The sequence below is a fragment of the Tachypleus tridentatus genome, chromosome 7 (assembly GCF_004210375.1).
Source record: "Tachypleus tridentatus isolate NWPU-2018 chromosome 7, ASM421037v1, whole genome shotgun sequence".
Lineage (NCBI taxonomy): Eukaryota > Metazoa > Arthropoda > Merostomata > Xiphosura > Limulidae > Tachypleus > Tachypleus tridentatus.
This window is the reverse complement of record NC_134831.1, coordinates 40,778,136-40,922,314: the sequence shown is the minus strand read 5'-3', so window position 1 is coordinate 40,922,314 and position 144,179 is coordinate 40,778,136. Positions and strand designations below refer to the sequence as shown.

The 144,179-nt window shown below is 34.3% G+C and overlaps 1 pseudogene across 1 annotated transcript; it reads right to left on the bottom strand.

Annotated features, from left to right (window-relative positions):
• Positions 1–26,470: 26,470 nt before the first annotated feature.
• LOC143257661 (uncharacterized) lies at positions 26,471–127,187 on the bottom strand (annotated as a pseudogene). Its single transcript, XR_013031977.1, has 5 exons — positions 126,864–127,187; positions 50,731–51,648; positions 31,270–31,450; positions 28,307–28,449; positions 26,471–26,754 (listed from the first exon to the last, which is right to left on the bottom strand). The product of XR_013031977.1 is annotated as an uncharacterized LOC143257661 (transcript).
• Positions 127,188–144,179: the final 16,992 nt, after the last annotated feature.

Sequence of the window (144,179 nt, the reverse complement as noted above, 5' to 3'; positions counted from 1 at the left end):
ACAAATAAAATAAACTTAACTGAAACTAATATTCTGCAACGCTCAAACTTCATGAATAAACATTTACTCTATAAAGAAAATTTATTATCAGACTAAAATAAGTTATTATTCAGACTACAGTGCGAAAAGTGAAGATTCAAACAATAAACAATTTTGCTGTTCGGACGTAAACTTGAAATATGAAACTTAACAGTAATTTAGACCAGAAATTAAAACATTAGTCGGAACCAATTTGTTTGTTTAGGCCAGTTATTTCAACAAATGAGAATTACAATTTTCTTGGAGAAGCAGGAGATGGAAAACTAAAACTAAAGTACCTCGATATCCAGAAAAGATGCTTAAAGGTTCAAATTAAACACAGTTTTCTTTTCAGACTAATATTTGGTGACACAAACTTCGATTCATTCAGGATCTTAAAAATGTTTTTTCTTAAGTATTTCATCTGTTTCCTTCTATGTTTGCTTAACAGTTTATCTGCTTACTGAACAAGATTTCAGCACTGTTGAAATAGGGGATTTAATAAACGAGGCTAATCATCCGTCTAAATGACATCACCAGGCTACTTGCTATATTGTATTACAAAACTCAGACACTGCCATCTAAGATGTTATCACATTCAGATTCCATTCAGCTCTTCGCAGCGCTTCCCTGACAAGATGTTGTTTTATTAATTTGGTTTGAGTGCTTAAGGAAGGCATTTTAGAAACTCAGTGCACATTCAGAGAAGGTATTATCGTAATATTTTTACCTACGTCACTTATGGTGACGTCAAAGCTGACGTGGATGCAGATAAATGGCTCAGACGAGGGGTAGCCACCTGTTGCAAGGCTATGGCAGTTTCCTAACACTCTAATATTCCAAAGAGATATATTGTAATCCTAAAGAGACAGTGTAACGACAGGAACATTTTCATAAGGCAGATAAAGGTGGAGAAGTAGTAATCATGGAACCGTGATTATTTATTACTTTGATAAATAAACGAAACTGATTCTTTCACTTGAATGAAATCCAAACAGAAACGGATTTGTTATTGCTAATGTAGACAAACGAAATCCGCGAGTTTATGACTCGCCCAAATATAATCGGGTTTGCTTATTCGCCGTCATTGATGTGAGAGAGAAACGATGATTGTGTGTTGTTTATAGAAGGAAACAGTATGCGGATTGTGTGTGGATAGTTGATATGTGTTCAGAGAGAGCGATACACATGTTAATACAGTAGTGAAAGGCAGCGCCCTCAGTCTGGCGTTACAAACACGCTTCACAATATATCCTTTGCCTCATCTTTGCGGCTTAGTGGTTACGGCACTCTACTAATAATCTGCGGACCATGGGTTCGAATTCTCAACAATAAACATGTTTGCTCTTTAGGCCGTTTATATGTGTGGTTTTATACTCTTAGTTATTAAAAGAGCAGTCCAAGATTTGTGGTAAGTAGAGTTAACTAGCTGCCTTCCATGCTAAATTAGAAATTGCTAGCGGAGATAATCCACTAGTAACTTTGTGCAAAATTGAAAACAAACAAACAAAGAACCCTCGTATCACTAACACATTACATTGTGCCCTCTCTTTGGGACAACAAATACCCTTGTCAATACAGACATTCAGAAGTTCGCGGCTGAATATGAAGATAATCTTTACTGTTTAAACATACATAGCCATTCTTAATTAGAGTACTTAACAATTGTAATTAATTGTATTGGCTGATTATGCCTCTGAGTATCGCGTGGCTGCCATCACAATATCTAAAACAGGTAAAACAGTTATGTATGCTGAAAAGGTAAAAAAGAATAATGTTTTTTTAAAACATCATCTTGAAAGTTTACACATGATGTATCTATTATAATAATTCTCAGTTATACTCTGTTCTGAAAATGTGCTCGCACTTTATTATATAAATACTCGTGTCTGCGCACTTCATTTCAACAGATGTAAACAAAAGACAGGTGTAAATGTACTTTAGTAGCCGTTTTGTCGAAAAACATATTAAAAATTTATCAACATGTTTAAAAAGGTCGTAGAATAATATTATAAACTTATTTACTGATAGCGTTAAGTGAGGTAAAGTATAGCCCTAACTAAACTAACGTAAAAAAAAAACAAAAAACGAATGCAAGTTACTTACGGTGTTACATTATCTCTTTATCGAACATAGGCCATACTTAATAAAAGCTTAACTACTGTTAGGACTAAGACAACTGGGCTTATGGATTTCAGTGTCTGTGATTAGAATTATTTTGTATTGTTCTAGAAATCCTGTATTTAAATGACTTTTTTAAAGACTTTAAGGACGTAATGATATTTAACGACTATCGTTTCGGGCTGCATATCGAAGGGTACGGGGTTTGGGGAGCGATGCCTGCTTTCAACTGTGTGTGCGTTATAAAAGTAACATTCAATCCTGTTATTTAGTTGGGCTTAAGTATTAGGCGTGTTTTAACCTTATGTTGTCCCCCGAAGGGACAGCGGTAAGTCTTCCGATTTACAACGCTAAAATCAGGGGTTTGATTCCCCTCGGTGGACTGAGCAGATAACCTGATGTGGCATTGCTATAAAAAACACACACACAACCGTGTGTTATAAGGTGACTTTCATTCGTCAGAAACACATATGACATCATTAAATGCTGCAGTTGTAGATTTTCTTATGTTTGGAAATTCTCGTGAGCGTAGCTTTTACGAAAGTTTTCCTTTGATTGAAAGTATCTTAGATACCCGCATAATCGGGAAACAGGGACAGCTTGTTACGATTTGTCTTCTGATATAGAGTTTAACTCAAGTGTGTGTGTGTACTAGCAGTAATCAATATTTTCAATATTCCTGACTCTTCTTTTCTCATTTTGAATATGTGCCAGTGAAGGCTCAGTATGGAATATCGATTGTTCTGACTTTGTGTAATGCAAGAAATACTGACGTCAGCTAACAATTTAGAAGACGAGTACAAATTCACCGTTTATTTGTTTTGCACGATATGATTTTTCGCTAATATCTTTGGGTTTTCCGAAATTGTTTACACGCTGTAAACAGAGCAAAACAACAATATATGATTAAATTATACAAAAACATAACAAAAGAGGAAACAAACATGAATTTCTAGGTCTGTTTGTTCATCTGAATGATCCATTATACACACAACAGGCTAAACGGTTAGATCAGAAAACCCCTAAGCCTCAGGCGTAGACGTATACTAACTGCAGATTAAATAGAATGAAAACAATGTTTGCCAGCACTTTTTACCCAAATTGACTATTCTTAATTGAATAGAGGAGTCACTGTTATTCTCAAAACCACACCCAGAGTTAAAAGTGTGAATACGTTTAGAAACACTACATCTCGAACCTGAGACCCTTGAAACACTTCAGTCCCCAATGTTAACATCTAGGCCAAGCTCATTCTCGCACGTATCTGCTTGATTTTTTTCTCTAATGAAATACGTTCTCTTAAAATTTTTAATTTTTACCGTTTCGTTCATCGTACAGTTATTTTATCTTTCTTAGAATACTTTCTGTTATATAATTCCGCTTATAATACGTTTCTCTTATAATTCATTCTTAATGCATCGGTTCTTCTTATTACAGTTCATTCTCTTTACAACTAGTTACTCTAACATCTCCTTCTCCTTGAAGTTGGTTTTCCTTACAACTATTGGCCCAACATGGCCAGGTGGTTAAGGCATTCGACTCGCAATTCGAGGGTCGCGGGTTCGAATCCCCGTCACACCAAACATGTTCGCCCTTTCAACCGTGGGGGCATTATAATGTGACTGTCAGCCCTACTATTCGTTGGTAAAACATTAGCCCAAAACTTGGCGGTAGGTGGTGATGACTAGCTGCCTTCCCTCTAGTCTTACACTGCTAAATTAGAGACGGCTAGCGCAGATAGCCCTCGTGTAGCTTTGCGCGAAATTCAAAACAAACACACCAAATCTTACAAATCGTTACTCTCACGTCTCACTCTCCTTAAATTTGGTTCTCTTTACAACTCGTTACTCTTACATCTCATTCCCCTTAAATTTGGTTCTCTTTACAACTCGTTACTCTTACATCTCACTCTCCTTAAATTTGGTTCTCTTTACAACTCGTTACTCTTACATCTCATTCCCCTTAAATTTGGTTCTCTTTACAACTCGTTACTCTCACGTCTCACTCTCCTTAAATTTGGTTCTCTTTACAACTCGTTACTCTTACATCTCATTCCCCTTAAATTTGGTTCTCTTTACAACTCGTTACTCTTACATCTCATTCCCCTTAAATTTGGTTCTCTTTACAACTCGTTACTCTCACGTCTCACTCTCCTTAAATTTGGTTCTCTTTACAACTCGTTACTCTTACATCTCATTCCCCTTAAATTTGGTTCTCTTTACAACTCGTTACTCTTACATCTCATTCCCCTTAAATTTGGTTCTCTTTACAACTCGTTACTCTTACATCTCATTCCCCTTAAATTTGGTTCTCTTTACAACTCGTTATTCTTACATCTCATTCTCCTTAAGGTTGGTTTTCTTTACAACTCGTTACTCTTACATCTCATTCCCCTTAAATTTGGTTCTCTTTACAACTCGTTACTCTTACATCTCATTCCCCTTAAATTTGGTTCTCTTTACAACTCGTTACTCTTACATCTCATTCCCCTTAAATTTGGTTCTCTTTACAACTCGTTACTCTTACATCTCATTCCCCTTAAATTTGGTTCTCTTTACAACTCGTTATTCTTACATCTCATTCTCCTTAAGGTTGGTTTTCTTTACAACTCGTTACTCTTATTGCAAACTGACCAGTTCAGGACGATTTCTAAAACTTGTACTTAACTTCCAAACAACAACAACAACAACAAAAAACCCTGCTTATTATAGTATATAGATATATGTATATATATACACACAAGGGGTATTAAAATACTCAAACGATTAACGTTGTATAATGTACAATTAAAATTGTATTTATAAACAGTCAATGGACACAAAGATACTCTACATGTTCCGACGTCATCCAAGTAAAAAGCAACCCGTGTAACATATAAATACAAAGCTATGGCCATTTGACTACTTGTTTATATATTTAATAAAAGATTACGCCATCTACTTAATTTCTGATTTCCGTAATTAAGATGAAAGTATTTTCACCATGTTTCATTATTTCAATTGTTTCTCTAATATCGCTCGCCATCACATTATTCTGTTGAGTCAAAACAACAGTTCTTTTCCCCACTGGGTAACATGTCCAGTACAATATTCATATTTAGCTAGACACACGTGGAAGAGTAATTATACTCAGGCGCACACCCTCAGGGTATACTTATTACTTGTCAATGTAAGGGACCACTTATTTTCTACATGGTTTTTCGCCAGCTTGCCTCATTAAAAAGGTGCGTATGCGTACTCACGTGGAAAAGTAATAATACCCATAATGGTGTCATTAGGGTCTTTTAGCATGTGTGCAAAATTTCAGGTTTTTATATTCTTTCTTCGTGGAGCTGTGGTGGTCACATATTCTTTTCTATGTTTTTTTTTTTGCTTGCTGTGATAGTCACACATACATAAACAGGCAAGTGCGTACGCGCGAATCCGAGCATGTTTACATGTGTTTTTTATTTGTAATATAAAGATTCACCTCTTTCTAGTCTCTAGATTCTTTTCTCTTGAAGTTTCTTTTCTGTTACCTTCTCTCTTTAAAAAGATGCAAATGTGCGGACGCGCGTAGATAAAGATAAGTAATACCCATGTGCACACCTTCAAGGCCTAATTAGTGTGGGTGCAAAATTTGAGGTTTCTAGGTTTTTGCCTTCTGGAGTTATAGCGGTTATATTTCTTTTGTATATGTTTTTTGCATAAAAAAATATGCATGCGCACGCGTAAATAAGTAATAGTACCCAGGTTCACACTTTCAGGCTTCACTTGGTATGTATGGAAAACTTTAAGTTTCTAGGTTCTTTTTTCTTGGAGGTATGGCACACACAGACGTGCCGTTTCATTTTTAAGATTTGAATAATTTTATTCAATGGTCTATAAATGGGAATAAGATATTTTTAAAACTTGCTAAACATTTTACATATGAAAAATACGGCATTTACTAAAAACAACATGTGAAAAATACGGCATATACTGAAAACAACATCTCTATATTTATCTATTTCATCGAATATTGATTTTAGCTTTTTTATCATCTCATAAGAAAATTTAAGAAAATAACAGCGGCTGTTTTTCACACTCTTGAGAGTGACGTGATCGACGTCAAAACATGTAATACCTTTACTACGATTGATTGGTTTTTGAAATACATTTTTTATTGCTTATTATACAACGTTGATCGTTTGAGTATGTCAAATATCTACACAAGTGCCTTGATTTTGAACCTATATATAAGGGGATTCTGTTTATTATGTAACATGGACAAACATATAAAAAAGATCCTACCTATTACATAACAGGGATAGATATGTATTAATTTATGTTTTCGTTGTCGAAATGTTTTGGAATCGCGCATGTTTAAAGGTATTCCTACGTTTTAGAACAGTGAATTTCCCATTATTACAGATGAGTGCAACATGGAGAAGTCTTAACGAATGTTGGCCATTTATGAAGTGATTTTTAACAAGGTTACAGCATGTCTGTGAGGAAGATAGTATTCTTATGAGTATGTTTTCGAGAGATTTGGTTGAGTTTTCCATAACTTCAGACAATTTGTTTGGTGTCCCGGAACACAAAACAGATACAGGTGTTTCTACGTCTGATTTGGTTTGTTTTGAATTTCGTTCAAAGCTACAATAGAGCTATCTGCACTGGCCGTCCCTAATTTAGCAATGCAAGACTAGAGGGAAGGCAGTTAGTCATCACCGCCAACCCTTAGGCTATTCTTTTACCAACGAATCGTGGGATTGACCGTAACATTATAACGCCTCCACAGCTGAAAGTGCGAGCATGTTTTGGTGTGATGGGAACCTTTAAATGAAAACATAACTCAAGATTAAATTAATTCCATTGTATTAATGATATACTTTCTAACCCCTATTCTTGTATTTATAATGGCAGATGATTTTTTATGCATTGTTCGAGTTTTGAAATGCCTTGTTTAAAAAATTCAATCGAGTTTCATGTTATACACCTATCTAGAATTTTGTGGTTATCGTTGTGATGTCTGTGTATCTGTCACATTTTGCCGTTATCAGTTTTAGGTTGTTGATAAGAAAATTCGTGGCTACTTTGTAAAACAACAACAACGAAAAGAAAAACATTACACACAGAATAATATAACGAATCTGTTGGTTAAGGTGCACAATTCGCAATCCATGGGTTGCGAGTTCGAATACCATACTCGACACATGCCCGCCCTTTACAGCGACATGAGGGTGTATTTGCGGAGGACAATCCATCGATTCGTTGGTTCTGAAAGAGTAACCCAAGAATTGGTGATGGGTGATGTTTCCTCGCTGCTTCCCTGGAGTGTTTCACTGCTAAATTGTAGACGGGTAACGCAGTCAGCCCTCGATCATCTTTACGCGAAATTGCAAAACGAAAATAAAACCCCTATTTAAATATGTGTATGTAATATGTAATTACAGATATTATGCAATGTATGCGCAATTACACTATGTAACAAATTTTTTACCTTTTCTTGTTCCTGGGCAGAAAGTATTATTTTCTAATTGCTTATGCCTAAAGTAAATGGAAAAGACCTATTTTTCTCTTCAAACTTTGCTTTTGTGACCTGGGTAATGAAATTTTCAAATTTACCCATTTTCCAGAACATTCTAGATAGATTCAGTGCTGAGTAGCTGATAGAAGATTTTCTCGAACTTACAACAAGAATTATCAAGAACTTTCTAGAATGTTGTAGAACTTACGAGAATTTTCAAGGACCTTTTAGAATTTTCTAGAACTTTCCATAGCAATATATATACAGGGCTCACCACTTCAATTTAGTTCTAGGTGCCTAGGTGATCACATAGACCTATCTGATTTTATCAGAGATGGCATCAAGAAGCTGTAAGCATTCTCCAGACGCATTTTGCTATGTATGTGGCCAATTTATCAAGACAAGAGCGAAAAAGTACTCTGTCACAACATCTGCTAAAATGTGTGAAGCCTACAAAGCATAATTTGGCATGCCTGTCAGGGATCAAAACAAACTCTGGGCACCTCATTTTACCTGCGAGCACTGCACAAAAAACTGTAGAAGGTAAGACGGATAATGTTTGCTTGATTGAATAGCAAGATTTTATATTATACAGCAGGGACATTACAGCACATTACAACAGGAAACACTGGCTGCAATGGACCGTGTTCTCTGTGGGGAGGCACAATGTCAAGTGTGACCCACTAGTGAATCTCCAGAAGGTGTTGTTCCCACAATTGCACATAAAATTGGGTCTTATGAAATAACTTATCACAGCTCTTGTTAAGGAGACTGCAGTCTTCAAGTACCTTCGAGACTTCTTCCCTAAGCTGTCTGAGGCAAAGGTCAAATCTGGTGTCTTAGTTGGACCACAAATAAAGAAGATCCTGGAGTGCACAGAATTCCTCAAGAAGCTCAGTAGGAAGGAAAAAAAAACTTGGAACAGCTTTGTCGCAGTGGCTCGTGGCTTCTTGGGCAATTACTAGGCCGAAAATTATGTGGAACTGGCAAAATGGGCTGCAGGATGTCCCTGAAAGTCCATCCTTGACGCTCGTCTTGATAAACTCAAGGAGAACATGGGAGCATACTCAGAGAAGCAAGGCGAGCGCTTCCACCAAGATATATTAAACTTTGAACGCCGCTACCAAGGAGCGTATAACGAAAACATGATGGAAGACTATATTTGGGGGGCTGATACGTGAAAGTGATTTACATTACAGTCGCAAATCTCGAAAAAAACACTCACTTCTAAACATTTTTGTTCAATTTTGTGTAACTTTAGTACAAACACATGTAAATCTTGATTCATATGTTGTTTTATTTAGACCTTATGTAAATGAAAAGTGCAAATTTGCCCGTTTTTACATAGAAAATAGGTTATTTTCTAAATTTCATTATCCAGGTCACAAAAGCAAAGTTTGAAGGGAATTATGGCCATTTTCTGTACTTTTACAACATAAGCAATTAAGAAATAACACACACTATCCAGGAACAAAATTTGTGTTACATAGTGTAATTACACAAACACACTCGTGAAGGAGGAAGTTTTTTTTTTCTCTCGCTGTAATAACCGTTTTGTTTCAGACTTGTAACAACTAGCTAGATTGTTTTAATACAAAAGTTTACTCGCCTTTATATCTGTCCATATCTCTGGTTGTTTGTCTGTATGTATATCTATTGCTTTGTCTGTTCATCTAGCTATCTGTCAATAATTTACTTCAAACCTAGATGGACTGGGTAATAGGTCTCTAATGATGGATGACACTGGAAGTATTCTTCAAGAAACCACAGAGTCTAGGAGAACGAGTAATTTCTCTACTAAAGGGGGGGATGGCCAACAGAGAGGGGTTAATCACGTTTCCTCACATACGTTTTGACAGAGGGTTATAAATCATTGATACGTTCTTCTTTTGAGGTACGGCTGGAAATGATTTACGACAACCAATACAGTTCGAAAGCGATTCGAGCAACATGTCCTGTCAGCTGGCGACCGCAAAAAGAGGCTCTTGATGTGTTTGTATTTGAATAAAGTGTTACAAAGGTGGAAGTGAGTTTAAACCAATTGGAACTGGTTGATTAACTGGGACGGCACCTTATGCACACATAAGATTAGGTATATCTATACCGAATTTTGGAGGCAGCCCACCATAAGTACCTGCCGCCGCAAGGGCTTTGTCCTACTCTCTGAACCGAACAGTGTGATTAACTGTCACTTTAATAACGTGCCATCGGTTGAAAGTGTATAATATATTCAACGACGTCACGTGTCGAATCTCAGACCCTTTAATCACGAAATTGGAAGAACAAAATTTCATAAATGGGTTTGATCATCCTCTATATTAAACATGGTATTGTTTCATACAATATCTTGTTACTGAAATAACTACACATTGTGTTAACATTGGAATTTAGTAAGCTATTCTTTAGAAACAAACAGCGAGAATATAAAATATAATCGTAAAACACTTTGAAAATTAGTGTTTATATGTGCGAAACCCAACCTTTATTACCTTCTCGTTGTACATGAACGTGACTATTTTAGGTACGCATGCATTTTATTTTATATATCATACATCAAATATCCACACGTCTGTCTACATTGTGTGGTCTGCGTTAGGTATATACTGAAATACAACAAACGGTAATGTTAGGATAATTTCATTATATACCTAACGCAAACCACACAATGCAGACAGACGTGTGGATATTTGCGTATAAGCACATTTTTCAAGTTATTTACAATAAAACTTTTAGCAGAGAAAGAACCAAATGTGGCCGTAGTCAATAACGTATGTGTCGTCTCCTCTAAGTTAATTGTCGGATGTGGAGTAGTGGTTAGCGTGCTGGACTGCTGATCGAAAGGTTCGATCTCTTACTTTCCTTCAGAAGATTATGTGCACATTCATTTGTAACCGTGTTATAAAAGCGACTGTCAATCCTGATATTCGTTTAAGAGTAGCTGTGTAGACGGAGAGTGCCGTTGACCTTCTCCGGGTTAGCATTTCTCAATTAGGGAAAGCTGTACCTAAACTTTTGGGTCTCCAATCAAGGCGCGATTCAGGTCTAAAATCCCAAACATCAGAAATTCAGCTATTTCGCAATTCCTTTGAATATATCAGTGTTTTAAAATATAAAAGGCCACATGTTCTATAAATAATAAACTGATAAAAATTGAACACCTATAACTTCGCTAATGCCATAATCGTCTTTGTTTTAGAACCTCTAATGTAAATAATATTTTGAAAAGTGTTCAGACGGTCTTCGACGTTATATGTCATTCGCAAAGACTTCTTTTAAAGTTGAAGACCCATCTTCTTTGACTACCGAGTTTATTTTTTCAGGAGTCAGAGTGTTCGACCATCGTGCCAAGTCAACCAAACAATCACTTCCCATCTTTGGTAAGATGTTTCACTCTTGTTTTCATAAAGAATTGGCTCTCGCACACATTTGTTGGGATATTAAAAAATAAAGTCAACTGGAAGAGTGGGGGAGGGAAAAGACGGGTAATACGTTTTTCTTTCACCTGAAGACTTTGAAAATTAAAATAACTTGGAAGAAGGTTTCCTTTTAGGAAATAGTTACGACCTGCACTTTTAACGATTGTTTGTTTTGTAATTAAGCACAAAGCTACACAATGAGTTATCTGTGCTCTGTGTCTACCACAGGTATCGAAACCCGGTTTCTAAAGGTGTGGGTTCTCAGACATACTAATGTGCTAGTGAAAGGGTCACTTTCAGCGACACAACAGACTATTCGGTATGGTATTTGTTACCGACGTTTTTAAATATAACTTTATTTTATCATCATAATCTCCCCGTTACAAGTAAAGTATCGTATGTTATGTATACTTTTATGTTATAAAATGCGATTTTTTATTTCTTCGCAACTTCTGATGAACTCTAGACTTATAACAGTCTATGTACATTAAAGTAAAAAACTCTAGAAACTATTAACTATTCCTCCAGTGAGCCATTACATAATTGAAAAATGATAGAGATATAAACGTAGTTTCCGTTTGATAAAATTAAACAGCGCCGACGTTCTGTAATTGTGTTCGCTTAATGATTGTTTAATACGAGACTCCTGTAACAGCTGGGCTTCCTGTACATCGCCAGAGAACAGTCTAAAGAAAAGCCAACTAATACAATAAGAATCGTATAAAAACACGTGGCAATCATTATTGACAGAAAGATTTAGAAACAACACAAAATAATATTACAAGGCCTAAAAATCAGTGAACTGGAATTCATAAGTTGGAAAATATCACAATATGGTAATATGTTGTAATCAGTCAAACGCCGAGGAAACAAAACTTCACCGTCTTAAATATTCAGGAAAACAGAAATGAATTTTCATTAAAACGTCACAGTACTATCAGTTAATAAATCGAGTAATAAATTGTACGTGAATGGATGACTTCAAGTTGTTTAGTAGAGCCTGTTACATTGGTTTATCCACTAGTTATAGTGACATGACCTTAGTGTAATCTCCAACTAACTGTTAACATCATACTATAATGAAACTCTTGCTTACATGATACTAGAAAAACCTTTTTATTACGCGATGTACAACCCCCAAATTTGCGAAATTTTTATTCTGTGTACATGTATATTTGCAATAGGGGTTACGATTTGCCCGTTTCTCGTCACGGAGAACTTTATTTTTATCCATTTGATGCACATTTGATGTCATGAATACGTCTCACGCAGATCTAATGGACTGGCATCATCTGCCTGTTGTATGTCCTTGTAAATACTTCGCAGGGTGTGGATATATGAGTGCTTTTGCGTGTTTTTTTACCACTGCTTCGCCCCTGTTGATGGATTTCCACCAAATTTGGCGTAAAGGTTTGTTGGGAGATGTATGCACATTTACGGTTTCAAATTTTCTGTTTGTATGGGCTCTTAGGTTTTTTTTTTACTTACATATGAAGGAAACAACTTTTCATGTCTTAAGATAACCTTTCATTAATCATGAATTCACATAACTTCTGTCGAGAAGACAGGTACCCCAGCTAGTAGTTAATAAATCACACAGACTGCTGCAGTTTAACTAACCACCAGTCCTAATGACATGACCTTAGTTTAACGTATCAAGCCAACTGTTAATAAAGTTAATAAATTACACAGCCTGTAGCAGTTGCAGTGGATTAAGGATAGTCATCTAGATCTCTATGATGCTACAATTGTTAACCAATGATAGGGAAGATCTGGCCCTATGGTCAGTTTTCGGACTTAGTGTGAAACTGTTTCTTTTATCTTGTTCATTGGTTTCTGTTTTTACTGCACGTTGCCCTTCATTAGTTGTTTAGTATTACCAGTTGAGAGAACTGGGTTAACGATTCTGATCTGGTGGGAAGTATGACGTCAACGTACGATCCAATGGATTAATGACATCATCACATCTTCTCACCAGATGATTTCCAGGTATTTCATAAAGAGGCTATGTATTTACGCAGTAGTTTTCAGCAATATTTTTATTGCGTAGCGTTAACTGAGTATAGAAATACATTTTATGTTTTTAATTGTTTCTTCTCTGCTCAAAAAGCCGGATACGCCCTTGCAGATTCTAAAAACACTTCACTTGAGTATTTGAGAGAATTTCCCATGGGGTTTCTCGCAGGGGAGCAACGCTGTTTCTTTCTTTCTAAGTTTTATGTCTGTGAACTTGAATATTCTCCAACGAATTTTATTAATACTTTTCTTTTATATCTAAGACATTTAGGTTCAAGCATGCGCAGCAATTTCGTCTAAGGGGCTGATTAAATAATATTGTAGTTTCTTTCAACACTTGTCAAGAAAAGTGTACTCTCCTGAAAATATTGTTAATTTGTTATGTTTTTTATTAGAATGCACTCGACGATACCTGTCCGAATATGATCTCAAATCCTAATTTTAACACTGGTTTTCATAAATACCTGAACATTTCATAATTTTAATTACATTTTCTCATAAAAAGTGTTGTGTACCTGCTGTAGTTTATTAGATCTCCTTATTCCAATTAGCTACAAACTGATTAAACAAGTTTTTTTGCAATTGTGGAGTCGTTAAAAGATATCTTAGATATAAGAGAATTGATGTTATGAAATTGTAAGGTTAGTCACCTGATATAAGTCCGATTGAAAATTTATGGGCTGAGTTAAACCGATTAATGAAAGTCAAACACAGAATATGAATTTTTTGAAGCACTCAGAGAAGGATGGCACTCACTCAATCAGGAATATCTGTACAAACTCATTGAAAGCATGCAACGTCGATGGGGAGCAGTAGTGATATACAAGGGAAGGCTTAACTTGTGTTATATTGAGTTTCATCTTTACATTCGATTATTGCAGAGAAACGCTTTTCATCATTTTGTAGCTAATTGGAATAAGAAGATCTAAGTAACTACAGCACGTGCATCACATACTTTATGAGAATATGAAACTAAAATCATGAAAAGTTCAGGTATTTACGAAAGTCAGTGTTAAAATCGAGACTTGAAATCATATTCAAACAGATTTCGCCGAGTTCGTTTTAAAAACATATAGTTTTACATATTTTTCTGTTATCTAATAAAAGATATAACAAATTAACAACATTTTCAAGAGAGAGCACCTTTTGTCCGCCACTGTTATATATATATATATAGTTTTCAAAGCCACGAATATAACTGGGCTATTTGGTGATGTCGCTAGAGGGCGCTGTAAAGTTCCAACACCAGAAACACGACCTAAGGCAACATTGGAAGTGGTGAAAACTTCTAGGTTTATTGACTTTGTGGTCTGCAGCAGTATTGTTTGGGTAAACAAACCAAGAAGCACGTGCACAGAATGTTGACCTATATGAAACAATTGAACAAATTGTCGAAGACAAAAAGAAGTTTGAGATGAAATTGGAACTTTAAGATGCGTCGAACATAGTTTTGCTTCGCTCCTGTAGTAGACATTTGGGTTGCATGTGTTCTCATAATAAAGACATACGAACAATACGTGGTTAACTCACAAAGACACATTAAGTCAACTTTGAAATATACTCGACTCTACAGATGTAGGTTCTTTCAAAAGCCTAGAACTTTGAGTTTAATTTGATCAATTTATCGATAAATTGGGATTTTAAAATACGGGTTTGGTTTGTTTTAAATTTTGCCCAAAGATACACGAGGGCTATCTGCGCTAGCCATCCCTAATTTAACAGTGTAAAACTAGAGGGAAGGCAGCTAGTCATCACTACCCACCGCCAACTCTTGGGCTACTCTTTTACCAACGAACAGTGGGATTGACTGTGACATTATAATGCCCCCACGGTTGAAAGGGCGAGCACGTTTGGTGTGACGGGGATTCGAATCTGCGACCCTCGGATTGCGAGTCGAGTGCCTTAACCCACCTGGCCATGCTGGGCCTAAGATAAAGGTAACACTATGATTTAAATTAATCCTTTCCTACACAACTGATTCTGGAAATTTATAAATATTTATTATATGGATTTTTCGTATTAACGATTAATTTCTTATTCGTTAATGAAACAAACAAAAGCTGTAAAATTAAGTAAATGAAATCAAAAGAGTTTGCAAGAACGTTGGAAGATATTTGAAAAAATGTTTTTCACTACCAGATTGCGTATTAAGTAGCTTTCAGACAATTAAAGTTTTTCACAACCAGATGGCGTATTAAATAGCTGTCAGATAATTGAAGTTTTTTCTTGACTCTTTGTCGGATTAAAGCAACTATTTCGTAGCCTAAATTAGAACCATTTGTTTTGTATTTTACCCTCGGTATTGTGATTTAAGACGGCATTCTTCTGAACGTGTTTTCATTGGACACCTTCTGCTGATTAAGGACTTCCTATATATAAACTATAAGTCATTCAGAACAACATAAATGATTATGCAGTTGGTTAGTTAAATGGTGCAGCTAGCTGATGGTCTCTTAATATATTCTACTGAGAAAACAATTTTCAAGGATGGATAGGAATGGCCCAAACTGGTTTGGTAATATCCAACCATATAGGTTCCCCGCTGATACAGCGATAAGTCTACGGAGATTTACAACACTGCAGTCAGCGGTACGATTCCCCTCGTAAAAAAACACACATTCCTAACCCTTGAAGCAGATGTAGACTTTATATTTCACTGAAGGAAGATTTCTGATTGTAGTTCGAAACGTCATTGTGAAGTTACAAGTGTACAATCCAACACGAGACAGGAATGTGTAATTATTATTATAATATATGAAAATACCTGCAGAGTAGAAAAATAATCTATTTTTTAATTTTCTCGTACATTCATTTTACTTGAAGTTACACACAAAGCTACAAAATGGGCTATTGGTGCTCTGCCCACCACGGGGTTCTAGCACTATAAGTCCGCAGACTGTGCCACTAGGGGGGGGTGGTGGAGGGGGCTCTTTTGTGACGGAGTTTCACTCTAACATCCTTATTGTTTCTGACTGATTGGCACGAAGAAGGTTGACATATATTAAAGTGGATGAAATCTCCAAGATAATCTACTGGAATGAAAGACAAATGTCAGCAAATAAAAAAAAATATATAAAAATTAATGAACAAACAACAACAACTATTTTCCCAACGCCATTAATCAAAATTTATAAAGCAGCAAAATCATTTTCACGATTCCGCCTATTTTAATTATTTATTTCTTGAAACTGTTGGTTGAAAGTTATTTTACAGTTTCTCTTCCTTCCACCTCGTTATCGCAAACAAAGCCGGTAAACCTAAACGAGCTGCTACAAAAGCGAACGTTAATCGCTTTTCAATTTTAATTAATGGATTGTATTATTCTCCTTGCATCGATACCTTCCGAGAACAAAGTAAATAGAAAACGACACAACAGTCTTTATTAAGTAAGAATTTCACTGAAGCAATAATAACAAAGACAAAAATCGACTACATTTCCGGGTTCACTGATACTTCACTCCCAAGATAATTATGCGTTCGATTTTTGTTCATTCACTTGTAAAGCCACCTATTGGTTGCCGGCAGTACCACATTCTGAACAGTGAAGGAAGTTTTCGATTTCTGTTTAGTGCATCGCTGTATTTCCGTGTAAGACGAACGCAGATGATTGATAACAGTACACTACAAGAACTCTGAAGCAAGAAATAAAAATGGTATTTAAAATTATGTGCTAGTCTTCCCCCATTTATTTGTGAAGATAAATTGAAACGGTACGCTTGAAATTTAATATTTGTTTATAATGCCCAATTGTTGTTTCTCGTGTCCAATATTTCCTTTTAATTTCAACAGTGTGTAGGAGGTCCGTAATTCTGTAATGTTTTTATTTTATTACAAGGCCCGGCATGGCCAAGCGTGTTAAGGCGCTCGACTCGTAATCCGAGGGTCGCGGGTTCGAATCCCACCAAACATGCTTGCCCTTTCAGCCGTGGGGGCGTTATAACGTTACGGTCAATCCCATTATTCGTTGGTAAAATAGTAGCCCAAGAATTGGCGGTGGGTGGTGATGACTAGCTGCCTTCCCTCTAGAGAGTCTAGTTTTACATTGCTAAATTATGGACGGCTAGCGCAGATAACCCTCATGTAGCTTTGGGAGAAAATCCAAACAAACAATCAAACTACATATCAGCGTATTGAGCCCCAATTCCACACAGTACAGGTTTATACGAAACATAATGTATTTCGAAGTATAACTAGCATACTTTAGTGGTCTTTCTAATGGGATTAACGATTATCTGGCTTGTGAGATTGGCAGTCAAGGGGATGAAGGTTAATTCTCATCAAGTTTTAGGAGCTAACAGTTTCAAGTGACCAGAATCTTTCATTCGTTTAGTCCATTTTCCATGCAACCAAAAGTGCCTCTCGAAACATTAAGCATAACATCCCCGGATTGGAAATAACGAGTTGTTATGGCAGCGTGATGACGGTTTCTCAACATTGTTTTCAAAGAAACAAGTATGACGAGAAACGCCTGACATCTGGTAGTTCACCAGTTGAGTAGATACTATTAAATAGATAACTTTTTTATTTTATTTTTTAAAAGGATTTATCGACAAGCAGATGGATGGTGAAGAGTCTTTGAGGTTGGAAGTGTTAACATTGTATGTTTACTGTAAGAACACTACCTAACATCAATTTATATATATCAATAGAGAGTGTCCGGAAGTTACGTGGACAAACTTTTACGACACTAATAAATAATTTTCTTACAATGATTTCTGGTTTCCCTGAATACAGAGAACAAAATCCACCCATAATCAGTGATGACGAGAAACCCACTTGTTGAGAAATTTATATGCAAAAAACGGCTCGTTTGGGCTGAGAAAACACTTTACATAGAAGAGCGAACAACGTTTCGACCTTCTTCGGTCATCGTCAGGTTCACAAAGAAAGAGGTAACTGACCGGAAGCTGACCACATGTTTGAAAGGGGTTGTGTAACTGTGTGTCGAAATGTAGAGGGCGGTATTAGATGTTTGAATATATAATTTATTGTATTAATATAGGTATAAAGGCGTTCCTTTATATTGGTTTATTTTGGGTTTAAGTTGTTGTATAAGTAAGGCTTCTTTAATTTTACGTTTGTTTATGTTTGTTTCTTTATTTAATATTTGAGTGTTTTCTATGGTTATGTTGTGTTTATTTGACTTGCAGTGTTCGAAAACGTGTGAAGGTGACTTTTTATGTTCTTTGAATCTGGTTTCCATTTTTCTACTTGTTTCTCCAATATAGAAGTCGTGGCAGTTATCACATTGTATTTTATAAATAATGTTGGTGTGGTGTTTGTCAGTGTAGTTTTTACATAGTATAGACCTCAGTTTTGTGCCGGGTTTTTTGAATAAATATACGGCATCCCCAAACCTCATAAACCAGATTGTCCATTACGACCAATAATGTCCACATATGAATCGTTTAATTACAACCTTGGTAAATACATAGCATGGGCATTCTCCAAATATGTAACATCAGCCAGCTCATTTATCAAAGACTCTTTTAATTTCAAGTCTAATCTAAATCAACTTAATCATAAAGCCTTAATGGCCAGTTTCGATGTTATATCCCTCTTTACAGAAGTTCCAACCACTGAAGCCTGCAAGATAGCCTTAGAACTCTATATCCGAGACCCTAACCCAACTATAGAAATTCCCAGTAACCAGTTAGCAACCCTCATAGAATTCACCACGATAAAGACAAACTTCATGTTCAACAACCAAAACTATATACAAACAAACGGCCTAAGCATGGGCAACCCAGTATCACCAGTTCTAGCCAATATTTTTTATGACACAAGTTGAAACACAAGCAATTAACACAGCATTACATCCACCACTATACTGGTATAGATATGTAGATGACACGGTTGCGGGATTCAAATCTACAGAACACATACTTAATTTTTTCAATCACATTAACTCTATACATCCCAACATCAACTTCACATGTGAACAGGAAGAAAACAATCAAATATCATTTCTTAACCTCAAAATTACAAGAACTGATACACGATTTCAAACAGAAATCCACCGAAAAATCACCCATACTGGACTATACATTCCTTGGGACTCAGCACATGAAACAACACAAAACTCAACATACTAAGAAACCAAATAAACACAGCCATAAAACTATGCTCACCAGATAAAATTAACGATGAATTAGACAAAATAAAACAATACTTCACCAACATCAATAAGTTTCCTCCACAAACCGTAGAAAACATTATACGCACACACCTAGACAGAAAGCAAAATCAACCAACTAAAGTAAATACAGCTCACGAATCAAAAACCACGAAACCATATACTGCTGTATACCCTATATTCCCCGACATCAGCAAACAAATAACCAACATTTGGCAAAAAATTAGTAACAAAATATGACATTCCAATTAATACCAAATTTATTCAAAACCCGGCACAAAACTGGGGTCTATACTATGTAAAAACTACACTGACAAACACCACACCAACATTATTTATAAAATACAATGTGATAACTGCCACGACTTCTATATTGGAGAAACAAGTAGAAAATGGAAACCAGATTCAAAGAACATAAAAGTCACCTTCACACGTTTTCGAACACTGCAAGTCAAATAAACACAACATAACCATAGAAAACACTCAAATATTAAATAAAGAAACAAACATAAACAAACGTAAAATTAAAGAAGCCTTACTTATACAACAACTTAAACCCAAAATAAACCAATATAAAGGAACGCCTTTATACCTATATTAATATAATAAATTATATATTCAAACATCTAATACCGCCCTCTACATTTCGACACACAGTTACACAACCCCTTTCAAACATGTGGTCAGCTTCCGGTCAGTTACCTCTTTCTTTGTGAACCTGACGATGACCGAAGAAGGTCGAAACGTTGTTCGCTCTTCTATGTAAAGTGTTTTCTCAGCCCAAACGAGCCGTTTTTTGCATATAAAAATCCACCCAATATAATTAATATTGTGTGCCAGATGTGCAAGTGAAAAATGATCAATTTATTTGACTAAGGGATTAAAATATCATAAAAATTTGGGTGATTTATTTGAATGTGTTTAGGTTAACAAGGAGGTAAAATAATTATCTCTTTACAGCCTCCAGAGTGTATCTCTGTTCCCATATCTAACTCTGTGTGTACTCCATATATTTAGTACCACATCTCATTTCTGACACACTTTAGTTTCATTAGTTTCCTCTTTCTTCACTCCAGTATGTACTTAATACTGTATAGTTTACTTTGCAGGCTTTATTATGTACTTAGTACCAAATTCCCTTTATTTTCCCGAACCACTATACAGTAACGTGTTGTCTCTCAATCAGTCAGTAGACACTAAAATGATGTCACATAATGAACGCTTAGCGTTACCATTTATTCTGTCGTCAGGAAAACGTGGGCATGCAGTGAACCACAAGAAGAATTGTACACATTTGTAGGCTACAACACAGCATGACATAAAACAAGAAATAAAAATACTTGTTACTCTTAGTTTTATTTACTCTTGGAACAGAACACTTTCGTGGACCCTCGTTAAGTATATCTAGTAGTATGTAACAGTGTGTGCTTGTTTCATGTAAATAACTTTATCATCAGAATGTACATAAACGTTTAAATAAATTTATTTACATAGATGTTCAGTACAATATAAGTATTTACCTGCACAATATATATAATAAGAACAATTTTAACAAGCATACGTTAATGCCAGTAATGCTATTTGTTTACTGTCCCACCGTCTCAAGCAGAAAAAAAAGGACAACAACAGTAACAATAATAAAGCTTTATATGCGGCTAACCTTCAATATATAGAATTCAGAGTTCTTCTAAATGTGACTTCTAACAAGTTGAATATTAAAACAAACAAGCGTTTCTAAGTATTGCACGTCATTACCATTAAGAAAGGTTTGCATGTATATACCTTGGATATCAACAGTAAAATTTTGCTAGAAAACATAATGATACTTAAATCTCTTGATTTCCACATATAACCACTACTATGGAAACGTTGATATTTCTGTCCATTGATTTTCACACAGTAACCACCACAAGCGAAAATTTTTAATATTTCAGTACCTTGATTTCCACACATAATTACAACAGCAGAAATATGTTACTTTTTTGTCATTTTATTTCCACATATAACCATCACCAGGAAAACATGTTAATATTTCAGTCCCTTGATTTTCACAAATAGTCTCAGAAGAGAACATGTTGATAATTCATCCCGTTATTAGAAGAACATGTAAGACCTTCACTTTCTTTATTTCATAATGACCTGAGACATATGTTCACATCGTAACTTTCTATACTTAACCATGACTAGAGGAACATGTTCAATCTTGACCTTCGATACTTAACCATGACTTGAGGAACATGTTCACTCTTGACTTTCTATACTTAACCATGACGAGAGAAACATGTCCAATCTTGACTTTCTATACTTAACCATGACCAGAGGAACATGTCCAATTTTGGCTTTCTATACTTAACCATGACTAGAGAAACATGTCCAATCTTGACTTTCTATACTTAACCATGACCAGAGGAACATGTCCAATTTTGGCTTTCTATACTTAACCATGACTAGAGAAACATGTCCAATCTTGACTTTCTATACTTAACCATGACTAGAGGAACATGTTCGTATCTTCACACCAACCTTGTTTCATTCACTGAAGTAGACACTTCACCCATGACTTATCAGAAGACTTACTTAAATAACTGCAATAATTATGTTTTCTTGAAGATGTTGCAGTTTTTACTGGCTAGTCACAAAAGTACTAATTAACACATTATATAATTGGGCGTGAAATTTCTAAATGATATGGAATTGGGAGGAGGGGTACATTTGACCCTTCGGTTTCTTTATATGTACCTAACACACCTCTCTCTAATAATCCTCAAAGTTCAAATATTCGTTCACATTTAAAATTCTATGATCAGTTTTTTTAACAAAAATCATTCTTTGCCTGTTCTTAACGTTCGAATATTTACATGTTAATAATGTTCCAATATCTAAATGTTTTCTATAACGTTCCAATATCTATTGTTCTCAATCTTCCATTATCTGCCCGTTCTTATTGTTCCAATATCTACTGTTCTTAATGTTCCATTATCTGCCTGTTCTTATTGTTCCAATATCTACTGTTCTTAATGTTCTAATATCTACTATTATTAATGTTTCAATATCTACTGTTCTTAATGTTCCAATGTCTACTGTTCTTAAAGTTTCAATATCTACTGTTCTTAACTTTCCAATATCTATTGTTCTTAATGTTTCAATATCTACTGTTATTAATGTTTCAATACCTACTGTTCTTAATGTTCCATTATCTGCCCGTTCTTATTGTTCCATTATCTGCTCGTTCTTATTGTTCCAGTATCTACTGTTTTTAATGTTCCATTATCTGCCTGTTCTTATTGTTCCAATATCTACTGTTCTTAATGTTCCAATATCTACTCTTATTAATGTTTCAGTATCTACTGTTCTTAATGTTCCAATATCTATTGTTCTTAATGTTCCAATATCTACTGTTCTTAATGTTTCAATATCTACTGTTACTAATGTTCCAATATCTACTGTTCTTAATGTTCCAATATCTACTGTTATTAATGTTCCAATATCTACTGTTATTAATGTTTTAGTATCTACTGTTCTTAATGTTCCAATATTTATTGTTCTTAATGTTTCAATATCTACTGTTCTTAATGTTTCAATATCTACGGTTACTAATGTTCCAATATCTACTCTTATTAATGTTTCAGTATCTACTGTTCTTAATGTTCCAATATTCACTGTTATTAATGTTTCAATATCTACTGTTATTAATGTTCCAATATCTATTGTTCTTAATGTTTCAATATCTACTGTTCTTAATGTTTCAATATCTACTGTTCTTAATGTTTCAATATCTACTGTTACTAATGTTCCAACATCTACTGTTCTTAATGTTTCAATACCTACTGTTCTTAATGTTTCAATACCTACTGTTCTTAATGTTCCAATATCTACTGTTCTTAATGTTCCAATACCTACGGTTCTTAATGTTCCAATATGTACTGTTATTAATGTTTCAATATCTGCCCGTTCTTATTGTTCCAGTATCTACTGTTCTTAATGTTCCATTATCTGCCTGTTCTTATTGTTCCAATATCTACTGTTCTTAATGTTCCATTATCTGCCTGTTCTTATTGTTCCAATATCTACTGTTTTTAATGTTCCAGTATCTACTGCTATTAATGTTCCAATATCTACCTGTTATTAATGTTCCAATATCTACTGTTTTTAATATTCCAAAATCTACTGTTCTTAATGTTACAATATTCACTGTTATTAATGTTCCAATATCTACTTTTTTAATATTCCAAAATCTACTGTTCTTAATGTTCCAATATCTATTGTTTTTAATGTTTCAATATCTACTGTTCTTAATGTTCCAATATCTACTGTTTTTAATGTTTCAATATCTACTGTTCTTAATGTTCCAATATCTACTGTTATTAATGTTTCGATACCTACTGTTCTTAATGTTCCAATATCTACTGTTCTTAATGTTCCATTATCTGCCCGTTCTTATTGTTCCTGTATCTACTGTTCTTAATGTTCCATTATCTGCCCGTTCTTATTGTTCCTGTATCTACTGTTCTTAATGTTCCATTATCTGCCTGTTCTTATTGTTCCAATATCTACTGTTCTTAATGTTCCATTATCTGCCTGTTCTTATTGTTCCAATATCTACTGTTTTTAATGTTCCAATATCTACTGTTCTTAATGTTTCAATATCTACTGTTACTAATGTTCCAATATCTACTGTTCTTAATGTTCCAATATCTACTGTTCTTAATGTTCCGATACCTACTGTTCTTAATGTTCCGATACCTACTGTTCTTAATGTTCCAATATCTACTGTTCTTAATGTTCCAATATCTACTGTTCTTAATGTTCCATTATCTGCCCGTTCTTATTGTTCCAGTATCTACTGTTCTTAATGTTCCATTATCTGCCCGTTCTTATTGTTCCAATATCTACTGTTCTTAATGTTCCATTATCTGCCTGTTCTTATTGTTCCAATATCTACTGTTTTTAATGTTCCAGTATCTACTGCTATTAATGTTCCAATATCTACCTGTTCTTAATGTTCCAATATCTACCTGTTCTTAATGTTCCAATATTCACTGTTATTAATGTTCCAGTATCTACTGTTTGTAATATTCCAAAATGTACTGTTCTTAATGTTCCAATATCTACTGTTTTTAATGTTTCAATATCTACTGTTCTTAATGTTCCAATATTCACTGTTATTAATGTTCCAATATCTACTGTTTTTAATATTCCAAAATCTACTGTTCTTAATGTTCCAATATCTACTGTTTTTAATGTTTCAATATCTACTGTTCTTAATGTTCCAATATCTACTGTTTTTAATGTTTCAATATCTACTCTTCTTAATGTTCCAATATCTACTGTTATTAATGTTTCAATATTTACTGTTATTAATGTTCCAATATCTATTGTTTTTAATGTTTCAATATCTACTGTTACTAATGTTTCAATATCTACTGTTCTTAATGTTTCAATACCTACTGTTCTTAAGGTTTCAACACTTACTGTTCTTAAGGTTTCAATACCTACTGTTCTTAATGTTCCAATACCTACTGTTCTTAATGTTCCAATATCTACTGTTCTTAATGTTTCAATATCTACTGTTATTAATGTTTCGATACCTACTGTTTTTAATGTTCCAATATCTACTGTTCTTAATGTTCCATTATCTGCCCGTTCTTATTGTTCCAGTATCTACTGTTCTTAATGTTCCATTATCTGCCCGTTCTTATTGTTCCAGTATCTACTGTTCTTAATGTTCCATTATCTGCCTCTTCTTATTGTTCCAATATCTACTGTTCTTAATGTTCCATTATCTGCCTGTTCTTATTGTTCCAATATCTACTGTTTGTAATGTTCCAGTATCTACTGCTATTAATGTTCCAATATCAACCTGTTCTTAATGTTCCAATATTCACTGTTATTAATGTTTCAATATCTACTGTTATTAATGTTCCAATATCTATTGTTCTTAATGTTTCAATATCTACTGTTCTTAATGTTTCAATATCTACTGTTCTTAATGTTTCAATATCTACTGTTACTAATGTTCCATTATCTACTGTTCTTAATGTTTCAATACCTACTGTTCTTAATGTTTCAATACCTACTGTTCTTAATGTTCCAATATCTACTGTTCTTAATGTTTCAATATCTACTGTTCTTAATGTTTCAATATCTACTGTTACTAATGTTCCAATATCTACTGTTCTTAATGTTTCAATACCTACTGTTCTTAATGTTTCAATACCTACTGTTCTTAATGTTCCAATATCTACTGTTCTTAATGTTCCAATACCTACGGTTCGTAATGTTCCAATATGTACTGTTATTAATGTTTCAATATCTACCTGTTCTTATTGTTTCAATATCTACTGTTATTAATGTTCTAATATCTTCCTGTTCTTAATGTTCCAATATCTACTGTTATTAATGTTCCAATATCTACTGTTCTTAATGTTCCAATATCTACTGTTCTTAATGTTCCAATATCTACTGTTATTAATGTTCCAGTGTCTACTGTTATTAATGTTCCAATATCTACTGTTATTAATGTCTCAATATATACTGTTCTTAATGTTTCAATATCTATTGTTCTTAATGTTCCAATATCTTCCTGTTCTTAACGATCCATTATCTGCCTATTTTAAACTTGTTTTAAAGTTAAACTATTTTCAACGTTCTACAGTATGCCTGTTCTGTAGGTTACTTTGTGTATTTCTTCTTAACGTTCCATTTTGTTCTGATACGCAATGTTCCATTTCTTGCTCATTCTTGATGGCACATTATATGACTATTCTTAGTTTCCTGTCATATGAGTTTTCTTAATGTTCATATTGTAGCTATTGTTAATGCACCTCACTTTGTTATAAGTTTCATTATCTGTTCATTATTAACGTTTCATTTTGTGCCCCTTCTTAACATTTCATTATCTGCCTATTTTTATGAATGAATTGAGAACTACCCCAAATTTCAAGAATAAACACATTTTCAGTATTATGTTATTCTAACATTAACTACTTGTTTGCTTTTAGGTTATTGAGCGTAGGTTTTTATATTTATCAGAGATATTATAAAAAGCAAAGTTTAAATGCGATGCACTTTTTAAAAGTCTGATTTTTTGATATGTGGGTTTTATAAAATAAATGTAAACTTTTCGGCATAGCACAGTTTTAACAAAGTAGTAATGTCGCCGACATTGATCCAATCCACCTACTGCTGCAATATTATTATTATTATAACCAGACTAGCTCCTTCCTGAATCGTTTTGTTAAGCTTCGTTTACTGTTCCACATTTTATGTTTTCTCAAGTATATCCCACAAGCCACGCAAGGCACACACTTGAAAATAACAGAGTGACTATACCCTGGTTGTAGATTAATAGCAGAATGGAAGGGAAAACGAGGCTAGAAGAGGAAGTGGTAGAACAGTCACGAAACTCGTCACTGGGTGCATCAGCTATTGGAAACCCTTTTAGATCTTTGGGGCTCTCGCAGCGGGTCTCCCTGGGCATGCTCACTACCACGCTTCCGTTACGTTTCATCCACTCTCGAAACCAGGCGATATTGCAATCACAAAGAAATGGGTTATCTGGAAGAAACATCATGTTCGATATATTAGTAAGTCTTATTTCTCCCATTCACCCATGAAGAATATTCATACTACGATTTCTGATATATAAACGAACGATCATTTTAGGTCTAATTATCCTCCACCCTCTTTAACTTGTAAAAATTTTACCAATCCAATATGGTTTATATAATCTAATACCTAGGCCTCCTTTTACTTATAGCCAAACATCCTCTAGTAGCTAATATTGATAAATTTTCAGTATAGGTTTCATTTCTTCACGTAATATTTACAGTTTTGTAAAAACATTACAAATTTAATCGTTTTTTTTTCTAGTGAAGGGCACTCTCACACACAAACAAAACGTTACTCATCGGTCTTTCAGGAAATACATACAGTGTTCAATCAAACGGAAAATTGTCAGAGAAACTTTAAGGGTGAGTGCTACACCCTTCATTTTATAAGCAAAAACGAGTTAATATTTTATCTCTAAAGACAGTCTAGAATCAAATATTATCCACGAATAGCAGATCTCGTGACTTGAAACAAACAAAAGCGAATATTTCTTTCTCTCTCTCTTTTCTTTTGCTCTGTATGTTCAAGATTTCTTTTACAACGACCACAACTAGCGTGTCGTTAGATTACAACGAAATTATAAATTTGTATTAACAAAAATTGAAATTACTATTACATCGATTTTGGACTTCACACGATATCCTTGATAACACCTTAATAAGAAATTTCCACATAAGAGGATTTAAATAAAAAAAATGTTATAATTAAGTAAAGATACTAGGACGAAAGTTCGGGCATTATGTTAAGACAAAGTATAACAAAAACTTTGATAATGAAACACATGTATTTTGTTATAATGTAGAATTGTTTAAATGTTATAATTAGGTAGAGATATTTGGACGAAAGTTCGGGCATTATGCTTAGACAAAGTATAAGAAAAACTTTGATAATGAAAGACACGTATTTTGTTATGATGTAAAATTGTCTAAATGTAATAATTAAAGGGAAACTTGGATTCATGTCAAAGATATGTTTAGCGTGGAAAACAACTACAAATTTACAACATAGAATGGTGTAGAAAAACAATGCTAATGTTTCCATAGAGTACAGATAGAACAATTCTAATTTTTCCCTAGATTACAGAAAGAACAATTCTAATGTTTCTGTACAGTACAGATAGAACAATTCTTATGTTTCCATACAGTACAGAAAAAACAATTATAATGTTTCCATAGAGTACAGATAGAATAATTCTAATGTTTCTGTACAATGCAGAAAAAAAACAAATCTAATCCATACAGTAGAGAGAGGACAATTCTAATATTTCCATACAGTACAGATAGAACAATTCTAATGTTTTCATACAGTACGGATAGAACAATTCTAATGTTTCCTTACAGTACAGGAAAAACAATTCCAATGTTTACAGCACAGAAAAAACAACTCTAATGTTTACAGTACAGAAAAAAAACAATTCTAATGCTTTGACACATCACAGATAGAACAACTGTAAAGTTACGATATAATACAGTGTAGACGAACTGTGACTGAAACTTACTGTGCACGTCCAAAATCTCCAGATATTGGAAGATATGTTCAAAGGTATTCTTATGAAGAGTAGCCAATCTGTTCGACTGTAGGTAGAGCCACCGTAGGGAATTTTTTATCGGAAAGAATGCACCATTTTCGATTTCTGAAATTCTAGATGGGTATAAAGGTTTGAAGTTAAGAAAAATCTGTTAAATCAATATCAAGAGAATTGTAATTCAATATACTGTGTTATACTAAACGTAATTTACAGTATCGTGGTAAAGTTTAGAATGCACATACCGTCTGATTCGTTTAGTAACGCTACTAATGGCGCTTCCAAATAGAGCCTTTTTCAATCTATCGACTGTTATTGAGTTAGAAATGTTGAGAAACTTTACGAGTTAAAATCAACAGATCATAAAATGATACGATTTTGAGATCGACTAAAATTAACAGATAAAGTTCTTTGAAGTTAAAGGATAGCGCTATAGTGGTAGCGGTTGAATATAGTGGATAAAAAAACTCACTTTTCCAAAAGTCGTTTACTATTTAGTGGTCGGATGACTATTTGTAAAACCATGGCATTTCTTCCTGACATGATGAATATCTAAAGATCGAGTGAACTAATCCGTCAAAAAGTGTTAGCTGTGATTTACAGTAAAACGTTTATTTTATTGAAGTTTATGCATTATAGTAACAGTATTACAGACATTTCAATTAGTTTATCGGTTTTGTTATAGTAACAGTATTACAGACATTTCAATTAGTTTATCGGTTTTGTTATAGTAACAGTATTACAGACATTTCAATTAGTTTATCGGTTTTGTTATAGTAACAGTATTACAGACATTTCAATTAGTTTATCGGTTTTGTTATAGTAACAGTATTATAGACATTTCAATTAGTTTATCGGTTTCGTTATAAAAACAATATTATAGATATTCCAATTAGTTTATCGGTTTCGTTATAAAAACAATATTACAGACATTCTAATTAGTTTATGAGTTTCGTTATAGTAACAGTATTACATATATTTCAGTTAATTTATCAGTGTTACAGACATTTAAATTAGTTTATTGGTTTCTTTATAGTAACAGTATTTATTAATTTCGTTATAGTGAAAATATTACATATATTTTATTAGGTTGTCCATAAATAAATGTCGGAATTTTCACGATGGCATTTAGAAGCTGAATGTTGAGTAGCTTATCGTTGGTTTAATCCAACGTTTGTCGCTTACAAGGTGTCTTAATTGTCTGCCGTTTCAACGCTACTCAGAGTAAGTTTCACAACCCCCAAGGCAGCATGGACAAGAAGGACTTTCGTCTGATTTTTCTCTACGACTTCGAACTTGGACGAAAAGCTACCGAAACTACACGGAACATCAACCAGGCATTCGATCATGGATGGATCTGTTACTGAATGTACAGTTCAGCGTTGGTTCCAAAAGTTTCGACATGGAGACGAAAATTTGAAGACCACGAAGGTCGTGGAAGGAAGCCATCCTTAGGTAAAAACACATTAAGGGAAGCAGTTGAGACAGACCCTCACAAAACAGTACGTGAGCTTGCAGAAAAGATAAGCACAAGCAAATCAAGCATTGCCAACCACTTCAGTGCAATTGGAAAGACGAAAAGTTGGATAAGTGGGTTCCGCAGGGGGTGACTGAAGATCAACAAAATCGGCGTTATGAGACCTGTCAAGGATGACGCTCCAAAAATTGAAAGAATTGGGAGTCAAGGTTCTGCCTCATCCACCTTATTCCGCAGATCTTTCCATTACATATTTTCATTTTCTCAAGCACTTTGATAACTTTTTGAACAATAAACGCTTTAAAAGCTAGGTAGATGCAGAAGAAGCTTTCAGGGAGTTCACTGATCATAGAAACTCTTATTCCTACAGCAGGTGAATAAACAGCATCGTTACACGTTGGTAAAAGTGTGTTGAAGCAAATGGTGCTTACTTTGGTTACAGCATGTTTTACAACACTGGTTTATACTTTTCCAAATTTTGTAATTCAAAAACGACATTTATTTCTGAACAACCTAATTATTAGTTTATTGGTTTCGTTATAATGACTATATTACAGATATTTAAATTAGTTTATTGGTTTCATTATAGTAACAGTGTTCAGTATATTTCAACGGTTTTACAATTTTCTTTCTAATAAAGGTAATTACAGGTATTCAATTTATTTAACAACTTTGTTTTGCTAACAGCAAAATATTTTAATTAATGTAACAGTTTCGTTGTACCAATTATCTCAGAAACACTGTGTAAAGTTTAACTTCATTCTACTAACAAGTCGAAAACATTAAATGTGTATTCTATAATGTAATATGTTAAAATATTACAAACACAACTACTTAGACATGTTAACAGTGCTACAGATGTTTCAGTTAGTTTAGCAGCTTTTTACGCTAACAGCAATACAATCTTTTAAAAATTTCATGTTCGTTATAGAAATATAATCTATTTTAATTTGTATCTGGTTCATTATACTAACAATAACACAGTCGTTTTAACTAAATTAACAATCTCATTACATTTCCATTAATACGATTATTTTAATCACTTTAATATCCTCATTATATTAACATTAACACTGTTATTTTAATTAATTTAATAAGCTCATTATATTAAAATTAACACTGTTATTTTAATTAATTTAATTAACCTCATTATTGCAACATTAACACTGTTATTTAATTTAATTTAATAACTCCATTATATCCACAGTAATAAGATATGTTTTACAGTCTACTAAATTGATTCAAGAAGTTCATAAATGTTTTAATTAATTAGGTTTAATGATAAGAATATGTGATTAACACAATTAAAGCATTATTAAAAATTGGTTTGCACGTTTATACAGAGGTAGCAAGTTCCGTGTTAACAGATGTAGAAATGTGCACATCAATGCTGGTGAAACAAAATATACATTATATCTTTAAATATAAACTGGTTTTTATCAATAAAAAAAAAACTTACTGGTTATCTTGGAGATATATATACTTCAGGCGAGTTCCGTAAGGCCAGAAAGCGTCCTCTGTTATCCGAGAAATATTATTTCCACGCAGATCCATCTGTCGAAGGAGAGAGAGGTTTTGGAAAGCAATAACTGGGATGATGTCCACGTTATTTCTCCCCAGTTTCAACCATTCAAGTGTATCTACAAAAGGACACACAAATTTTCAAAGAAAAGAGAATAGTGTCGTTCATCGTAGCTAAAATAGGCAGGAACAAAGAATATTGGTGAATGCATTACCTACTTCCATTTTTCCTGATAAAAACCGAGCACTTTTGGAAACCGTTTTGGTTTTTTTCCTTGAATCCTGAAAAAAGCTAGGGTTTTATGTTTTTCGTGTGATGAGAAAAGGGTGAATACTGAAGCGACCTGTTAACATGAAATTATAAACATCACTGGCTGTGTACATTATTTGTTAGGACTTTTAAATCTTAGTAAATGAACTTGATTTCCAGAATTTTCCAGAAGGAGGAAGAAAAGTAAAAGAAATTAAAATAATATTTAATTTTTAACAAAATAAAATTGTTCGAATTTCTAATGTATATTAAAAGTATCAAAAGGCGTTAAAAATGTAGAGAAGAAATAGTAAACATTGAACTGAAACAATATTTTACTCAGAAGAAGATTATAGTCCATTTTGTTTTAAACATTGAAAATAAAACTCTCAACAAACATAACTCATTCATATTGGTCATCACTAATTGGTTTACACACAAAAATTATTTGTCATTGATTGCTTTATATAGAAAACTTACTCGTCATTGATTGGTCTTCACAGACAATTCACTTTTCATTAAATGGTTTCAACAAAAATCTTACTCGTTATTGGTTGGTTTTTATAGAAATGTAATCATTATTTGGTGGATTTTAACAAAATATTTGCTAAATATTGGTTCACCTTCAGAGAACTGTGAAACTTATTCATATTTTGTTATTGTGATTGACTAGTTTTCACGGAAAACTCGTCTATTATTGACTAATTAGTTTGCACACAAAATTACTTCTAATTGGTCGAAAAGCGGAAACGTTATATACATACTAATTATCGTTTTCATTATAATGATTGTTAGTCATTCACTGCATTTCCGTAAAGGGGCCCTAATAACACACGTTAGAGCCTCAGCTGAACATATACCATGAATTTTTGTATTTTATTTGTATTTTTTGTAAGCAAAGCAAAGTGATTAAGTCTCTCTACTGCTGTCTCTAATGTTGAACTATTGACCATAGGGAAGACCACCAGTTGGTAACACTCACTATCCACGCTAAGTGACTGTTTTGGTTTGTTTTGAATTTCGAGCAAAGCTACTCGAGGGCTGTCTGCGCTAGCCGTTCCTAATTTAGCAGTGTAAGACTAGACGAAAGGCAGCTAGTCATCACCACCCACAGCCAACTCTTGGGCTACTCTTTTACCAACGAATAGTGGGATTGAGCGTCACATTTAAGTTGTGGGAAATATTTTGTGGTATCGTACAGATTCGAGACCGAATACAGTCCACGTTACAGACACAGTTTCACATGTGCAAAAGAAATGTGATGGCTCATTTGAGTGTTTTGAAACTAAGCACAAAGCTAGACAATGGGCTATCTGTACTCTACCTACCACGGGTATCGAAACCCGGTTTCTAGCGGAGTGTGTCCGCAGACATTCCGTTGTGCCACTGGGGGGGAAACTGTGGTGGTAGCATTTGCGGTGAGAAATGAAACTTATTGCTTTAAAACGCTGTAACGGATTTGTCCTTATACGTTTATTATAATACCTAGGCTTCTTTCTGTATATATTTTTCTTTTTTGAATGAGAGGTATGTTGTTGATTATGTATTGCGCAAGTCTAGTCTGTTCTCGAAATTTGTAGAACATTCGTAAGTGTAAAATCAACAATACTTTTTTGACGAAAGTGCACGAGAATATTATCGAAAGTTCTACAAACTCGCATGATTCTTACAAAAAAGCGGTTAGCTGAAGGAAGTAGAATATTATTGTACAGCTGCAGTCAATGTACTATACATCTAGGAAGCTATAATAGTGATTAACGTCTATCAATCGGAAAACTACAGAATTTAACCAGGAACGTAAAAGATTTCGAACATTATAAACCGTTCAATTTTAGTGAATTGCTTCGGACCTTATTGTTTGTACGAGGAAATTAAGTATTTTTGTTGAAAGAAGTCATCTTGTAACCGGTGTGAGACTAACCAAGCTAGCTAACAATATAAACTCAGAATTAATTTGTCGTTGTGGATCTGAAACGTCGATAAAATATTCAGTTCTAGACGGGATATACGACTCAGTATTATCTGTAAGTTTGTAAAACTCTTGTATATAAATCATTATTTGTAATAACTATCAGTAATAACCATAATTTTAAATTGTATTGTTTTTATGTTTGCATATTAAAATATATTTGTGTTAAAAAAGGAAATTGTATGTACCAGTGTTGTTGGTAAATAACATAAATTTAACATATATAAACATTTAATTAACAAGTAGGATCCATTTAGAATTTCCGGATACTTGAAATAGAAATACGTAAATATATGTAACATAATAAATCGGAGATTTGTCCGAAATAAAATAACAATAGGTAACAACACACAGTTTTAAACAAGCTATTGTAATGTTTTGTTATAGTGTGGTAATAACTAGATTACTGTTTTATATAGTATGGGTAAGAATATTCACTTTTAATAAACTAGTGTACTGTATTTTTACAGTATGGATAAGAATACACAGTTTTTAACAAACTAGTGTACTTATTCTTATATGGGTAAAAATACACAGTTTTTAATAAACTAGTGTATTGTATTCTTACAGTACATTGACATATACTCTACGTAATGCAGTTAGGAGCCATTTATTCATTTTGGGGGGTTTTTAGTCTTGCAACAAATCAATATTTAATTATTCTTGCCTCATTTTTTCTTTTTTTTGTTTCCTTTTTCAGTATAGTCAACGATGTTAAATTCGTTCGTGCGGAAACCAATCAGACATTAGGTTAACCAATGTGGTCATTGCAAGAAATCGTACCTCGAATTTTAGCGTTCTAGGTCCGTAAATTTATTGCTGTTCCATCGAGAGACCAAGTTGATTGAAATACGCCCCTCCCCCAAAAGGTATATTTGTCTGAGATCGAATAGAGAAAATGCAAAAAAGCAGCGTCTAAAAGGGGAGTATTTAAGAGGTAAGTTTGTAAGTTTGTAAAAGCGGCCACCAGGCGTTTTATCACCTTCTCAGTTAATTTTATCTGTTAACATATTAACATTCTTATATAAATAATTCTAAATCAGTACGAGATAACTCTCTGAGTCTAGCCACGGGGCATTTTAAAGGGAACCATTAGTGTGGCTTTGTAAATAGAAACGCACTGTGACAGTATTGAAACACAATGTTTCATTGTACGATATGAGTTACGCGTGGACTCTCTTTGTTTATTACTAAGCACAAATTATACAATGGGGTGTCTGAGATCTATGTAACACCTGATATTTTTAATGTTGTAAGAACTCAGACAAGCTGCTGAACTTCGTAGAGGGCAAGACATAACTAGTCTTCAGTCAGTGTTAGTAAATGTCGAACATGGTTTTGATTTTATCGGTTTTCTTATTATTTTGATTTGTTTTTAGCGATTGTTTAAAACAGCCGTTATTCTTTCTTTGTATAAAAAATTTCAAGAAATAATGAATAATTTATAAAGTTTAAACTTTTATGGGTAAAAATTTCTTATTACACTTTAATCGGATGTAGTACGTGGGATGTTGGACAAAATTCACGAACCACATCTGGATATATTAGATTAGAGCTAGGGAGTACTGGGAAAACACAAGAACTGTATTTCTAGGAGCAGTAGAAAATAGTTTAATATATTATTAAATTAACACACTAAGATAGAGAATTTATTGTCATATAAATACCCCCAATAAACAAATACATCATCGAAGTAACGCCTGTATTGTTGAGTGTTTTTTTTCATTACTTGTTGAAAATAATTCGAAGTCCATGCCGTGTAGCGATAACGAATTAATTTATTTGTTAAATAATGTTTGCTACAGGCTATGTTTATTCTCTATGGAACGTCGAAGTTCAAACAAACAAAAACGTTTCGCCACAAACTGAAACAACTGTAGACCCTAATACTGTTTAATAAACATTTCTTTGATTGATATAATATGCTGACAAACCTGCTGATTAGCTTACAGAATCATGATTAACTTTACTTAACTATATGTATTTATGTTGAACTGTCACTTCTACCAAGTAGAAGTTACTAGATTCTAGAAATACATTTATAAATGTTTTAGATCTTAACATCATAAATATATCATTATTCTTTATTTTATGTTTGTTGAAAACAAAATTGCCCAATGGGTTGTTTGTGCTATGCCAACAACTTTTTAAAAATCTGGAGTTTAGCGTTATAAGTCGTCACATCTCTCTCTCTCTGGTGTTTTGGTATATGTTTATACCCAGGAGGGTCAGGTACAGTCGTCACATTTAGCACTGTTTGTTTGTGTTTTGAATTTCGTGTCCCTAGTTTAGTAGTATAATACTAGAAGGAAGGCAGCTAATCATCACCACTCACCGCCAACTATTAGCCAACTATTTTACTAACGAATAGTGGGATTGACTGTCACATTATACTGCCTCCACGGCTGAAAGTGCGAGCGTGTTTGGTGTAACGGCGAACCCGCGATTCTAACATTACGTGTCGAGCGCCTTTACCAACTGGCCATGCCGGGCCCATTTAGCACAAAGCCAATGGGGAAAGGGGCAAATATATTACTAAACTAACACACTAAAGATGACAAATATGTAAGAAATTAAAAGGTACCATGGATGTAGTTCTTCCTCATGAAACTAAACACGTTACGTACAACGTATTGAATACAGAGAACGGTCTTTTATTCCATTTAACGTACATCAGCAAAATCTCACTTTGCTTTGAACCGTAAAAGCTTTATAAATTATTTGTGCTGAAAATAAAATACAGAGATGATGGCGCTTTAGAATAATAACGTTTCAGTTTTCCAAGATAAACTGTTTTGAATTTATAGCGTAAAAATCGCAATCTTGACCACATTCAATACTTTGGAAGAGGTAAAGGAATCACTAATCAATGTAAAGCACTCACGACACAGACATTCACTCATCATTTTTATTTCATAAACACTAAGGTTCGATGCAAATAAGGTAAATACGTTAAGAATAGTAGATCTTCGAAACCCACGTGTATACAGACAAAAACAAAAAGTAAAACGAAAGATGATGGTCGAAGAGAAACTAAAACAAGTAAGATTCCTGTGTTGAAAATTTCGAAACAGAGAGAAAACATGATATATTGAAACTGCTATAATGGTCAGTTAGTTGTCGGAGAACGAATCGCAGGTTATTGGTGTAATAAAAGCACGCATATCTACGTCACTGAAGAACCTACAGTAACACGAAGAATTGCACTTGTTTTAGTGATTTGTTTGACTCAGAATGTACAGGCATGGTATATGTATTTAATTAAGTGCTAAGCTCTGTCAGTCTGAAAGTGTAAACTCACTTCACTAATTTACAATGTGTCCAATTAATTTAGCTTGGCTTGCAAACGTTTTCGCTTGTGAGGAAATTGGACGAGGAACTTAGGAATAACCAAAAGGCTCAGCCGTCTCGGTATATACCAGTCAACTGATCATCTAGGTAAACCAAATAATTGCTATCGATATATAATCTTGAAAACTTATAGACAGTACCACGAGCACAGTATATATATTTACTTGGTATAAAATGCATAATAATAAATAACTACCAGATTTAGGGTTAATAAAATTTCATAACGACTGGGCGAATCTGAGTGTTATCCATTGCTCAGTGTTCGTGTATTATTTTTTGTCTAAATAAAAAAATGCTCAAAAGTAGCTTAACGTGACCTAGATAGGTGACAAAAAAGGTCAATATTGTAGCGCTGAAATATTGTCTGACAAAAATCAATGGTGGAGACAGTATTAAGAATTGTAAAGTACAGAATTATGTGACGTGTGGTATCTGGAGAATGGTGACTCACAGTCAGCCCAATAACTTGTGAACCATCTTCCTGTCACGGAAAGCGTCTTCCTCATCAATTTCTTTTTATTTATGTTTATCGAAAGAGCTAGAAACGAAAGCATGTTCATTCACATGAGCACTTAAGTTATTTGAGATTCCGATATCGAGAACAAGACGGCCACTTACGTTCGGATCTTGTGGTTGTTGGTGTAGATACGAAAGAACAGAGTCTCATATGCACTTCTAAAATATTTATTTCTCCAAAGCTACGTGTTGCTAACTGAGAGACGCGGAAGTTGATGGAAAGCAGAGAACTTTGATTAGAAACACAAAAATGACAGTCAACGAACAGTTGAAGATTCATCTTCACTATCTCAACGGTATATCTGAAGACTTATGGTGCTAAACATAGGGATTCTAAATCCGTTGTGGTCACAGCACAGATAGCCCTCTGTGTTGCTTTTTGCTTGACAACAAATAAGCATTTGAAATTTCGACCTTGTTTATCGTTAGTGTGAACACAGCGCCACGTGGTCAGTTGTCCATTTCAGTAACAACTTTAAGTGTTGCACTTTGTTCATTATAACTCCACTCTGAACGAGCGTTCCAAGGTAACTAGAACCAAGTAAGAGTTTATGGACGTAAGACTTATTTTATATGTATTTTTCCACCATATTTTAAAATACCGTTCCCGACGGAACTCCGCTCTTATATCGTTGCTATACATATACATAAAATTACATGAATAAAATGTTGTAAGTTTTCGTAAAATGCCACTTTAGCAGGCCTATTTGTTACTTACTTACAGTTGATTAGATTTAGAATAACTTGATTTTTCACTTCCTTTTCAACTTCAAGGCCTGTTTTCTTTAATCTGATAAACACTTGTTCTCTGTTTAAGTTGTTTAAGTTGATTATCTAACAGTTTCTGTCTATGAACACACGTGAGAGAGGGCAAAGGATGTGAAGCACAACGAAACGATCGATTATATTGAAAGACAAATTAACAAAAACATTTATTGGTTTTATCGCCCTGCCCCGCCTACCCGCTTGAGCCGAACCTACTGGAATGTTCTTACGTATTCTATTGACTTGGTGTTCACAGGTCAGATATTCCCTGTATGCTAAGCTTGATTGTTGTAGCTGACAACTGATGAAGAAAACAGATAGAACACATCTTTAAAAGTGATGTTCTAGGTAAAGAATCAAAGGTACACTTTTATAAATAATGGTGTAAGACTGGTGTTAATACATCTATGGCTTAATTGTGCAAGTAGTGGTGATGTTAAAACACACCTATAGTTTAATGATAGAAGTAGCAGTGATGTTAAAATACACCTATAGTTTAATGATAGAAGTAGTAGTGATGTTAAAATACGCCTATAGTTTAATGATAGAAGTAGTAGTGATGTTAAAATACACCTATAGTTTAATGATAGAAGTAGCAGTGATGTTAAAATACACCTATAGTTTAATGATAGAAGTAGTAGTGATGTTAAAATACGCCTATAGTTTAATGGTGCAAGTAGAGATGGTGTCAAAATACGCTATAACAGTTGGTGTAGGTAGTGATGTTGAAATGTTCTTATTATCAGTGGTATACGTACTGGTGTCAAATCCATATGAAAGGAATCTTGCAGGTAACGTGGTTGAAATACTTATATAATCAGGGCCAAGGAACATACCGTAATAATATATATATACATTAGAGACTACTTGTCAATATATCATAATATAACCGCTGATAGAATGTTGTTTAAGCAGTGAATACTTTATCATGAATATTAAGTGTTCGATTCTATATCTTTGTACATAAATACATCGACATAATCAACTGCATTTCTTCAGGCCACAATATTTAGATAATTAGGTATGGAAAACTAATTAGAACTAATGACGACATAGAGTATGATTTATACTGAAACTTTTGGCAGGTTTCTTTCTTCACCAGAATTTAATCTTCTATTTCAGAAATTCGTATAATATTCCTTCACTGTAGAACGTGATGAAATTTGATGTTAAACTGATATTTGTATGGCACGATAAACACACAACAGAACGATTAGTAAGAACCCAAATGTGGCTTAAATTCATAATAGCAAATTAATACGAGTATTTATTTTGTCAGTTTTAATTTTGTCTTGTAAATAAACAAGCATATAGTTACGCACAAAATTCGTTCTCAGATGGATTTGTCCGACTATTAGGGCGGTTGGCCCGTCATGGCCGAGCGTGTTAAGGCGTGCGATTCTTAATCTGAGGGTCGCGGGTTCGCATCCCCGTCGCGCCAAACATGCTCGCTCTTTCAGCTGTGGGGGCGTTATAAGTGACGGTCAATCCCACTATTCGTTGGTAAAAGAGTAGCCCAAGAGTTGGCGGTGGGTGGTGATGATTAGCTGCCTTCCCTCTAGTCTTACACTGCTAAATTAGGGACGGCTAACACAGATAGCCCTCGAGTAGCTTTGTGCGAAATTCAAAAACAAACAAAACAAACAATTAAGGCGGAACACCAAGGTCGAATTTTTTACATACACTTGGTGAACGTTGGTGAACTTAACATTGTTTTGAAAACATTGACGTTCAGTTACGTAACCATAATATGTTGATAAGCTTCTTTAATACGCTATAAGGTGGAGAGAAACATCTGATAAAAGCTGACTAAACATTATGCACTTGGAGATCTGAAAGGGAAGTATTTGGATTCCTTGATTTAGGTTTACTGTAGTTCACTCGAGTTGCTTTGCGCGAAATTGAAACTAAACCAAACCGTAGTACTCTGACTTTCTTCCAGTTCATGTATAAGAGTTTATACATATGGATTACTAGAATCATATAACACAAAAATAATTTGCTTCTTCTTCATACGTTTAAAGAAAATTTCTCTTTACGATAGTTCCGTCCGAACGTACATGTTTGAAAAAAGTCCGCTTGCAATTAGGTTAATGCCAGATAAGACAATTTAAAGACTTTTATAACATAGGACCAAGGGTAGAAATGATAAGCCATAAAAAATAGTGTGAAAAACATGAAGTTATTGTTAGTGTTCATTACCTATCATGGGAAAAATAAAGAAAAACTGAAAAATCTGAAACTATTGTTAGTGTATAGAACCCGAGATAAATAATAATGAGATTGAGACCCTGGTGTCATTGTTATCATTCACTACCTGTGACAAACAATAAAAAGGATGAAAGTCCTGCAATCACTGTTAGTGTTTACTACCTGTTGCTACGTGACAGACAACAAAAAAGGTGAAAAAACTAAAGTTATTTTAGTATTTAACACCCAACGCCATGAAAAAAACAATAAAAAGGGTGAGCATTGTTAATGTTTTCTACCTGTCTCTATATGACAAACAATAAAAAAACTAAAAACCGGGAGTCACTGTTAGTAGAATAAACACTTGTGGAAAACTGTAAAAAGGTGAAAAACCTGAATTCATTGTTATTGCTTACGACCTATAGGCGTGGAGGTGTTATAATGTGACGGTAAATCCTACTATCTGTAGATAAAAGTGTAGCCCAAAAGTTGGCGGTGGGTGGTGATGAGTAGTTGCCTTCCCTCTAGTTTTACACTGGTAAACTAGAGACGTCTGTACATAGCCTTCCTGTAGTTTTGCGCCCAGAAATAAAAAACAACAACAACAAGTAAACAAATTAACTGTCGCTTTTGACAAAAAAAAAAAAGGTGAACAAATTTAAAGTAATTGTTGGTGTTTACAACCTGTGTAAAGCAATAAAAAAAGGAAAAATTCAAAAATCATTTCTAGTGTTTACTATCTGTAATAAGCAATAAAAAGGTGAAAAACATGAATTCATTGTTAGTGTTTAGTACCTGCCGTTTTGTGAGAAGCAATAAAAAGGTGAAAAACCTAAACACATTGTTAGTGTTTAGTAACTATGACAAACAAGAAAAAGGGTTAAAAAAACTAAAGTTATTGTTAGTCTTTAATACCCAACGCAGTGTAACAAAAAAAATAAAAAATGTGAACATTGTTAATGTTCTTTACTTGTCGCTTTGTGATAAACAATAAAAGGTAAAACCGAGAGTCATTATCAGTATCTAATACGTGTGAAAACTACAAAAAGGTGACAAACCTGAATTTATTGTTATTGTTTACTACCAATCGCTTTTGACAAACAATAAAAAGGTGATAAGCCTGAAATCATTGTTAGTGCATACTACCTCTTGTTATGTGAGAAACAACAAAAGTGTGAAAACGTAATATTATTGTTAGTGTTTACTACCTGTCGCTATGTGACAAAACATAAGTGGGTGAAAAATCTACTGTTATTGTTGGTGTTTAGTATACGACGTTGTGTGACAAAGAACAAAAGATGAACAACCTGAAGTCATTGTTACTGTTTATTAACTGTCGCGGGCCGGGCATGGCCATGTGCTTAAGACACTCGACTCGTAATCTGAGGGTCATAGGTTTGAATCCCTGTCGCACCAAACATGTTCGTCTTTTTAGCCGTGGGGGTGTTATAATGTGACGGTAAATCTCACTATTCGATGGTAAAAGTGTAGCCCAAGAGTTGATGGTGGGTGAAAATGATTAGCTGCTTTCCCTCTTGTCCTACGCTAGTAAAGGGTCGTTTGGTGCAGATAGCCCTTGTGTAGCTTGCGCGAAATTAAAAAAAAACAAAAACAAACTAACTAATTGTCGCTTTTTACAAACAACAAAAAGGTGAAAAAACATGAAGTCATTGTTACAGTTTACTAACTGTCGAAATGTGACAAACAATGAAAAGTGTGAAAAACCAAAATGGCACACAACCTGAAGTTATTGTTAGTATATATTACTTGACGAAGAATGAAGTTATTGTTTATTACACCTGACAAACAATTAAAGGTGATAAACGTAAAGACATTGTTAGTGTTTACCATCCGTCACTTTGTGATCAGTAATAAAAAGGGTGAAGTACCTCAAGTCATTATTAGTGTTTACTACTTGTGACAAACAGGAAAAATGGTGAAAACCTGAAGTAATTATTAGTGCTTACTACTCGTGACAAACAGGAAAAATGGTGAAAACCTGAAGTAATTATTTGTGTTTACTACTCGTAACAAACAGGAAAAATGGTGAAAACCTGAAGTAATTATTAGTGTTTGCTACCTGTCGCTAGGTGACAAAAACCAAAAACGGTGAAAAAAACTAAAGTTATTTTTAGTCTTTAATACCCAACGCGATGCAGCAAACAATAAAAAGGGTGAACAATATTAATGTTTTCTACCTGTCGCTATGTGACAAACAATAAAAAGCTAAAAATCGGGAACAATTATTAGAATCTAATTCCTATAAAAGGTGAAAACTTGAATTCATGGTTATTGCTTACTACCTATCGCTTTTGACAAACAAGAAAATGATAAACACCTGAAGTCATTATTTGTGTTTACTACCTGTCATTTCTTGACAGACAATAAAAAGAGTGAAATAAGTAAATTTATTGTTAGTGTTTACTACACGTGACAAATAATAAAAAGGGTAAAAAACCGTAAGTCATTTTTAGTGTTTACTATCTATGAGAAACAATAAGAAAGGTGAAAAATCTTAATTCATTGTTGGTGTTTAGTACGTATCGCTCTTTACAAACAACAAAAAAGGTAAAAAACCTAAACTCATTGTTATAGTGTAATACCTATCGCTTTTGAGAAAGAATAAAATTATGAAAAAATATGAAGTTATTGTTGGAGTTTACTACCTGTCGCTTTGTGAAAAACCGAAAGTTATTGTTAGTGTTTACTATGTTAGTAAACATAGCCCAAGCTTTGTGAGAAACAATAAAATGGTGAAAACTCTGAAGAAATTATCAGTATTTACAACCTGTGTGAGACAACGAAAAAGGAAAAAAACAAAAAAAAATATTATTAGTGTTTAACTATGTGTGACAAACAATAAAAAAACATGAAAAATCTGAAGTCATTGTTAAAATTTACTACTTGACGCTTTGTGACAAAGAATAAAAAGGTGAAATGCCTACCGTTATTGTTGGCGTTTACTACGCGACACTGTGTGACAAACAATAAAAAAGTGAAAAACCTGATATTATTGTTAGTGTTTACTAACTTTCGCATTTGACAAACAAAAAAAGGTGAAAAACGTGGAGTTATTCTTAAAGTTTACTATCTATCCTTTGTGACAAACAACAAAAATGGTGAAAAACCTAAAGTTATTGTTATTGTTTACTACCAGACGCTTTGCGAGAAACAATAAAAGAGAGAAAAATCTGAAATAATTGTTAATGTTTACGACCTGTGTGGAACAATAAAAAAGGGGAAAATATAACAAAAATAATTCTTTAGTGTTCACTATCTGTGACAAACAACAAAAAGGAATGAAAAACCTGAAGTCATTGCTAGTGTTTATAATCTGTTATAAACAGTAAAAAGGTGAAAAATCTGATATCATTGTTAGTGTCTACTACCTGTCTCTTTTGACAAACAATAAAAATATGAAAAACGTGAAGTTATTGTTAGAGTTTACTACCTGTCGCTCTTTACAAACAACAAAAAGATGAAAAATCTGAAGTCATTGTTAGTGTTTACTACCTGACGCTTTGTGATAAACAATAAAACGGTAGAAAATCTAAAGTGATTGTTAATGTTTACTATCTGTGGCAAACAATAAAAAGGACCAAAAACCTGATTTCACTGTTAATGTTTACTACCTGTGACAAACAATAAAAGGATGAAGGTTGAAATCATTGTTTGTGTTTATTACCTAACGCAATGTGACCAAGAATAAAAAGAGTAAAAACCTTCAGCATTGTTTGTGTTTACTACCTGATGCTATGCGACAAACAATAAAACGGTAGAAAACCTGAAGAGATTGTTTGTGTTTACTATCTGTCTTTGTGATAAACAATAAAAAGGGCGAAATAACTGAAGTCGTTGTTAGTGTACAATACCGTGTCAAATAATAAAAGGGTAAAAACGTGAAGTTATTGTTTGTGTTCTCTACATGATGCCATGTGAGAAACAATAAAAGGGTGAAAATGTGAAGTGATTTTAGTGTTTACTACCAGTTGGTATGTGAGAAACACGAAAAGGTGCAAACCCTGAAGTCATTGACAGTGCTTTCTACTTGTGAGAAAAAAGTAAAGGTGAAAAACCTGAATTTATTGTTAGTAGTTACAAACTGTCGCTATGTAAAAAACAATAACAAGGGTGAAATACCAAAAGTTATTAATAGTGTTTAATACTCGACGCTATGTGACAAATAACAAAAAGGGTGAAAAACTGGAAGTCATTGCTAGTGTTTACTTCATATCGCTTTCTGAGAAACAAGAAGAAACGTGAGAAACGTAATGTTACTGTTTACCACTCGACGCTATGTAGAAAAAACAACACAAAGGGTGAAATATCTAAAATTATTGTTAGTGTATACTACCCGACGCTATGTGACAAACAACAAAAACAGTGAAAAACCTGAAGTCAGTGTTAGTGTATACTACCCGACGCTATGTGACAAACGACAAAACAGTGAAAACCTGAAGTCAGTGTTAATGTATACCACCCGACGCTATGTGACAAACAACAAAAAACAATGAAAACCTGAAGTCAGTGTTAGTGTATACTACCCGACGCTATGTGGCAAACGACAAAAAAACAGTGAAAAACCTGAAGTCAGTGTTAGTGTATACTACCCGACGCTATGTGACAAACAACAAAACAATGAAAACCTGAAGTCAGTGTTAGTGTATACTACCCGACGCTATGTGACAAACGACAAAACAGTGAAAACCTGAAGTCAGTGTTAGTGTATACTACCCGACGCTATGTGACAAACAACAAAAACAGTGAAAAACCTGAAGTCAGTGTTAGTGTATACTACCCGACGCTATGTGGCAAACGACAAAAACAGTGAAAAACCTGAAGTCAGTGTTAGTGTATACTACCCGACGCTATGTGACAAACAACAAAAACAGTGAAAAACCTGAAGTCAGTGTTAGTGTATACTACCCGACGCTATGTGACAAACAACAAAAACAGTGAAAAACCTGAAGTCAGTGTTAGTGTATACTACCCGACGCTATGTGGCAAACGACAAAACAGTGAAAAACCTGAAGTCAGTGTTAGTGTATACTACCCGACGCTATGTGACAAACGACAAAAACAGTGAAAACCTGAAGTCAGTGTTAGTGTATACTACCCGACGCTATGTGACAAACAACAAAAAACAGTGAAAACCTGAAGTCAGTGTTAGTGTATACTACCCGACGCTATGTGGCAAACGACAAAACAGTGAAAACCTGAAGTCAGTGTTAGTGTATACTACCCGACGCTATGTGACAAACAACAAAACAGTGAAAAACCTGAAGTCAGTGTTAGTGTATACTACCCGACGCTATGTGACAAACAACAAAACAGTGAAAACCTGAAGTCAGTGTTAGTGTATACTACCCGACGCTATGTGACAAACAACAAAAACAGTGAAAACCTGAAGTCAGTGTTAGTGTATACTACCCGACGCTATGTGGCAAACGACAAAAAACAGTGAAAACCTGAAGTCAGTGTTAGTGTATACTACCCGACGCTATTTGGCAAACGACAAAAACAGTGAAAAACCTGAAGTCAGTGTTAGTGTATACTACCCGACGCTATGTGACAAAGAACAAAAACAGTTAAAAACCTGAAGTCAGTGTTAGTGTATACTACCCGACGCTATGTGACAAACAACAAAAACAGTGAAAAACCAGAAGTCAGTGTTAGTGAATACAACCAGAAGCTATATGACAAACAATAAAAACAGTGAAAAACCTGAAGTCAGTGTTAATGTATACTACCCGACGCTATGTGACAAACAACAAAAACAATGAAAAACCTGAAGTCAGTGTTAGTGTATACTACCCGACGCTATGTGGCAAACGACAAAAACAGTGAAAAACCTGAAGTCAGTGTTAGTGTATACTACCCGACGCTATGTGGCAAACGACAAAAACAGTGAAAAACCTGAAGTCAGTGTTAGTGTATACTACCCGACGCTATGTGACAAACGACAAAAACAGTGAAAAACCTGAAGTCAGTGTTAGTGTATACTACCCGACGCTATGTGACAAACGACAAAAACAGTGAAAAACCTGAAGTCAGTGTTAGTGTATACTACCCGACGCTATGTGACAAACAACAAAAACAGTGAAAAACCTGAAGTCAGTGTTAGTGTATACTACCCGACGCTATGTGGCAAACGACAAAAACAGTGAAAAACCTGAAGTCAGTGTTAGTGTATACTACCCGACGCTATGTGACAAACAACAAAAACAGTGAAAAACCAGAAGTCAGTATTGGTGTTTACTAACAGACGCTATGTAATAAACAATAGAAAGATACAAAACCTGAAGTCATTGATAATTTTGCTACCCTTGATAAACAATAAAACCGAAAGTCGTTGTTAATGTTTACTGCATATGACAAACAACAAAATGAATGAAAAATTTAAACTTATTGTTTATTACCTGACGCTATGTGACAAAAAACAAAAAAAGTACAAAACCTGAAGACATTGTTAGTGTTTGCTAGCTGTGTGACAAACAATGCAAAGGGTGAACTAATTGAAATCATTCTTAGTGTTTACTACCCATAACAAAAAATAAAAAGAGTGAAAACTTGAGATCATTGTCAACGTTTCCTACCTGTGACAAGGAATAAGAAAATGAAAAAGACTTGGTCATTGTTAGTATTTACCACTTGTTTGGTATGTGACAAACAAGAAAAAGAAAAAAAAAAACACCTGAAGCCATTGTTAGGGTTTATTACATGTCGCTTTGTGACAAACAATAAAAAGGTATAATATATGAAGTCACTGTTAGCGATTATAACCTGTTGCTTTGTGAGAAACAGTCACTGACAGTGTTTACTACTCGTGAGAAACTTTAAAAGGGTGACAATTTTTAAGGAATTGTTATTCTTTACTAACTGTGACTAAAAATTGAAAGGGTGAAATGCTTGAAGTTATTCCTATAGTTTACTACATGAGGCTATGTGCAAAGAATAAAAAGGGTGAAAAACTTAAGTCATTGTTATTGTCTATAACCTGTGACAAACAGTAAAAAGGGTGAAAAACCAGAGGTCATTGGTAGTGTTTACTACCTGTCGCTATATGCCAAACAATGAAAAGGGAGAAAAACCTAAATATATTGTTAATGCTTACTACCCGACGCTATGTGAGAAACAATAAAAAAGTCAAAAACTAGAAGTCATTGTTCGTGTTTTTACCTGTGAGAAAAAATAAAAGGTAAAAATCTGAATTTATTGTTAAAGCTTACTATTCGATGCTATGTGAGAAATAATAAAAAGGTTAAAAATCTGAAGTCATTGTTAGTATTTACTACCTGTTGCTATGTGACAAACAATAAAAAGGTGAAAACCTGATATCAGGTTTAATACCTGATGATATGAGAAACAATGAAAAGGTAAAAACCAGAAGTCATTGTTAATGTTTACTACTTGTTACAAACAAGAAAAAGGGTGAAAAAGCTAAAATTATTATTATTGTTTACAATCTGACGCCATGTGAGAAACAACAAAATGATACAAAAGCTAAACATTGTTAGTGTTTACTACCTATCGCTTTCTGACAAACAATAAAAAGGGTGAGAAATCCGAACTCATTTTTAGTGTTTTTGGTTTAGCGTAATCTGATGGATAGGTTACTCGGCTCTGTAATCTGTAGGTCACGGGATAGAAGCCGATTGCAGAAAATTGTCACTCTTTAAACCGTGGAAATATAATATCACAGTGAGTCTAATATGTCGTTCATAAGAAATAGCTTAAGAATTGACTATCACTTCAAAGTTAGGATCGTTTATCTCAGGTAGCTTATATGGAAATTTAACAAACTTTTTGCCTCTTTACAGAAATATTAAGAAATATATGAAATGGTTATCAGTGCATCATTACACTTACTATCAGAAAGCGTGACAAACGTAACCAAACGTTATTACCTTTGACAAAAGTTAAAGAGTGTCTATAACTAATTTTAGTATGATCTAGTAATGCAGGACACCATAATAGTATGAAATTGAAAATTATAAAACAAATCCAATCAGTAGTAGCAAACGAAACTACCAAACTAAGCAAACAATACAAGAACGTAGCTGTGAAGCAGTAAAAACTACGAAATATCAAAAAGAGAACAAAGATATTAAGAAGTAACACATAACAGTGTACTAAGTAAAGAATAAAGATATTTAGTTCTGAAGAACAACACATCCAAACCAAAGAATAAATACGTAAGAGACATATTTACTAGCACATAACATTACCTTACTAATGCTTTTGTGTACCTTGACAGAAGCGTGGGAAACGGAACTTGTTACCTTCGCCACAAAAAATTGGTTAGAGATGATGCTTTCACCCCTTGTGTTGGCGTTTGTTTGTCACAAATATTTTTAGAAAGTTGGTAGAAGTAATTAGTTTTGAAGTCTCAGTAAAAAAAAAAATCCAAAATTCTATATCTATTAACTCGTGGACCGATTTTCCACGCTAAATTTGCTCCATAACTCTCGACCGATTTGAAATCTAGTTACAGCTTTAGACTCAGCAGGCCAAATCATTTTGAGTTACGTATTTGATTACGTTCAACTTCTCATAGATTAATTTCCTCTAATTCCTGCCTGAAATATTTTCAAATGCCGCGACTATATAGGATTCCCTGCTGGTTCTGCTCCTCCTTATTACATGGTAATTCAAAATTAAAAAAAAATATTAGTAACATGTAACCAAGTTATTATTTACATTCTTTCTCCACGTGAGAACTTCTTCTAATCATTCTAGTTAAGATTAATTATGTGTTAAAACGAGTTGAAAATTTCAGCCTTTATTTGTTTCCCTGCTCAATCGCATTCTTAAAGCCTTAATTTGTACACTTTCCAAACCTCTTTCTCTCTTTCATACACACAGTCTACACTCTAACTCCCCTTAACTGATAAAAGATTGTGTTTTCTCTCGTACAAGTGCGCACACTCCCTTAACTAAATAGGCTTGCTTCAGTTATCTCTTTTGTTGTGCTTGCGTGTACTCGCAAGAACCAGCTATACGATGACTTTATAAAAACGTATGATATCGGCATATTTTCAGTTACTTTGTAACAAGAAGAGAGCAAATCAATTTTTCATTGAATGGAATGGTAGTGAAGTCAGAATACGCTGCAGAAGACACTTGACCACACAGCAGAAACTAGGACGTCAAAATTATGGGATTTTGTTTTGGAAACTTCAAATATTGTACGAAGCACATGCAAGAATTGAGAGCAAAGTACCCAGTTTTGTTTGATTAAAATAACGTTATCAAATTTTTAATTTTTCCCACATTATTAATTTTTATTAATTTTAATTAAATGAATAAATCATTTTGATTTATTTGCAAGAAATCGCGATGAATACGGTTGATTTAATCAAAACAAGCCAGGATATTTAAAGTAATTTTCATCTGAGCAACACTGTGCACTCTGCTAGTAATAAATAAACAATAAATATTACAGTTGGAACCTCAGTGTACTTAGAACTTGATTATAAACACAACCATCCTATGTTTATTAAAACGCTGTATTGTCATTTATATGTTTAGTAGTAACATATAAAAAATAAGAAACTGTGCTGATTACAAAAGTTTCAATAGCACAGAATAATAATACAAAAATAGTTATATATCAAATAGTTTCTATAGTACTGGAAAATGGTGTGAAGCTAGGTAGGTAACTATCATATTCATAAATTACCAAGTTAACCATATGAGGAAATGTTAAATTAGATAACCTAAAACCAGTAAGTAGGAGACAAATAATTTAGTTTTAATGCATAACAATGCTAAATTAAAAGCATAAAATAATATTCAAACAACTTTTCATTATGCGTTATAGAAATTGAGCCTTGGTTAACTAACCCTAAAGCTAATAATACTACTTTTATATTCGTATTTTAGGTATTCTTATAATATAAATTACTTAATATGTTTCAGTCTGTGAAATCATTCTTTTACATTGGTTACTAGTTTCAATCTGTGAAACTAGTAACTAATGTGTAAGAACGAGTTAGTTTTCACTTCAAAAAGCTTCTAGGAAAGTAATTATATCAGTTTATCAAAGTCAACTTTTTAATTTTGCAACAAATGTTCTTTACGTTTTATTTGAAGCTCTAACACTTTGTAGACATATAAATGGTAACTGGAATTTCAAACATATAACATCTTTTAAACATAGAAATTATATTCATAACTTGAAACCTATAACTTTGTAGATATAAAAATGGTTATTAGAATTGTAAACCATTAAGACTTTATAGACAAAGAAATTATTGTATTTAAGGAAAATGGTAGTAACACAGACAGAGAAAAATTCCCTTCAAATTGTTATTCGATATTAAGTGCTTTGCACAAAAGATTTGTTGATCTCATACCTTCAAGACCCTTAAATGCTTCTGGGTGAATGTATGAAATGCGATTTCCTTCCAAGTCTAATGAGCTAAGGGCAGGCAGAAACTCGAAAGCTCTCTTGGGTAATTCCTGCAGGAGGTTTTGAGCAAGGTCAAGGGTGTCCAGGTGAGCCCCCATAGCCTTGAATTCCTCTGGTATGATAATGGTAATCTGGTTTTGGGGCACTTGAAGACGTCGAAGAATCGTAAGGTTTTGTAAAGACTGGTTGGGAATAGAGGTGAGTTCGTTACTCCCCAGGTTCAACCGAGTCAGGTTCTCTCCTATTCCTAGAAAAGCAAGGTTGTCGATAAATTTAATTTTGTTTCCGTACAAATAAAGTCTCAGAAGAGAGATGAGCCCACGGAAGGCAGAAGCGTGGATGCTCTCAATCCTATTGTAGTTTAAATTGAGAGAGGTCAGTGACCTAAAGTCTCCAAAGCTGCGCTTGGAACCCGTTGCAATACATTTTTCGAAAGGTCGAGCGTCTCCAACTTGTCTCCTAACCCTGTAAACGCCAGCTTATCAATATTGGAGGTGTTACTGTTTAATAGCAAAACGTTTCTGACATCCAAGTCCGCTAGAAGCAACGCTGGTAGCTTTGGAAGCCTGTTGTTTGTTAACTTTAGATACCATACGGTCTGACGAGTTTGTTGAACATTTTCAATGGCTTCACGGAGCTGATGGCCATTGGCTCCCTTGCACGTAACATCCAGACCAACGGACTTCTCTGCGCAGGTACATGGACGAATCAGCATTCGGTTAGGACAGCTGTACTGGCCCTCTACCGGCAAATGAGTCATCATTATAACAAATGTCCACACTAACTGATAATGATGACAACCAACTTTTCTTCTTCTCATCTTCCTTCTTTTCAAGAACATAGTGTGTAACATGAAACAACCCTGCAAACACAAAATGAAACTCAGTATTCTGAGAACTGAACAAGGAACACAGGTAAAACAAAGCTTTTATCAGGTAAAATATCTGATTTCGTATGTAAGTATGCTTTCCGCAGGTTTAGCCTAAAATATCCAATACTATTTCTTTAGAGAACGAGAGATAAGCTGTAACTTTTTTATATTGTAAAAACTAAAGTTTTGTGTTTAATAAAATAAAAAAACCTAGTTACTTAATTGGTGAGACTCTCAACTACGAGACTGCAGGTGATACACACACACATATATTACGGACAATTTATTACAATAATGCTAATTTATAATGTTTATGTTCACCTTTTCTTATGATGTCCTAAAGCACTCAAAATGAACAGTAGAAAGGTATGATCAGAAAGAAAAACACAGTAACCAGTTTGTTTTTGGGAACTGTAATTTCTTCATCCAGGGCAAATGGCAAACAACCAGTATATTAAACTTCAATCGTGAAAGCTGAATATTTAAGGAAAATTATCTATTTATTACCCTTTATTAGTTTGCAGATAATCTATAAATGACGTTGTGGTTAATCTTATCTTGTAAAGTTTAAAACTTAAACTTAGATTAGCTGGGTATTGTCTGTTGTTTAATTATAATCCATAAATGATTTTGCACTTAATCTGAATTAAGTAAATCTTAAAATTTAGCTTTGAATTATACTGTTATTATTCAATATTTGTTTACAGATAATCTGCAAATAACCTTTCTATTAATCACAGTTATGTAAAATTTAAGGCTTAAAGCGAGACAGTCAAGTGATTATCCCATTTTCACTTACAGCTAATCCATAAATGACTGTAATTTCAGTCAGTAAAGCTTAAGTCTTTCACCAAGATGATCTGGTTTTAATACTTTATTTATTTCACGTACTCCACAAGTGGCATCGCTTGTAATCTCAGTTGCACAGAATTTGAAAGCTAAGCCTAGATAATCTGATTTTTATTCCTTGTTTTTTTACAGGTCATCCACGAACGATCTTGTACTTAATCTCAGTCAAGTAAGATTTAAAACTTAAACCTGGATCATCTGGTTAGTATTCCGACGAATGATAATAATACACTGATATTATAGACAATGTGTTATAGGACAGCATACTGAGTTATATCGAAATATTTCATACTCTAAGATGTTTTAGTGTTTATTATGTCAAGCTAATGGAACCAATAATGCTCGTGAGAATAGCAAAGATCTAAAATAGTTCTTTTATTTCAACCTAGATGGCACTTTATACCTAGATATTCTGAATGCGAATTTTTTTAAATGTCTAAACTGTGGGAGAAGAAGAAATAAAAGATATGATGTAATACTTTTGTGTAATCTATAGTGATGTAAGTGTCTAGACTGGTAACGACGTGCAGTATAATGAAATGGTGCTATATAGAAGTAGAGGTAGGTATGCTGTATATATAAGACAGGGTATGTAAGAGGAAAAACTGAAGTATGATATATGACGTGTATGTAGTATGACGATATAGTATTAGTAGCGAAATCATACCAGTTGACAGGGAGATGTGGGTCTTAAGATAAACTGTTGAGAGAAGGAACTGGAAATATTGTTAATGAGATACGTTCATGACATTAGAAAAACACGTAGGTTCAAGAAATCTTTATAGAAATGGATATTAATCCTACAACCTTTCCAAAAGTCCATCTTTCGAAAGCGCTCGGGTTATAGGGTTTTTATTCATTATGGAGATACGGATATTTATAAACTAGTAAAAGTGGGTTTGGTTTTTAGATAGATAGAAAAACAGTGGTTAGAGTCATACAGACTTCCTGAGGAAATACTAGTAAGATAGATGAATAAGGTAGATACTGAGCCAGAGACACATCCAGATATAAAGTTAGAGAGAAAAACAGAATGTATGGTAGGCAGGCACACACACACACACACATATCTATCAAGATAAACAGATAGAAAAGATAAGTAGGCTGACAGAGAGATATTTAGACAGTCAGGTACAGCAAGAGACAAATATGTAAATAGAAATACAGTCAGTCAGATTGGCAGACAGAAAAACAGTCAGTTAGATAGGTAGATGGAGAGCTAGTCAATCAGATAGGTAAATAGAACGACATTAATCAGATAGGCAGACAGACAGACAGCTAGACAGATAGGTAAACAGAACGACGGTAATAAGATAGGTAGATAGACAGACAGCTAGACAGATAGGTAATAAGATGGGTAGACAAACAGACAGCTAGATAGATAGGTAATAAGATGGGTAGACAGATAGACAACTAGACAGATAGGTAAATAGAACGACATTAATCAGATAGGTAGACAAACAGAGAGCTAGACAGATAGGTAAACAGAACGACGGTAATAAGATAGGTAGACAGACAGACAGCTAGACAGATAGGTAAACAGAACGACGGTAATAAGATAGGTAGATAGACAGACAGCTAGACAGATAGGTAATAAGATGGGTAGACAAACAGACAGCTAGATAGATAGGTAATAAGATGGGTAGACAGATAGACAACTAGACAGATAGGTAAATAGAACGACATTAATCAGATAGGTAGACAAACAGAAAGCTAGACAGATAGGTAAACAGAACGACAGTAATAAGATAGGTAGACAGACAGACAACTAGACAGATAGGTAAACAGAACGACAGTAATAAGATAGGTAGATAGACAGACAACTAGACAGATAGGTAATAAGATGGGTAGAAAATGAGACAGCTAGATAGATAGGTAATAAGATGGGTAGACAGACAGACAACTAGACAGATAGGTAAATAGAACGACATTAATCAGATAGGTAGACAAACAGAGAGCTAGACAGATAGGTAAACAGAACGACGGTAATAAGATAGGTAGACAGACAGACAGCTAGACAGATAGGCAAAACAGAACGAACAGTAATAAGATAGGTAGACAGACAGACAGCTAGACAGATAGGTAAACAGAACGACGGTAATAAGATAGGGAGATAGACAGACAGCTAGACAGATAGGTAATAAGATGGGTAGACAAACAGACAGCTAGACAGATAGGTAATAAGATGGGTAGACAGACAGACAGCTAGACAGATAGGTAAACAGAACGACGGTAATAAGATAGGTAGACAGACAGACAGCTAGACAGATAGGTAAACAGAACGACGGTAATAAGATAGGAGATAGACAGACAGCTAGACAGATAGGTAATAAGATGGGTAGACAAACAGAACAACTAGACAGATAGGTAATAAGATGGGTAGACAGACAGACAGCTAGACAGATAGGTAAACAGAACGACGGTAATAAGATAGGTAGATAGACAGACAGCTAGACAGATAGGTAAATAGAACGACATTAATCAGATAGGTAGACAAACAGAGAGCTAGACAGATAGGTAAACAGAACGACGGTAATAAGATAGGTAGACAGACAGACAGCTAGACAGATAGGTAAACAGAACGACGGTAATAAGATAGGTAGACAGACAGACAGCTAGACAGATAGGTAAACAGAACGACGGTAATAAGATAGGGAGATAGACAGACAGCTAGACAGATAGGTAATAAGATGGGTAGACAAACAGACAGCTAGACAGATAGGTAATAAGATGGGTAGACAGACAGACAGCTAGACAGATAGGTAAACAGAACGACGGTAATAAGATGGGTAGACAGACAGACAGCTAGACAGATAGGTAAATAGAAAGACATTAATCAGATAGGTAGACAGACAAACAGCTAGACAGATAGGTAAACAGAACGACGGTAATAAGATAGATAGACAGAGAGAAAAGCAGTCAGCGAGTTAGGTAGACAGAATACAAACAGGTGTATGTACAGGTAAGTAAACAGACAGAGAGACAAATGAACTAAAACTATTTTATAAAAACTAAGTTAGGCTTTCCCTCCATTCAAACGAACATAACAATATACAATGTATCAAAAGACGGCTGATATTGATATTAACACTTTCATTAAAATAAAGTAGAAAACAACGTTTCTTATTTTGTTAACCTGAATATGACCGAAGGAGATCGAAATGTTCTTCTCTGCTTTCTTTTAATAAAAGTGTTAATACCCATATCAGCCATCTTGAAATATATTTTCACTTCAAGTGGGATAGGTTTCTCGTCATCATGAATACACAATGTCTGTTCAAAACAGCTCACGCCTAACTTTATGCGATCAACTACATATATTAATAATGGTTCCCAGCTAGTACAATATATAGAACTAGATATACTTAACGCAGAGTACCCGAAAGTGTTCTGTTTCAAGAGTATATAAAACCAATATTAAGAGTAATAAATATTTCTATTTCTTTTTTTTGAAGTTCACATTTCATGCTGTGGTGTAGCCTACATAGTGCATAGTTTTTCCCGTGATTCGTCGCATGCGCACGCTTTACTGACGTCACGAAAGTACAACTTGCAACGTTAAGCGTCCATGCGTTCGGTGTCTACTGGTTGACTGACAGACAACATAGTAGGCATAGTGGAAAATTTCGGGAAAATAAGCTATTGTACCTTGACTACTTGATTGTCTTACTATGCTAATACAATATTAAATTGAGCAACAAAATTTAAAGCATAATAAACACATTATTTTTTCATGTAGGGAACATACAACGTGTGTAAAAAGTACATTGCTTTGTTTTCTTCAAGTAGTTCTTTCACGATACGTTTCTGACCAATAAAATCAGCCACAAGTCGTACATAAATATTATCTATCATGTGTGTTAGCATCCATTACCCACAGTTGGTTGGCTCGATTACCATAATTTTGGGTGTGGTAAGTGGTAACTCTTTGACGTTGTACGTTGCCTACTTTGTTTTAAGGATTTTTGCCCGAGAAATGGGAAGAAGAAAAAAAAAAAACACCATGAAATATGGTACATTTTCACTTTCATGTAGACTTCTGTCTTAATTTAAAGACACAAGTGCTTAATCAGTTAAGTGAGTTAATTATTAATAGAAGGATATGCAAATAGCATCAAAGTCATTAGGAATTTAAGAAGAAATGAAAGAGAAAGGTTAGAAATAACCTTACATCATTGCTCTTCGTACTGTTTTTGTTTTTAGTGTCGTCTAATAGACAGACACCTGGTGCTAAAACCAGTAAGTAAAACAAACATTTTATACCAGTGAGAACCAGAAACGTAAAAATAAAATGTTGTTCTTACTCCTTGAACAAACTAAAAACAAAGTTGTCTCAAAATCTATTTAAGAGAGGTCATTGGACGGTGAGGGTAGGTTTACAGATTTGAAACGCTAAAATATGGGGTTCATTTCCTAGTGATGGATAAAGCGCACATGTAGCTAGCTGTTCATCATTGTCCCTTTGTCAGATCATGAGTAAACATGTTCTGATTATTAAAAAATCAGTTAAGAAATGTGCTTTGAAGAGTATATCCACAATTACACTGGAGGTGTGTTTCAAAACCTGGTCGTCATCTTCATTGTTTTATTGGATATATGGACCGCATTCCTACATTAAACTCATGTTAACCTTACATCCGAGACCAAGTCAAATGCTTTTCAACATACCTAGTGTGAATGGGACATAGTCGCACAGTGATATCATCTTGAGATCTTAGAATTTCGTTGGATGTTTCAAGTTAAGCACAATGCTACAAAATTAGCTTATTTGTGCTCTGGTCATCACAGGTATCGAAATGCAGTTTTCTAGCCTTATAAGTCCGCAAACATACCGCTGTGCCATGGTGGGGGCAGGCGTCAGCAAGGTTTGGTTGTTTGTTTTGAATATCTCACAAAGCTACACGAAGGCTATCTGCACTATCCGTTCCTAATTTAGCAGCGATAGACTAGAGGAAGGCAACTAGTCATAGTCACTCATCTCCAACGAATAGTGGGATTGATCGTTAAATAATAACGCCCCCACGGTTGAAAGGGCGAGCATATTTGATGTGACTGGAATTCGTACCCAATTTTCCTCAGACTGAGAGTCAAACACCCTAACCACTTTGCCATGCCGAGCCATTTTTATGTTTAGCAAAGGCCAATGATGAACAGATCGTCTTGATAAAGAGTTTGTTCATTTCAGACTGAGACCAGAAATCAAACAATCAACCAACATTTTATCACTGTTACACGAAAAAAAAACTTACTCAGAAATAAGCTATTAAACGACATTGAAGGTGAAAGAATAAAAGAGAGAAATCAGAATACATTTTTTACTATTAAAGAGAATATGAAGTAGACAAGTGTTGCTGTAATATTTGATACCTTGAAACGGTTTTAAATAATACATAATCAGTGATATTTATATGTACTATGGTCAATTTGCGAACAGACAGATGATCGTTTGTTTTTCTTTTATGAAGCAGCTACGTAATGGGCCCTCGTGAGTATTGAAACCCTATTTTTAGCGTTATAAGTCTTCAGACTTAGCGGGAAACCATGGGGTTTTGGGGAAGTGCTGTATAGATGAGCGAGTGATTTAACAAACATATAGCTAAATGAAGGAGCTCTTACATCAAGATAGACAGATAGGTGAGTGAACGAATAAACTGAGATAGACAGATAGGTAGGTGAGTGAACGAACAAAAGAACGTAACGAGTAACAGAGAGAGACAGATAAACATATAGACAGATGACAAAATGATTCGAGTAACTAAAGTACATTCTGTACAGTTCCATACACACCACAGAACCAAGAAGGTACTGGTATCGCAGAAAAACGTTTCTTTGTTTGTTTTTTAATTTCGCGCAAAACTACACGAGGGCTATCTGCACTAGCCTACCTAATTTAGCAGTGAAAGGTTGTAGGGAAGGCGGTTAGTCATCACCCACTGGCAATTCTTGGGGTACTCTTTTACCAACGAATAATGGGATTGACCGTACATTATAATGCCCCCACGGCTGAAAGGGCGAGCATGTTTGTTGCGACGAGGATTCGAACCCGCGACCCTCAAATGACGAGTCGAACGCCTTAACCCACCTGGCCATGCCGGGCATGCAGAAAAACATACATGGTCCGTTTTATTCACCTGTAAATACGTCACACAGTATAGAACCAAAAACGTACAAAATTACTTTTCATGTTAAAAATAAATGAATGTAATATTGAGTATAAATATTTATTATGGTGTTCTACAGTGAAATAAAAAAGGCGTTGAAAAGATTTTATGTCTCCAATAAATTATTTTACATTTGTTGAGAATTATGGGTGAAGATATTTTGGCAAACATTTTGGAAACGAAAGAAAATGTCGCTTATTTTCGTTACGGTAACACTATAATATTTCTTGCTTCGAGAAAAAATCAAATGATAAGAAACTAACTTGTAGAGATGTTTAATTAGCTCGAAGTGTTAAAATAATTTTCGAAAGAGTGCATTTATCTGCACCAATATTTAAAAAAGAGAGACAGATGTTTCATTTTCATCAAAACTTGAGAAAAATGACTTCATTACTACTAATTATACATTAGGTTCAGTGTTTCAACAGCGCCCCCGACTTACAACGCTGGAACCCGGGTTTCGATGTCAGTTGTGAGCAGAGCACAGCCAACCCATTGCGTAGCTTTGTGCTTGATTACAAACAAACAAACAAAAAACAAAAAAATGTCAATAGCATAAGCCCCCTTTAGAGAATGAGCAGATAACTAAAACGCAAAATTAATAGGTCGCTTCATATAAACTTAAGGGTACTTCAAGCAGAAACAACTGTGCGGAATAATACATCACTTCTGAATATTGTTCCTGTTCCGTGTGATTATTTCCACCTCGTTCCGTGAGATTCTTCATATAAATTCAGGTACAGAATAACGAATTTAACTGCGCAAAGTTACACGTAGGCCATCTGCCTTAGCCGTCCCTAATTTAGCAGTGTAAGACTAGATAAAAGGCAACTAGCTTCCACCACTCACTGCCAACTCCTGGGCTATCCTTTTACCAGCGAATAGTGGGATTGCTTGTCACATTATAACAATTCCATGGCTGAAAAGGCGAGGCTGTTTGGTGTAACGGGGACTCGAATCCGCGACTCTCAGATTGTCAGTCCAGCGCCCTAACCACCTGACCATGTCTTGCTCAGCTTTTATAAGAAATGTTCTCTGTGCAGGTCGCCATTGAGTGGACTTTGAAATCAGATGGTGTTAGAACCAGGACTGTGTCCACTTTGACGAATAACTGTACATTTGTTTGTTCTGAATTTCACACAAAGTTATACGAGGGTCATATGCGATAGCTGTTCTTAATTTAGCAGTGTAAGACTAGATGGAAGGCAACTAATCATCACCACCTACCGCCAACTCTTGGGCTACTGTTTTATCAACGAATAGTGGGATTGATGGTCACATTATAACGCCCCCACGGCTGAAAGGACTAGCATGTTTGGTGCGACGGGGATTCGAATCCGCGACCGTCAGATTACGAGTCGAACGCCTTAACCCACCTGGCCATGCTGGGCCCATACGCTTATGACTACCACATACTGTTCCACATGCGTTTTGGTTAATTTGTTAAAAAAAAACTGAAACAAAGAATGAAGATTTAATTTTTAAAGTGATAATAAAAGCAAGATAATGTAGAAAGGAAAGCATTTTAATCTGCAGTAACTACATATGATCTAACGAATGAATATTTACAGAAAATCTATGTATTATATCATTCATTACCAGTTATGCGAAACAACCACCAAATTTTTCGTGTTTAAGTTTTACAAAATTAATAATTTCATTAGCATACAAATTGTTTTCATAAATTCTTTGTAATATAATGCTAAATCACGACTTACAATTACTTTGCTCGAGATGAATTAATTAAAAAAGCAATTTTCGATGAAGGACTTTCGAATTAGCTAAAATTTTCTGGAAGAATTGATTAATTAAAAAACATTTTTGAAGCCCTAGTGTTAAGAACCACTGGGTTTACAGGTTAGTTTCAAGGAACTATTCCAACAATGTGTTCGAGATACCCACCGCCAAAAAAAAAAAATCAAAAAAATCAAGCTTATCTATTTCGGAGTAAAAATTATGTTGTTTGTGTGAAAATATTTGAATTTAAAGTAAAAGTTTACTAACGTCGTAGGTTTAGTTTTAAATCTGTAAAACGCTTAAACTTCAAACATCTTTAGTGAATCCCCTTAAAACCTTTACTGGTGATCTACTTAAAAGATGGGATCCTTAGTTTGTGATAAACTAAGTTGCTTCTAATAAGATAAAAACGATCAGTTTGAGTTTCATGGCCACTTTGTTTTCTCTATAAAAACTAAAGGTGTTTGCTTATGAACGTATAGACCGGGTTATAGGCGGTAACGGGACGCGAACTTTGATTTCAAGATGTAAATCGTGTTTGAGTTTCCTTTTGGCCTCAGTTATGTATGATTCAATGTTATTTTCCAATACCCACACACAGACACATATAAAATTATCTCAGACAGGCACACAATTTCCGTAGGAACCAATTCTGGAGTGATCAGGCCATAGTGTGACATACGATGTGTGAAAAGCACACTACTGGTCTTGGGGGGGACATGTTCCCAGAATATTTTTTTATAAATTTATTGTTATAAGATTGAATCGTGGGCCATTTTAACAACAAATATTACATATACACAACGTAATGTATTGAAGTATTACAAACAAATTTTAATACATATGTTGTAGCTACACATGCTATAGTTTTACTGGCCTTACCCCTTCCAATAGGACTACACACAAAATGTACCTAACCCTGCTGACATTAGATTTGTTGTTCAATTAGAAATGACGATAGTGACTGGATAGTGCAAGAGCACAGGCGCAATTTTAGAGCGACCTCTGATACTCACAAATATCAATCCTAAATTATATCATTCAAACGTTAGACGATACGTTTAATTTCACGGAACATTAAAAGTTCTGTACTACAAAATTAGATGTTTTCGTTAGGGATTAAGGATTTGGGATTTATCTAATTACTATGTCTCTTTCAAACTAAACCAGGGTTTACTTCGTAGATGACAAAACAAATAACTTCAGTCGTTTAGTTTGTTTTGAATTTTGCGCAAAGCTACACGATGGCTAGCCTTCTCTAATTTAGCAGTGTAAGACTAGAAGGAAGGCAGCTGGTCATCGCTACCAACCGTCAACTCTTGGGCTACTCTTTTACCAACGAATAGTGGGATTCACCGCCACATTATAATGCCCCCACGGCTGAAAGGGTGAGCATGTTTGGTGTGACGGGGATTCGAATCCGCGACCCTCGGATTACGAGTTGAGTGCCTTAACCCACCTCGCCATGTCGAGCCAACTTCAATCGTTTCGACCGGCTTCTGAAACGTTTCATCAGGTTAGCAGAAGCGAAGAATAAAATATTTAGCAGGTATGTAAAGAACAATGCTGACTTCTGACTCGTGCATGTATCATGCTTCAGATAAAGCAGTCAAACACTTGACTTACCGAAGCACCATTAAAGACACAAAAATGGAATGAAGCTATAACGGTATAATACAAACTTTCTGTGAGACAATAATAAATGATGGTCAATAATATTGCAAGACTGGCCAACGAAAGAAATAGAAAAGCAAATTTCAAAATACATTTTCTGAAAAGAAAAAAATTTAGCTCCAAAAAAAGATAGAATGTGTTACTTTAAAAACATCTGGGTGACACTAATTAAGTATAATGGAATCTTGTATGGAACCGAGGGCCACCAATATAAAGTCTTTTGTTTTCTCTTACATCATATTATGTAACGTCTCGTGCTTCCAGCTGTCTCAATTTATAACGTTTTTTTTTTGCTTCTTTATTGTGTATGAATTTATCTTTTGAGCCAGAACTTTTCTTATTTATTAAATCTTCTGTATATGAAAAAAAAAACACGATTTGATAGCAAAGTTATCATTTTTCTGAAATGCAATTTTTAAGTTGTATGCTTTAGAAAATTCAAAAATTTAAAACCAATTTTATAGTGTATTTCTTATATATCTAATACAAACACAAAATGATGTTCTATAGAAACTATAATGCGACGGTCAATCCCACTATTCGTTGGTAAAAGAGTAGCCTAAGAGTTGGCGGTGGGTGGTGATGACTAGCTGCCTTCCCTCTAGTCTTACACTGTTAAATTAGGGACGGCTAGCACAGATAGCCCGCGAGTAGCTTTGTGCGAAATTCAAAAACAAACAAACAAACAATAGGAACTATACGTCGCATAACATCAGTTTATTCTTAAACGAGTGTAAGTAACATATAATTATATAGACGTTACTATTCACGTAATAGGTTGGGGTTTATTGACGTATATTTCAAAGGCAACATATAAAGTAATGTCCCTTGGATCTATGATGTTATCTAATAATAGAGTTTGCTCTTACTGGAGTGGAAATAATGTTTTCTAAAATTTCTATACGAAATTAAACATTACGACACACAGATATTACATAATTACACATACCTCACTATTTATATCAGTCTAAGAACATATGAATGAAATAATATGCCAACTACAAAACGCTAACATATCTAGTGTTGACGAAGTCTTTGGCTCACTACAAAGTCTCACTACTCTGGTTCTTGTTTGACAGACATGGTAGTGGTTCAGGAGCTGTTTGTATCAACATCCATTTGTGGGAGACAGCATATCTGTTGTTTATACACATAGATACTCTGCAAATTATAAATGAACTTATCCGTTGTATATATATATAGATGTTCTCTAATTTATAAACGAACATATGTTGTTTATATATATAGTTGTTTTGTAGTTTATGACGAACATATCGGTTGTTTATGTATAAATGCTCTGTTGTTTATGACGAACATATTGGTTGTTTATATATCAATTTTTTTGTAGTTTATGACGAACATATACGTTGTTTATATATCAGTGTTTTGTATTTTATGACGAACATATCGATTGTTTAGATATAGATGTTCTGTTGTTTATGACGAACATATTAGTGGTTTATATATATAAAAATTCAGTAAAATATGACGAACATATCGGTTGTTAATATATAGATTCTGTACTTTATAAGAAACATATCGATTGTTCATATTTATAGATATTCTGTAGTTTATAACGAACATATCGGTTGTTTATGTATAGATGCTTTGCGGTTTATAATGAACATATCGGTTCTTTATATACAAATGTTGTGTAGTTTATGACGAAAGCATTGACTGTTTTCATATATACATATAAATGAATAATTATATATACAAACACACATATATTGATGTTTTTTACTTTATGATGAACGTATCGGTTGTTTATTCATTGATGTTTGTGGCTTATATCTAACACATCGGATATTTATGTACAGATGTTCTGTAGTTTATAATAAACAAATCGGTTGTTTATATAGACATTTTATAGTTTACAACGAGCATGTTGTTTGTTTAAATAGTTTTTACGGACACATTGATTCTTTATATATATACAAACATATTTTTATATGTGTTTTAGTTTATAACGAACATATCAGGGGTTCATGTATAGATGTTCTGCAGTTTATGAGGAACATATTGGTTGTTTATGTATACATACACACACATACACATAGATGTTCTGCAATTTATGACGAATATATTGGCTGCTTATATATAGAAGTTTTTAATTTTATGACGAACCTATCAGTTGTTTATATATAAATGTTCTGTAGTTTATGGCGAACATTTCGGGTATTTGTGTCTAGATATTTTGTAATTTATGACGAACATTTCGGTCGTTTTTGTTCTGTAGTTTTTGACAAATATATCGGTTGTTTATACACAGATGTTCTGCAGGTTACGACAAACAAATTGGTTGTTTATATATATATATAGATTTTCTGTAGTTTAGGATATATATACTTCCTGATAAGTCGTACAGCAACATGGATAAGTCGTTACGAGGGTAAACCTATTAACCAATAATGTTCGTTTGAAGATGTCAATCAAGTTTCGAATCATGTACATATTATCCGCTAACTTTTATAAAATGTAATTGAGATAACATCAGTATAACCACGAATGGAACAGAGCCATTATGTAGTAACTCTTGTAGACGTTAGTATTATATAAAACAACGAGCTTTTGCTCCTATATGCCTATAACAAAATAAAACTTTGTTGTTTTTATTATTTAATACTCTAATGTTCGTGACCAGACTTTGGCCTTGTTAGCAGCACGTCATACAAATGTAGATGTATGTAACAACAATTTATAGTTTGCTCAGCTATATAACGTTTGGTAAGAAGTTGTTGTACACAGTTCCTTGAAACAGGAAGGTTAGAACTCATGTGTAGCTTCCGCCATATTGATAATGGCTCTGTTGTTTTGTATTATTCAATATTTCCAAAGCTCCTTGTAAAATCTTTTAGCCATTCTTTTCAGTCTATTTATGACATACAACCAGGATTATGCTACCATTCTTTAGAGCAGTAGGAAAGAACAGATGATTTAGATTGAATCTACGTTATAGAAGACGTAAAACTATACATATATGAAAAGGAAACGAATCCCTTGCATTTAACAAAATGAGGAAGGAAAACATATAACAATATGATGATTAGTTACGCGGACTATGAAAATGAGGCCTAACATAATGCACCAAAAATGAAACATAAGCAATAACACTAAGAAAAAAAAACAACCTAAGATATGTCTTACAATTTTCAACCCTATAATTTCTAACTAAGTATTTTCAGAAATAGGACTTACAGAACAGGAAATACATTGTTTATAAAGTTGAACTTCAATTCCTAGGCCTTATTATTAAAGATAGTTTTATGTAAAGTATTGTTAAAAGATTCAAAATATAGAATATCAAGACAAAGTAATAAGGAGTAATTTGTAAAGTTTGTTGAGAACAACTTAGATTATCGTATTGCGAACCGTTCGTCTGTTTCTTGAAATGATGGGAGAACAGACACGAATAATGTTGATGCCAAATTTTATTTCTCAATCAGAATATTCTACACTAAATTGTTAGGAATTAATCACACTATCATTCACACTTTAAATTGTGATGTCATTCTTGAGGGGTTCTTAGCATGACTGAAATTCTCAATAATTACTTTCTGGTGAGCGGTATAAGTAGCTCAGAGTTTTTGTTCTGAGTGAAACCAAGAGCGAAACACAAGCAATCTTTTTAAAGTCCAAGAAATAGTTTAAATTGATAGACACGGGGGACGGGTACTTTTGTTTGTTATATGATAAATTTTGTTTAGGTAGAATCTCAGTTTTTGTTATTAATAAGACCTTTCATACAATTTGTGTATTGATTTCAAGAATTGAGATTGAGCAATTTTCAAAGTAATTTTTGAACTAAAATCAAACAATTGCAAAAGCTGTTACTGAATAATGAATGTACAAACCACTTCAGCTCGGTATGACCAGGTGGTTGGGGCCCTCGACTCATAATCTGAGGGTCGCGGTTTCGAATTCTTATCATACCAAACATGTTCGCCCTTTCAGCCATAGAGCGTTATAATGTAAAGGTAAATCCCACTATTCTTTGGTAAAAGAGTAGCCCAAAGGTTGGCGGTGTTTGATGTTGACTAGCTTGTTTTCCCTCTAGTATATCACTGTTAAATTAGGGATGGCTAGCGCAGATAGCCCACGTATCGCTCTGCGTGTAATTCCAAACAAATCTAACCTGGAGACTTTTAACGCTAAAATTCGGATTTAGATATGGGTATAGTATAGATAACCCAACGACAAAACAAGTACACTGATGCACATATTGCCATTATTTTAAATTATAAAGTCAGAAAAGTGTTAGTTAACTGTAGACTGTTAAAGGTGGGAAAGGAAATGATATTCTTAATATTAGTGTAATAATAACGTTTTGACATCATAGTTCACTTTTTGCTTAAAGTTTCACTTATGTTTAGGGCTGGACAGCTTACTTCCGGGAACAAATGTTATTTATCTTTCTCTCAGTGACCACATTTAATCATCTGTCGATTTCATTTCTCTTCTTTCTTCTTTATTTCTAAGACGTTAACCTTCCCACAACTGGCTACACACAATAAAAAGTGGCATGGATGACAATACTTGTGGGTTTGAACTCCACTACGTTATGTAGCACGTGAGGTATTCAAATTAGGGTTAAATCTGGTAGACTGTATATTCTTACTGCTATGTATGCTCTACCTCCGCAGATACCTAAAACCTAAGATGTATTTCACAATCCCTAGCACTATAATTTGTATCTTGATGTTGTTCTTATCACTGTGTGTCTTCAAACCTAATTTTTCTAGTTTACATAACTATGGGGGACTAAGACACCGGTACGAATATCGATAAACTTCAACAGCTATCAATTTTTGTACGGAATACGTCAATCCCGTATAGGAACACAATAAGGAATTGTGTGGACACTACGTTTTTTGTTTAATATGCTTGAAACAAACTTTTTTTTTTTCCAAGGTTCGCTGTCAGAACTCCAAGTAAACAGGAGTGGAATTTCAAATCTCTTGCGGGAAAAGGAAAGTCGCAATTGGAAGGCTACCTGAAAATTACGAATAGATCGATATTAAACAGATGAATTAGGAGCGAGAAGACTTCTGTCAGGTGGTCTCCCGTCTAATTTGTTCTTCTGCTTTTTCACTAAGAATTAACGTTACATGTGATCAATTTCATCTCTCGTTTTCTAGAGACTTCCCGAAGAGGAACCAATCCTAAATTAAGCTTTTACGTAAACTGTTACTTAAGATGTTCCCCGTATCTGAGGTACAAGCACACACACCTAATAGGTGTCTCCATATGAGCCCGATATATCTAGTCTAAAAGTCTGTTTATCTAGCATTAGCTGCAGGGTTATTATTACTATTTACTTAGACGTTTCCTGACACTAGTACTAGACTGAAGTATGGTATTAAGAGTTGTAAGTTCCACTTAACATTTACCTAGGCAGTTGTGGGTTCTGTTCATTTTTAAATAAATAGCTGCTGTTTCCATTAACTTTAATATATATAGCTAGCTGGATCCATTCACGTTTATATAGCCAACTTTTGGTTTTATTAATCTTTATATAGGCAGCTGTAATTCCTGTAAATCGTTATACAGAAAGCTTCTAGTTTTAGTTAATCTCTATGTAGACCGTTTCTGGTTCTGTTAATCTTTCTATAAACAGCTGCTGGGCCAGTTACATTTTTATATAAACAGCTGCTAATTTTGTTAAGCTTTATACAGGCTCCCATTAATCTTTGTATAAACAGCTTTTAGTTTCAGTTCATCTTCACATACACATCTGGTTCCGTTAATCTTCATATAAGAAATTTCTAGTCTCCGTTAATATTTGTATAGCTTCTGCTACTTTTTGTTGAGATACCTGTTGATCACGGATGGAGAGGTGGCGACTTGGGGTCCGGACAGACCTATCAGACAGTTGTTATTGATTTTCCGGTGGTGGGAGGGTAGAAACGCTAATATTATAAGTTTTAAATTAGATACCACTCGGTCGAAACGTATCGCTACACCTTTTCATTCAATTGAATATTTAAATAGAAGCTTCTAAGTATTCTCAAACACCTTCTGTAAAATGCAATGAAAGAAAAGTTTATGATATTATCTGTTATTTCTGGAGGTAAATATATTCAGGATTTGTGAGAAATAAGTCGGACATTTGGTGCTTAAAATTTTTTCTGCATATAAAGTAGAAGTAAATGCGTATTTACAAAGATCATTTGTTAGTTTACGAAAAGTATCTACTACTAGGGATAAGCTATTATAACAATCTCAGCGAAAACCGAAGTTACATTGTTTATTGGGCATTACACTAGTATGGTTTAAATATCTGTCCCATAACGGATATTTTGTTCTTTAAATTATTTAACCCATTTGTTACAGGATGATGGACTTATGATAAAAAAAATGGAAAAATCTCTTTACGAATAAAACAACATAAACTACTAGAACTAAAAACCAAGATAGTTATTACTGGACTTAAATAGTTACTTTATTGTTGTCACGTGATCAAGATACTTTGAATGTATTTGAAGTACAGCACTTATAGGTTTAACACCGGAGTGTCAGTCAACTAAAATACTGTTTCAAATCTTATCAAAACTAGTTAAAAGATTTCTACAAATCTTAACTACGAGTACACAGGTAATATATTTGTACAAATTGAGTCTTTACGAGTACACAGTTAACATGCTTCTACAACGATTCAGTCTTTTTTTTTAACTAAGAGTACACACTAAAGACGCTTATACAACAAATCAGTATTAACTAGAAGTATACAGTTAACTTTTTTCAATAATTCAGTCTTAGATACGAATACACCCAGGATGAAACACGGATACAAAGCTTATTCCCACATTTATAATGTATTCTGAACTGCCTTGAGGCTATGTACATTAAAAACTATCCAATTGGACTTATAATATTTTTTTTCTACTTTTTCATTTGTTATTCCTATCACTGGTAGTAACGTTTCTAAAAAATTCAGATTGTCATACGCGCATTTTTATTGTTCTTCATCTGGACGTTTTTGATATCGTTTATTGACTAAAGTGTAAATGTATAGAGCTATCTTTAAAATGCTCCGAGAAACCAATAGACTCCTGTGTTGCCAAACTCTCATGTCTCGATGCTTTATCGAGCACTTGACGTTTCGCCCATAAAGAGCAACGTTTACTGTCAAACGAGTCAAATGCACCTCGAGGCTTATAGAGAAGTCCCATCTAAATGACAAAACGGTAGAAGTTTCTGTACCAGAACAATTGATGGAATATACATTTATTATGTTGAAAGAGGGTTGTTGCTAACTGTAGCAGCCACCCAGGCTTTTAAGTCGATTTTCTCGAGTTGCCATGGTGACAAGTTAAGCAATAACAGTAACACCAAGCAATGAGAACATATGTATGAACTTTTACAAAATTAATACACAAAAATTCTCGATAATAGAGAATTCAGTTACGACGTTTCAAAACTACCATTTTGGTTAAATTTCGATGTTTCATTAGGTCGCTTCATTGTTCCGGTTACAAGTCGACAGACACTTCATTATGTTTATTCACCACTCCTGTTACGTGTCGACATTTCGTTATGCTACGCCACCACTCTTGTTACATGTCGACGCTTCGTTATATTTATTCACCACTCCTGTTACCTGTCGACATTTCGTTATATCTATTCACAACTCATGTCACATGTCGGAACATCGTTATGTTTATTCACCAATCCTCTTACGTGTCGTACACTTCGCCATGTTAATTCATTACTCCTGTTGCATGTCGACACTTTGTCATGTTAATTCATCACCCCTGTTACATGTCGACACTTCGTCATGGTGATTCATCACTCCTGTTACATGTCGACATTTCGTCATGATAATTCATCACTCTTGTTACATGTCGACATTTCGTCATGGTAATTCATCACTCCTGTTGCATGTCGACACTTTGCCATGTTAATTCATTACTCCTGTTACATGTCGACACTTTGTCATGATAATTCATCACTCCTGTTACATGTCGACATTTCGTCATGGTAATTCATCATTCCTGTTACATGTCGATACTTCTCCTGTTATGTTGTCATTCATCACCCTGTTACATGTCGACACTTCGTCATGGTGATTCATTTCTGTTACATGTCGACATTTCGTCATGATAATTCATCACTCTTGTTACATGTCGATTTCGTCATGGTAATTCATTCCTGTTACACTTTATTCACAACTCCTGTTACCTGTCGACATTTCGTTACATCTATTCGTCGACATTTCGTTATGCTACGCCACCACTCTTGTTACATGTCGACGCTTCGTTATATTTATTCACACTCCTGTTACCTGTCGACATTTCGTTACATCTATTCACAACTCATGTCACATGTCGGAACATCGTTATGTTTATTCACCAATCCTCTTACGTGTCGTACACTTCGCCATGTTAATTCATCACCCCTGTTACATGTCGACACTTCGTCATGGTGATTAATCACTCCTGTTACATGTCGACATTTCGTCATGGTAATTCATCACTCCTGTTGCATGTCGACACTTTGCCATGTTAATTCATCACTCCTGTTACATGTCGACACTTCGTCATGGTAATTCATCATTCCTGTTACATGTCGACACTTCGTTATGTTAATTCATCACTCCTGTTACATGTCGACACTTCGTTATGTTAATTCACCATTTATGTTACATCTTAATATCTCTTTATGTTAATTCATCGTTTCTTTAGGTATCGACATTTCATTAGGCCATTTTTTCCTTCTTCTTATATGTAGAAGTTTCATTTGATTAATCTCACGTTTTTGTTATTCTGGACGTTTTGTTATTTTAATTCAGCTTCACCGTTATTTCTCGAGATTCTTTTAAATCCATTTATCTCCTATTTTGTACATGAGGTTTTTGAAGATTATACAAAATCGCTGTTGTGTCTCAAGGTTCTTATTGGTTACTTTATCGTTTTTGTTACAGTTCGAGGTTTTTGTTAGATTAATTATTTAATTGTTTCTGTTAAAGACCGATGTTCTTATTGGTTATTTCATTGTTTCTGTAAAAGCTCGCGGTTCTCATTGGTTATTTCACGTTTCTGTTAAAGCTCAAGGTTCTTATTGGTTATATCATCGTTTTTATTACAGCTCGAGGTTTTTATTGGTTGTTATATTTTTACATCTCAAGATTTTCCTCCTTTGTTTACGCGAAAGCATTTTTATTCTCATAACTTGTTTACCGGTACCATACTCAACTCACCCCACCACACCAGATACAAAATAAAGTGTTATCAAATTGTAAGGAGTTATATCAATATTCCAAGACAGTTTTTATTTCAACGTAATCCTCTCTAGTAGCGCTGTAACAGCACAGAAATATTTAAACACTCTAATAAAATTTCTATTGTGCATTAAATTTCAATCCTAATAAATTACTAGAATGTTTTCAAAGATACATCCAGGTTTTGCTTGGTTGGGTTGACTGTGTTATCAGTTAGATGGCTATAGAAGGATTTTGTTATTTTATATCCTATTATATCGTTGTTATTCCATTTTATCGTCAAGTCTTTTCTGGTATTATAAATTATTGAAGATAGACAGGCATTACTGCGAGTTGTACGTTCGATTCGTTCCTGAATTATAAGTTGTGTTGGTCTTTGTCCCTCTAAGATGTCGGAATATTGTAGATGGTTTTTACCTCTCTACTCAGTCATCAGGTGGTTTACTATTGTACTGTGTTGAGGCTTCTGAACAGTGTTCTGACTTTATGTTGTTTGCATATCTTCTATATGTTTACAAAGAATCCTTTGACGCAGGGGAATATTGTCGTATGTCTATAATATTCAACTTGTTTAATCTTGGTTATTTTATTTATCTTTCTTTTTATCAAGTATTTCAAGTATCTTCTGTAAAAAAAGTTGTAGTGATGTTTTTTTGTTCTTACTACCTTCTTTGGTATTACATCTCTTGTTCATTTTCGAATTTAGGTCTGACTTCAAACAGGTGGGTGATTTGATTTACAGTCGAGGTATTTATCCGTACCTGTTACCATTCCTATTACAACTCGAGCTTATCTTAGGTTATTTCGTCATTAATGTTACACCACAAGTTTGTCCGAGTTTATTCAACTATTCCTGTTACACTCCTAGCTTCTTCTAGTTTAATTAACCGTTCCTGTTACACCCCAAGCTTCTCTTAGGATATTTAACCATTTCTGTTACACCTCAAGTTTGTCCTAGTTTATTCAACTATTCCTGTTACACCCCGAGCTTCTTCAAGGTTATTTAACCATTTCTGTTACACCCCAAACTTCTCCTAAGTTATTTAACCATTGTTGTTACATCACGAACAGCTAGGTCATTTCAACGTTCCTCAAAAACGGGCTCAGTTAGTTAGCCTATCCTGCAATTTTGCACTTTCAACAAACTAAAAGCAGTGAAGATTTTAGTTCAATTTTTTTTCTTTCTGAGGAATGTTTGTTTATTTTTTAAATTAAGCACAAAGCTACATAAGGGTCTATCCGTGCTCTGCCCACCACGGGTATCGAAACCCGAATTCTCGCGGTGTCGGAAGAATTAGACGAAATAATGTCGTTGTTTTGCTTGTTTTTCTAACGCAAAACGAGATTACATTTTTATCCCTTTCAATTTTTATTGGAATAGTGCATATCTGGGACCACTTTTTGTTTCTCAAAGTACATTGTAATTCTTTCTCACTAGGGATTCCTTTTGCAACAAAATAAAAGTATTTCATGACAAACTACACGTACATAAACTATTCAAAACCCAGTCAAACTTGAGATTTAGGCATAAACCACCGAGTTTGTCTCAACTTTTCTCTTTCGTCATCTTTTATGTCTACTGATAAAACGAGCCATGGTACATGAACATTTTTTCTGATAAGCAGAGAGCAACGTTCTTTTTGTTAACCTGAAGATGACCTAGGAAGGTCGCAACATTGTTCTATACTTATCAATAAAAGTGTTAATATCCATATCAGCCATTCTGAGATACATTTTTATTTCAAGTGGGTTCTCGTCATTAAGAAGACATGGTATAAATAATTTTATTCCAATTTTGATATTTTGGGCAGAGTGTAAAAAAAATCATCTTTTATTTAGGTACCTAACCGTACATAATAGCTGTAGCCATAAAGAAGTAATATTAAACACGTCACATAAGAAGTCATTCTCAACATTAATTGCAAATTAGTCACGAAGCCTCATTACTATAATAAAGGAATGAGACTAGAAGCAACAAGCTTACTTACTAAGATAAAGGAATGAGACTAGAAGCAACAAGCGTACTTACTAAGATAAAGGAATGAGACTAAAAGAAACAAGCTTACTTATTAAGATAAAGGAATGAGACTAGAAGCAACAAGCCTACTTACTAAGATTAAGGAATGAGTCTAGAAGCAACAAGCCTACTTACTAAGATAAAGAAACGAGACTAGAAGCAACAAGCCTACTTACTAAAATAAAGGAACGAGACTAGAAGAAACAAGCTTACTTACTAAGATAAAGGAATGAGACTAGAAGCAACTAGCCTACTGACTAAGAAAAAGGAATGAGACTAGAAGCAACAAGCCTACTTACTAAGATAAAGGAACGAGATTAGAAGCAACAAGCTTACTTACTAAGATAAAGGAACGAGACTAGAAGCAACAAGCCTACTTACTGAGATAAAGGAACAAGACTAGAAGAAACAAGCTTACTTACTAAGATAAAGGAATGAGATTAGAAGCAACAAGCGTACTTACTAAGATAAAGGAATGAGACTAAAAGAAACAAGCTTACTTACTAAGATAAAGGAATGAGACTAGAAGCAACAAGCCTACTTACTAAGATTAAGGAATGAGTCTAGAAGCAACAAGCCTACTTACTAAGATAAAGAAACGAGACTAGAAGCAGCAAGCCTCCTTACTAAAATAAAGGAACGAGACTAGAAGAAACAAGCTTACTTACTAAGATAAAAGAATGAGACTAGAAGCAACAAGCCTACTTACTAAGATAAAGAAACGAGACTAGAAGCAACAAGCCTACTTACTAAGATAAAGAAACGAGACTAGAAGCAACAAGCCTCCTTACTAAGATAAAGGAACAAGACTAGAAGAAACAAGCTTACTTACTAAGATAAAGGAATGAGACTAGAAGCAACTAGCCTACTTACTAAGAAAAAGGAATGAGACTAGAAGCAACAAGCCTACTTACTAAGATAAAGGAATGAGACTAGAAGCAACAAGCCTACTTACTAAGATTAAGGAATGAGTCTAGAAGCAACAAGCCTATTTACTAAAATAAAGAAACGAGACAAGAAGCAACAAGCCTACTTACTAAGATAAAGGAACGAGACTAGATGCAACAAGCTTACTTACTAAGATAAAGGAACGAGACTAGAAGCAACAAGCCTACTTACTAAGAAAAAGGAATGAGACTAGAAGCAACAAGCCTACTTACTAAGATAAAGGAACGAGATTAGAAGCAACAAGCTTACTTACTAAGATAAAGGAACGAGACTAGAAGCAACAAGCTTACTTACTAAGATAAAGAAACGAGACTAGAAGCAACAAGAGTGCTTATCTCCAAGCTTTTTGTAATACAAATAAATGTTTGATGGCAGGCAGAGTTGAACGATATCTGAAAAAAAAAAACCATCTCAACTGTTTTTGTTGTTTCGGAGCAAAAAATTACAGAAATATATAATATATTTTTATTGTTTTAGTTATTTCTTAAATTCTACATTACAAAAAATATTCATCATTTTATATTAGAGGATATGTAAAATATAGTAACACATATGTTGAAATATTGTTTATCACTAGTAGAACCAGTTGATAATTCATTTCACAATGTTAATTTAGAATCTAATAGTGCCGAACATCGCGCAAGAATTCTTCCATTGTTTTGCGTCTAGAATTGAAATCTTAGCAAAGTGAATTGAATTGTCATATTTTTAGACAATTTTTTTTTCGTAAAAGCATGTAGTTTGTATTTTCCAATCACTTTTTTTTTAAATTGAGTCTCTTGAATTTGACTGAAAAATGTATTTAATAATTATTTTATTAAAATATAACCATTTCTTTCTAGTGAGACGCCGATTTTTTGCAACAATGTGTAAGATTTCATCTTTAAATTAACAAATGACTTACCTAATTGTTTTTTTTTTGTTTTTGAGCAGATAGCCCTCATGTAGTTTTGCGCCAAATTCAAAAACAAACAAAGTTCTCACTTTGAAACAAACAAACCTAAAATTGTAAACCAACAAACTTTCAAGTTGTCTTTAAAAGATAAATTAAAAGGTAGACCATATTAAAAACATAAAGCATTATGGGTATTTAAACCAGCTTAAGTAAGAGTGAATTCAGGTACCTGATAAGCATGTTAACAAAGGTATCTCTCTTGACCAATTTAAGTACACATGGCGTAAGGCTAAAGTTACACGATACCTGAGAAACATTTTAATAGATTTAGCTGTTTCGACAAGCTGAAGTACAGGTGACGTCAGACCAAAGTTACACTATATTTGAGAATCATGTTAATCAACTGATCCTGTTTGCTATTCTAACCGTTTAAGTGAAGTTCCCTTAAACTGTTGTAAATATTGTTCGTACGTATGGGTAAATATGTACATATTGTGTGTTTATATGAGGGTCCGAGAATCTCAAAATTCCTAGCCATTTCTTCACGAAAGTTTTAATTGGCCCTTACCAAGTTGAACTGGTCCACTACAAAAAAACACACACACGCATATATACTCTAATTATAGTTTATCAGTGCAGATGTGAATGTTTTATAGCAAGACACAATTACAACTATACCCGTGCATGTATGTGTAACAATTTTTGCTTATATCACTGTTAAACTCGTTAAGATGATCCAAATAAACATACACACATAATGTTACCTGACATTATTAAAAGGAATTTCTTTCTAGATATGTTAACATTTATCACATTTAGTCTAGATAAATCCCGCCATTCACATATCCCAGGAACCGCCTCTCCAAGTTGGAAGTTAAAAAGATTTCTCATAATATTCAAAAACAGGCCAGGGATCCCAGACAACTAGTGGCTCCATCTGGGAGGTCGAAGTATAGTGAATATTTACACGATACATAAACAAAATTATGATTCTAAGGAAAACGTACAGAAACGACAAGGTAAAGTAGGGAAAAATGCTTAAAGTGTATTCGGCACTTGTGGGTCGATAACGGTTATTTTTCGTGTTTTTTTTTGTTATTCTAGTGGACCCGAGGTCCAACTAAACAACGCATACGTTATATCCTCCAACAATAAACATAACTATCATTGTCGTTTCTTCTAGTGTCTATTAGTTTGTATTAACAGAAGACGACTCCATTATTGATTTTATTACGTTTCCTGCACATATTCGTTCAATGATTCCAGTTTATCCAGTAGTAACCAACGTTCTAGAAGCTGTTCAACTTTTTAATCTAGCGAAGAAACGTGTTTCTGGAATGCTTTATTACTCGAATTGGGGGGAGGGAAACTATAAGTTTCAAAGCGAATTCTTTTCTTGTTAAAACCATTCGCTGTTTTATTTTTTTTACAATATATTTTGTTCAATAGTCTCTACTAACCCTCACAAGACTGTAACTTGGATGTCCAGACAAATCCAATACCACCCAACCATGCCGCGAGCAATTCCGGGAAGGCATCTTATTCGTCACGTGTTTTTGTAATTTCAAAATGAAAACCTTTCTACCTTAATTACTGAGAGCGTGAAAATTTGCCTGCAAGGCACTCACTTGGAATAACTCGTGTTCAAAACATAATCTTCTAACTCACTTTTTTTTAATAGGACTTTGTTTGAAGTGCATTTCTGCGAATATTGGACGATCTATTTTAGGATATGAAGCAGTTTTGTTACGAAGTTTTTGTTTTCAGTGTCAGATCTATCGACTAAAAGAAAATTCAAAAACGAAGTGCAATGTGTGCAAGGAAAAGTTTTTAATTTGTTTATTAAGATTCAGAAATAATTAACTAATTACAATCTTTCATAGCTTAAACAAATCACATATACTACATTCACTAACACTCATCTTTTTCATAGCTAATTTTTGCTGATAACTGTAGTAATAATAGCTGTCAGTACTGTTATGCTGTTATTTTGTTTCTGTAATTTTCACGTCATCAAGTGCAGGTTAGTGCTGGACGGTTTATCTTACTAGATGTTGTAAATGACATCTCTTTATCTGAGAAACAACTGTAATGTCATTACTGTAATGAGTAAGAAGACAGTAATGTTGGTATGGAGTAACGAGTGACTACAACAGTAATGAACTTAGCAGAATAAAATCAATACAGCAGGTGGAGAAGAAATGGTGTAAAAATAGTCATAAAGTTCTGGTTTATACCAGCACTGAACGCTAACCTTAGAATCACAATAGGAAGAGTTCATAATTTAGTTCTTTCAACCTACTAGTTAGTGAGCGGTAATAAAACTGGTGACTCAACGCGATGCAGTATTTGAAAACCTACTGGTTAGTGAATTGAACTAAAATTGGTAAATCAATGCGTTGCAGTATTTGAACACCTACTGGTTACTGAATGGTACTAAAACTGGTAAATCAATGCATTGCAGTATTTGATCACTTACTGGTTACTGAATGGTACTAAAACTGGTAAATCAATGCGTTGCAGTATTTGAACACCTACTGGTTACTGAATGGTACTAAAACAGGTAAATCAATGCATTGCAGTATTTGATCACCTACTGGTTAGTGAGCGAAACTAAAACTAGAAACTTGATGGTTAAGCTACATATATGCTGAAAGTTATAAATCATGAAAGATTCTTTTAAAACTGAAATACCAATTTAGACATGAAACAAGGAGATTCAACTTATTTTTCGTTACACGTACAATCATCGCTTTAGGTTAATACATTTAGTCATCCGTTTCAAAGTAGTGTGAACTGTTTTAAACAGCAAGTTTTATTGAGTGAGGTAAAAGATATCAGTACTGCTACGATGTTATTTTGTTTGTGTAATTGCTCGAATTTCTCTAATCTACAACTCAGGATTTGTGATACATCTGTTTACAAACGTTAATAAAGACAAGTGTTAACACAGATACAAAGGCAGTCAGTTGATGAGGGTTAGAAATACGTTCTCTATAAAATATTTCACTAAATTGATCAGACTCTTGGTTGTTTGTTTGTTTTTGAAATTTGCACAAAGCTGCACGAGGACTATCTGCGCTAGACGTCCTTAATTTAGCAGTATAAGACTAGAGGGAAGGCAGCTAGTCATCACTACCCACAACCAACTCTTGGGCTACTCTTTTACCAACGAATAGTGGGATTGACCGTCACATTATAACGCCCTCACGGCTGAAAAGGCGAGCATGTTTGATGCGACGGGAATTCGAACGCCTTACCCCACCTGACCATGCCGGGCTATAGATCAGCCTCTAGAGATTCTCGAGAAGACACTTTTGCTGGTTTGGAGAAAATTTAGTTGGAGTTGAAATAAAAAAACACAACAACACTTGAATTCTTGTGTTCCCTAGTTTACAAAAGTGTTGCTTTTGTCTTAGTGGTTAGCGTGCCGGAATGTCATTCCAAGGATCCATGGCTTGCATATCGTTTCTGAAAAAGAAATTGCGCTTCGCACGCTTTGACAATGGGTTATTTATCAGAATATTGATTAATTGTTTGGAATTAAACACAAAGCTACATAATGGGCTATCTGTGTTCAGCTCACCACTGGTATCGAAACCCGGTTTCTAGCGGTTTGAGTTCGCAGATATACCGCTGTGCCACCGGGAGGCTTATTAGAGTCTGGAAACCCACTATTCTTTTATTTTATAGCAGCCCAAGAATTGACGGTGGGTGTTTCTGACTAACTTCTCGTAGGCGACCGAAATATCGAACATTTTTTAGGTGGGCAGTACGAAATAGCGACGGTAGAGAATATTAAATCACAGATTTTTGTTAGCCCTATTTTTAAAATTTTTAACTTTTATATCTGCAAGTTGCAATGATTTATTTAAAAATTGTGGTAACAAGAAAAATAAATGTAAAAGGTGAAGAAAACTTCCTTAGCTGAGGTGAAACGTCAAAATATATGTATTTAACGGCCCATCTTATTCTATAAACACACATTAAATAAAAATTCAACTTAATTTTTCATAGAAAATTGTGTTGTGTGCTGTACTGCAAGTATTTAATTCGGATATTAACTAAAAGGCGCATGACGTTAAAGATAAAGCAGGTTTGTGCGTGTAGGCCTACGATATTCTAGATGACGCTATGAAAAATTCTGTAACTCCGATTAATACACCAAAGCGAGACTCCAGTTAATAGAAAGAAGTGAAGTATTCAGAACGTGATTGCTATGTAGTTGTTCATCGAGTATTAATCGGTAATTATTTTTAGTGTTAGTTACTGGGTATATTCAGTTACTCGTTTGGCTAGTCTGCAATTTTTATAAGTAAGCTTACTTTTTCCTTAGTCGAAGTACCATAAGTGAGGTATTTCCGTTTAAACGTCGTTTGGAAAGTTAGGCCTACATATTTCAACGTGTTTAAGTTTATAGAAACGTTAAAGACGAAATAAACCAATCTGTTACCGTTATCTGGACTAGACTTGGAATTTCAAAATTTAAAAGAACCCTCCCAAGAAAGAACGACTTTACAGTAATTGTTTTAATCAAAGAAATTTACTTTTCCATTAAATTTCAAATCCGTAACGATCTCGCTGTATAATCCAGGGTATCAGAATTAAAGAATCGGCTGTGATTGCTAATAAATTATTGTTAATTACTGAAATCATTAATTTAAATAACCTGGGATGTGCACAGGGGTGGATAGCGGGGTGGTTTCTAGCCTCTGTTTCCTGCCTGTATGCGTCCAAAGTAGCTTTTGTATGTGTGTATTACAGAAATTGTCAACAACTACGATAAGGTACACCCAATTCTACACCTAGCTCACTGCGAGTAATTAGAGAAAAAAAAAAAAGTGTTAAGATAAATAGAACACTAGGTCATGAATGTCCTTACAGTACAAGTATTGATACATAAAGATTCTCTGCTTAGTGTTAGATTATGAATAGTTGAAGACCAACTGAGTGGGGAATATAAGAGGATATGTTTGACTCTTATGACTTTCTACCCTATGTGTACCAGCCAGAGGAACCCCTCTCTCATCATCCTCTATCCTAACACTTTCCCCCTCCACACACACACAAAATGAAAGAAAAAGGCTTGCCTTACGATACTTGAAAAGTTACCTGCCCCTACTCTGTCTTACCACATTACTGTTGTAGAACACGATTAGTAAGACTGGAGTAGTGGACCTACCTGAAGCTGATCACTTACTCCTTAGTTAGAAGGTCTGAAGAAAGGTAGCTTGAATGTTACTGGGACAACACGTATTCTGTGTAGCTTTAGAAATATCAACGTTGGAGGTTCCACGTAACACACATATAAAATCGTCACGGAGGCATGATTTTAAGGAGAAAGCAAAGACTGAAAACTAAGACCTCAGCCTCATTACAATTAACTATATTTAATTCAGAGAGGTAGAGCTTAAATACTTGGTTGAAAAAGGATATTAAGAAACTAGTGGCGGGAACTTGCATTCCATTTCTCAATAGTGTTTGAAAGTTATAACTGTATTCCAGTTTATATGTATACAAGTCTCGTGGTGGTACAGAGAATTGATAGATAAAATTTGTTTAAGTTTAGGTCTGTGTGTCAAGAAGGGGAGCAAAAACGAACTGGTGTGTCTCAGAATTTCGTGCAACCTACGCAAAAGTCATGAAAAACTTATCGTTTCTAACTTTTGAACTGATATAAAACTGAGAAAGTAGTTACTGAGGAAAGCGCCCATCGTGTCCTCCTCTGTGTGAAGGTCTGACCACCCACAACTCCAAGGGACGGAGCTTATTTTTGCAGCAAGCAACGGTTAACATACCATAAATCCTCGAGTTCACAGCTCGCACACGATAACAATGAAGCTACGCCAGGTCACAAAACAAATGGTTTCATTTCAGTATGGCTTAGTAACGTTTGGTGATTTTAAAAAGGAAGAATGAAGCTGATTTAGGAAATAATAGTGGTCAAATCCCATTCAACTAAGCCTTACTTGAGACTTGAATATTCGCTTCTGTATGTATGTATACAAGAACTAACTTTAGCCAGCACCGTACAGTAGAACTGACCGCTAAGATCGAACGTCTTTCCTTTTCAAAGGCCATACAAATTCAGCATACTATTTATTAGCTATGTTTGGTTAGTAAGTTTACAACGAGCACGTATTATTCTTAAAGTAATAAAAAAATAACATATTTCCGATAAAGAGACTTTATCCCTTAATATATATATATATATCTATTCAAAACACTATCTACAGTATTGTTTTCTATCTCTTTAGATTTCAACAAACTTAACGTATATTGGGAATATCTGACGTTTCATATTTTCAACTTGAACAACGCTTTGTGCCAGACGTCAAACAGTGGCACATCAGAGATCATAAAGTTCAAGGTACAGCAAACCCTGGTTTGTAACTGTCAGTGAGAGTGCAACTAATTAGTAGCACCCGCCAGCTACACGACTACACTTAACCATTGTTGTGATTGTTGTTTTCTTAGTGTCGAGCCCTAAACTTTAGAGTTGTAAGTTCGTAAACTTACCGCTAACCCATCGTGGGACTGCCTAAACCCAACAACGGGACTGACTGTCACAACTGTAACGCCCTTCTCCAGTCGAAAGTGGAGAATATATTGGGGTTCGAAAAATAAATATGAACTGCTTTTTTCTTCTACTATAAACATGCTCTCAATTGTTTGGGCTTTATATTATGTGATAATTCTATTGTGCCGAAATTTGCCTATCAAAATATGACGAGTTTATCATTGTTTTGAAGACCACTATCACCATTTGTAGCTTTGACCTCTGAACGTTAAATAATACTATACGTGCCATAAGTTATCCTGAAACGTAAAAAGTTATGTGTGACCTAAAGACTAACACGCCTTGACTGTGAATCCAAGTATTTAGAGTTCACGTCCTTTGTCCAAAAGTGATTCCCATTTTGGGGCCTCGGTGTGCTATAAGAATGGAGGTCAATATCCTCTAGTTGGCGGTGAGTGTCACTGAATACCTTCTTTTCTTTTAGCCTCTCAGTTCAAAATAAGCAACTGTTATGAGTGGACATCACTTGTGTAACCTTTCTTGATAAAACTGCAAAAATCCAAAACGTAGGACTAAAAGTTGTTTACGTTTAACATTTGCGTCTGTGGATATGCCTCTCCTCCTGATGTCGGCCCGGCATGGCCAGGTGGTTAAGACACTCGACTCGTAATCCGAGGGCCGCGGGTTCGAATCCCCGTCACACCAAACATGCCCTTTCAGCTGTAGGGGCATTATAATGTGACGGTCAATCCCACTATTCGTTGGTAAAAAAGTAGCCCAAGAGTTAGTGGTGGGTGATGATGACTAGCTGCCTTCCTTCTAATCTTACACTGCTAGATTAGGAACGGTTAGCGCAGATAGCCCTCGTGTAACTTTGCGTGGACTTCAAAACAATAAGACTTATAAGAGTACAATTCGGAGTTCGATCCCTGTGGTAGGCACAGCGCAGACTATCTATATATGCAGCTTTGTACTTAATAATAACAACAGCTAAAAGACAAAACTTTGGTTGTTAACTCCTTTCTCTATAAATAATAAATTGAAACGCTTGAAATACTGTGAAAAAAAATTAATTGGATTTTGGTTTCAGTAATTCGACACGAACGAATTTAAGCGCCTATACATAACTGCTGTTACGCACGTACGTAAACAAAATATCGTGAAAATATACTTATGGTTAGAGCATAGAAGATATCTTTATATATATATATATATATAACACAAATAATAAAAAACTCAACATCATCACACTTTAAAGTTGTACAAGCAAGTTTGGAATAATTCTGTGAGTATGGGAAAAAAAAATCCCATTTTCAATTTATTTGAGTACGATATTCGTTGTGCACGGCCTTCTATGAACTAAACAGACTAAAATAGACTGAAAATAAACAACATAATCTATAAAAAATAAGCCAAATCATGGGTTTACCAGACATACAAAAAAATGATGAAAGAAACAACCATGAGGACAAATGTATTTCGTGTTTGGAAACAGGTCCATTATTTGTATAAAACAAAACCAAGCACGAGACAAAAAAGAAAAAGAATAAAAAAGAGTAAATATACGAGAGCAGAAACGTATTTCAATTTTCTGGGCTTCGATATATTATTCATTGGAGCGATAATGTCTCGAGACATTGACGTGATTAGGCCTAAGCCAATCATCGTGTTCAAAGAAAATGTTTTCTGAAACAGCAGTTTTGTTTTCTTCAGAAACTAAAATGAATACTGACTGAACGACCTGTTAAAAATGTAAACTGCGGACTGTTTTAAAGTGCACTCAACCGCATACATATATTTTTAACCGCCTACAAACTGCTTGAACGGTAGTATGAGATTCACTTTATACTTACAAAGCAGAGACAATTCTCTGTCACATTAGGGTCAGAGAATGATACATTTTGGCTGAAATAATTAAACAAAACTGTTTCTGAAAAGAAAAAAGTAGGTAAATAAGGATGAAAATTTCAGACTTAGTTAGCTAAGTAGCATGAGAACTTTTATTATATTATATTAATATAACAAGGCCCAGAATGGCCAGGTGGTTAATGCACTCAACTCATAATCTGAAGGTCGCGGGTTCGAATGCCCGTTAAACCAAACATGCTCACCTTTTCAGCCGTGGGGGCGTTATAGTGTGATGGTCAATCCCATTATTCGTTGGTAAAAGAGTAGCCCAAGAGTTGGCGGTGGGTGGTGATGACTTTCCTCTAGTATTACACTTCTAAAAAAAGTAAGGACGGCTAGCGCAGATAGCTCTTGTATAGCTTTGTGCGAAGTTTAAAACAAACCAAAATTAATGTAATAATAATATATTAGATTAATTATAAAAAATAAATAGATGAAATTGAACTTAATAAAAACGTACTTAGTAGACGAAATAGAACTCAATAAAAACGACCCTAGTAGATGAAATAGGACTTAATAATAACGTACATAGTAGATGAAATTGATCCTCAATAAAACGTACATAGTAGGTGAAATTGATCCTCAACAAAACGTACATAATAGGTCAAATTGATCTTCAATAAAACGTACATAGTAGGTGAAATTGATCCTCAACAAAACGTACATAATAGGTCAAATTGATCCTCAATAAAACGTACATAGTAGGTGAAATTGGTACTTATTTCTTTTTTCGAGCTTGGTAGTTGTTCAATAACTTTCGCCATGTTCACAAGTGTTCAGTATTTTTCTTCTTTTCGTGAACCATTCTAAAACACATAAATAGAAGGAGAAACCTATTTGAAACGCAATATTACCTAACATTATTCATTATAAATAGGTCAATGGGAAACATAAGTAAAGAGGTCTTGAAGTTCCACAAACTTTGCTAAATTTCATTCTGGCCAATACATTTGGAAATTATTCTTTGACAGCAAATAATGTCCTTTAAAAGCCCCATCTTAGATTTCTACTCTAGCAAAAATGGCGAATTTGTGAATAAGCAATTAGTATGTAGAGGTAATTTCAGGTATAGAACCTTGCATTTTAGCGTTGAAAGCTCTGACGCGAGGTCGTGTATAAAACTATATTTGCGTGAAAAGGGTCTCCTACAGTACCTAAAATGGAAGAACTCTCCTCAAGGAGGTGCACCGTATTTATTTATAACCTCATTTTAAACACATCAACTTTTGTGTGGATTTTCAGATATCCACTTCAGTAAATGAAAACAACACACATCCCTAAATACAAGTAACTTATTGGGCATCTTTCTTGATTTGTGGATGGGCAATAGTAAGTGAGTGTGCTGTTCGTACGAGGTTGAAAGCCGAGAGGCAAATGTTTTCCTCATAAAGAGCAATCTATAATAAAAAAAATACGATTTTATATAAAAAATTCTGAAACAAATACAAGAACTTGGCTTTGCCAGTGTACAAACTAACAACTTTTCTGGCAGTTCACAGTACTTCTTTGCGCATTCTTCAAACTGAACCGAGGGCGGATAGAGAAAGCAGTAACGGTACTGTATATTGGAAACGGTAGTTTGGAATTTCAATAAATATTTGTACTGACCGAAAGAATTCCATCATCGAAAGGAGTGTATCAGGGTGATAAAAAGTGCTTTAATAAAAAAAACAGATTTTTTTTAATGTCCCATGTCCAGATTTGACTCTCATCCTCTTCAGAAGTGACGCTAACATCAATCTTATTCTGTTGAAAATAGAAGTGAATTTCTAAACCTGAACAGAATTCCATGTGGGCGTGGGTTAAATAACAAGGTCAGAGAACTCTTACGTGTCAATTCTTAACCGAATAGGTCGGACATTTTCTAGGGAATAGTGTGTAAGGCAATGAATATGATGTCCATGGTTCACCTCTTGTTGCCATACAAATGGCTCCACACGGTAGGGCTTTGGGTATGTTATAAAAGCGGCAGTCAAATCCTTCTATTCGATTCGATTAGTCTAAGATCTGACAGTGACTGCTATTGATTAATAACGTCCTTTACATTAGACTATCAGCTCAAAACTAGGGGTATTTAGCGTAGATAACCCTTACGTAGCTTTGTAATAACACAAATTAGTGTGTGGTAAGACTGTTGAAACGGGTGCTGGGAAACTGTCATCCTAACACTCTAAATAACTTATAAAAAGCAAACGAGAAGTAGTGCTGTGAGTTGGACATGATAGCCTTACGGCAGAGCTTCTGCAACAGAAACTACACTGAAAGACTACTGGCAAGCTGTTAGATATAACACGATCGGGAGTGACAACACGGATTGTAACGAACTGTTGAGGCTCTAAAATCTTAATCTGTATACTCTTAAGGTTGGAAGTGTGGAGAGACTTGAACCTTCACCTACAGCTCGGTGCACTAATATTAAGGAACAAAAGGAGGTATTTGCTCTCCAACATATCACAAAAAATGCATGTATTATGATATAAACGTAATATCGTAATTAAACACAAGTTTTTAGTAATTTTTATCAAAACTGTAAATTTGTGTTTGCACACGTTCCTTCAATCTGTTAACTCATACCATAAAAGTTGATCCCGAACATGTAGTTTTAACCACCCCCTGAAAATATTTCTGTGGGAGTTCACATGCTCGATTCAAGCAATTTTATGTTTTAAAAAAAGGTTTTTCTATAAATAAATTTACTAATAAATTATTTTTGCCAGTTAGATAAAACATTTATATAAGTTATATTCGTATGTGTGTTTTTTCATAACAAAGTCACAGGGGTTGTTTACTAATTCCACCTAGAGGAATCGAACCCATGATTTTAGCGTTGTAAATCCATAGATTTACCGCTGCACCAGCAGGGGACAATTATATTTGTCAAGAGCGACTTTAGTAAATAATCGTAAGGCTATAAAAGTGAAATATTAAACCGTGTAGTTGATGTGCACTTTTCAGTTGAGTCACACTGCTTTTCAGTTGTTCGGCAAAAACTATTAAAATATCCCAGCTGGTCGAACTGTAAAATAAAATAATGTTTGACATTTATATTTAACAGTGAAAAAGTTCCCATTAGGTTTTTATGAAAGACCAAAAATGTGCTGATAGCTTGTTTGAATCACAGTGTTATGGCAAAGACGATGAAGGGGTTTATATACTCTTTTCAACAATGCAAGCTTTATTAGAACACATCCTTTAGATCCATCGGCAATATAAATTGAAGGGTGCGAGAAAAACAAACAAACAAAAACCAGCTCAACCAACAAAGCACTGAAAGTATCTGTAATAAAGAATGGTTTGGATGGTTATAACTATTTTAATTCCTGGACTCTTGTTTGTTTCGTTTAAGTGCAAATCAACACAGTGGTATATGCGAGTTGTACCTCCCATGAATCTAACTCCAAGCTTTAGAGTTGTAACTAAGTCACGGTCAGTAACTGTAGAAACTGGTTACAGCATTTGTTTAAGCATTATAACGTGTGTGGCATCAAATAATAAGCGTGTAGAGAAAAATATGCTACACAAAGAAACAAAAGCATACAACAAACCTATCAATGTTTCCCTTTTAAATATTGTTCGGAAGCATCACACAATTTTGAAAAAAACGTCAATTGTTAAGTACACTCGATATGTGCTGTACGTTGATTTTAATGTTTATTGTTCCAGGAACTGTGTTCGGAAGATTTTGGAAAGCAATACTTAAAATGAATCTTCCTCGTCGAATACGTTCTTATCGTAAATGGGTCATGGAAAGATTTCTCGAGATTTCGATAAAATAAACAAAAATGTTTGTTTCGAGGACAACCTTCACAAACGTATAGGTATCATGAAATACATTACAAAACAAAAACTCTGTAGAATACGCAATATTATACGATGTTTCACGAAGGTTTTTATTTTCTATCGAGTGAGAGACATATAATCGGAGTTTGTTTTTCTTAGCGCGAAACTTACACAACTGATTAAGGGCTCCCTATAAGGCTCCCACCTTCCTCGAGGTGGAGCCTCGAGCTTCGGATTTGAGGGTTATAAGTCCATAATATTTACCGCTAACACACCAGGTGGCACATAATCACAAACTCATTCATTAAGTACCTCCTTCCTTTAGCTTATTGCTTGTTCAATTGGTATTCCAAGCTTCAATAAAAAATGTGATTACAACCAGTAAGAGACCAACTTATACATATCCACATTCATTTACTGTTTATGTTTCGAAAGGCTTTCACTGTTATGAATTTAGATTTTATGAAGATTGCGTCAAAAAATTTATCGTAAAACCATTTACTCTATAAAACATGCCCGATTTTTCGTCGTTGAAGGCCACTTGTTAAATATGAAAAGGTTTTGTTTTGAAAAATCTGTATTAATATAGTTTTAGCACTGGAAAGTGTGTACTAAATAATAATCAGAATTATAATTTTCATATAATCCGTCCTTGAGTAATCATATAAACATATAATATGAGATTATTAAGCATAGGTACAGTTCTCATATAATTTCGTCTGAAATAAACAAAGATTTAGTCCTTATATAACCTTGTCTTGAATAAACACACTTACAGTCCTCATATAATCCGCCTTAAGTAGGGCCCGGCATGACCAGGTGATTAAGACACTTGACTTCTAATGCTAGGGTCGCGGGTTCGAATCCCGGTCGCACCAAACATGCTCGCCCTTTCAGCGGTGTGTGTGTTATAATGTTACGTTCAATCCCACTGTTCGTTGGTAAAAGAGTAGCCTAAGAGTTAGCGGTGAGTGGTGATGACTAGCTGCCTTCCTTCTAGTCTTCCAGAGTTAATTAGGGGTGGCTAGCGCAGATAGCCCTTGTGTAGCTTTGAGCGAAATTCAAACCAAACCGCCTTAAGTAAGCACAATTATTCCTCATATCATCCGTCTTAATTAAACAGATATTTAGTCCTCATGTAATCACGCTGAATAAAAACAGTACTAGTTTTAATTTAACTCGTCCTGAGTCAGTGAGATTTTAGTTTTTCATAGAGGCTACGCTAAACAGAGCTCCTTATATATTGGATAGTCCAATAACTTGCGGTTCCGACATAGCCAGCTACTTAGAGCACTCGACTCGCAATGTAAGGGTGGCGGGTTCGAATTCCTGTCATACCAAACATGTTCGTTCTTTTACCCACGTTATAATGCGATGGTAAATTCCACTATTCGTTGGTAAAATACTCGCTCAAACGTTGATGGTGGGTGGTGACGACTAATTGCCTTCCCCATATTCTTACCCTTCTAAATTGTATTCGGATTTACAACGCTAAAATCAGGAGTTCGATTCTTCTTGGTGGACACAGCAAATCGCTTGCTGTAGCTTTGCTATAAGAAAAACACATACACCCTTCTAAATTATGGACAGCTACCACAGATAGCCCTCGCATAACTTGGCGCGAACTTCAAAACAAAACGATAACTTGCGTTGAGAAAATATAATGCAAAGTGACAGTTTACATTTAGATATCAAATAGTTGTTCTTACTTCAAAACGTCATCGTTTAATAACAGATATTTGGCTCTGATGAGCTACCGTAGCATCTTCGAGAGAGTGTTATGTTTCACTTTTGCAGATATGATTTCCCTGGTGGAAGGAACTGCACTTTATTTCCTAAACGTATCAACTTAATAACCTGGATAATAATAATAAAAATCCAAACGACGTGGCGGCATTGGCTCACGAAGCTAGGGATCCATTATGGATTCTTCCTACATTTCATCGACAGGAAGAATTTTACGTCTCTCCAAAGGAAAGTCGTCTGTCTGTTTTACTTACCTTCAGAACATTCGCACAAAGCTACACAAAATATCTGTGCACATTTGAACATGATACTGAACGTGTGGAGGAAAATAAAGGTAGCTAGTCGAAGTCACCCACCGCCAACTCTTGCGGTACTCTTGTTTGGAAGTTGAACTATGCTCTTACCGCATAGAGACGGCCTTAATGTGAGAAACGCGATTTTGCTACAATGGCAAACAAGTAGGAAATTCTCAGGTTCGCATTCCAGAAAAAGCTAGCAATTGTGTTTTCCCTAGTCCCTATTCGTGGAGCGTTTTCCAATTAATCTTAAACGAATTTAGTGATAACATTACCAAGAAATTAGACAGGAAATATAATTTACCATAAAAGTAATAATATTTCTAATTAGGGATCGATACCTAAGTTAAACTTTTAAAATAACATGGAAAGATGCGAACATGAAATTCGGACTACAGAACAATACTTTGTTTCAGGCCTTCAAAACATTCAAGTATCAACAAAACACATGCGGCCAAATTAGTATCTTCGTTCCAACAGTATTGCTTTATATACAGGATTTCTAGAATAACACAAAACAATTACATTCGCAGTCGCTGGTAACTTTAAGCCCACTTGTTTTAGGCCTAACATTAGCTGAGCCTTTATTAGTTCAATATTAGGCCTCGGTTAACCTCCGTTATATTTACGAAAGAGTGTTATATTTTAGTTCTGTAGATGTAGTTGTGAAACTTTTCGCGAACACAAACAAACGTTTTCTGAAAATAAGCCAAAGGATAAAAATACCAAAGACGTTTGATTACGTCAGTTCCGTCTATTATTCCGAAATCTTGTTTTGTATTCCAGTCAGAAACGTAAAATATGTCTTATTTTCGTTTATCTTTCCGCGACTTCCATCATGAACCACATTATTGGTGCGTGTTAACCTTCCATATGCGATATAAACTGTGTAATGATTGCTGTGTTAAGATTTACTTTTCCATGGAAATGCTATTTTGTTTCAGTGGTTGCTAGTTTTATTCATTCAACCTGATGTAGTGTAACTGACAATTTACTGATGAAAACTGTTTCTTGCGTGTTTGTAGAGTTAGTGAAACGAAGAATAAAGAAAGGCAACTATAAGTTTCTTTGTTATGTGGTTTTCCTTTGTATTTCGGGCACTTAGTACTGAGATTTTAGTTTTTATTCTCGTAATACTTATGTTTTTGCGATGTTTGATTTTAGGATGGACTTTTAGGCTTATAATGTTTCTAACTGTATGTTCACGTGAGCTGGATCCGTTCTGGGAGTTATATCAAGCTATCATCGTATATATTAAAGTAACACAGACAACATTATATGAATTTACCAGCTATATTCGGAAATCTTAACATCTTAAGCACTTTATATCTTCTTTTTTAGTGTAGAATTAAATATGTTTATGAGTGTATGTGCATTTAAAGGCCCACAGTTTGAGACTTTATGCCGCTGTACGTGATCCACACTTTCAATTCCTATGAACTCATTTATATATATATATAAACATATATTATTCCATTAAAATGCTGTTTTAGCAATATATTAATATAAAAAACCTCTATTTATTAAAATTCTTAACAGGAAATGATTTCCTATAGGAAACCAATTTTGAGACAGGAACCGAGGTTGCTCAGTGTAATGTGGCTAATCAGTACAGTGTGGGAGAAAATTCTGGTTTATTACTGATAACGCGAGAAAACAAATACGATATACACCCTAATATATGTATATTATATATGTATATAATATATGTATATGTGCATGCGTTACATTGGTTTGTATATGAGAGTATATTTATACATGGTTTTCTGGTATGCTTATTTCCGTTAGAGAGGGTTTCGCTAAAGTGAAATTGATTGATCAGGGTGAGGAGAGTAACCAGTCTACATACAGAGGTAGCACGTGGTAAGTTGTGTAATTATGGCATGAACAGGAAACGTACGAATGCAAAGAAAACGCAAAGCGTTTAACTTGTTTCGCTAGATAAGCATTTTTAAATGGCTCACTATTATGAGTTCAGCATATTAGAGAAACTGGTACGTGATTCATCGATCTGATTTCGATGCAATATAGAAGTTAGAGGTCGATCCGTTCATAAAAGACATAATGAGCAACTTCAGAGTTGTAGAAGAACCGTTTGGAAATCCGCTGTGACTTCGGTAAAATAAAAAGTAATAGATCACTTAGTTTTGTGACATTAGTACAATTACTGTAACTAGTGTAGTAATGAAAGTGGTACTTGATCTATTGCTGTGACTGTAGTGAAGTAATGAAGATGGTGCTTGATCTGTTACTGTGACTAGTGAAGTATTAAAAGTACTACTTGATCTGTTACTGTGACTAGTGAAGTAATGAAAGTAGTGCTTGATCTGTTACTGTGACCGTAGTGAAGTAATGAATGTGGTACTTGATCTGTTACTGTGACTAGTGAAGTAATGAAAGTAGTACTTGATCTGTTACTGTGACTGTAGTGAAGTAATGAATGTGGTACTTGATCTGTTACTGTGACTAGTGAAGTAATGAAAGTAGTACTTGATCTGTTACTGTGACAAGTAAGGTAATGAAAGTAGTACTTGATCTGTTACTGTGACTAGTGAAGTATTGAAAGTACTACTTGATCTGTTACAGTGACTAGTGAAGTAATGAAAGTAGTGCTTGATCTGTTACTGTGACTGTAGTGAAGTAATGAATGTGGTACTTGATCTGTTACTGTGACTAGTGAAGTAATGAAAGTAGTACTTGATCTGTTACTGTGACTAGTGAAGTAATGAAAGTAGTACTTGATCTGTTACTGTGACTAGTGAAGTAATGAAAGTAGTGCTTGATCTGTTACTGTGACTGTAGTGAAGTAATGAATGTGGTACTTGATCTGTTACTGTGACTAGTGAAGTAATGAAAGTAGTACTTGATCTGTTACTGTGACTAGTGAAGTAATGAAAGTAGTACTTGATCTGTTACTGTGACTAGTGAAGTAATGAAAGTAGTGCTTGATCTGTTACTGTGACTAGTGAAGTAATGAAAGTAGTACTTGATCTGTTACTGTGACTAGTGAAGTAATGAAAGTAGTACTTGATCTGTTACTGTGACTAGTGAAGTAATGAAAGTAGTGCTTGATCTGTTACTGTGACTGTGACGTAGTGAAGTAATGAATGTGGTACTTGATCTGTTACTGTGACTAGTGAAGTAATGAAAGTAGTACTTGATCTGTTACTGTGACTAGTGAAGTAATGAAAGTAGTACTTGATCTGTTACTGTGACTAGTGAAGTAATGAAAGTAGTGCTTGATCTGTTACTGTGACTAGTGAAGTAATGAAAGTAGTACTTGATCTGTTACTGTGACTAGTGAAGTAATGAAAGTAGTACTTGATCTGTTACTGTGACTAGTGAAGTAATGAAAGTAGTGCTTGATCTGTTACTGTGACCGTAGTGAAGTAATGAATGTGGTACTTGATCTGTTACTGTGACTAGTGAAGTAATGAAAGTAGTATTTGATCTGTTACTGTGACTAGTGAAGTAATGAAAGTAGTACTTGATCTGTTACTGTGACTAGTGAAGTAATGAATGTGGTACTTGATCTGTTACTGTGACTAGTGAAGTAATGAAAGTAGTACTTGATCTGTTACTGTGACTAGTGAAGTAATGAAAGTAGTCCTTGATCTGTTACTGTGACTGTAGTGAAGTAATGAATGTGGTACTTGATCTGTTACTGTGACTAGTAAAGTAATGAAAGTAGTACTTGATCTGTTACTGTGACTAGTGAAGTAATGAAAGTAGTACTTGATCTGTTACTGTGACTGTAGTGAAGTATTTAAAGTACTACTTGATCTGTTACTGTGACTGTAGTTAAGTAATGAATGTGGTACTTGATCTGTTACTGTGACTAGTGAAGTAATGAAAGTAGTACTTGATCTGTTACTGTGACTAGTGAAGTAATGAAAGTAGTACTTGATCTGTTACTGTGACTAGTGAAGTAATGAAAGCAGTGCTTGATCTGTTACTGTGACCGTAGTGAAGTAATGAATGTGGTACTTGATCTGTTACTGTGACTAGTGAAGTAATGAAAGTAGTACTTGATCTGTTACTGTGACTAGTGAAGTAATGAAAGTAGTACTTGATCTGTTACTGTGACTAGTGAAGTAATGAAAGTAGTGCTTGATCTGTTACTGTGACTGTAGTGAAGTATTTAAAGTACTACTTGATCTGTTACTGTGACTGTAGTTAAGTAATGAATGTGGTACTTGATCTGTTACTGTGACTAGTGAAGTAATGAAAGTAGTACTTGATCTGTTACTGTGACTAGTGAAGTAATGAAAGTAGTACTTGATCTGTTACTGTGACTAGTGAAGTAATGAAAGCAGTGCTTGATCTGTTACTGTGACCGTAGTGAAGTAATGAATGTGGTACTTGATCTGTTACTGTGACTAGTGAAGTAATGAAAGTAGTACTTGATCTGTTACTGTGACTAGTGAAGTAATGAAAGTAGTACTTGATCTGTTACTGTGACTAGTGAAGTAATGAAAGTAGTGCTTGATCTGTTACTGTGACTGTAGTGAAGTAATGAATGTGGAACTTGATCTGTTACTGTGACTAGTGAAGTAATGAAAGTAGTACTTGATCTGTTACTGTGAAGTAATGAAAGTAGTACTTGATCTGTTACTGTGACTAGTGAAGTATTGAAAGTACTACTTGATCTGTTACTGTGACTAGTGAAGTAATGAAAGTAGTACTTGATCTGTTACTGTGACTGTAGTAGGGTAATGAATGTGGTACATGATGTTACTGTGACTAGTGAAGTAATGATGGTGGTACTTGATCTATTACTGTGACTAGTGAAGTAATGAAAGCAGTGCTTGATCTGTTACTGTGACCGTAGTGAAGTAATGAATGTGGTACTTGATCTGTTACTGTGACTAGTGAAGTAATGAAAGTAGTACTTGATCTGTTACTGTGACTAGTGAAGTAATGAAAGTAGTACTTGATCTGTTACTGTGACTAGTGAAGTAATGAAAGTAGTGCTTGATCTGTTACTGTGACTGTAGTGAAGTAATGAATGTGGAACTTGATCTGTTACTGTGACTAGTGAAGTAATGAAAGTAGTACTTGATCTGTTACTGTGAAGTAATGAAAGTAGTACTTGATCTGTTACTGTGATTAGTGAAGTAATGAAAGTAGTACTTGATCTGTTACTGTGACTAGTGAAGTAATGAAAGTAGTACTTGATCTGTTACTGTGACTAGTGAAGTAATGATGGTGGTACTTGATCTATTACTGTGACTAGTGAAGTAATAAAAGTACTACTTGATCTGTTATTGTGACTAGTGAAGTAATGATGGTGGTACTTGATCTATTACTGTGACTAGTGAAGTAATGAAAGTAGTACTTGATCTGTTACTGTGACTGTAGTGAAGTAATGAATGTGGTACTTGATCTGTTACTAAAATCCACACAAAGCTTTTTTTACTCGCTGGTTGCATACTGGGTTTTGTTGTTCTTTGTTTCATGTTGTAGCTACTGATATGGGTTAACCTTGTTCATTTCAACTGCTTCATAATGTATTTCATCTTTAATATTTGATAAAACATAATGCAGCACTTGATCTTGTATCTTCCTCTTCGCTGTGTTTGGTTTTTGCCTCACTAAGACTAAATAAGGCAGTCCAAGTACTTAGTATTGGTTCTAGCTACGTTAAATATATATGTATACAAGACAGACGCGATTCGAAATGTTCGCATTTTATTCACGTTTGAAAGTGAAAAATGAATGTCTCTTCGTAGCGCCATCCCACTGTTCCCTAGTTGTAAAGTTGTAAGTTGTAAAAACGTTAATAGAAATACCCAGTAAAATAAGAGGGAATCCTCGATAGCTGCGGCACTTGAAATTCTTTTAAGTTGAATTGGAATAAATTAACTTCTGAGACCTTTGTTTCTCTTTATATTAGCTACATTTTTGTGTGCCAGCAACACCAATCGTGGAACACTCGTATACCCGATACGATTTCATTACTCATCAGGATTTCAAGCAGCCGATCCTCAAACTGAAATTATTTTAGAAAGAATTAGAATAAATTCATCTATTGGACCTTATGTGCAGTTATATAAATCACTCGAAAATGTTTGACCTCTTTGAATCCAAAAATCGTTGGTTGGATAAAAAATTCTAAATACAACAACAGAAAACAAACTTCTCAGAATTAAGCTCAACTCGCAATTAAACTTCTTGGTAAAATCTTTTAACATTTCAGTCTAATTTACCAACTAACACCAATCCAGACTGAGAACCAGGCCAAGTGTGGCTCTTTTAATTCACCGTAAGATTTTGTGCTACGTTTATAAAAACGGTTCAAAAAAGAAGGCGTTTCTCACGTGTAGAAGGTCAAATTCTTAAAACTTCTGTTTGCCCTGCTTACCTTTCAACAAGTTGTAATGTTAACCTGTAATATTATTAACGCTATTTCTTGATTAATTATCATATTTATAATTTTTTAAAAGACTATAGACCACTTTATTAACTCAAACTTTTATTTCCCAAATGACACTTAACAGCTAAATGACAATCGTAAGTTACGTAACATCTACTGTTCTCACGATATTCATAATTCATTTTTACCATGTTACATAAACAACGTTTTAAATTTCTAGCTTGATTGAATATTTTCTTCGGTTTACTTGTACAGTTGTTTACTGTGTTGTCAATTCTGTTTATGTCGTGAATCAAAATACTTGTAATAAGTCGCAACAACCAACAGGAAGTTCTAGTCACAACAATGAGAACGACCAAACTGTTTTGCGCTGGAAATCTTGTTTCAAGCTAAACTCACCAGGTGACGTCTTGTAGGAAACATATTTTTAAAATTTCAGTATAATTTCCTGGTTTTCTTCTCTACTTGCTATTTAAGTTTATTTTTACCCATGGTAACGTTTAATATTTCCGGGATTATAAATCATAACTACAAATGAAAATGCAAGTGCCTTTGCTTATGGGAAATATCGGATCCAATTTACTTTGTTTAATTTAAAACGATTTTTATATCTAAAAATGCCAGTTCGTTTTCATTTTGTCCTTTAACCCCATGGTATTTGAAGGCTCATAACATAAAAACTCGGGTTTAGATACCAGCGTTTGGCAAAAAAATGTGTATCTATGTGTTTAACAACAAACAATTTGTTGGTTAGGGCATTTGACTCGTAATCCGAGGGTTGCGGGTTCGAATCCCCGTCGCACCAAACATTTTCACCATTTCAGCCGTGGGGCATTATAATGTGACAGTCAATCCCACTATTCGTTGGTAAAAGAGTAGCCCAAGAGTTGGCGGTAGATAATGATGACTAGCTGCCTTCTCTCTAGTCTTACACTGCTAAATTAGGGAGGGCTAGTGCAGATATCCCTCGTGTAGCTTTGCGTGAAATTCAAAACAAACTACACCAAACCAAACCAAACCAAACCAAATTCTTTGTGCAAGTTACTTAAAACTAGCTGCGACCTGTAAAACATTTTCGGTATTTTTCATGCCCTTCACTTGAATTTTCCTTATTCTATCAATTTCACGGGTGGCCCGGCATGGCCAGGTGAGTTAAGGCACTCGACTCGTAATCTGAGGATCGCGGTTTCGAATCCCCGTCGTACCAAACATGCTCGCCCTTTGAGCCATGGGTGCGTTATAATGTGACGCTTAATCCCACTATTCTTTGGTAAAAGAGTAGCCCAAGAGTAGGCGGTGGGTGGTGATGATTAACTACCTTCCCTCTAGTCTTACACTGCTAAATTAAGGACGGCCATCGCAGATAACCCTTGTGTAACTTTGCGCGAAAGTCAGAAACAAACAAACGAACAATTTCACGAACGTAAGTTAAACTGCGATTTTTTAACAGACTTTATGTGTTAGATCGATAAATATTGTCTTGTTTGAAAAGATCTTATGTGGCAAGTAAAATAATCTCACGTGGACGTAACTTTATATAACAAAACTACAGTTGAAGTAAATAATAAAGTGAAGTAATGGTATTTATAATAGTGTATGAGTACAGGGTATGAAACAGTTATGACCATCCAGTACATAACACTATTTTATGAACTGAAAGAAAGTAACTTGTAAAAACGAAGAATAAAACCCCTAGTAAAGAACAACGTAGCTAAAAGGTGTTAATAGCAGTCTATGAAACGAACAGAAGCTAAATTTTTGAAAAGTATAGTAAATGTAAAGTTGAAATGAAGGTAAATTTAGCTGATATACAGAAACGTCTGAAAATATGTTTACAAATTAAGAAGCATATGGTTTCAAACGAATTGGGCATTCGTATTTTAGACCTGTATAAGTCGAAAAAGCCCATAAAACTTTTATTAAGTGTAATGTTATAATTTTCAGGAAATTTCACGCTGGTCGTGTTGTTTGTGCAAAATAGTTTGCAAATAAAAGAACTAAAGTTGAAATCGAAGCTAATCATCATTTGATGACTACGACATCATGCCATCATGTACCATACTCGTTGCATTAAGAAGTTCGACTAAATAAACAACAACAACAAAAATCAGGTAAGGTGATTCTAAATTGAAAAGTCCAATATGAAACCGGACTCCTCAGCCTTCCTAACAATATTTTATTTGTAGCGTTTGATCGAGAAATTTGTCAAAATTGTTCCAGACAGGAAAACGCCAGCGTATTCTATATACATAGATACCCAAAACTTTAGTAAATCAAATTATTTCTTAAAGTAATACAATATTATAAATATTGGTTAACTATCCGTTTTGGAGGTAATTAAAGATATGTCAGGGCTATCTGCTCTAGCCGTCTTTAATATTGAAGTGATAAACTAAGTGAGAAAGAAGCTGGTCAACACCACCAACCGCCAATTCTTAAGTTTCTCTGTGTCAGAGCAAACAGTTGAATTTATTATAACGTACCCAGGGCATCAAAGTGCAGAGCATTGTTTTATTTTGCGGGAAAGGGACACGAGCCATGGATCCTTGACTCCACCTTCAGGCACGATAAACAATGGGTCAAGCTCAGTCCATCTAATCATATTATACCGTTTTGACTCAAATGTATACATTTTGTGTCTTTTGAGGAGATAGTTTATAAAAGACATGAAGAACAACAAGCTAAACTTTAAAAACTGATCTGAAAAGTTTTCAAAATCTAAATTTAACATATAGTATAGCTTAGTGTATTTTATATCTTTATTATTAGAATTGCAAGTTTGAAATCTTATATTTAAACAGTCCAATGATATATCTCTTCTTATTCTTCGTCAATGACCTGGCATGGCAATGTGGGTTAAGGCGTTCGACTCGTTATCTGAGGGTTGCGGGTTCGAATCCCCGTCGCACCAAACATGCTTGTTCTTTCAGTCGTGGGGGCGTTAAAATATGACGGTCAATCCAACTATTCGTTGGTAAAAGAGTAGCCCAAGAGTTGGCGGTGGGTAGCGATGACTAGCTGCCTTCCCTCTAGTCTTACACTGCTAAATTAGGGACAGCTAGCTCTCGTGTAGCTTTGCGCGAAATTCAAAACAAACCAAATCTTCTTCAGTTTTCTTCAGACATCTGAAATGTTACCCAAAAAAAACAATAACTAACAAACAAATAAAACAAAGACGATACAATCTGCACTAGAACAAAAACGTTCTCATGATAAGCTCTTTGTTACAAAACCGTTCCTTAAGCCGAACAACCGATCTAATAACACTGGATTTGTTATCATACACCTAAGGTACGTTTTCTGCTTTATGTATTATTAGAATAACCGTACCTGACTTAACGTGCAAAGACTGACAAACTCTTAGTAATTAGTGTGCCATTCCAACTTGTGCTTCGATATCGATTCGCTGAGTACTAAACACACCTGAACTGACACAGAGCACGGATTGTTTTATAAAAGTCCGGGGTAGAGAAGTATGTAGATGGTGCGGTATACTTGTTTAATTCTAAATTATTTTAATAGAAACTAAACTAGTCTTCCCCCCCTCAGTGTCATGGCAGTAAGTCTGCAAACTTACAACACTAGGAACCGGGCAATACCGTGAAGAACAGAACACACATAGTCCATTGTATAACTTTGAGATTAAGTATACACACAAGCAGTAGAATGCATGAGGAAAATAGCCTTCTTCCTTCTTTTTTAGATTAGGTAAACTGGTCTTTAATTCTCTATGGTATACAATACAAAGTAGAATCAACCAATAAGATTTCTTTTGTACAGAAGGAACTTCGAAAGTATCAACAGCTGTTTGTCACTCAAACAAGCTTATGTTCAACGTACAATATGTTGTGGCTGTTGTGCTGATATATTCAACTCCTCTTAGTAATTTTGTTTCCTTCTTTTTTAGGGTTCAGCTGGAACAGTTCATTCTCTGGGGTTTTCAGGAAGATAAATGGTATTCCCAGCTTAAACTGGTGGATGCTGATTCGCCTGCCGATCAATTAATCGTAAACAAAATAAATAAAAAAATGGTTTAGCATACCCCTAAAAGCCGATTGTTGTAACCAACAACGTTGCATACAATGTTAACGAGTTTCTTTTCCTGTTGCAAAAAAGACAAAAAAGAAAAGAAAATTAATACAAAGACTGGTGTTTAACTGAGTTGAGCATAATACTATGTTTCATGAATTATTTCTTTGTTATAAAGCAAAAAGCTACATAACGGACTAGCTTTAGTCTGGTGAACGCGTATATCGACACTAGGTTTTTAGCATTATAAGCTCTAAGACATACCGATGATCCATTAGAGAACTATGTTTCTTAGCAAAACACAAGGGAAGGATCTTGTCCTAACTAAAGTGATGAGTGTTTGACCTATAAGTATTCTTACACACAGAATAAACATTATCATTAGGTGTAGATTTTAGTATTAACTAAAGTGATGAGTGTTAGACTCTCAGGCATTCTTACAAACAGAATAAACATTATCATTATGTGTAGATTTTAGTATTAACTAAAGTGATGAGTGTTAGACTCTCAGGCATTCTTACAAACAGAATAAACATTATCATTAGGTGTAGATTTTAGTATTAACTAAAGTGATGAGTGTTAGACTCTCAGGCATTCTTACAAACAGAATAAACATTATCATTAGGTGTAGATTTTAGTATTAACTAAAGTGATGAGTGTTAGACTCTCAGGCATTCTTACAAACAGAATAAACATTATCATTAGGTGTAGATTTTAGTATTAACTAAAGTGATGAGTGTTAGACTCTCAGGCATTCTTACAAACAGAATAAACATTATCATTAGGTGTAGATTTTAGTATTAACTAAAGTGATGAGTGTTAGACTCTCAGGCATTCTTACAAACAGAATAAACATTATCATTAGGTGTAGATTTTAGTATTAACTAAAGTGATGAGTGTTAGACCCTCAGGCATTCTTACAAACAGAATAAACATTATCATTAGGTGTAGATTTTAGTATTAACTAAAGTGATGAGTGTTAGACTCTCAGGCATTCTTACAAACAGAATAAACATAATCATTAGGTGTAGATTTTAGTATTAACTAAAGTGATGAGTGTTAGACTCTCAGGCATTCTTACAAACAGAATAAACATTATCATTAGGTGTAGATTTTAGTATTAACTAAAGTGATGAGTGGTAGACCCTCAGGCATTCTTACAAACAGAATAAACATTATCATTAGGTGTAGATTTTAGTATTAACTAAAGTGATGAGTGTTAGACCCTCAGGCATTCTTACAAACAGAATAAACATTATCATTAGGTGTAGATTTTAGTATTAACTAAAGTGATGAGTGTTAGACCCTCAGGCATTCTTACAAACAGAATAAACATTATCATTAGGTGTAGATTTTAGTATTAACTAAAGTGATGAGTGTTAGACCCTCAGGCATTCTTACAAACAGAATAAACATTATCATTAGGTGTAGATTTTAGTATTAACTAAAGTGATGAGTGTTAGACCCTCAGGCATTCTTACAAACAGAATAAACATTATCATTAGGTGTAGATTTTGGTATTAACTAAAGTGATGAGTGTTAGACCCTCAGGCATTCTTACACACAGAATAAACATTATCATTAGGTGTAGATTTTAGTATTAACTAAAGTGATGAGTGTTAGACCCTCAGGCATTCTTACAAACAGAATAAACATTATCATTAGGTGTAGATTTTAGTATTAACTAAAGTGATGAGTGTTAGACCCTCAGGCATTCTTACAAACAGAATAAACATTATCATTAGGTGTAGATTTTAGTATTAACTAAAGTGATGAGTGTTAGACTCTCAGGCATTCTTACAAACAGAATAAACATTATCATTAGGTGTAGATTTTAGTATTAACTAAAGTGATGAGTGTTAGACTCTCAGGCATTCTTACAAACAGAATAAACATTATCATTAGGTGTAGATTTTAGTATTAACTAAAGTGATGAGTGTTAGACTCTCAGGCATTCTTACAGACGTGTTTTTTCGTCAAAAATTAAAATAAAACTTTTGTTCACACAGACCCGTTTCTCTAAAATTTATGTGTAACATCTTGGTTTGGAATACAATACAGACATTCATCTTGGTTTGGAATACAATACAAACATTATGTCACACATTAATCTTTGAAAAACATTTACCATCTTTTCAATCGGCTGGTTATATTTCATGATTACTTCAAAGCAAAACTTAATATGTTGTGACGAGTAAATACTGAGATACTAGGAAATAACGATATTCGAGAACCTCCAACTGAAGTTTTCTGTTTTTATTTTCTAAATAATTAAAAACATTTCTGTAAAATTTCCTCCGCCAGAGGGAAGTTGAAGACCCATTTACAAACTCTTATATTTAGAAACAAACTAATTTAAACCTCACTGACCTGGCTTGATTATGGTTTCAAGCCCATACATCGTAAGAGTTTATAGAAGTCAAAAATTAGCTTTGATTATTTTAAAATGTTGGAACTTCCTACATTTAGGATTCGTAAAAATGAAACAAGAATATCTGAATACGAGATAGACCTTAATGTCACTAAGTATTTCACTTCCTTTGACATTTGTAAATGTAAAGTCACTAAATATGGTATGTATAGTGACCGTTTTACATGTAATGCCACTAAATGTTCTCCAGGTAATAAACGTTACTCAACCTTCTCATGAAAGTTGTAAATGTAATGTCACTATATCCTGTACTCTTCTGAGGGTTATAAATGTAATGTCACTATATCTTGTACTTCTCCTCAAGATTATAAATGTAATGTCACTATATCTTGTACTTCTCCTGAGAATTCCAAATGTAATGTCACTATATCCTTTACTTCTCCTGAGGTTTATAAATGTAATGTCACTACATCTTGTACTTCTCCTGAGGAATATAAATGTAATGTTACTACATCTTGTACTTCTCATGAACATTTTAAATGCAGGGTCCCTAAATATTCTCAAAGTTATAAATGTACTGCATTATCTCGTGAGCGTTATAAATGTAATTTCACTAGACATTTTACCTCTTGTAACGGTTAAAATGTTAAATATTAGTCCATTTTGAAAGCATATAAATAAAATTTATTGGTAAAAGTTTATCTTCAGATATATTCTCATACATTTTGCTTTGCAAATAAACGTAACGTATTCTCAAATCTCATTATTTAATTTTTTCTCGTTCGAATGAGAGTTTAACATAAAAAGTTTAGTTCTTAATTAGCGTTTTAAGCTTGTTTGCCACCACAGGGTATAGGTTTACATATGGATAAAATATATCAATAAACTGACTTTACTTTTATCAAACTAGAAAAGAGCGAAACTGAAAATGCCCGTCTTTAGTTCATGCATGAAGGTTTATAGTAGCATTGAGGTAAAAATATTAAGCTGTTGGATATTAACCTTTCACCTCCGAGAACTTTCGTTTAGGATTTTTTGTTTTTCCTTTCCATACGCTTCATGATACCACGTGATTTTCAAAGCTACAACGGACCCTACTAGCATTTAATATGGTGAAAATAGAAGGTATAAATCATTTTATAAAGTCAAAATTAAAACAGCTGGGATCAAATGGGCTTCGACCTCCTAGCCTGCTGAATTATCAAAATTACTGAAAGCAGCATTGAGGCCTACCAATATGAGGGTTACGGGTTTTAATTCCGTCACCGAACAGTCTCGCCCTTTCAGCCATAGGGGCGTTATAAGTGAAGGAAATACCACTTTTCGTTGTTAAAGAGTAGTCCAAGAGTTGGCGGTGGGCGACGTTGACTAGCTACCTTCCCTCTAGTTGGGCCCAGCATGGCCTGGTTGGCTAAGGCACTCGACTCGTAATCCGAGCATCGCGGGTTTGAATCCCCGTAGCATCAAACATGATCGCCCTTTCAGCCGTGAGGGCTTTATAATGTGACTGTCAATCCCACTATTCCTTGGTAAAAGAGTAGCCCAAGAGTTGGCGGTGGGTGGTGATGACTAGCTGCTTTCCCTCTAGTTTACACTGCTAAATTAGGGAGGGCTAGCGCAGATAGCCCTTGAGTAGCTTTGCGCGAAATTCAAAAACAAACAAACAAACATCCCTCTAGTCTACCACGCCTAAATTACGGACAACTAGCGCAGACAGCACTTAACCGTGTGAAGTTCAACAAACAAACAAACCGATTAACGAAGTGGTTCGCAAACACTTTTCAGTTCTACTTCGTTACAGATTTGAGAAATGTCTCGTGTACCTCACACTGAACAATAGACCAAAATATTCGACATTATTGATATTTCTTTTTAATTTTATTTCTGTCCACCCTGCGGCTCAGCAGTTAGCTTAAGAGCTAATAACAACAGTATATTCAATATTAGATCTTGGGGCGGACACAATGCGGGCTACCCTATTTTGCTAAAACACACAATAGAAACTTTAATTTATTTTTCAGTTGTATCTCAGAACGGCTGGTATGGGTATTAACACTCTTATTGATAAGGATAGAACAACGTTTCGACCTTCCTAGGTTATCTTCAAAACTACTTTTCATAGTCATGGTGGGCACGGTCCAGGTATAGAATATTGCATATATTTGTGTCTAACTAAAGTCACACAAATGAGCTGTGAAATATGAGCCGTCGAATTGCTAGTTGCTAGGCCTCGCCCGATCTGATTATGTTGTTACAGAATTCTCTATACAGATACGGTTTTATTATCGTCGGTCTGATGATCTGATGACTGTTGTTTTTTGTTTTGTTTTCATTTATACACTGTGAATAGAAGAACGACTCCTGTGTTCAGGATTAAACTCGTTTTCACCCTTTGGACCACTAATATTTAAGACTAGGTTAGGCATAGTAGAGAAATGTGTAGGGGCGCTCGACTCGTAATCTGAGGGTCGCGGGTTCGAGCCTTCGTCATACCGAACATGCTTGCCCTTTCAGTCGCGGGGGCTTTATAACGTGACGATGAATTCCACTATTCATTGGTAAAAGAGTAGTTCAAGAGCTGGCGGTGGGTAGAGATAACTAGCTGCCATCTCTTTAGTCTTACACTGCTAAGTTAGGGACGGCTAGCGCAGATAGCCTTTGTGCAGTTTTGTGTGAAATTCAAAATAAACTATATTGAGGTCTGCATTAAGTCAAAGTTATTAACCATGTCTATACAAATCATATAGCTTCGAAAGCCTATTACTTTTTAACTGCTTTATCTTGGGCAGGTTTTACATGGCTTTTTTCACTATTAGGCGAAACATGAGAAAAGTATATTGAAAAACTGTTATTACAACAAATATACTTAAGTAATCAGCAGAACCGCTGATCAAAATAGCTAAATAACCACTTGTGTTTAAAGCAATTAAATATTCGATTGTGTTACGAAGAAACCCCTGTTTAAAATTATTAAATACCCAGGTGTGTTATGGTGAAACCACTGTTTAAAATAATTACATATCCAGGTGTGTTAAGGTGAAACCATTGTTTAAAATAATTAAACATCCAGGTATTTCCAGGTGAAGCCACTGTTTAAAATAATTAGACATCCATATGTGTTAGGATGAAACCACTGTTTAATATATCATGATAGTTAAATATCCATGATTGTTAAGTTTTGTTTAAAATAATTATATATAGGTGTTTTAGGGGAAACTGCCATTTTCGACCATCATATACAACATAAATGTCGGTAGCATCTTTCACACAGACTATATTATAATGACAAGATTTCATCCACTGTTTGAGTACCTCACTGTTTTTGGACAGAAAAGTAATGCAATATATACATTCAACAACACCGTGAATCTAAGCCTTATCGTATGAGTTATACCTAGGCTTTTCGTAATTGCTTTTTTTGCAGTCTATTATCGACGTTAAGAATACTATATATTTTTATTTTTTGAACTGGTAATATTTATCAGCATTCTTTGGAGGTGAACAAACATTCCGGCAGATGAGGCGCGTAGTACTCTATTTAGGGTCCATTACAAACTCCTCACCTCCAGAGCTTGTATGAAAGTTCTTGGTGCAAGTGGACGCTCACCAGTAGCACAGCGGTATATCTAGGCACTCACACCGCTACAAACCGGGTTTCGATACCCGTGGTGGGCAGAGCACAGATGGCCCATTGTGTAGTTTTGTGATTCACTACAAACAAACTAAACCAGCGGGGCCTGTTAGACGTACTTTTATGGGCAGGTTTCGCGAGTCGAATTCCATCGTGCAGAAGGCCGTAGTTTTTCCATCTTGGACTTTGAGGGCGTATAACGTCAAAATTCGAGTTTCGATGTCCGAGATAGGCAGAAAAGAAATAGCCGTTGTTTAGCTTTGTGCTTAGCAACAAAAGAAAAGGATGTAGAAATTTGTATTTTAAAATTCATACAAAATACGTTATTAATGAAGACTTATTGTTTTTTAAATCATCCAACCTTTCTTCATTTGCTAATTTAACTTTTACATTGTCGATAAATCAGTAGTTATCTGGCGACAACATTACAGACACATCAATAGAGGGACAGATACCAACTACAAGAAAATAAATAATTAAGCTCTTTATAAGTCATATCAGCAATCCGTTAGTTTATAAAGTAATTTGGAATTGGTGACCGGTAAATATAGAGAGAAAGATATATCAACTGGAAACAAACAACAACAACAAAAAACCTTTCTCTCCTTCCCAGTGGGCGTTTCGGATTAATGAAATTGTCTATAGATAACATATAAATACCAACACTTACAAGTGGAAAAGTGGACTCAGAAATGTAGCTGTAGCTTGTAACGTAAATATTGATAAATAACAAAGAAAAAGATACAGACCAGCAGAATATTTTCTCATAATCGGTTTTCCCGAAGGTCTTGGCCAAAGGAACAGGAAATGAAAGAATTTATCGTTAAACAAGATAATAATTCTATGAGACAACAACGATGTTTTCTGCCCTTTTATAAAGATGGGCTTATGTAGGATGGTATACGAATATGTAGATAGGTTTTTATATGCAAATTACATCTGTACGTAACTTAAAGATAAGCAGGTATGTCGACAGATAGAAATACCATTTCGTTTTAATCCTATTAATACTGGTCCTTTTCATTATCTCAGTTTGCTATTAAAATACTTTAGCTTTCCTTGTAGGCCTTGGGACAAATACTTTAATTTTCCTTGGGTTATGATAATCGAAATACACCAAACGTACAAAATTACCTTTGATACAAAGAAGTTTCGACTGATTTTGTAAGTGACAATACCAACGAGAAATAACATCTAGTAAATCACCACACTGTCTGAAAATATTGGGAAAACAACAGTTAACAGCACTGAGGAACTACAAGAAAAACTTAAAGTCAACAAGAGAGAATGCCGTCAACCTGGATGTTTTTTATGACAAAAAAAAACAACAAGCGAGCCAAACTGAGTAATCAAAACACAATTAGAAAACCAATTTCAGGAAAAGAAAATACTTAAAACCATCAAGGAAAGAGACGTGAAGAAAAGAGAAACTGTGAAAACATTAAAATAACTAAACAGAGATAACGAGGAATTATAAAAACATTAAGGTAAGCAAGTAATAAAAACATCGACATCTGAGTAGTAGTTGGAATTGAAGATGTTAAGTGACAGTTGGAACTGAAGAAGTCAGTGATAGTTGGAACTAAAGTAGTGAGAGATAGTTGGAACTGAAGAAGTAGGAAACAGTTGGAACTGAAGTACTGAAAATGGTTAGAACTGAAGTAATGAGAAATGGTTGGAAACTAAAGTAGTAAGAGATAGTTGGAACTGAAGAAGTAGGAGACAGTTGGAACTGAAGTACTGAGAGGTGGTGGGAAATGGAAAAGTAGGAGACAGTTGGAACTGAAGTAGTGAGAGATAGTTGGAACTGAAGAAGTAGAAGACAGTTGGAACTGAAGAAGTGAGAGATGGTTGGAACTGAAGAAGTAGGAGACAGTTGGAACTGAAGTACTGAGTGGTGGTTGGAAATGGAGAAGTAGGAGACAGTTGGAACTGAAGTACTGAGAGACAGTTGGAACTGAAGTACTGAGAGACAGTTGGAACTGAAGTGCTAAGAGATGGTTGGAAATTGAGAAGTAGGAGATAGTTGGAACTAAAGTAGTAGGAGACAAGTAGAACTGAAGTGCTGAGAGATGGTTGGAAATGGAGAAGTAGGAGATAGTTGGAACTAAAGTAGTAGGAGACAGGTGGACCTGAAATACTGAGAGATGGTTGGAACTGAAGAAACAGGAGATAGATGGAACTGAAGAAATAGGAGATAGATGGAACTGAAGTAGTGAGAAACAGTTAGACCCGAAGAAGTAGGAGACAGTTGGAACTGAAGTACTGAGAGGTAGTTGGAACTGAAAAAGTCAGTGCTATTTTACATTTAATTATATCTAAAACACACAATTAGTATTTATTTTTAGGAATAATCTATATTCATGGTATTGTATAGTATAGTCCAGATGTATATAGCATTAAAGCATGATGTATCATAGCACAATAGAAGTATACTATAGTGTAGATATTTGATTTTAATACAATGTGATATATTTATTACAGTGTATTACAATATAATGTAATTTAGTACACTATAGTGTAATCAGTACAATTTGTTACATTATAGTATAGTGTATGGTTGTATTCTATTTTAGCATACTGCAGCATATACTAAACAGTATAACATGGTGTAATGAAGTATGAGTAATAATTATGCATTTACACCCCTCCAAGACGTAACTGTTTTTAAAAATCTATGAACCAAACCGTAATAACTTACTAAATTTATGTTGAAAATATATGCTCTCCATTGTCTCAGCGGCAAATCTGTTGCTTATAACAGTGAAAATCGGGTTTCGATATTCATGATGGGCACAACAAAAATACCCAGTCCATTGCGTGGTTTTGTGCTTAAAACAAATAAACAAACAAAAATTAAAAGATATATCTAAACTATGTTAAAATGATCTTTGTATTAAAGGAGCACGCTCGAGCACCAAAGAAATATTAAAATCATGTGTTAGGATATGTTCATGTTTGTTCATTTGTGGTACAGAGTGAAAAGATATAACGTAAAACGTTACTGATGTACAGCAAAGTTAGTATAGCACACGAAACTAACAAAACTAATTAAATCTCACTTAAATGCAGACAAAATTTTGTCGTGTACGTCGGCAAATACATCTATACATATTAAAAAGGACGTGACCTTGGGATTTCTTAACAGCTTTTAATGTGCCTGGGTATAGCAGATAGGAGTAACTTTGTTATCACGATAATGTAGTCGCAAAACATTGGACTACATACATAAGTAAACGAAGTGTGCTGTACTCTACCGTAGTATGAAGTAGCCTAGAAATAATTCTGTATCACATTCTACGACTGTTTTATATAACTCAGAAAATGACAGCAAATAACGATGTAAAATACAGTCTTCCAAAGGGAACGCAGACAAACAAATGTTTAGAATACATGGACTTCTAAAACGTTAAATATCAGGTCATCCCATAAGTAATGTCCGAAAATTTAATACAGATAGTGCATCATCATTATTTCTGTCTTTGTAGAAAATTTTATTGACTAAAATATGCAGTAGAACGTGTACAAAAATGTTCAGACAAATAAAAGAAACTAATCCAACTCCATTTTTTAGATCATTAATAAAATAAACCCTTATGAAGATGGATGTGTCTGAGGAACACATTAGGCATGTAATGCTTTACGAGTTTAAAAAAGGCAATAGTGCAGCAGAAACTACACAAAACATTCAAGGTGTTTATGATGCGGAATCTCTCAATGAAATAAAATGTCAAGGTGGTTTCAGAAGTTCAGATCAGATGACTACAGCTTAAGTGATGCGCCACGTTCAGTTCGTTCTGTTGAGTTTAATGATGACTTGCTGCTGGCTGCACTTGATAAAGATTGTGCTATAACAGTTGAAGAACTAACACACAAGCTTGATTCAACCCATTCAACAGTTTACCGTCACCTGCAACAGTTTGGAAAGATGTCAAAACTTGGAAACCTTGGAGCAAAAGTGGACATTTGAACTTCTCTGCACTCTCGTGAACGTAACTCACCTTCTTTGAACAGGTTAGTGACTGGAGATGAAAAATGGATGTACTATAAAAATGTTAAGCTCCGCAGACAATGGCTCAGTGCAGGTAAACTGGTTAAAGCACAACCAAAAATGGACCTCCACCCCAGGAAAGTCTTGTCAAACGTTTTGTGGGATACTGTTGGTGTGATCCACTTTGAGTTGCTGTCACTCAATGTGATGATTACATCAGACTTCTATTGTTAATAGTTAGAGAGCACTGAAAGAAAAGAGGCCTGCTTTGATCAATCGTAAAGGTGTTGTGTTACACCAGGATAATGCATGGCCCCATACAGAAAGGATCAGATCCGCAAAGACTGAAGAGCTAGACTGGGAAAAACTTCCACATCCTCCTTATTCTCCAGACCTTGTACCATCTGATTATCATCTATTCCTGAAGTTTATAGAACTATCTTGATGGAAAAGAGCTTGGAACACATGAAGATGTCAAAACTACACTTTCTACATTATTTTCCTCCTAACCACAATAATTTTATAGAAGTGGCATTCAGAATCATTTTTAGGAGGTAATTAATAATAATAGAACATACATTATTTATTAAATATCATTAGAAGCGTTTGAAATAATTTCTCTTTTTCTGAACCTAAAGTCGGACATAACTTAAGGGATGACCTGATACATACTCTTCTACAGGGACAAGAGACAGAGAAACAAATGTGTTAAATACATACTGCTAAAGGAAAAACAGACAGACAAACAGATGTATCAAATACATACTCTTCTAAAGGGACAGCAGACAGACAAATAAATGTGTTAAATAGATACTCTTCTACAGGTAGAGCAGACCGACAAACAAATGTGTTAAATATGTAGTATTTTAAATGGATAGCATTGAGACAAACACATGTGTTAGATACAATGTCTTATGAAAGGACAGCAGACAAACAAGTGTGTTAAATACATAAGCTACTAAAGGGATAGTAGATAGACAAAGCTGTGAAATGTGTAGCCTTCTAAAGTGACGACAAGAAAACAAACTAATAAACCGCATGCTCATTCTTGTTAGGTACAAACAAACCTCTTGAAAAATGTTACATATTTCTACCAGCTTATCATGAACCATTGCTAGTGGTCCACAACAGAGGTCGCCCATTTGCTTTTATTTTTATTTTTATTTTTATTGTTCCACTAGCCTACAGGAAAAACGGATGCGAGTATTACAATCAAATCTGGGCAGTATTACTTATCGCATCATTGCGTATTGCGTAGCGTACTTTTCTATATTTTCATAAGTTAAAAAGAAATCATATTTTAGTGTAAACGATATTATCTTCACCTCATGACTTTCGGTTTCTTACACATATATTTGCTGTTTCTTTTAAGAAGCTTAACTACAAGATAAAACAGGAATTACTAGCTAATAATAGATGAATATTAGATGACCCTAATATGCAGATACTCAATGTTTTGTACACTGTACAATCGGGGTCTTTATGGTTTGTTTATTTTTTTGTTTGTTTTGAATTTCGCGCAAAGGTACACGAGGGCTATCTGCGCTAACCGTCCCTAATTTTGCAGTGTAAGACTGGAGGGAAGGCAGCTAGTCAACACCACCCACCACCAACTCTTGGGCTACTCTTTTACCAACAAATAATGGGATTGACCGTCACATTATAACGTCCTCATGGCTGAAAGGGCGATCATGTTTGGTGAGATGAGGATTCGAACCCGCGACCCTCAGATTACGAGTCGAACGCCTTAACCCACCTGGCCATGCCGGGCCAGGGTCTTCATTAAATTATATTACACAAATTCGTTGAATTATTATTTTAAAAGATACGAAAGTTTATTTAAAACAATGTTTTAGATGTATATGTTTTACTTGAGAAGGCTGATTTTCTACTGGTAAAATATACGCGCTAAGTAGGGGTTGTGTTCTAGTCTATGTATGTATTGCCTATTGCTATGCATTATATATATATACATATATACGAGGTCTGTTCAAAAAATACGCGGACTGACGTCATAAAACAAAATGTACTTTATTTAGAAGTTACAGGTCTGGGACCCTTTCAAAGTACTCTCCTCCCCAACGCACACACTTATCCCAACGGTGTTTCCACTTGTTGAAACAGTCCTGGTACGCTTCTTTTGTAATGTCCTCCAGCTCCTTCGTCGCATTTGCCTTAATCTCGGGAATCGTCTCAAATCTTCTTCCTTTCAAGGGTCTTTTGAGTTTGGGGAACAAGAAAAAATTGCAAGGAGCAAGGTCAGGTGAGTAGGGTGGGTGGGGAAGAACAGTGATCGAATGTTTGGCCAAAAACGCACGAGTTCTGAGGGCTGAATTTCGCAGCAACGCGGTGCATCTTCAATTTTTCGGTCAAAATCTCGTAACAAGATCCAACTGATATCCCACACTCTTCAGCAAGCTCCCTGACAGTCAGACGTCGATTTGCTCGCACCAGGGTGTTGATTTTGTCGGCGTGTGGGTCGTCAGTTGACGTGGAAGGACGTCCAGGACGCTCATCATCTTCAATGGACTGTCGACCATCCTTAAAACGTTCATGCCACTTTAAACATGCCGTACGCTTCATAGCAAAATCACCGTAAGCCGTGTTAAGCATAGCAAAAGTTTCAGTCGCAGATTTTCCAAGTTTAACACAAAATTTCACAGCAAGTCGTTGCTTCTTCAGGTCATTCATTCTGAAATCCGCCAAACGAAAAAATCGCACTTCACTTAAAACCGCGTAGCTAATACACAAATGAAGATATCTGCAATCGGGAAATGGCGTCGTAATCAGCTGATCTGTGCGAACCTAGCGATACCAAACGGATTCCCCTGGAACCAACTGGAGCCGCGCAATTCAAACAGTCCGCGTATTTTTTGAACAGCCCTCGTATATGCAAAGAATTTTGTCACACAGAAACTTTAAATACTCACTACATTTTCAAACAAGTTTCCATTACAGTTTCCAGTTGTAGTTTAAATTTTTATACCTAGAACTAATGTGATCAACCAGTTAATATTGACAATAAATCACCATAAACCAGATCAGTTTCCCACAACAGAAATCTTTAAACCATAGTTTAAAAGATAGCATCAACCTCAGTTTCAAGCATAAAATCGGCAACAACTGTAATGGTTGATGGTATAAGTGTTGAATTATAGACAACACTGAGCGATTGTGAGTTTTATAAATAATAGAGATAGAGCAGCTGTCCTCGAAACTATCAGAAGAGACAAGAATCGTGCAATCAGAAGACGGCAAAAATGATGGCTATTCTACGCAAAAGTGAGGCAGAAACTTTGTAGATATAAATTTATATAGAAAATATTTAGTTTGAGACAAAATATGCAGAAGGGATGGCCAATTTGGGGTCGTCACAGTGGAAGAGAGTCGTAGAACTATTACGACCCAATCTCCCAAGAGGGAGATATATTAATATAACCAATTAATAATTTTAACTAACACGTTTAGGACCTTGGAGAGTGTACAGAATAGTGCTCTAAGACAAAATCTGACCAGCTATAGGAAAAACATGACCAGCCTTATTATAGCCAATGGAGAGGAGGAGAAGGAAGGAGAAATATAACAATTATAATAAATATTTAAAATGTTTATTTTTACACATACGCTACTGTAATATCATTGGTTGTGTTATATTTATATTGCATATATATACATGGATCTATACAAGATGAAAAATTGATATGACTCTGTATATATATATATTATATACGGCTTCACAACTTAAACACAAAAAACTAGAAAGGGTGCATGTATATAAATATATATATATATACTAGCCAATATGTATTGCACGTGTAAAACTCGTGATTAATACATACAGTACTACTATCAATGATAACACTATGACAATGATATCAGAAGCAGCAGCCATACAGTCTGTATGAAACTAACTCAATGGTTGTCATGGTTTCTCCAAAGAACTTCACACATAAACTACGTATTCGTTAAACCACACTGTTTCAAATACAATAGTATTGCGGTTATACTGATTTATGTCCAAGATGGACAAAACAAAAGTAAAGATACATATGTAATTCTAGCTAACAGCATGGAGTCAAAATGAGGATCTGTAACTTGAATAAATAATGTTCATAGTGTCTCAGACTTATATGCTTGCTTTGTTTACTCTCTCTTTTTGCAGTTTTTTAAATCCCAGATTTTGTATTTATCTTGTGTCTCAGACTTTAAGCTTATTCGCTTACGTTTTGTGACTTACATTTCCAGTTTAAGCTACTTACCTCGTATCTGTGTTTCTTTTATAATACCTATTACCGTTTTTAACTTAACAATTTATAACAATTTTGTTATCATATAATGACAGCAATAACATACATACATACACATAAAGCCTACATGTAATCCCCTACCGCTGATTAGCGGTATCATCAATAATAGCTATGCTTATCAGATAATTTAAAGATTAAATCTAATTGATGTAGTTGAGTAGCACACAGTGTTAAGATAGATAGTAACTAAGTTACCATAAATGAAAGAAGTAGTTAGGCTTAGAGTTATACGTAATTACAAAGAAAATAACAGCTTTGAAATAATTAAGTTACCACTAATCAAACACTTTTGAAATAAATGTATTAAATATACCAGTATATATATCTAAGGCGGTGATGCTCGATTAAAAGAAATAACACAGTGATAGATGTAAAATAATCTCATTTGGCTTTTAGTTGTTGAAAAAAACATAATAATTTAAGAATTTTCAAGAAACACGTTTTGATGTTAAATATTCTTAAACCTAGGGTTTGAACACAGTAGCTTCAAAGTTTGATTATTTCTTATTCGTACTGGTCATGTCGTCTAATGTCTGTTTTATAATTAGATTTTCTGATTGGTCCTTTCTTTCTAACCTGACTGTTTCTAGATACCAAATCTCTCTCTGTGTGTGATCCTTTATTTCTAACCCAACTGTTTTAAAACATCACATCTTTACACGTGTGATCCTTTATATCTAATTGTTTTCAAATTTGACATCTTTACACGTGTGATCCTTTATCTCTAATTGTTTTTAAATTTCACATCTTTACACGTGTGATTCTTTATGACTAACTTGACTGTTTTAAAATATCACATCTTTACACGTGTGATTCTTTATGACTAACCTGACTGTTTTTAGATATTACACTTTGAAGAGATTGATGAATAGCTCTCTCTATCTTGATTGCGTTTGGAGATATGTCTTGTTATCCTTTTTATTACTAACTTTTCCCTGTTTTTAGTTTCTTATTATTTTGTCTTTAACTTTGTTTCATACAACAATCTTCGGTTACTGTTCAGTTTTTTTTACCTAAATTGTTGTTTTTTTGTCAATGTGTATTACTTTGTTCAGATACTGTAAAAATACTTTAGGTGTAGCTTTAAAAGTCTTAAATTGTCAAATTTCTCGCACCTTAAACACATCACCTAACAGTCTCTTAAATAACATCTGATGTTGCTCTGAGAAGGTTGTTTTAGATCTACCTATCTGTCTGTCTGTCTCTATTTAAGTTCCTGTAACACCGTAAGGGATTTGCTTTGCTTCCGCCCAATATTTCACTGTACCGGTATTAGCTGTGAATCTGTGTCAAGATTTTGAGGAAGAACTGATTTGGTTTTAGTTTTGTTTCTTAACACTACTAAAGCAGCTTATTATGAGCATGGATAGCTGCAATTGATGAAGAGATCAATCGACGTTTCCTTCAAAGTTTCGCGTTTTTAAACTTCAAATTGATGAGAAACCAACATTGTTTCAACATGTAACACATTGGAAAAAGTTTTATGGAGTTTTGATAGGGCTTTGTTGTTTCCATGTAAGTTTCTTGAAGAAGATCCATCAACATAAATAGCAAACAAATATCAGAAGCTCTTAGTGTTTGTAAAATTTGAAAGACAGTTCTCGTGTAAGGAAACCGTACAATAATTGAAAGTAGTGTCGACAGTTGAAACACCAAAATACTTTTTTATACACTTTAACAATCTGGTTTTGTATTACAATACTTGAAATTGTAAATTTTGTATAGCATGTCTTCCATGAACTGTTTTTGGCAAACTTTCAACTTTCGACTACTTTTAGAAAAAATATCTGTAATTATATAAATTCATATCAACTGAGTTAAAAAATGGATATTTGAATGGTTCCAGATGTCTGACTTACTCTCCTATTTCCCATTATCATAGCTCTCTGTTTTCAGTTACCTGAACTCCATATATTACCAGAACCCTTTAGTATCTGTTACTCGATGAAACGGGTATTGCGTAAATTGATGTATTCTCTGTTTTATAGCCCGTCATGGCCAAGCGTGTTAAGGCGTGCGACTCGTAATCTGAGGGTCGTGGGTTCGAATCCCCGTCGCCCCAAATATGCTCGCCCTTTCAGCCGTGGGGGCGTTTTTCCGTTGGTAAAAGAGACGCCCAAGAGTTGGCGGTGAGTGGTGATGACTAGCTGCCTTCCCTTTAGTCTTACACTGCTAAATTAGAGACGGCTAGCACAGATAGCCCTTGAGTAGCTTTGTGTGAAATTCAAAAACAAACAAACAAACAAACAAATTATCTGTGTTTTTTTCTTCTATGACACTAAAATATATATATGTGTTACATAATTCATTAGGCACTCATGGTAGTTACCACATCAATACCTACATGTGTTTGAAAACGTAAATTGAAACAGAACAAAAAGAAAAGGAAGATGAACAATAATTACTGAAGTCGTAAAGATGAGATATTGTAACAACATCAAAGAACGGTTTGGAACGGACTCGAGAACAAGAAAAAACTATTTATACTTGCCATCTCGCTCTCTATCCCTTCTGCCTTTATTTGCTGTGTATGTTTTGAACTTGTTTCTCTCATTTAAAAAAACGTATTATTGAATAGGCTATTTTGATGCTTTCGATAATTTAATTTTGGCATGCTGTCATCTTAACTTAATCTCGTCGAGAAGATATGCATATTAAAATGTACTGTGCAGCGAGAAGTGGATACTTTATCCAATAAAAAGAATCTAGACACATAAACACGAGCAACTGTAATCGCAAAATTAACAACGGCTTTATGTAGAGGATAAACGAAATACTCTATGAGTGCTACATCGAATTCGGTTTGAAAACATTTCATTTTACGGTTGTCAAATCTAAAAACAAAAAACTGTATATTCAGTCTTTATTTGCTGAGCGTCCGCGCAATTTTACGCTTACTTAAATTCAGGTTTTTTGGACATTTAGTCAAATTAGACTTTGTCGTTTAATGTAGTTTGATACAGTTTTTAAAATGAATGTAAACTACTGAGGTAGATAAATAATTTGACAGAGGAAGAGGATACATTTAATAACGTGATTACGTAAGACCAAGATTTCATAAAAGATACACATCCACGTGATCAAAAAACAACGTATGAGCACAACACAAGGATTTATAATTTAATAATTCCTTGCCAGAAATTTCTTAGACTAAACGTTTAACTTAATAATCTTTAATGGAAGTTTCTGCTGCTAAGATATACATACATAATAGTTACTTGCCAAACATTTCTTCAAAAAAGATGTTTAAGTATAATATTTTTTAGTAAGACGTTTCTGCAAATAAGAGGTGTGTACTTCATAATTCCTTACTTCGCCGTGATAAGATGTAGTTATGTATTTCCTATTCCTTACTTCGCCGTGATAAGATGTAGTTATGTATTTCCTAAGTATAAAAAACGGCTAATAAGATGTACACAATCAAATTCTGTTGGATGAAAAGAGCTGTAAGACAAAAATGTAGGTACCTGTTAGACGTTCGGGTACTTTACGGTTTAAATATATATAAAGGTAATTATAACGTCTGTTGTACGTCAATGTAGCTACTTATCTATATAAATATAATAGTCACTCTTGTTGTATGTCCACGTAACTACTTCGCAGGTGTAGACAGATTTTTGCCAAAATATCAATGAAGATGTGATGGATCCATGGAAGGATATGTGAAAACTTGCGGTTTCTGGTTTTTCGTCTTGCAGGTTTTGTTTCTTTTTGGCGTTCTTTTACAATTACATAAAGGAAGCAACTTTTCATGTCCTAAGATAACCTTAATTAATCACGAACGCACATGAATTCTGTCCAGCGGACCGATACTCTGGATAAAAATTAATATACTTTTTCGTTACACAAAATAATGCAAGAGAAAGCCCAACACATTTATTCATTTTTAACACAAGGGTGTGTATTGTGTGTGTGTTTTCTTACTGCAAAGCCACATCGGGCTATCTGCTGAGCCCAACGAGGGAAATCGAAACCCTGGTTTTAGCGTTGTAAATCCGTAGACATACCGCTGTACAAACAGGGGCTTAACACAAAGGGGAACGTAAGACTAAACACACATGAATATAAGACAGAATTCAATTCATTTCGCATCAAAGGAAGGTACGAATAAAATACCAATATGGTTTTATCAATTAACAGAAAGGCCTGCGACGGAGACGTGCTATTTCAATTGTCATATGGGACAACAAGGAATTCGAACCCAATATATTATGGTTTTCTTCTCTTTGCCGAAGAAACGAGCTCCGTATTTGAGAACTGTTGGTACATTAGGTGACTGACTATCAAATATTATCATTCGATCATAGTGGCTCGACAGTTGGTGGTTGGTAACTGTTTTAGGGTATTGTTGACTAACTGTTCTTTCAGTTCATCCATAGTGATAACATACACGTGGATTTATGCTTATATACGAACATTTTAAACAGTTAAAATCATACATTCAAGAAAATACACTTATATTCATAACGTTGTCATCTTGATTCAAAATAGGGATATAAAAAAACCTCAAACAGTCCTCACTGAAATAGAAGTAATAATTAAAAAACTCTAAAACATTCTTAGTAGAAATAGTCGTGACTATAACTAAATATTCTTAGTAGAAATAGTCGTGACTATAACTAAATATTCTTAGTAGAAATATCCGTAACTATAACTAAACCATTCTTCATAGAGATAGCTGTAGCAATAACTAAAACATTCTTAACAGAGGTAGCTGTCACAATAGCTAAACATTCTTAACTGAGTTAGCTGTAGCTATAACTAAACATTCTTGGTAGAAACAGCCGTAAAAATAACTGAAACATTACTGGTAAAACAGCAGTAATAATCACTGAAACATTCTTAACAGAGGTTAACAGTTAAAACATTCTTAATACAAGTAGCGTAATAAAGCTAAAACAATTTTAGTAGAAACAACCTTAACAATAACTAAAGCATTCTTAATGGAGGTAGTTATAACAATAGCTAAACATTGTTTATAGAGATAGCTGTAACAATACCAAAAATATTGTTAACAGAGATAGCTGTAACAATAACTAAAACATTGTTAATAGAGATAGCTGTAACTATAACTAAACATTCTTAATGGAGATAGCTGTAACAATAACTGAAAACAAATATAGCGTTACAATACTCAAACAATCCTATTGGAAAACGAAGCAAAATCAACTAAAATGCTCTTCATATAGATAGCTGTAAACGCAAATAAAAAAAAATCCTCTTTCTAGCAATAATGGTTGTTTGTTTAATTTCAGCATTTATTATGACTTCTTTTGTTCTGGGCATTCTCTAATGTCCTTTGGTTTGACATATAGCTCTAATTAAAAAAAACAAAATCCACAAAACAAATTGCTTTAAGATTAGTTAGCTGATTGATTGTTTATCAGCTGAGCTATGAGAGAGCTTAAAGTTAGCCGTAAATGTATTGAAAAGAAAAGATAAAAACAACTATACTAACGTGCTGTAATAAGAACAATTTATTTGACAGATTCAATAACATATTTAAACTTTACCTACATTCGAACATATTTAGGCCTTTTAAAGCAACAGGATAACAAAAGATAGATAAGGAAGCTTGTAGTGGTTATGTTTTCATCTCAACCTCTTCCCTCATCTCATACAATTGGACTTTAGTTCTGGCAGGAAAATAAAAAGTGAAGACGTAGAGATGCGTTTTATACTGTATTGCATGTGACATATAATTGGCGGCTTTCTTTTAGACGCCCAAATTCGGAGATACTGTTAAAATCTTATAATATACTTGTACTACAAAACATTACTTTATATGCACTGAGCGCAGACTAAGAATAAACCTTATTTCGGCTTTTGTTTATAAATTCCACTGATCAGTTCTGGCTCTTTGGAAGCTAGAACAAGTCATTATTCATCGAATGAAATATGTAACTTGCGCCAAATCACGTTTCTATCTGCCTATAAAGCGACGAGAGAGCGTCTAGAAATGTCTTCATGTTCACGATAAACCACCGTAACGGAGCACTTTTGGCTAGTACGTGAGAACCAGTCGTGGTTGTACGTATACTTCCTTGCAGAACGAATCGACAATATGCTGGAAAGTTAGTTAAGTTTCCTTGTTCAAATATGAAGATTCAGAACGGTGCGATTTAGACTTGACTGGTACAAAGGTTTTAATAATGTGATCAAAGTTAAAAATACAGGTGTTGAAAGAAACCTAAATTAGGGCTAAAGTAGGAACAAAATAATACAGTTTTAATTAATAATAGAGAGGGAAACAACGATTTATAAACAAAAGGAAAAACGTTTTCTTCTGTTTATAAATAGTTGCTTGCCTATCTATTATTATATTAGCATAACGTGCTTCCTTATTCGACTACAACTATAGTTAAGCTGGAATACAAACATGAGGTTAACATGAAATCAACTAAATCCTTTGGATCCAGTAGCAACTAATACAATTACTGTAATAGTAGCAATGATTAAAATTACTAGTAAATTATGTTTCTTTATGGTAAGAGTGTTGAAAATACGTTTTAACTTGACTTCTCATATCATAAGGTTACTTCCCGTATCATAAGCTTGTCTAATGTTTCTTTTATTCTTAATTAATCTATTAAGCAATATATCTATCAAACAATGATTCAATCAAACAACTGATCTATGAAATAAATAATCTATCAAACAACTGATCTATGAAATAAATAATCTATCAAACAACTGATCTATGAAATAAATAATCTATCAAACAGTAGATCTACCAAACAATGAATCTATCAAATAGTGGATCTACCAAACAAAGAATCTACAAAGGAGTGGATCTACCAAACAAAGAATCCACAAGGGAGTAGATCTATCAAACATATAAGTTACCAAATATTGATCAATCAAATTTTGGATCTATATAACAAAAAAATATACTAAATAAATAATTATGAAATCTTGGATATATCAAACATTGGATCAATCAGTCAAAGAAGATATCAAACATTGAATCCACCAAACAAAAGATCTATAAAATATTGAGCTAATCACTAAAGAAGCTATCAGATAAATAGTTTATCAAACAGTGGATCTATTAAACAATCAATCAATAGCATAATTTTGTGATAGAAAACATTGCTGGTAAATATTTTCGAACTAATGAAAGATCAATTTATTTTCTGAACTGGTAATTCAATATGTAAACTCAATAATACACTCAATACACAAACTAACTTACCAAGGTTATTTTACGATAATATTAGATGACGAAAACTATCTGCTTGACACTAACCTAAAATAAATATTCATCGTGTTACAGATTGGGTATGCAGTATAGACACTTTTACAGGGGACAGATAGTCATTAGGTTTCACGTTGATAAGTTAGAGCTATCACAACTGGAGTAATGGTAAGATTCTACAAGCGAACAATAAATTTTATATTGTAAGTTATGTTCCATTCTTTCTTGAATATTAGTTTCACTGATAGTATCTGGTGAAAATGTGTAATATATATATTTGTTATAATTAATTTTAAATCATGAAGGGTTATCTTGCACTGGCGTTTTAATGTGTAGATTAAAAATACCTAAATATTTTAAGCTAGCCGAACTTCGTGAGATACTAATTATTGAGATATTAGGCTGATAGTGTCAGTAACGCTATAAAATTACTAGCTTCTGCTTTACGACATTATACAATCCCAATTAGGTCTTTGATATTTACATATATTGGTAGTTTGTTTTTATCACTAGCTGATGAAGCTTCATATGTACATGATATGCTCATTGAACTCAGAGAGAAAGTATATATATATATAAAATTAAATGTAAATTCATGAAAGAGAGAGAGAAACAAAATCGCAACCACAATAGAAACATCCAGCACCTGGACACAAATCATAAGGTGTGTCATTATGTAATTGCCTTTGTTATTAGAGGTACTGGTAGAAGTAAGACCCAACTTGCTTTGGGAGTACATCGTCTATCAAGTTTAACTTCAACTTTGCCGGTCTCACATGATGAAAACAACATAAACAAAGAACAATTGAGCAGATGTGATGATCTAACCGACAACATTCCACATCTTTACCACCTTCAGCTGATGTGGTAAGCTGGTTGTTAACAAGAAATAAAACATATAAAAATAACCAAATAAAAAAAATTAAAAGGCAACAAGAAATAATGTAATACATTACAATTTTGCTGTCTTCCTATTATTTCCTACTGTCCTTTCCCACATCCGGCTGCTGACAGCTAAAGATGATAAAGATGTGGGATGTTTTTGGCTGGATCGTCCATATCTGCTTAATTATTCTTTGTCTATGTCTTTTTTATCATATGAGACTGGCATAGTTGAGGTTAAACTTGAAAGACGGTGTATTCCCAACGTAATTTAAGTCTTACTTTCACTACTACCTCTACTAATCATGGTATATTATATAATCACAAAATGTTGGATGTTTGTATTGTGGCTGAAGTTTTGTTTCTCTTTCTCTCTCAGGAACTTACATTTAATTATACTTCACCTAAAATGTGAAGAAGATTTCCATTATCCTTCCTTTTGATGAATCCTTTTCTTTAGTTTGTAGCTTTTCTAAATATATAAATATATGTACACACATACCTTACATTTTGTAATACACGTGATGGTAATTACGGGAAGACCACTGATTAAAACAATTTTCACCGCACTCACAAGTAAAATTGTGTTATTACAATAATTTTATGATACTAAATACAAGCAGCAATGACGCATTTACTTCTGAAATTCCGTTATCCATAATTTCTCATCAATCGATTTGTTCCCTTTTGATCTCTTTGAAATTTATACAGGCTTATGAATCAGTCAACATTTGACTCATCCGTCAAACAAACAGTCGACGTGAATCAATTTGTATAAGACAAGCTACATCCCTGGAAAAATAAACCTCTGAAAGGGAATTGTTTACCTTACTCACGAGCTTTTGAACCTAATTTGCTTTGTTGTTTAAAAATTCTCATTAAAGCGCCCCCTGTTTACTTTCCTCATCTCAACTTTTGAACCTAAACTTTATTGTTTAAAAATTCTCATTAAAACACCCTCTGTTTGCTTTCTTCATCTCAGTTGAACTTACGCACAACACTATATGTCTAAAATAAGTGCCCTTTCGGATTTCTTTTATGATGATCAGTTTCATCGTGTATTTTCAAGACAAGATCTTTCACGATCAGCACACTTGTTACAAAACCTACTTCCGAAAGTAGGCTCATAAATTTGTTTTATACCTAAAATACTAAACGGTGTCTTTGATGTCATTTTTTGTCTTTGTAAGGTAGAGTTTTCAATAGTTATGATCGTTTTGCGTGAGCATTACTGTTAACCACTATTTCTAATCATTAAGTATTTCTGATGAGTTATTTTAATAATCCAGCTACAAATACGTCACATCATTAAGATAAAGGCTACTATTTAGGAATATCCGTACTTGGTAACCAGCCTCAATAAATCTATAAATTCAAATAAAGTTGTGAAATATGAAGTACTTAAAATAATTGAATGATAAATCATACTTATTATTTCTCCATACGAATCACGTAGGAAAGATTTTATACGAGTCTAACTTACGTTATAATTGTTGCGATATGAGCTAAACGAGAGAGCTATGTGTCATAAGCCTAAAGAGTATATAGATCTTTCTGGATTTAATGTAAGCTATAACAGAAATGCAAATGTTCCTTACGTAACAAAACCGCATTCGTGAAGAGCTTTTGAAAAGTCTTGTGTAAAACTGTTATCATTTTCTAAAAGACCGAGATACGACTGAGATGTAACACATAGGGCCTATTACAAGAAAATAGACAGATATAAAGTTTAATATATCCTATTACAACGAAATGAACAAGATATAAAACACATGTTACAACGAAACGAACAAGACATAAAACATAGGTTTTAGAACGAAATTAGCAATTTGTAAAATATGTATTATATTACAAAGAAACGAGCAAACCTCGAAACACAGGTTTTACAACGAAACCAGTAAGTCGTAAAATGTGCATTATATTACAAACGAAAAGAGGAATATTTAAAAACATATTACAAAAAAATTAATCTAGGATAGTGTGACGTCTACTTGTGGTTATTTGGAGACAACGTCTCGAATTGCTAGCACTGATTTTGAATGGATCTCATAAAAGGTGAATTTCCGTTAGTTGTTTGAAACGTTGTCTCTAAGCAAGTGGATCACAGTGTCACCAAACAATTGTAAATGAAACATTCCTCATCGCGTAAAAATTCGTTTTTACCTATCTGAAATTTATTATTCGACACGCTCTTATTTATAACGAACAAACAAGAATAAGGTGTTTTCCAGAGTTGTCATGAATGACCCTCAAGATATACAGATTTCTCAAAATAGACATAACATAAAAGTTCTCAAAGAGGTAATCATACGTGTTGTAATAAAATCGTCTTTAAAACAGCTAGGTTTACAACGGTGTCATACAGTGTTATGACGCTCTAAGCTAGTTTTTGAAACAGGTCGGCTTACTGTGTTGGTTTGTAGGTTTATGATACCACTAGCGTATATCCCATCAAAAATGACGGGGCAAGTATACACTAACCTCACGTTTTATAGCTAACTGAAATAAATATATTTTGCGAATTCAAGCTCGACCACAAAAGAAGCAGAAGAGTGCAATTGAAGCCGTCAAACATTGGTAAACACCTTTGTGAGCCAATCAAAATTAAGATCATTCATGAAATGGATTCGTGACGTATTTATAGAATAATAATCTGTTGGACTTACAACTAATATATATATATAAACCAGTGTATTTTGGTAACATTACGTTCCAACAATAGTTTTTATGTCGCGTCGCTTTGTAACAAAAATATAACCTAATGCTGCTGTTAGCGTATGTATTGAAAGTACAAAATGAAATGTATAGCCAACAGAACAGGAAATATGTTTGTCGATTAACTGGAGTGCCAGTCTCCAGGATGGAGGCGTGGTTTTAAAAAACGCAAAAACGCCTATAAAAACCGCAAAACACAAAATTGAAAATGTGTATGTATCTCCCCTTTACACCCAACAAACCTCCATATCATATTTGGTGAAGATCCACCACAGGAGATGAGGAAGTAGTGAAAAACAAAACAAAAAAACGTCCACAAAAACACAAAACACAAAATTTGAATGTATTCCAGATTTGACTTGTTGAACCACCAAACCAATTTTGATGAAGATCCTTCCACAACCCGCAGCCCCCCGCTAGTGCAGTGGTATGTCTTAGGATTTACAACGCTAAAATCAGGGGTTCGATTCCCCTCGATGGGCTCAGCAAATAGCCCGATGTGGCTTTGCTATAAGAAAACACAAACACAAATCCACAGCCCGCAAAGTAGTTACATGGACATAGAACAGACAGTACTGTTATATTTATATAGATTTCTTAATTTAGTCTTCGTTTATCAAAAAGGCTTCTTTTTTATTTAAAACGTTGGTGATACAACAGAAAATAGCTTAATTCAGAAATAATTTAAGTTTAAAACTCAAGCGATATTTTCCTTTCGTAATAAATGTTATACACTTGGCTCTAGGCGAGGTGATCCCACACTATGTCTTTACCTTAGGCTTATTATACTAACGTTCACAACACTTTTAAGGTTTCACGGCATTCCTGTCATGGCACTCTTGCACCCTCGTCACTAAAATCGTAGTGGGCAGACATTTATGAAACTATTGTATTTAGATAAATGCATTTTGATTTTTTATATATCCTCATATTTCGAGAAATTAAACGTGACGTAACACATAGACTTTAATATAGGTTACATAAATCTGTTTTCAAATAGATAGGCATACTACCTTATCACTGTTTGATAACACTATGAGCCAGTTCTCAGAGGGCTAGGTTTGCTCTGTTAATACAGTTTTACCACTGTAGTCAGTTTCAATCATGTAGGCTAACTATGTTATCATGCAGTTTTCTAACGCCACAAGTCATTTATCAAGACGGTAGACCTACTATAAACCAGTTCTCAAAGGCATAGGCTTATAGACCTACTAATATTAAGTTGTCACAGCATTTTATAACACTATAAACCAGTTCTACGTTGTCACACACTTTAGTAACATTACAAATCAGTTACCAAACAGATAGGCTTTACTTTATTTAGGCTTATTATATCAACATTTTCTAAACGACTGAGGTGTAACACATATGGCCCATTACATTATTGTATTGCCACAATATTTTGTAACACTATAGGCCGTTCTCAAAAGGCTAGGCCAACCACGTCGTCACACACTTTAGAAACATTATAAATCAGTTATCAAACAGATAGGCTTTACTTTAGGCATATTATACCAACAGTTTCTAAACAACTGAGATGTAACACATAAGGTACATTACATTATTGTACTGTCACAATATTATATAACACTATAAGACGTTCTCAAATGGCTAGGTCTACTCTATTGTCACAGTTTTTTAACACTATAATGTAGTTTTCGAACAAGTGGGTCTACTACTCTGTCACACAGTTTTTTACATTCTTTTACACTTTTCACATATTTAATGGAAAAATAACTTATAAAAATTTTTAAGGTGCAATTTTGTATTGCATTAAAAAACTGACACGTTTGAAGACATTTACTATAACACAGGAAAAATTTCGAGTTAGTGTAAATATTTAATTTTTAAAAAGATATGATAAAAAGATAATAGAAAATGTTTAACGCCGATAATTCAAAATTGTAAACCATTTTGTAAAATAAAATCTTGAATTTGAAAACAAAAGTTATTACCTTATCTGTGTCAGTGTCTGTAGATTTGGTCTTGGGCCAAAATAAACGAAGCTACTGTAGTTAAGTTATAGCCGCAAGGAGAATCACTCTTTCTACATGTTTTGTAGTGACCCCAAGAAAGACACTCAAAGTTCGTTGACAAACGCAAGTGCCCTACACCAGTACAAGGTATTTGATGCAAACATTCTCCAAGTCGAAGCTTTGGAACCTGAAATGATATAAGCTATAGTCTATAATGTGCCGTCTGCTGTTAGTATTAAAGCTCGCAGCTTAGAGTAGATATTGGATGGTCTTCGTACGTCGCTGATACTGCACCTTTTGGCGTTCTCCCTTGACGTATCGACGTGTAAAGCACGAGATGCAAACGTTGTCGCTCACGTGCCCGAAATGACCTCACCGCGAAAAGTCTTTATGGTGATTGGTTAGGAGACTTAGACCTGTAGTTCTATTGGCTCGATAAGAAATCATATCTAGTTTGCGCAGAGCTTTATATCACAAAAACACAAAGAGAAAACTTGCTTTCATATACGTAAATAACTTAAAACCTTTCACTACCACACTTTTTCATGTATCCATTATATAGAACAATCATAACAACGTCTCTTTAGCGACATACACTTACTGGTTAGTTTTCCAGCGTTGCTAAGGGACTAATACCAAAATTATACAAAGAGAGCACCGTAAGCCCCCCATTGGCACAGCGGCATGTCTGAGAACTCACACCGCTAGAAACCGGGTTTCGATATCCATGGTGGGCAGAGAACGCATAACCCCTTGTATATTTTTTTACTTAACAACAACTTTAGCATAAAGGTATCAACAGTGGGCAATGTTAACTGTGTCCCAATCGGGGATCGAACCCTCAATTTTAATATTTAAGCCCTCGAATTTACCGCTTAGCCGCCGGGTAAGACATGCTTCAAAACGTAGGGTGCATTTAAAGCTGAAAAAAACAAAAACACTAGCCTGCTTCGAAACCGTGTAGAGTGTATTCTGAAACCTAGAACAAAAAGTATATTTAATAACTAGATCAATGCACTAACACCAGTATGCTGTAACTGCTCAGATTCTGCTTCTTTTCACACAATTTTTAAACCAGTTAGTTGATGGTCTAAAAGATCACTAAAAGCTTCGTATTTATGTTTTCCTCTCACATAATTAATTACACTTTTTTAAGCCAAAGAGAGAAAGTATATGTAACCGAGCGCGGCGCCATCTGTCACGGAAAATAGGTAAATACCAAACAAAGAAACAAAAAATCCTTACATTTCAACGATATGTGGTATTCATGGTATCTAATTATTGAACGTCTTTATTTGTTTATGGATTATTCACTGATTAAAACCTGGAGAATAAAGCATCTAAGATATCATCAACTGATTAAGTGATTTACTATAACAATTGTACGTAACAAATTAATATAATAATCTAAATCTATTATTCTGTTAAGGATAGCTGTATGGGCGGTAGGTGATGTTGCCTGGTTTCACTCCATCTAAACCAGGTCAAAGTATAGATGGCTGTCTGAAATTTGAGCTACCTGACCTGTTCATTAGCAAAGATATTATCCATTCGAACTGAAAATATTAAATATAAAATTCTATATAATATTTAAATTTTTACTTCAATGCACATTTTATAACATATATCAAGGATATTTGAAACATTCTTATGGGTTACAGTAGCATACAGTGATATGTTTGCGGCCTCACACTGCTAGTAACCGAGTTTCGATATCCGTGGTGTGCTAAATACAGATAGCCCATTGTGTACCTTTGTGCTTACTTCCAATCAACCAACCAAAAATGATTGATTTTGTTTAAAATTGGCTCATTATCTCAATTTTGATATGTTTCTAACTTGTTTGTTGACAAGCACAAATTTGCACAATGTGCTATTCTCTGTCATGTTCTCCACTGGCATCGAATCATGAATTTCTATGTTATAATCATTATAGTTCACTGCTGAGGTACCGCAAGGAAGAATCTCAATCCGTAAAAATGTATAATATATTAGTGTATTAAAGCATGTGGTTTTAAAGATATCAATAGCTGAACAATACTTAACCTTATATATTCTGGTTGTAGACAAGATTAGCCAATAAAACGTAATATCTTTCCTAAATTTTTACAATCGAATCTTCGAATATCTTGAATTTTTAATTCGAGTTTATTTGAAAAACGGGTTCTCCATCATAGAGTTAAGAAAACAGAGGTCCACTTTGTGGATTTGTTTATTAGCCGCCAGGGGCTTATCGTATCTACATTCCCTTTGCACGTGAAGCTAATGGTCATTGTATGTAGTCAGGTTTACTGTGTCCAAACCAGAGCCACAGAAGAACAGTTTGGCTCAGAAACTGAAAATACCGATCCCTTGAAAGTAATATTTATAATTTCCATAAGGAGTATCAAACACATATCACAGTACTCCCAAGGAACTGCTGGTGATACTTTGTCGACTTAAACTAGCTGCATATTTGTCTGCTTAACATTTATACAGCAATCCACAGTCAATGCCCGCATAAATCTCAATACTCTGACAGCAACATAACAATAAGAACCGAAGGAAGTGTTTATCTCCTGAAATAAAGCATTAGTAATGGAATCTGGTTAGATTTTGTAGCCGACAATGAACGTCGTTATTCTAATGTGCTTGGGTATTTTCTACAAGTCAATAAATTTGCCTGAACCCCAAATGTCGGCTTCAGTTCATAACTAAACGTGTTTCAAAGGATAGAGTCTGTCAATATACGAATTTTATTATCTCTAAACTACCTTAATTTTGAACTTTTGAAGTCAAGTATTAAATTAAAAACATGGAAAATCTTCCCTACCTGAAAATATGCTTTTAATTAGCCAGTTTAGTTGAATATCAAGAAATGAACGTAAGATAATGTTTGTTTGTTTACTTTTTGAATTTCGAGCAAAGCTGGACGAGGGCTATCTGCGCTAAACGTCCCTAATTTAGCAGTGTAAGACTAGAGAGAAGGCAGCAAATCATCTCCACCCACCGCTAACTCTTTTATCAACGAATAGTGGGATTGACCGTTCACATTATAACGCTTCCAAGACTGAAAGGTTGAATATGTTTGGTGTAACAGGGATTCGAACCCGCGACCCTCATACTACGAATCGAACGCTTTAACCCACCCGGCCATGCAGGGCCCCGTAAGAGAATGCCCTTCTAAAGTAATTACTTGGATTAAAACCAAGTTATACTTCCAAACAGTAACTGTTATAAGCATAGCCTAGCTGAATATCCAGTAATAATAATTGCCATTTGTATTTAAATATACAGTAGTTAATGTTATTAAAATATGATTTAACGTCCAGTTAACGGCAATTATCATTATTATAACCTGGTTTAATCCCAAGGTAACAGTAATTAGCAATATTAGAACTGGATTTAATTTTAAGTTAGAGTAATTATCATTACCTGGTTTAATCTTCAGCTATCGGTAATTATCATTAATATAATTTGGTTGAATAACCAAGAAACACCATTAGTTTAACTAGATTCTGCGCCATAAGATGAAACATTAAGAAAATATTTGTTAAAATCAAAGTATGTTTGTTTTGCCCAACGTGCTAAAAATAAAATCCGATTTGTTGAAATCAAAGCACTGTTAGATGAAATCACGTCACGTTTTGTTATAAACCTGTTTCCTTTGTTATTGAATTTTTCTAATTCCGTTGTTATACCGTGTTCAGTTTGTGGAGACATTCTGGTGACGTAAGACCTTAATTAACGAATGAAAAATAGGGAGAAAAATATTACCTTGTATATATACATATACAAATAAATGAAACTGATGCAGAGGTAAGCTTGAAGGGCTTATAACACTGAAATTCGAAGTTTGATTCCTAAAATGGACACACCACAAATAGCCCATTTTGCAACTGAGTGATAAGGAATGTTAAAAAACATAGTTGTGAATAAATAAACACAGTTAAGAGCTTTTAATAGTTTAAATAATAATTAGTCTTAAATACGATGGTTTTTGTAGTGTAAAAGAGTCTGCATTTATATCTATTCATTTATTTCTGATTTTACACAATTGCCCAAGACGAATTTTGTCGTGTAATTTTTCCTGTTTATCCAGTTGGAAAATGTAGTCTGACGTACTTATGAATATCTTTTCTATATATGATTGTATGAGCCAGTTGGAAAATTTCGCCCAGTCTCGGTGTGTTCTCGAAGAGATATAAGTGTTTCCGAGTCCAATTTATCTCAAGTCGTCAATGTGGGGTAAAATGAGATGAAATAGATTTTCGCGGGGATTCATTGTCTATTAAGCAGGAAACGATCGAGTCAAGCTACTTAGCTGTTTATAATAGTTTTATCGTAGCTTTCTACTCTATTCTTACTGCTAAGTTATGTCTAGATATCTTACACATTTCTTTCACTGATAATTAGACCTTAAACCAAATCTACAGAGCAAGTGAAAATGCATTGGAAGATATACTTTTCCTTTGTTACAAAGAGAAGCGGACAATTTTTTTGTATTGTTTTGTTTGTTTGTTTTGAATTTCGCGCAAAGCTACTCGAGTGCTATCTGCGCTAGCCGTCCCTAATTTAGCAGTGTAAGACTAGAGGGAAGACAGCTAGTCATCACCACCCACCGCCAACTCGTGGGCTACTCTTTTACCAACGAATAGTGGGATTGACCGTCACGTTATAACGCCCTCACGGCTGAAAGGGCGAGCATGTTTGGTGTGACCGGGATTCGAACCCTCGGATTACGAGTCGAACGCCTTAACACACTTACCCGTGCCGGGTCTAATTTTTTTGTAATGGTAAGAAGTAACAGTTTAACTCGCTTTTCTGTTCCACAAACAAAAAAGACTTGTAGAGGCCTGTACAAATTTAATACAGTTTATAAATGGTAGAATACGATTGTGAATTACGGTGTTGACTGACTCTAGCTTTTACGCCACAAATTGTAAACTATCTATATATCACCGCAAAGTCCAGCTAAGAACCCTACACCATTGATTTTTTATTGATTCAAATTCCATGCTAGATTTGTAGATAACTTAGTGAGGTAAATACAGATTACGTTTTGTTTCACTGTATTTTCCTCGTTATTTTTTTTCAGGAAACTTTCCAAGTTATGAACATCACTAGCGTCCTTCTTTTTTATGTGCCGTTTTTTTTTTTTTTTTTGAAGGATTTACCTGTTTCTATAGCTTTTCTTCTGAAATAAAATACAAAAAAAATAAAGAAATAAAATATATTGACTGCTAGCTAACAAATTTGCATTATGTTCGAGTTAGTCTAATATCTGGTGTAGATCTATTTGTTTCGGAAGTTCTGCGCAAAGCTACGTAAGTGGTAAATATACAAAATGAGACGTAATTTTGAACACGCAAAATGGGCGTAATTTTGAACTGATGGACTGAAGCAGAAGTTTTCAAACGTTTTCATCACGGTCTACTTCTGTCTTAGGTTTTGTTTTGTTTTTTTTGAACTCCTACGGACCACGATTAGACATATACACTATGTTGCCGCTTCCTTTCCATAATTATGAAACCTTTCCACGCACAACCTAAAGGGAGCTCTCGAACCAAAGACTGAACACTAATGGACTATAAGAAAGGAAGCTAGTTAACAACACCCACTGCCTACTCTTGGGCTACTCTTTGTCTGACTGAGTTGAGGGATGCTACCGTTGTTCGTATAACTGTTGTTTGTTCTGAAGTATAAATTCGAGATAAAGCAGGTAGTCAATAACACACTCCGCCAACCAGTAGGCTATTCTAATTGAATAGTGGAATTTGACTGTCACTCTTACACATATAGAGCCTCAAAATGTCAAGCGTGATTTTCCAAAAATAGGTCGCGAACCGCGAAGTCTTAGATTCGCATTCCTATTACACTAGCTGCTTGACTACATCAGGTCTCTTAACAGAGGACGACACTTAGTAGTACTGTTTGGCGTGTGAAATAATGAATATTATTTTATATTATGCCGAGAAACGTGAAGGAAAAGTGAAATTTTATTATTGCGGGTTTAGGAAAAAAAATGTGATAATAGAATTAAACAATAATATGAAAAAACACACACCTGAATATTCATCCAGTACGATTTTGGAGTTTATAGATGCTGTGTTAGTAATTACCAGAAAAACAAGCTTGGAACTGGAGAACAGTAACTTATAATTAACAAATAAAAATAGTAAAGACTTCAAAGTTTGGAGAACCAAGAGAAAAAAATGAACGTGAAATTTTCCAAAGAAATCTAATGAAATTAATATAAGAATGAATGAAGGTGGCGTACAAGCTGTAGACAGAGTTTCAACCATTCACTGAAATAAAAGGAGTAACGTGCAATGCTATAGGCTCAAAATTCACAGAAGGTAGAAATTTACTTCGATAAACATTTATTCTAAATTACAAAAGTTATTATACAGGAGAGAAAATAAACCTAATAGTTGCAAACTTGAAATCCGCGTAAGAAAATAAAAGAGAATGTTTATGAGACAGTTTGTAAGCACCAGAAAACGTAAAGCAAACAATTAAGAGGATTTGAGCAAATTTGGTGGGATGAACTCGAAAATGAATTTGAATATACAACAATGAGAAAGACTTCAAGTTGCTCTGGTGAAACTGAAAAAAAAAGTTTTATTTCTAACTGAAGTCATCAAATAACTGATTACACACAAATAAAAATAATATATTTCGGATAAATTTCACTAGATCCAATTAATAAACGTATAAATCGAAAAATAAAGCAGAAATGTGAATTATAATGAGATAACAACTTAAGAACTGAATTGGTATCAGTAAGATAGATATGAATTATTTTATAACTGCCTATTGTCTGTGATGAAAAATGTTATATGTTACAACCAATAAAGAGAGCGCTCGACTAGCAAGTTGAGGGTCCTGGATTCAAACCCCTCTCACACCAAAATGTCGACCTTTTAGTCATGGATGCATTATAATGTGACAGTCAATCTCACTATTTGTTGATAAAAATGAATTGGCGGTGAATAGTGATAATTGGTTGCTTTCCTTCTAGCTGCCTAGCCTTACACTGCTAAATTAGGGACGGCTAGCGTAAATAACTCTTCCATAGCATTGTGCGAAATTCATAAAATAAACTGAAAATTATGAGATGTTAACTGGAGAAAAAGTGGTGTGTGTATAATGGTTAAATGTAAATCACAAATCTTTATGGTATTCGAGTTCTTAAAAAATTACAAGTTATATTAACAGAGTATAAAATTAACAATGCCATCCATGTAGGTAATATAAATCTTTATTCGATAGATGAAACAACTTATGTTAATGAGTATATGGATTAACTGGCAGAAGCAACCAGACAGGTAAGACAATTATTTTTGTGTTTAAACTGTGCATTTATATGATAAATTATGAAACAAAGTTTTAGTGTAATAACAAAAATAAAGATAACAGATTATTATTCCGTAACATTAATTGTACGCTTGGTGGAAAAAGTCCACAAAATAGCATAAATAAAGAAATTATTTATGAAAGAAAAAATTGCTACAAAGTTTTAAGGGAAACTATAAGCAAAAATTACATGTGAAAAAAAGTATTTGTAAAAATATTAATGACACCTATAAAATATTTATATAAATATTAATCAAAGGAACAAAAACCTAGTCAATGTATAAAGCGCTATGAAAGAAATAACTTTACGTATACGGATCACAATTAAAACAACATAAGTGATATAAGTTAGAGATATAATGTATAAAACTATTCCTCTAATAAACACTCTAAACAAAGATTTAAAATTATAGAAATAAAATTTTTAAAAAGCTAAAAATACGAGAACGTGAATTGTATGCAAACAGATATAGAAAGCAGTTGAATGTTCTTAATAGGCTAATTTATAAATAATATAAAAAGACAATATTACCCGTTTGTAAAGTAATTAACAAAGGAAATGTTAATTATGTATTCGAATACTTCAGAAACACATTTATAATCAATTTATAAAGATAGCAAGATAACTTGCCAAACAAACTGATAATTAGAATATTTAACATAAAAAATAATTTATGATTTTATTTCCAACATGCTATCGATTTTTATCAAAAATATTAGTCAAAAGTACGTTGACTAAATTTTTAATTAATTATTTTCTTTATGTAAAGCAGTTTGTAAAGGGAACTAATGAATTATACATAACATATTTATGAGTTCTTAGATGATTATGGAAAAAATATACTGAATATATTTTTTGGTTTATATTGATATGGTATATTACGAAATACTCTTAGGTAAAAAGACAGTTCTATAAATATGAAGTGTTATATAAAAATGCTTTGTACCTTACTTATGTAAAAGAAGATAGATTGTTAAAATAAATAATAAACTTTCGTGAGAAGAAAATAATAAAATATAGTTTTACATACGGTTCTGTACTTCAACTTGTTTTGCTTATAATATACGCAAATGTCTACTGTGGCTTAAAATTACAACGTTTGTTCATGATACAACATCTCTGTTCATATGGGATAATTACAATTTCAAAGGAATAACTATTTGCAGGCAGAATGAAATCGGTTCTTTTAAATAAGCTATCTGTTGATATAACTAAACCAAAATATATATTGTTTGAGATAAATAGTACAGTGATTATAGATGAAAATTATCTTAAGTTGTATATTTATAACAATTTCTGTTTAAACAGTGTCCTCTCTCTTAGTGGTCCTGCAGGAAGCATGAAAGTTCGATACCTGTGTGAATCTTTGTGCTTAACATTAAACAAAGAAAGATACATCATGTTAATTAGTATAAAAAGAGTGGATTTTATCAAAGTATTTGAACATATGGATTTAAAAACATACTTTATAAAGAACATGTTAAGAAGTTGGCAACAGTACCAATATTTATTTTAAGCAAAAATATTATTTAGAAACATTCAGATGTAAAATATTATTTATTTTTATCGATACAGTCAGTAATTCGCTAAAGCTGTTTTTTCTTAAAGAATAATTTATGAAAATATAATATTATATAAATACAAGAATTGAACAATTCATAAAAAAATATATCTTACTGGAAATATTAACTGCGAGAAAGATAAAAATATTAACATTTTAAAATATAATAATCGTTATTATCAACATATCAAAAATTCTGTTTGTCCTAATGTAGTACAGTGAATGAATTATGATAACTGCGATTGTTAGAAAGGCGATTTTTCATAAATATTTATGTTATTTAGCACAAAAATATCTAATAATTTACCTTTAACTGTAAGAAGCGAAAATAATATAATTAATTCTAATGTAGTAACTAGTAATAATTTTTATTTAAGTACAAAACCGAATACAATTTACAGTAACAAAATAAGTGCATTATTATTACTTAAGTTAAACGTGATTAGTTGAATAAAATACTGATTAATTAGTCTTATTAACCCAAATGAGCTAAAAGCCATAGGGATTTCTATAATATGTTTGTACTTTATTATATATTCATTGTTTGCATTGTATAAATGCTTGATAGGGTTGAGTTAGATTAATTAAAGAACAATATGTAAGATCCATTTAAAAACAAAACATTTACCTATAATTTTCCAATTAAATTGCAAAAAACACAAAACTTTTAATCAAGAGATATCGTTTTATGGAGAAGTTTATGTTGTTGAAGATTTTAACAAAATATTCAAACCTATAATCAGAGATAGTAGTTAAAATTAAGCTGCTGGCCTTCAGAAACTCGGTTAAAGTGCTTCATACGATCTCACTTTTATTTTATAATACTTCATTGTACGTATTAATAACGATTCAAACCATACTTGCTTGATCATCATAGTAATAAAAGGAATCAACTAAATATTATTAATATGACACGCTTTGCGAATTGGTGAAAGGAATATGATTATAAGAAAGGTAAGCTACCATTTCCATATGTATTACGATATCAAATATGTAAATTACATAGCAGCTTGCTACGCTGTATATTCTATTTTACCGATAGTTATCAATTTAATTTTCTGAAATAGTCACACAACATTCCTCATTCTCAGCACGAGAGAAAAGTCATTTCCCCTTTGAATTGGTAAACTGCATCCATCAGAGACTCGTAGTTTTGTTGATGTGTTTTCCAGTCAACTCGACCGCAGCCGAAGCTTTAATACCGCCATTATATGATAGACTCAGCATGAAATATACATTTTAAAAAAACATGAGTGTATGTGTCACATTCTACAATCTCCAAAGGCAAGAACGTATTGGATTAATATTTGAGGGAGATAGAGTTGTAATGGGCCAACACAACTAACTATACGTAATTTACATACTATTCAGCAATTTTCACTTCTAGAATATTGAGAGGAATTCTTGTTGCTTCTTGAACCTTGTATATCACCTAAAGACATAAAAATAGAACAAAAATAAACTAGTTCGTCCATATCGATTCATCTTTGAACGGGTTCCTCTTAGACTTCAAAAAAATAATATACTGATATTTTTCTATAGAACGATATTGATTGGGGTATGGCGGGTTCTCCTTTTGGTTTATGTAGGATTAGACACTAGAGATAAAGGATGTCTTCAGGAGTAGATTATTTCAGGGGAAAAAGACTATTTTCAACAAAAAACGTTTTCACTCATCTTCGAGACGACAGAATTACACACTTATGAATAAGTTTCTTTCCATGGCGGAAAGGAAATATACCTTTGTAAGTCCACTAATAAACAGTGTAAAGCAGAAGCTGGATTCTGGCCGTATATTCTGTAAGTTTGTTTTGTTTCTAGCGAAAAATCTATATATTTACTTAGTTACATTAGGTCTATCGCGAAGATAGAACTCAGAAGTTTCAGGTTTTAAGCTGGAACCAGAACCATTACAAAATGAGTAATGCTAACCGTACGTTAACGAATATTTTTATACTTTCAGTTCACGTTATCTTGAAATAACAAATTTCTGTCTCTTTACTGGTCTTTATATTTCACTAAATAATATGGAATTTGCTTATTCATTATAAGTACATTTATTCAGTATAGATATAGTTATATATGCATATTGGGAAAAGCAGTCACCTACACATCAACCCTCGTAGTTATTTGGAAAGAGATCAAGCCTAAACACCACCCTGTTTATTTATATAGATACGCCCACATGTACCATCACAAACCTAGACACCAGCCTGTTTATTTATATAGATAGGCCCACATGCACCACCACAAACCCAGACATCACCCTGTTTATTTATATAGATAGGCCCACATGTACCACGACAAACCTAGACACCAGCCTTTTTATTTATATAGATAGGTCCACATGTACCACCACAAACCTAGACACCAGCCTGTTTATTTATATAGTTAGGCCCACATGTACCACGACAGTGGTTAATAATAGGAATCACCCACTTCTTCTTATTTATTATCATTTGATATTGTTTTGCAAAATGGCTGTGAGTACTGTAGTAAAACTTAGTCAATATTACCAAACACATCGTTGCACACTTTAGGATAATTTTAAGTTTATTTGACTACCTAACAAATAACAGCGGTTATGTAACCGTTGACACTCAATTGTTTTAATGTAGTCTGTGGTTTATATGGAGCCACACAATGAACTGCATGCATACGCATGCAGATAGATACATGCAGGTCGTGGATGTAATTTCATGTTTATATGGCAGGCATGACACGTATACCATAGCAATTATCAACTTATTACTGCAGCTGTAATAATGTCGTGTATCAATTGCTTATGTATAAGGTTCCTGCCCTTTTGGACACGACGCTCCTGAGAGGATCACAGTTTTTTACCCCTACATGATCGATTTTGGATACGTTAAACAAACGTCTATACTGTTTCCTATTTCCTACAACAAAAATCTTTAAGCTGTAATTTAAAAGATAGTACCAAGCTCAGTTTCGAGCATCAGATCGGCATTCACGGTGGTATAAGTGATGAATTCATTGCGTGATTGTGAATTTTATAGATACGACTGATAGAGTAGCCATCCTTGAAACTATCAGGAGAAACAAGAATCGTGTAAGCAGGAGATGACGAAAATGATGGCTATTCCAGGTGAAAGTGAGGCTAAAATTTTGTAGATATAAACTTATAGAGAAAATATTTAGTTTCAAATAACTTATGCAGCAGCGACCTTTACCACGGTTTAGAGTCGTCTGTTTGTTTGTTTTTGGAATTTCGCACAAAGCTACTCGAGGGCTATCTGTGCTAGCCGTCCCTAATTTAGCAGTGTAAGACTAGAGGGAAGGCAGCTAGTCATCACCACCCACCGCCAACTCTTGGAATACTCTTTTACCAACGAATAGTGGGATTGACCGTCACATTATAACGCCTCCACGGCTGGGAGGGCGAGCATGTTTAGCGCGACGCGGGCGCGAACCCGCGACTCTCGGATTACGAGTCGGAGAGTCGTCACAGTGAAAGATTGTCCTAGAAGTGTCACGACCCTAACTATAAATATACATATACACTAAACAACATGTGTAAAAACTCAAACGGTTACAAAATCTAGTCTAAGGATCATTCCAGTAGAGTCCAGTAGTCTTTCTAATCCAGTGATTATCGTCTTTCCATATAGTTACAGGATAAAAATATAGTAGCTACAAATATTTTACAAGTATGTCAATAACTTATGGTATGCCGATCACCATACGTCATAGTGATCATACATACAGTACTACTATCAATGATAACATTGTAACAAAGATATCAGAAGCGGTAGCCATACAGTCTGTATGAAACTAACTCAGTGGTTGTCATTGTTTCTCCAGGGAGCTTCACACACCGGTTACTTACTTTATTAAACTATACTATTTGAAACCGGACAGTATTACTGTTACACCGAATTTTAACCATGATGGACATGACAAAAAATTAAATAAACAAAATTAATAATATTTTTAATTTAAAAATGGGGAATGGGGATTGTAAACAATTACTGAAACAAACTTAAAGTGGAAATACAATCGCAAAAGTGTAAAAGTCATAAAGTCTGAGGCCTAGTGTTGACATTACTTTGTCTAAAACTCCTATTTTGATTCTATGTCAAAAAACTGTAATATTTAGGAAATAACTAGTTTGTTTATTTTCCCGATATCATTTCCACTTTAAACTACCCATTTTGTTTCTATCATTTTTGAAGATTCCTTTTCCTTATTTTATAATTAACAGTTTTCTGTACATAAGGATACCCCTCCTCCTGAAAAACATCGAGTGTTTTGCTAAGTTTAGTCCTAATAGTTCTAAAACTGTGAGCGAATTTCGCAGGAAAACAAACACACCACGATTTCTATTGAATACGAATGACAAAATGAGGTCATTGTTTTCTAAAGGTATACATTTGAGGTAATAGAACACGTTTTACGACTGTGAAAGACAGAGTATAGAAATATATAATGAACACTACATGCAGTGTTTTTATATTGTTTCTCATATGGCTAATTCTTCAGTATAAGTGAGTAAAACCTTCAATCTTGTGGTAAGGTTTTTAGGAACTTCTGTTGCAATATAAAAATTATCATACAGTCCGTTTTGTTATAGAATTATAGTTTTCATTAACTTGACGTTTTCTATCTCTCCTATAATGTTACATCAATAACATGAAGTATAACACATTTGTTCCATGAGCTACTTGTCTCTAGTGTAACGCACTATTGTACAACTTTAACCTGAAGTCTCTGACCCTGGTGTTCAATTCTCAGCTTCAAACATCTACTCTCCATATATCGACCATGTTATTAAACCCTCAACATGAGTAGATATTATTGGATGTTCTGTTTACTCAGTACCTGAGAATAAAGTAACCAAACTTCACACTGTATTAGTTAATTTATTGTTTTTATTAAACTTACACAACCAGAATACGTTATGTACAACGGTGTAAGTACTGAAAATTATCTACGTCGGATCATTTTAATGTAAAACCGTGTCTCGCTTCCATGGTATCTATTTTGTTATAAAAAAAAAACGCACAGGGGCCTTGTACCCCTATAGCTAAACGTAGCTGTTTCTACTGTATAAGTTCGTGTTTATCTTTTTTTTCTCCATCTTTGGTCTTATATATTTTTATATATATGTATTAACGTATCATCTGATTTAGCGAACACTTCTTTAAGCAACTCTACATGGTGTGTGCTGCTGTGTAGCCTTGTGCTAATATCAGTGTTTTGGGAGAATCTCTCTTTTTTATTTTAACATCATAAAAAACTTTCATTTTAGATCAAGCTTAAGTAAACCTGATGAAGTTAGGCAAAAAAGATTATGTTGAAGGAAAGAAAGCATTGGATTTTAAAACCTTTCCTGTTTTTTAGCATAATTAATGGCTGCTAAATAGAGGGAGTAACCCAAATTACAGACCCTTCATTCACGAACACGTCTTTTCCGTTAGTAAATTACGCACATACGAAAAACTTTAGATGAAGGGATACGCCCTTGTTGTGTCTATCGGACATGAATTATAATTATACATGCTTTTAATTCTTCATATTACGGTTAAATATATTCATCAATTCCACTCTGACAGGTCCTCCTTGAATATAGGAAATGTAACATAAATAAAGCAAAAGACGAATTGGAAGGGCTTACACTGGAATAATAAAGTCTGACAGTAAACAACTTTATGTTCACGTGGATTCTAGTGGGAATACACGTAATCTCCTTCTCTTTATATGACACACACACTAAGGTTCATGTGATTTTTCTGGCATATATATTTCTAGTAACAACTTTATTAGATCGGCCACGTTTAGCTATTACTTTTTTCTTTTACAGTTCTCAGTTAATAAAATGCTTTGCACATTGGACAGGTTTATTATTATTAATTTCAGTACAGAAACAAGAGAAACCCGAGTAATTCAACCTATATTCTTTTGTTCCTTATAGCTTCAAACTTCACATAAAACACACATACACACATACAAAAGCGATATTAACGCCTCCTTCAGAAAATAACGTCGTCTACGTTTTGTCTCACTCATATTAAGTGATTGTTGGTAAAGATTATTCCTAATATTAGTTTGGAATATGTATATAATTTGACTAGATTTTTCTTTCAATAATATAAAATGCCGCATCAATTAGGGAAAACGATTATAGCACCCTCTCGACGGGTTAAAGTGAATCAAGTGTGGCTTTGCTCGGATGTTGGTAGCGCTTATCAGTGAAATCCATTCTTAAGATGGAATTAACATCAATTAGTTTAGAATATATTTTTATCTATACTAATTATTTGTTCGAATAACATGAAATGTCACATCAGTTGAACCAAAGTAAAACGATTATATTGCACTCTATAGATATTAAAGAGCGTCAAGTTATGGTATACTTAGAGTAACGCTTACTGGTGGAGAAAAGGGCTTGCTGTGGATTAATTTAGCAAACATACTTAACAGGATCTTTAAGTAATTTTGATCCCACATCCTAAAACACTCTGAAAACTCTTAGATTCCGCATGTGAGAATTTTGTGGAAAAGGTAGCAATTTATAAATATCAGTTGCTTCGTGGCACAGTCTCTGTGACATATCACGACGTGATCAGTAATAAAAACAAAACAATTTATAAATATCAGTTGCTTCGTGGCACACAAGAAATATCGAATTCAGATATTTAGCGTTATTATGTTTCATTTACATGTTTGTTTGTTTTGAATTTCGCGCAAAGCTACTCGAGGGCTATCTGCACTAGCTGTCCCTAATTTAGCAGTGAAATGTTATAGGGAAGGGAGTTAGTCACCACCCACTGCCAACGCTTGGGCTACTCTTTTACCAACAAATAGTGAATTGATCGTCACGTTATAACGTCCTCATAGCTAAAAGGGCAAACATGTTTGGTGGGAAAGGTTTCGAACATACGACAAAAAAAAAGAAGAAAAGAAACAGACAGACAGACATCTCTCTAACTACCTGAAGGTTCGAAGTGATTTTATTGGATGAAGAAAGACAAACAGGATATTTCGTCTCCTTCGATCCGATTACAGCTGATAACCGGTAAGCTAGAAAAACTACGAAATATGATGAAATAAAGAAGAAACGTATTCGTGGGATAGAATTATTTTCATCAGATGCCAGAAGAACAATAAGAAACATAAGATGTTAAGCCTAAGGGTTATCACTTTACGGTTGATGTAGCTCGCATGTTGGACAACGTCTGTCATTTCTTGCTGGACCGCAGTAAAGTCTACACGGCTCGCTGGACATTGTTTCTTCTTCTCGTGGTTTTTTTTATTTTTTGAGAAGTCGCCTACATTTTATATCTTGAGACAACTTGAACATGGTCATTTGTTACTTAATATGACATGATGATTATCCAGGTTTTTTACAGTTAAAACATGTGACAACTGCGAAATAACCACGCTTCATTCACATCACGTGATCGCTAAGAAGCCATAATTTCATTCAGGTGACGTGATAAGTACAGACTCTCACGTAAACGGAGTATCACGAGACAACTAGAAAGCCAAAGATTTACTCAGTGAAAGTGACTTCGAATATGTTAATAAAACCATACGACCCAAAAGAATTTTTTCATGATGAAAGAGCCTTAACTGGTATAATTAATCCAATGGACCAGCTCTTTGTTTAGGGATTTACAACACTAAACACCAGAGTTCGATTACCCTCAATGGACTGAGCACAGATAGCTTGGTCATCGCCTGTCTTTGCATTAAGGCAAATGTTTGGTGGGTTAAAAAATGGCTAAGGATTATTGTCTGTGGAGTTCTCAATGTAATGTCAAGGGCTATTGTTTGTGGAGTCATCAATGTCATGTTAAAGACTATTGTTTATGGCGTCCTTAATATCACATCAAAGACCATTGTCTGTGGAGTTTTTAATGTCACGTCAAGGGCTATTGTCAATATAGTCCTCGATGTCACGTCAAGAACTATTGTTTGAACAGTCCTCAAGGTCTCGCCAAAGCTAATGTAATGAACTTCCTAAAGTTTTGTCATACAATTTATACTTACAGTTCCGGTACTGTTTGTTTTGCAGAAAAATGATTTTAATGTTGCTGATAAATATGGACAAAATAAAAACACACTGTAACTAGGTGGCTAGATTCGATCCAGTATAAATAAAGACACTGTTACTTCAGTAACTGAGCCACTATACCATTCTCAGTATAAGGGAAGGTACTGTTTGCCTTAGTAACCATTAAGCCCTGTAGCAACTCAGTATAAATAAAGACACTTTTATCTGAGTAACTGAGCCTCTATTCTTACATATTTCGTTAAGCTGGACAGAGTTTTATACACACAAGTTGAGAGTGTCAGTGTTATTAGAACATTTTCTTCAATAAGGAGAGACACCACCTTATTTTGCACTTGATATTTGTGGGAGCAATTA